The 113057-nt window shown below is 51.3% G+C and overlaps 6 protein-coding genes and 2 long non-coding RNA genes across 16 annotated transcripts; 5 read left to right on the top strand and 3 right to left on the bottom strand.

Annotated features, from left to right (window-relative positions):
• Positions 1-8313: 8313 nt before the first annotated feature.
• On the bottom strand, positions 8314-19391 carry LOC127672922 (uncharacterized). The gene is made up of 3 exons (XR_007975042.1): positions 19239-19391; positions 18662-18739; positions 8314-8571 (listed from the first exon to the last, which is right to left on the bottom strand). It is a non-coding gene; the product is annotated as an uncharacterized LOC127672922 (long non-coding RNA).
• Positions 19392-31197: 11806 nt separating this feature from the next.
• Agfg2 (ArfGAP with FG repeats 2) lies at positions 31198-65887 on the top strand. Of its 3 annotated transcripts, none has more exons than XM_052167555.1 (13): positions 31198-31587; positions 47796-47889; positions 48410-48525; positions 52301-52457; positions 53127-53292; positions 54881-55003; positions 56023-56055; positions 60149-60269; positions 60463-60545; positions 60656-60736; positions 62088-62216; positions 64329-64414; positions 65049-65887. In XM_052167555.1, exons 1-13 carry the CDS (start codon positions 31367-31369, stop codon positions 65100-65102), a joined length of 1464 nt encoding a protein of 487 aa, XP_052023515.1. In that variant the 5' UTR covers positions 31198-31366; the 3' UTR covers positions 65103-65887. The 3 variants fall into 3 exon arrangements, with proteins under 3 accessions (XP_052023515.1, XP_052023516.1, XP_052023517.1); XM_052167557.1 differs by lacking the exon at positions 31198-31587 and adding an exon at positions 44081-44212; XM_052167556.1 differs by lacking the exon at positions 56023-56055 and having other exon boundaries at positions 31201-31587.
• A 4645-nt stretch (positions 65888-70532) lies between these two features.
• On the top strand, positions 70533-73260 carry LOC127672611 (insulin receptor substrate 1-like). Its single transcript, XM_052167864.1, has 2 exons — positions 70533-71707; positions 71861-73260. Exons 1-2 carry the CDS (start codon positions 71278-71280, stop codon positions 72949-72951), a joined length of 1521 nt encoding a protein of 506 aa, XP_052023824.1. The 5' UTR covers positions 70533-71277; the 3' UTR covers positions 72952-73260.
• Positions 73261-73775: 515 nt separating this feature from the next.
• Sap25 (Sin3A associated protein 25) lies at positions 73776-75633 on the bottom strand. 3 transcript variants are annotated; one of them, XM_052167778.1, is made up of 6 exons: positions 75347-75633; positions 75105-75199; positions 74917-75020; positions 74694-74832; positions 74516-74613; positions 73776-74432 (listed from the first exon to the last, which is right to left on the bottom strand). In XM_052167778.1, the coding sequence occupies exons 1-6, from the start codon at positions 75487-75489 to the stop codon at positions 74163-74165; spliced, it is 849 nt and encodes a 282-aa protein (XP_052023738.1). In that variant the 5' UTR covers positions 75490-75633; the 3' UTR covers positions 73776-74162. The 3 variants fall into 3 exon arrangements, with proteins under 3 accessions (XP_052023738.1, XP_052023737.1, XP_052023736.1); XM_052167777.1 differs by having other exon boundaries at positions 73776-74360; positions 74694-75020; XM_052167776.1 differs by having other exon boundaries at positions 74694-75020.
• Positions 75634-75726: 93 nt separating this feature from the next.
• Positions 75727-86983, bottom strand: Lrch4 (leucine rich repeats and calponin homology domain containing 4). 5 transcript variants are annotated; one of them, XM_052167773.1, is made up of 18 exons: positions 86691-86981; positions 82508-82652; positions 82279-82405; positions 81698-81803; positions 79701-79837; positions 79476-79588; positions 79261-79360; positions 78962-79118; positions 78795-78871; positions 78633-78694; positions 78417-78533; positions 78240-78308; positions 78063-78166; positions 77869-77952; positions 77616-77692; positions 77313-77450; positions 77152-77229; positions 75727-76038 (listed from the first exon to the last, which is right to left on the bottom strand). In XM_052167773.1, exons 1-18 carry the CDS (start codon positions 86908-86910, stop codon positions 75934-75936), a joined length of 2016 nt encoding a protein of 671 aa, XP_052023733.1. In that variant the 5' UTR covers positions 86911-86981; the 3' UTR covers positions 75727-75933. The 5 variants fall into 5 exon arrangements, with proteins under 5 accessions (XP_052023733.1, XP_052023735.1, XP_052023734.1 ...); XM_052167775.1 differs by having other exon boundaries at positions 78962-79052; positions 86691-86980; XM_052167774.1 differs by having other exon boundaries at positions 75949-76148; positions 86691-86982.
• A 295-nt stretch (positions 86984-87278) lies between these two features.
• LOC127672976 (uncharacterized) lies at positions 87279-90355 on the top strand. Its single transcript, XR_007975045.1, has 2 exons — positions 87279-87488; positions 89864-90355. It is a non-coding gene; the product is annotated as an uncharacterized LOC127672976 (long non-coding RNA).
• Positions 90356-91061: 706 nt separating this feature from the next.
• Positions 91062-100976, top strand: Fbxo24 (F-box protein 24). The gene is given in 11 exon segments (XM_052168474.1): positions 91062-91088; positions 91091-91228; positions 91506-91601; positions 91691-91874; positions 94177-94415; positions 94765-94999; positions 96487-96645; positions 97149-97270; positions 97476-97607; positions 99716-99886; positions 100517-100976. Coding segments are annotated over 11 exon segments (1866 nt in total). The 3' UTR covers positions 100880-100976.
• A 1248-nt stretch (positions 100977-102224) lies between these two features.
• On the top strand, positions 102225-108253 carry Pcolce (procollagen C-endopeptidase enhancer). Its single transcript, XM_052168606.1, has 9 exons — positions 102225-102427; positions 103165-103273; positions 104461-104719; positions 105541-105665; positions 106055-106191; positions 106484-106764; positions 107574-107651; positions 107748-107918; positions 108041-108253. The coding sequence occupies exons 1-9, from the start codon at positions 102336-102338 to the stop codon at positions 108193-108195; spliced, it is 1407 nt and encodes a 468-aa protein (XP_052024566.1). The 5' UTR covers positions 102225-102335; the 3' UTR covers positions 108196-108253.
• The last annotated feature ends 4804 nt before the right edge of the window (positions 108254-113057 follow it).

Consider the following 113057-nt stretch of genomic DNA (forward strand, 5'->3'; position numbering starts at 1 on the left):
CTCCACCTAGATCTCATTTCCACCAAAGAATACCTTCTTGCCCGGTTTTCCAGCTAATTAATTCATTTGTATATTTGTCAGATTAGATGTAGGCATAGGTTTAAAAGCCAGAGTGTGCCTGAAATCTCGTCAGGGATCAGTTACACCTCTACACACTTCTAACCTGCTTCTCCGAGTCCACTGTTTGCCAAGTCTGCCAGCTGGGTTTTTCTGGCGGGTTCGTCCCGTTTCTAAGTGTATGTGCTTCTTGATATTTCGGTGTTTTAGATATATTCCGAGAGTTTTTAGAAACAGAAAATGGGGGCCATCAAGATGGCTCAGTGGATAGCAGTGCTTGCTGCCAATGCTAACGACCTGAGTTCAGTTCCCAGGATACACACAGAGTTGCTACAAGAGGTAGACTCCCAGACCAGAGGTTGTATTCGACCTCCATACATGCCCATCTCCATTTCTGTCTGTCTTTTCCTCTCTCCACTACCACCCCTCAAAAAAATGTGAAAGAGAAACATAGGATTGAATCTGTACAACCCCCCTCCCCACCCCGCCTGTCCTCACAGTGCATTAGTATTGAAAATTTGGGACCTTGAGCGGCTAATCCTCCTGAGTTCTGGATCTCCAGGCTGCACCACCATGCCGGCAGGAAATTGTTATTATAATTGTTCATGTGTGTGTGTGTTTGTAGACTTCTCTTTCCACCAATATCCATTTCATGATCAACAAGCTAAAAAGCCATGTGTGAATCTGAGGCAGGAGAATTACTACAAGTTCAAGGACAACCTCCAAGAAAACCATCAAAAGAACTGGAAATGTGGTTCAAGTGGTGGAGGGCTTTGTCTAGCATGAGTGAGACCTTGGATTTGATTCCAGCACTCAAGAAGAGACAGAGGCTGACAGTTTTTTGAGTTCGAGGCTAGCCTGGTCTATGTAACTGAATTCTAGGTTAATGAGGGCTACACGGTGAGAGAGATATTTGTTTGTTTGTTTGTTTGGTTGGTTGGTTGGTTTTTGGTTTTTGGTTTTTTGGATTTGGTTTTTTCCAGACAGGGTTTCTCTGTGTAGCCCTTGGCTGTCCTGGAACTCACTCTGTAGACCAGGCTGGCCTCAAACTCAGAAATCTGCCTGCCTCTGCCTCCCAGAGTGCTTGCATTACAGGCATGTGCCACCACCGCCTGTTTGCTTGTTTTTAAGACAGGGTATTTTTGTAGTTCTGGCTGTTCTGGAAGTCACTAGACCAGACTGGCCTCAAATTCAGATATCTGCCTGACTCCTCCTCCTGAGTGCTTGGATTAAAGACGTCCACTACTACCTACCTTGCTGTTTTATTAACCAACAAACAGCAACAAAACCTGAGGAAAGAGTGAGTGTGTGCCTGGGGCAGAAGGATCAGAAGTTCAAGGCAATCTCCAGCTACACAGCAACTGGAAAATTCCAGATCAGTCTGGACTGATCTTATCTCAAAGGAAAAAAATCTTAAAGCTGCAGTTCCAAGAGTTTGCTAATCAAACATGATCAATAATTTTCCCACCCAGAGTGCTCAGTGTCCAAAAGTGACCGTCTTCTAAAAGGTTTTGCATAGCTCAGGCTAGCCTTGAACTCGCCATCTACTCAACAGCCTTGAATTTTTGTTGAAATGCTAGGGGACTACACAGACTTTCTTTCTTTTTTCTTTTTAACTTTTTATTGATTCTTTGTTGAGTTTTCCAGTCCCAGTCATCTCCCTGTCTCCTCATGTTCACCCTTTGACCTCACAACTTCCCCCCAAATAACACACACACAGACACACACACACACACACACACACAGAGAGAGAGAGAGAGAGAGAGAGAGAGAGCATCTCATCACAGAAGCTGTCGTATGTCACAGTGTGTCACACAGTATATCCCTCTGACACAGACTTTCTTAAATTAATATTTTATTTTCTATGTCTGTTTGTCATGTATGTCTGTGTACATGAGTGGACCGAGTGCTTGAGGTGGACAGTTCCCTAGAACTGGAGTTACAAATGATTGTGATCTAGCCTGTGGACCTCCAGAAGAGTAGCCAGTGCTCCCACGCTGAGCCATCTCTCCATTTCATTGGTTGGCCTAGAGCTCGTCTATGTAGATCAGGCTGGCCTGGCAGGCTCCTGTGTGCTGTTGGGGCTAAAACAGGTGCCACCAGATTCCACTCCAAGTCTCCACACAGAAGAGAAAACATGCAATATTTGTCTTCCTTTAATAAATATGTTTAAAATTAACTATTAATGTGGATGTTCATGGTGCGTGCGCGCGCGTGTGTGTGTGTGTGTGTGTGTGTGTGTGTGTGTGTGTGTGTGTGTATGAAGACCATCACCCCTGTGTGGAAGCAGAAGAAAGCTTGGTGGAGTCAGTTTTCTCTACCCTTACGTGAGCTCTGGGAATCAAACACGAGTCACCTGGCTTGAGTCACAAGTACCTTCTTGCCAGACCAGCAGCTGTCTTTTCTAATTAATGTGATATCCGGTTGGTTTCATCTAATTTCTTGTAAATAATATGATTTCATTCTTCTTTATGACTAAGCAATAAGACACTGCTGAACATATGTAAGATTTGTGTGTGTGTGTGTGTGTGTGTGTGTGTGTGTGTATTTTGAGACAGAGTCACTTTATAACACAGGCTGGCCTCAAAGGATTATAGGCATGAGATTTTTATATTATGATGATGATGATGATGACTATGTTTTTATATTACTTACAACTATTCCATGTAAGAGACTATGATTATATTTTTTTCTTTTGGAATTTCTTTTCCAGGACTTGCTTCCCCCCCCCCCCCCGCCCCCACCGCCCCTGTCTATGTGTGTACAATGTTCTTGTGCTTACATATGCATGTTTTCATGAGTATACATCTGTCATCTGTGCATATAACTGTGGAGGTCTCAACCTCAAGGGCACCATATTGGTGGGTTAGAAAGCCGCAGGGATATGTCTGGTTCCAGCTCCCCAGGGATGGAATTACAAGAACCCACTACCAAACCCGCCTTGTTTGTGTGTCTTTTGGTTTTGTTTTCTTTTTGAGACAGGGTTTGTCTGTGTAGATCAGGCTGGCCTTGAACTCACAGAAATCTGTCTGCCTCTGGCTCAGGTGCGCTGTGGTTAAATGTGAGTGCTACCACTAACTGCCCAGCTAAACTCAGGTTTTTTCCATGAGCTCTGGGGATAGAACTCTGGTCCTTATGCTTGCATGACAAACCCTGTCTGTCTGTCTGTCTGTCTGTCTGTCTTCCTTCTTCTCTCTTTGAGATTGGGCTGAAAGGGTCTCATTTTGTATCCTTGGCTGGCCTGGAATTTACTGTGTAGACCAGACTGTCCTTGACCTGGTAGAGACCCACTGGCCTCTGCCTCCTGGGTGCTGAGATTAAAGGCCAGGGCCAGCACAAAAACTTTGTCCACACTTTTCTGACCAAACTATCATCTCAGGCCCCTCCACTTAAAAAAAATCATTTTATATATAGGGCTATTTTGCCTGCATGTATGTATGTGCACCATACATGCCTTGGGACCCGCAGAGGCCACAAGATGGTATCATATCCCCTGGAACTGGAGTTACTGATGATCTAAGCCACCAGGTAGGTGCTGGGAATTGAACATGGGTTCTCTGGAGAAGCAGTCTTTTTTTCTTTCCTTTCCTTTTCTGGAGAGATGGCTTAGTGGTTAAGAGCACATGCCTTTGCAGAGGACCCAGTTTCAAGTTCCAGCACCCACATGGCATCTATAAGTCTACTAGAGGAGGATCTGGCACACTCACATGTACATATTCAGACATGCATACATATACATATGCACATACAGACATACACATACTTACCCACACATGCATAATTAAAAATAAATAATAGCCGGGTGGTGGTGGTGCACGCCTGTAATCCCAGCACTCTGGGAGGCAGAGGCAGGTGGATTTCTGACTTCGAGGCCAGCCTGGTCTACAGAGTGAGCTCCAGGACAGTCAGGGCTACACAGAGAAACCCTGTCTCGAAAAAACCAAATCCAATAAATAAATAAATAAATAATAAAGCTTTACATGTATTACATTTATTTATTTATCTACTTGCATGTTGGGGGCCTTGTGTGTGTCACTGGGCACACGGGTGTCATGGCACGCATGTCTCATGTTTCAAGATGAGTCATTGTTATATGGTTTCATTATGCCCCATTGTGGGGTGTGTGTGCATGTGTGCATTTGTGTGTGTGGCCTCTTCATCCAGAAACATTGGCTATTCCAGGTTGCCTGTCTTCTACAGTTATGTCTCTGATAATTTTCTCACTGTATAGTTTTATCCTAATGAAGGTTTTGTTGTATTTAGTTTTGAAACTGGGTCACATGTAGCTCAGACTTGTCTTGAAATTGCTATATGGTCAGGAATAACCTTTCGTTTCTTATTCTCCTGCCTCCTCCTTCCTAGAACAAGAATTACAGAAGAACATCACTAAGCCTGGTTTGTGCATTGGTGGGGATTGAACCCACAGACTCTTACAGCCTAGACAAGTTCTACCCGCTGAGCATTTCCCTGGAACCCCACTTCCTGTTTTTCTTTACCTTCTTTCTTTTTGATGGTTTTATACAGTCTCGTGTAGTCTAGGCTAGCCCAGAATTCATTATAGAGTCAAGCATGACTTTGAACTCCTTCCCCTTGTTCTCAACTCCTACATTTTTGGGTTACAGGTGTGCAACACAAAGCTTTTCTACTTATTCATTCGTTTATTATTTATTTTTGAGACATTCTCATTTTATAACTGGGGACAATTTGGGGCTCATTATATAGCCGATGTGGTCTCAAACTTGGGTGCTCCTGTGTCTTTCTAGTGAATTAAAACTTAAAAGAAAAATGACACCGGGTGGCGGTGGCACACGCCTGTAATCCCAGCACTTGGGAGGCAGAGGCAGATGGATTTCTGAGTTCGAGGCCAGCCTGGTCTACAGAGTGAGTTCCAGAATAGCCAGGGCTACACAGAGAAACCCTGTCTTGAAAAACCAAATCAAAAAAAAAAAAAACAAAAAACAAAAAAACCCCAAAAAAAACAAAAAAAAAAGAAAGAAAAGAAAGAAAAATGAAAGAAAGAAGGAAAGAAAAGGAAAAAAGAAAAGACAAGTCTCAATACTCCGCCCGCCGTGGCTGTCCTTGAACTCTCTATGTAGCCCAGGGTGGCCTTGAACTCACGGAGATCCCCTTGCCGCTGCCTCATGAGTGCTGGATTTAAAATTGTGCACCACCACGCCCAGCTCTGCTCTACCACGTAAGAGACTGTCTTCTCATCTTTGTTTCCTAGCCCTTGAGCCAGGAAGGGCTCTCACAAAGCCTGCGGCTCAGCTGACTGTCAGACGCCACGGGGAGGCAGCTGCAGGTTCTCTCAGACATTCGCCTGGCTTTTTACATGGATGCTGGAGATGCCGAATCGGTCCAAGCTTGTGCAGCATCCTTACCCTCCGAGCCGTAGCTCGGCCCCTGGACTCTTCCGGGAGAGCCCTTTCTGTCTTCTGGTGCTTCTTTTCCGAAGCTCTTGATTCTGCCTTCAGGGAGCACGAATCTATTCTTATCTAATCCAGCAAGCAACAATATTACTTTTTAAGAGAGTTTCTTCTGGTTTTGCTCCTGCTTCCTCCAAGGTCACAGTTTGTCTTTGTTGTTTTGGTTCTTGTATGATTTTGGGGGAAAAAAAATCATCCAAAAGCTGATTTGACCTTCAGTTCTCTATTTATATATCAATATCCTTGCAGTAGGTACTTCTTCCAGAAAGGACGCCATCAATCATGGATGCAGCGTGGAGGAAGAAGATGTGGGAATCCTGACTCCTAGAATTTAAAGCGAGTGAGGTCAGGGAGAGGACTTCTGAAGGTCACTCACCTTGTTAATCCCCCTTGGCCTTAGCTGCCTTGTGTTCTCTGGACTGGAGCCAGCTTCGTTTAACCTCTCCAGAAGGCCATCCATGACCATTGGAAGGAACTTAATCACCTTGTTTCTCACCTCGTTCTCGGTAGGAGGCTGTTTCTCATACCCTTCCATGTTGACGATGGAACTCATGGCTTTGTGCATGTTAGGCAGGGGCTCCACCACTAAGCCACGCCCTAGCCCCTCCCTGGGGGATTCTAGGCAGGGGCTCTACCACTGAGCCACGCCCCCAGCCCCTCCCTGGGGGATTCTAGGCAGGGGCTCTACCACTGAGCCACGCCCCCAGCCCCTCCCTGGGGGATTCTAGGCAGGGGCTCTACTACTGAGCCACGCCCCCAGCCCCTCCCTGGGGGATTCTAGGCAGGGGCTCTACCACTGAGCCACGCCCCCAACCCCTGCCTGGGGGATTCTAGGCAGGGGCTCTACCACTGAGCCACGCCCCCAGCCCCTCCCTGGGAGATTCTAGGCAGGGGCTCTACCACTGAGCCACACCCCCAGCCCCTCACTCGGAGATTCTAGGCAAGTGTGTTACCAAGGACTTACATTTCCAAACCCCTCACTGGTAGATTCCAGGCTGAGGTTTAAGCACAGAGTCACACCCCCTAGCCCCTTGCTGGTGGGTTCTGTATTGCTATGCTGTACCGCCCCTCCCCCCAAGTCTCCATTTTCTAGACTCTAGAATCCCTCAGTGAGGGGCTCTGCAGGCGTGGGTATGACTAAGCAGAAGATTCATTGCCTAGGCATACAAAAGTCCCTAGCAACACACACACACACACACACACACACTGTACAGAAAGCCTGCCAGATTCTCCAAATTAAGCTAAGTACCTATTCTGTGTGCCTTCAGCGCTGAGTGTACATCCGCTCTCATTGTTTCTGTTATCTTTGCTGCGCTACAAATTACTTTGAAGCTTAGTGCTTTAAAATGACAGCTCTCCTTTACCGGCTCATGGTTCTGTGGGCTGGCAGCGCGGGGCATGATGGGATTGACTTGGCTCAGCTCCACGGCGTCTGGGGCCTCAGATGGAAGTCCTGAGGCGAGAAGGCTGAAGTCACCTGTGAGCTTGACTGGTGTTGGCTGTTCAGCGGTGACTCACTAGCTCACCTGGCAGACAGGTTGGGACTGGATGTTGGCAGCCTGCCTCTCTTCCCCTTGGGTGGTCCTCTCGCCAGGCTGTCTGAAAAGTCCCAATGATGTGGCAGCTGATTTTCCCCAGAATGGCTGATCCAAGAGTGTGGTAGAAGTACCCACCTATCCCCATCCCTGTGTGTGCGTGCGCATGTGTGTGTGTGTGTGTGTGTGTGTACACGCCAAAGTTCAAGTGTGCCATGTGTGTGCAGTGCCCAGGGAGGTCAAGAGAGAGCATCAGATCCCTCAAACTGGAGTCGTGCGGAGCCACCTGGATCCAAACCCAGGTCTTCTGCAAGAGCAGCAAGTGCTCCTAACTACTGCTGAGCCAGCTCTCCAGCCCCGCCCCCATCCTATTTATTTTATTTATATATTCTTCAGTAATTTCAGACATAAAAATGATGTATTTAGACTGTATCTACCCGCCGCTTCCCCCTCCAACTCATTCTGGATCCCTCAGTCTCCTCCAGATCTCATAGCTGCTGCTGCTGAGGCTGCTGCTGCTGCTGCTGACGATGATGATGAAGAAGAAGAATCGCCGAGTTCTCTTAAGGGTAGTGTGAAGTTTACCAGATCTACAGCCACCACAGAGACACACAGAGACAATCGTCTTCACCCGGGTGAGGAGTTATCTAGTTTAGCCTCTGGGCACGTCTATAAGGATTATCTCCATTCAGTTAATTGAGCTAGAAAAGGCCTCCCTTTGTGGGTAGTACCACTCCTTGGGCAGGAATCTTGGACTGTATAAAAAGGTGAAACTGGGGAGTGGTTCTCAACCTTCCTAACGCTGCGATCCTCATTGCTGTGGTGACCCTCCCCCAACCAAAAACTTATTTTGTTGCAACTTCATAACTGTAATTTTGCTAATTTTATGAATAGTAATATAACTACCTAATATGTAGAATATCTCCTATGCGACCCCGAGGACCACTGGCTTAACGGCTAAGATGCTTATTGCCGAGTTGGAAGACCTGTCTTTGATTCCACATGCACGTCTTCAATTCTATCACTTGGGAGGCAGAGATCTCTGTGAGCTGGAGGCCAGCCTGGTCTACAGAGCAAGTCACAGGTCAGCCAGGGCTGCCCAGAGAAACCCTGTCTTGAGAAAAACAAAAATAAGAGACATGGGCTAGAGAGATGGCTCAGCAGTTAAGAGTGCCCACTGCTCTTCTGATGGTTGTTGTAGACCGCCTGCGGCTACATGTGAACTGGGTTGCCTGAAAGAGAATTTTGAGGTTAAGGCGAAAGAGATTTGAGTCAAGGCGGTAATTCCGGTCAAGACTGACTTTAATATTTTTAAGGCATGTTATATAGTCATTGGGGAATCGACCACCCCTCCCAGAAGTCGGTCACATCAAAGGCGGGGCTGTGAATTTTCTTTGGCTCCAGGTCTCAGTGGGTCGCCTGCCTTCAGACTGGCGAGTCTGTGTTGGGAGTCAGGTAAAACCGCCTTGGGGTTAGTCGAGGTGAGGCGCCTTGTTGTTCACAGGAACAAAGGCCAGAGGTAGCCATCAGAAGAGTTGAGAGTTGCCAGCCAGCTTAGTTGTGGGAGAAGAGACAGGTTGTGAGTTCAAATCCCAGTAACCACATGGTGGCTCACAACCATCCATAATGAGATCTGATGCCCTTTTCTGGGGTGTCTGAAGGTAGCCGCAGTGTACTTAAATATAATAAATAAATAAATCCTAAAAAAATAAAATAAAATAAAAGACAGAGTAGACTCCTAAACGTGTCCCCTGACCTTCACCTGCGCACTCTCTACATACAAAGCAAACTAAGTAAAAAGCTGTAATGAAGCAAGTTTTTGTTTGTTTGTTTGTTTTTGTTTTTGTTTTTTGAGACAGGGTTTCTCTGTGTAGCCCTGGCTGTCCTGGAACTCACTCTGTAGACCAGGCTGGCCTCAAACTCAGAAATCCACCTGCCTCTGCCTCCCAGAGTGCTGGGATCACAGGCGTGCGCCACCACCACCACCACCCGGCTGAAGCAATAATTTTTATTGGCGACATTGAGAGGAGCACAGAAATCCTTGCTTCCTTCTTCCTGACTGGGACTGTACTGGGACCGGCTGCTTCAAGCTCCTGCTGCCTTAGCTCCCAATGACAATGGACTGTACCTCAAACTATGAGCCCAGGTTCCCCCTGAGGTGCTTTTATTAGAGTGCCCTATCATAGTGAGAAAAGAAACTGAGAAAAGAAACCGAGACACTCGGCAGGCACGGCAAGAACGAGGGGCTCCTCAGAGCCCAGAACCACTTCCTTTATTACCTAACCTCTGAGCATGCACACTAACCGTCACTGCGATTGCACACTGTTTGTCAGAACTGAATCTCTAATTCTAAGATGAATTTGAGAACTGGTGAATTAAACTCTAGCTTATGGGTTGGGGATATAGCCAGTGGTGTGCCTGCCTTGCATGCAAGAGACTTTGGGTTCCTTTCCTAGCGTCCTATAAACTGGGTGTGGTCGTTTATGCCTATGATCCCAGCACTTGAGGAGGTAGGAGAACCAGGAATTCCAGATTATCCTTGATTATGTAGGAAGTTCTCAAGACCAGCCTGGACTTAATTTAAGCGAGACCCTATCTCAAAAACAAAGCAAAGCAAAGCAAAGCAAAACAAAACAAAACAAAAACCAGAAAAATCCCTGTAGCTTTTGGATGGAGGTATATGGATGCTTTGAGAACACACTGAAGATTACCATGCCATTAGCATGACATCACACTGAGCCGACATACCTCCTTCCTATTTTACTTAAGCCCCCAGAAGGCCATGCTCTGATATCTGGCCCAGTACCCTAAGGAATGCCCAGTAGATTTCTTAGAATTACTTAAATATAAGAACTCGTGCTGGCTCTGGTGCTATTACAGGTGTGTGTGTGTGTGTCTGCAAACACGTGCACACACATTTATGTGTAGATTAGAGGTGATTGCCAGGTATCTTTCAGCTACATTCCACCTTATTTTTATTATTTTGGGTTTTTTCTCTTTGAGATAGGCTTTCACTATATAGCCCTTGCTGACTTGGAACCCACTAGATAGACCAGGCTAGCCTTTACCTCAGAGATCTGCCTGCCTCTGCCTCCTGAGTGCCGAGATTAAAGGCATGTGCCACCACCAGCCCGGCTCTACCTCATTTTGTGAGACAGAGTCCCTCAGTGAACTTGGACCACACCAGTTCAGCTAGGCTAGGAGCCAGCAGACCTCAGATCTGTCTTCACTTCCTCAGTGTCGGCCTTCCAGGCACATATTGCCACGCTAGGCTTTATACATGAATGCTGGGCATCAAACTCAGGTCCACACGCGTGCGTGGCTAGCGCTTTATCGACTGAACCTTCCACTCTGTCCGACACTGTATTTTCCTTGGTTTCTGATGTTGGACTTAAGAGGACTGGATGAAACTTCAGTTTACACATTCTCAAAGTATAATCAGCCCAGCATGGCTGTGGTGGTCAATGTCGATTGCCAACTCTACAGGATTTAGAATCCCCTAGGACATCTGCGTGGGGGGTTCTTGATTAGGATAACAGAGATGGGAAGACTCCCTCCAAAGGAGCGGTGCTATTCCCTAGGCTGGGGTCCTGGGTGGAATAAAAAGGAGAGAGTGAGTTAAGTGCCAACATCCGCTGATCTCTCTGCTTCCTGACTGTGTGACCGGCTGTCTCACGGTCCTGCCGCCCTGATGTATCAAACTGTGAGGCAAACCAAGCCTTTCTTCCTTAAGTTGCTTTTGCCAGGTATTTTCTCAACGTGAAGAGAGATGTAATGAGTACAATGGCTGAATCATGCTTACCATTATAGCAAAGATTGGCAAGATAAAGCCAACCTTTGGAAATTCCCACCTCCAATTTCTCCAGCAACAGCAACAGCTCAGGTACCACCTCCTTTTGATGGGGGTTAGGAACAGTTAGTGTTGGCAGATATTTGGGCCTCGGAGGATACCAGGCATCAATTATGGAATAGATAAATTATATGCTTCCTATATACAGAGAGAGAGTTTAAATATACGTAAATAACAGATTCATGGAAGTGCAAATTCACAGCATTGCAATTGTGGTTTTGTTACTGTTTTTTGTCAACACAACTATCTTTATGGGGATTATAAAAAATCATTTTAATGTTAGAGATCTAGGGACTGGAGAGATGACTCACTGATTAAGAGTACTTACTGCTCTTGCAGAGGACCAGAGTTTGATTTCCAGTACCCATATCAGGTAGCTCACAGCTCGCTGTGATGACAGCTTAAGGGAATCTGATACCCTCTTCTGGTCTCTGACACCCACATGCATGTAAACAAAAGTTAAATGGGGCTGGAGAGATGGCTCAGTAGTTAAGAGGAGTCATTGATCTATTTCTCTATCTCTCTATCTCTCTATGTCTATCTATCTATCTATCTATCTATGTATTTACTTACCTATGTGTATAAGTGTTTTGTCTACATGTGTGTCAGTGGGTGCCTGGTGGCCTTGGGTTCTGGGATTTGAACTCAGGACCTCTGGAAGAGAGATAGAGAGATAGAGAGAGATAGATGATAGATAGATAGATGTAAAACAGACAAAAAGAGATCACCAGTCAGGTGGCTGAGCACTTGAGGAAGTAGAGGCAGAAGGATCTGAAGCTCTGACGTCATCCTTACCTATATATGGAGTTTGAGATAAAACTTGATCTCAAGTAAACAACAGTGAGATAGAGATCTCAGCCTGGCAGTGGTGCTGCACAGCTTTAATCCCAGAACCCAGGAGGCAGAGGCAGGCTGATCTCTGTGAGTTCCAGGCCAGCCTGGTCTACAGAGGGAGTTCCAGGCCAGCCAGGGTTACACAGGGAAACCCTGTCTCGAAAACAGTAACAGCAACAAAAAGATAGGGATCTTTAAATTAGTGCCCCAGATGTACTATTATTATATATACAAAATGTAAATAACGTCTAGACCGTCTACAACTGTGAAAGAGAATAAACTCCCAAGGACTGACACAGAATAATTTCCAAGATAAATTAACAGTTTTTTAAAAAAATGAACCACAAGAGTTGCTGGGCTAAAAGCTGTGCTTTTGCTTATGCTCATTCATGAAAAAACTTAGGACTTATCTTTCCTCAGAGTAAGGAGTAGGAGGTAAAACCTAAGAAAGCAACCATCTGTAAATTGAAATTGGAGTAAGGAGAAAAATCTTCCATAATATAGCCTCAACAATTTTTGGATTTTGAATCATAAATCTATTTTGCTCATGTTTAAAACCCAAAGTAAATTCTTGGTGTTATATATATATATATATATATATATATATATATATATATATATATATATATATCTTACTTTGCAGGCCTGCCTGGAAAGTTAGAGGCTGAAACAAAACACTAAAAATGAAAGATGTGTGGCTCAGTGGTAGAGCCCCTGCCTAGAATCCCCCAGTGAGGGGCTGGGGCGTGGCTCAGTGGTAGAGCCCCTGCCTAGAATCCCCCAGTGAGGGGCTGGGGCGTGGCTCAGTGGTAGAGCCCCTGCCTAGAATCCCCCAGGGAGGGGCTGGGGGCGTGGCTCAGTGGTAGAGCCCCTGCCTAGAATCCCCCAGTGAGGGGCTGGGGCGTGGCTCAGTGGTAGAGCCCCTGCCTAGAATCCCCCAGTGAGGGGCTGGGGCGTGGCTCAGTGGTAGAGCCCCTGCCTAGAATCCCCCAGTGAGGGGCTGGGGCGTGGCTCAGTGGTAGAGCCCCTGCCTAGAATCCCCCAGGGAGGGGCTGGGGGTGTTTCTCCTTAGCAGAAAGCTTCCTTTGCATACACGAGGTCCAGGATTTGATCCACAGTATCACCAATAAAAAAAAAGTAAGTAAATATTTGCTTTTTCAAAAAATTATTTATTTTATGTGCATTAGTGTCTTTTTCTACGTATATTTCTGTTTATTTTGTTTTACCCCATGTGTGCCCGGTATCCGTGGAGGCCAGAAGAAGGTGTTGGATCCTGTTGAACTGGTGTTACACACAACTGTGAGTCACCATTTGGGTGCTAAGAAAGGAACGCTAGTCCTCTGCCAAGAGCAACAAGTATTTTTAACCAATGAGCCAACTTTTTAGTCCCTATTTTTATTGTTTAACAAGTCTTATGCTTTAATACTTTCTATATATTTAGTGTGTCTGTACTGCACCAGTGGAAGCCAACCATGGCACCTACGTGGAGGTCAAAAAACAACTGTGGGAGTCTCTCCTTCCACCACCTTGATCCTAGGACCCAAACTCAGGTCAGCAGGTTGGGTGGCAAACACCCTCGCTGCTGGGCCATCCCCAGGTGTCTGTTGATAGTTTCACATGCATGTGCAATACCTTTGGTCAGTATGTATTTTTGATTCATTCTTCACTGCATTTTGGAAATATTTCAAAGTCACTGGCTCGATCCCTACGGCTCTTCTGCTCTGCCCTCTCGCGCCTGGACCTTGATTCAGGGCTGCCGCTATCCCATCAGTCCCTCATGTGTCCTTGGCATTGCTCAGATGGCCTGAAACACCCTCCAATGCTAACCTGCTTGCTCATGTAGTTTCCTGAAAAGATTTCTTGCCACCAGGGCAGGGCAGGCAGGAGTGTTTGGAGGACAAAGTCCTTGTTGCCGAGTCAAACTACCTGAGTTCAATCCCTACCACCCACATGCTACAAGGAAGAGAAAAAATACTGCGGAGTGTTTTCTGCCTGTGTTATGGTGGCGCACGCCTTTGATCTCAGCACTTGGGAGGCAGAGGCAGGTGGATTTCTGAGTTCAAGGCCAGCCTGGTCTACAAAGTGAGTTCCAGGACAGCCAGGGCTACACAGAGAAACCCTCTCTCGAAAAACAAAACAAAACAAACAAACAAACAAAGACCATCGTCTGGTCTTCCAGAGGTCCTGAGTTCAATTCCCAGCAACCACATGGTGGCTCCCAACCCTCCGTAATGAGATCTGATGCCCTCTTCTGGTGTGTCTGAAGACAGCGACAGTGTATTCACATGCATAAATCTTAATAATAATTTTAGAAGAACCTTGATATAAATCTAGACAGGAAGCTGAAATCAATGGTTTCCCCACAGAACCTAAGCCCTCAGAGAGGGAAGTTAGCATTAATGTGGAATTTTCTCTCAACCAACTAGACTGTCTCTCTTCAACTCCCTTGCCCTCCTGGGACACTGTGCACACACCAACCAGGGTTATCATACTGCCAAGACAGAACCCAATTGTCTCCTTTATCTCTGCAGTCAAACCACATCTGCCAGGACTAGGGACTGGGCTTTACGCTTTAAGAGTTACATGAAGATGGAGGGGTTAGAAACGGGCACTTGATGGAGATCATTTTTTTTAAATACTTATTTATTTATTATATGTAAGTACACAGATCTCTTTATGGATGGTTGTGAGCCACCATGTGGATGCTGGGATTTGAACTCATGACCTTTGGAAGAGCAGTCAGTGCTCTTACCCGCTGAGCCATCTCTCCAGCCCCGATGGAGATCATTTTAACTGTTGTCATGGATGTGAAGGCTTGTGAACATGCTAATGTGCAGCGACAGGGAGCAAAGGAGGATGGGTAATGTCAAAGACCAGTCTCCTGCAGCTACAATGAAAATCACATATGCACATATGCGGGAGGGAAAGAGCTGTGTGGGACAAACTGTGTTCAGTTTCTTAGATGTGTTTGTTGTTGATTAGTTAATGTCATGTAGCTTTAGTAGTCTTGAAATTGTTATGTAATCTCTTTCTTTCCTTCCTTCTTTCTTTCTTCCTTTCTTCTTCTTTTTCTTCATTGTGTGTATGTGGGAGGGTGTGGTTGAGCATGTGTGTATGTGTGTGTGTGTGTGTGTGTCCTGGGAATTGAACCCAGGTTTTTTTGGACAGGCAAGGGCTCTACCACTGAGCCACACTCCCAGCCCTTCATTGGGGAGTTTGCCGGAATAAGTCCTTGGGGAATCTCTTCTCCATGGCCTCTTTCTTCTCCGCTTGCTCTGGGAAACAGGGGCTGGAGAGATTGCTAGCCCAGATGGGGTAAGAGCCCATACTGTTCCGCTACAAGGTAGTTAGTTCAGTTCTCGGCACCTGCATCCTGCAGTCCACAACGGCCAGCAAACTCAACTCCAGGAGACCTGACGCCTGCGTGCGCGTGCACAAAGCTACGCATGCGTGCGCGTGCACAAGGCTACCCACAGAGAGACGTATACATGTCATATTCTTTGAAAATTCTATTTTCATATGTATAGGTGTGTCAGAATGTGAGTGTGTGCATGTGAGGTACGCACAGAGGTGTTGGATCCTCTAGAGCTGGAATTACAGATAGCTGTGAGTCACCATACGTGGGTTCTGGGAACTGAACTCCGGTCCTCTGGAACAGCGTGGGTTTGGGGGATGATGGCCTGCAGTCTGCCCAGAGCTCGGGCTACTGAGGATGTAGGTAGTTGGACTGCGTGCATCCCCACAGAACCGCCAGGCAGGCGCGTGACAGCCTGAGAGGCCGCAGAAGCCCTGCTCCGGGGTGGGAAAGGGCAGTCCTTGAGGTCACTCGGTGGAGCTCGAGGGCGACAGGTTTGCACGCAGGCTTGGACGCTGCTGGATGTCTCAGAAGAGCTGAGAACCGGGTGGGGGCTCCCAGGGGCCCGGATATGGCCCCGGGCCCGGCCGAAGGGAAAAGGGGCAGAGAGAAGGGCTCTAGCTGGTTACCCCGGGATGGGGACGGGAACGAGTATCCTTGGCTTGGTTGGCAGACAGCTTGGGTTGGTGGCGGCCGTGGCTGGGAACGCTGGGAGGCCCTAAGCCAGAGATTAGACAGGAGGCTCTTTAGGAGAAGACCTGCCCCATTGTGGCAGCATGGCGGGTCCGGACGAGAAGAGGCAGTCCATGGTTTTAGCATTTATTGTAGAGAAGTAGAGGCCAGCCATGGGCACGGGGAGAGGGGAGGGGAAGGGGGAGAGAGGGAGAGCAAAGGGGGCAAAAGAGAGAACAAGAGAGTAAGAGAGTAAAAGAGTGAGAAAAGGGGGAGGGGAAAAACAGCCCCTATTATAGTGGGCTGGGCCAACCTGGCTGTTGCCAGGTAACCGTGGGGAGGAGCAAACCTAGCTGTTGCCAGGTGACTATGGGGGTGGAGTCCAGACAGAATACCAGGGGCTTGGGGCGTTGCCCTATATGACTGATGGTCCCAGGATTATGGAGTTGAGGGCCTCACGTCAGAAGCCTAGTGTCTGGGAGCGTGGCCCACGGGGTCTCCGGAGGTTAAGCCTTGCTCAACCAGAACACAGACTGCCTTTCACAGTCCCACAGAACAGCACCCATCTCTCCAGCGCCCATAATATTTTTTTTTTTAAGTGAAAAGCACTCTTAGTCATGTGTTCCAGCTGTTTTGGAGGTTCTGCCAAGAATGTAAGAAAGACTGACACGTACTGAACCCTCTGAAGCCACAAATCGCGATTAATCTTTCCTCTTTTAAGCTGTTCAAACATTTTGTTAGAGCAAAAGAACTAAACAACACAGCACAACCAAGTTGAGAACCACCGTTTAAAATTTAAATATGTGTGTGTGTGTGTGTGTGTGTGTGTGTGCTGCCTGCCTTCCTCTACCCCAAATGCTGGATTAAAGGCGTGCTCCCCTTCCCCTCCATCTTACACTCCTTGTCATTCTTTTAGGTTTTTGCTTTGGGAAATTTATCTTGATTTGCATATGTGATGTGGCGTGTATCTGTGTGTGTGTGTCTGTGTGTGTGTGTCTGTGTGTGTGTGTCTGTGTGTGTGTGTGTCTCTGTGTGTGTGTCTCTCTGTGTGTGTGTGTGTCTGTGTGTGTGTGTCTCTGTGTGTGTCTGTGTGTGTGTGTCTGTGTGTGTGTGTGTGCACACATGTGCACATGCATGTGCTCTTGCTTCCTTGCTTGCTTGCTTGCTTGTCTGTCTGGAAGCCTGAGGTTGGCTTTGGCAGTTTCTGTCCTCTGTCCTCCAGCCTGTTCCGGCTTGCTCTTTGAGACAGGGTCTCAGCAGAGTTCACCCACACAGCCAGCCTAGCTAGCCAGCTTGCCCTGGAGATCCTGTCTCTGCCATCCTAACCCTGCGATTGCTGGCAGCTGCCCCTTCCACCTGGCATTTCCAGCATTTCTGTGGGCTCTGGCTCGCTCCACGGGCAGCAGACCTACACTGACTGAGCCATCTCCCTGACTCTTCGATTTGTGTGTGTGTTTTGTGTGTGTGTATGTGCGTGCGTGCTGTGAGCATGTGAGTTTATGCTCACGCATGTGCACCTGTGTGTGCATGCATTCACATGAGCACATGGAGGCCAAATCTATCTAGGGCCAGTTTGGCAGGCACTTTTCCCACGGAGCCAGTTCTGCAGCTTCCTTATGAGTCTGTTAGAATATCTTTCAAACAGCAGCTAGCACAATGGCTCAGTGGCTAAAAGAGCTTCCTGCCAAATCTGGTGATCTGGGTTTGATTCCTGGAATCCACACGGTAGGAAGAGAGAACTGACTCCTGACAGTTGTCCTCTGAAATGCACTTGTACACAATGGCACATGCATTCACATGCAAACAAACACACACACACACCACACACACAAATAAACATGATAAAAAGTACCTTTTAAACCCAATGGTGGTAGTGCATGCCTTTAATCCCAGCACTCAGGAGGCAGAGGCAGGCAGATTTCTGAGTTCAAGGCCAGCCTGATCTACAGAGTGAGTTCCAGGACATCCAGGGCTACACAGAGAAACCCTGTCTCAAAAAACAAACAAACAAAACAAAACAAACAACAACAACAACAACAAAAAACACCAAACCAACTAAAGAAAAAAGACTGGATTGGACAATCATTTTCAGAGGTGAGTGATTTGCATTAAGGGTGATGTGAGGTGTTGAGCTAGCTCAGTGGGTGCTGTGAGGAGGTGAGCTAGCTCAGTGGGTGCTGTGAGGAGGTGAGCTAGCTCAGTGGGTGAAGGTGCTGTCTGCTAAGCCTGAGCACCTGAGTACAATCACCAGCACCTCCTACAAGGTGCAGGGAGAACACTGACTCATACAAGTTGACCTCTGACCTCCACGCATGTGTCACAGCACTCTTACCCACCCCCATTAATAAAAATACATTGCTTGACAAAATGAACAAATTTGTAGTAAGACTGTAGCTCAGTTGGTAGAGGATTTGACTAACTTGTTTCAGTTCCTGGTACTACACAAGCCAGGCATTGCTGGATGTTTCTAGAACTTTCTATGAAGCCAAGGATGAACGCAGATGCCGATTTCCTTGCTCCAACCTCCTAAGTGCCGGCATATGCTACCTTGCCGCTACACCGGGCTCATAGTTGCTTTGTCTGTGCTAACAAACAGAGTGGACAGTCTTTGTGTCCCCTCAAATACATTCATTGTAAATCAGGACCCTGTCAGTTGTCAAATGCCAGCATTCGTTAAGCTTACAAATTCACAACTCTGTGCTTCAAATGAAAGGGTCTTGGTTATTAAAGACAGAAAATCTGCAGTGCTATCTTGAGGGGCGGGCATACCCTGGTCTGCTGCACTTATGGTTACCAAGCAGGCATGGTGAGCCGCCACCACACAAGTCTCAGCATTTGGACATACCAGGAAAGCGCGGGTAGTGTGCATGCAATATGCAGGCGAGAATAAATGAAATTATGGTAAACGTTTCCAGGGAGGTTTAATGCTCACCCGAGTGTGCGTACACATGTGTGTTTGTCCTTGGAGGCCAGAAGAGGTCATCAGCTCCCTCCCCATCCAACCTGTCACCTGTCAGGAGTTATAGGCAGTTGTCAAGCCCCTGACATAGGTGCTAGGGACTAAACTCAGGTCCAATGAGAAAGAGCAGCAGGTGCTCCTAACCTCTGAGCTATCTTGCCAGCTCCTACTTTTCAACAACAAAAAAGGGGGTGTGTGTGTGTTTACATATGAATGACAATCTCCTGCCTCCCACCTTCTTCGGGACATGACCCCTTCCGCTGATTTTTCTACTCTATAGGCTAAGCTACCTGGCCCATGACCTTCTGGGTATCTTCATGTCTCCAACTTTCATTTCCCCACAGAAGTTCTGGGCCAAGCTTTCTGTGGGTTCTGGGGATTCAAACTCAGGTCCTCCTCATACCAAAGTACCTTACCAGCTGAGACAACTACCAGGGCCCCATGACGCCATTCCAACTCTTTCTTCTCTCTCTCTCTCTCTCTCTCTCTCTCTCTCTCTCTCTCTCTCTCTGCACTCAGTGCTAGTTGATTCTGGTTCTCTGATTCTCACCCTTTGTGGACTCTTTGGCACGATCTTGTGAGTTTCTTTGCCCAGCTGCTGCTGAAGAACTCGATAGCTCCTGGCACCTCTCAGGTAAATAAACATTAAGATTGAAGGACAAAGGAATTAATCCGTCACCGGTGACCTGCTTGCAGCTGCCACTCCCCACCCGCACCCTCTAACAGCACGTTCTTATTTAGGACACAGAAAATTTTAGCGATGGTGCAAGACTAATTTATTACGCTCTTTGTTGGAGGAAAAGGAGGAAGTTACTCAAGCCAGCGACAGGAAGGATGATGGTTAACCCACACCAAATATCTTTAAATTGTTTATTTGTATATTTGTCTGTGTGGTGTGTGTGTGCACACACACACACATGCACGCAAGCACGCAAGCACGCACACACACATCATAACAGTTGTATAGAGGTCAGAGGACAACACGTAGGAGTCAGATCCCTCTGACCACAACTGTGGATCCGGGAGCTAGAACTCGGGTCCTCAATCTTGTTGGCAAGTGCCTTTATTCCTTGGGCAATCTGCAGACTCTTGTATAAAATCACTGATACGACTCTGGGAAAGTATAGAAATGGTGGTTAGACCCAGCAGGAGGAAGGTGCTATGAACAAAACCTACAGAGCCTTCCATGGCTGGGGCTTTGTCGAGAGCAGGTTGATATTCAGCAAGTTGATATACCTTCAGGGTCCATCCTGCTGTGTCACTACAACACTGGAAAGCTCATGCCCATTGGTAAGGGCTGGCTGGGGGTATAGCTCAGGTGCCAGAGTGCTTGATTAGCATGCTCGAAGAAGCCCTGGGCTCCATCACTAATTGGCATGGAGACACAAGTCTGTCATCCCAGCACTGGGAGATAGAGGCAGGAAAGAACTCAATGCCATCTTTCACTACACAGTGAGTTTGAAGCCAGCCTGGTCTATATGAGTCTAACACACTAACACACACACACACACACACACACACACACACACTGGCGATCAGACCTCAACCCTCAGCCTCAGGAAAAATCAAGAACTCAATGCCATCTTCCACTACACAGTGAGTTTGAAGCCAGCCTGGTCTATATGAGTCTAACACACACACAGACACACACACACACACACACACACACACACACTGGCGATCAGACCTCAACCCTCAACCTTAGTAACAACTAAAGACCTATTCCCTACTGGGCAATGGTGACAGAGGCATATAGATCTTTGTGAGTTCAAGGCCACTCTAGTCTACAGAGTGAATTCCAGGACTGCCCAGAGATATACAGAGTAACCTTGTCTTGAAGAGGAAAAAAAAAGAGTTACAGCCAACATAGTGATAGATGATGAATGTGACTTTGTGCTAAAGCGAGAAAGTGTTCACATTAGGATGGTGGCCATGGAGAAGCCAGCTGCTAAATATTTTGAATACCATCCCTAATCAGGGGTCACAGAAAAGCAAGACCTAAGTAAGTGTGATAAAGGGTTTGCAGAAATCGATCTAACACCAAGCCGACGTCTTGGCTTTTGCTTAGTGTATTGGCAGGAATTGTACGCTCAGGCGGACCAGTGTTCCGCTTGATTTGTGCAGCAAAATAACGCTTTAGTTTAAAGAACAAAGGCCTAACTCAAACCAGTGCACTGCATGCAGGTATGAGTTCTCTGACCACACCCGTTCTGGAGTCAGTAGCTCACCCCACCCCAGTGAGAAGGAGACTCGGAGCTTTGGAGGAAGCCTGCTGTAATGTCATTCAGGTCTCCAGAGTATTAGAACCAAGAATTGACAGACTTTCAAAAAGTAGCAGAGCAGCCGGGCATGGTGGGTGATAAATTTAATCCCAGCACTTGGGAGGCAGAGGCAGGCGGATCTCAGTGAGTTCAAGACCAGCCTGTTCTATACATAGTGAGTTCAAGGACACCAGAGCTAAGATAGAAAGACCCTGTCTTAAAACAACCACACAGAAAAGCAGAGAGATGGGGACATGGCTCTGTGGGTAAATCACTTGCCTTGCCAGCCTGAGGGCCTGAGTTCAGTTCCCCAGGATCTACCTCCTGACGGCTGGGATCACGATTGAGCAGCTTGGGCCCATTCGGCTGCCAGAGCCTTAGTGAGGCCTCTCAAGTATCCACAGTTTAGATACTTTCTGCCTCCAGGAATAAATCCCATCTTATTTGGGAAAGAAAAGTGTGTTGTCTATCTGTGGAAGGAGAAAAGAAGAAGGGGAAAGGGAAGGGGAGGAGGGGGAGGATGGGGAGGATGGGGAGGAGGGGAGGAAGGAGGAGGGGGAGGAAGGGGAGGAGGGGGAGGAGGGGGAGGAGGAGAAGATCAACAGTTACAGAGGTGAGAATCCAGGTGTGGAGGTTCACACTTGTGACCATAGCCTCTCCTGAAGTAGAGGCAGGAAGGTCAAGAGTTCAAAGTCATCTTCAGCTACAGGCAAAGTTGGAAAACCAATCCAGACTCTTTCTTTCTCAGAAAAAATAAAAGGAGAAAGAAGAAAGCAGAAGGAAGGGAGAGGAGAGAGAAAGGAAGAGAAGAGGGAAGGAGAGGAAAGTCAAGAGAATTCAAGGCATTGTCTCAAAAAAAAAAAAAAATGGAGCTGCAACGACTCAGCTGCTCAGAGCCTGAAGACCTGAGTGTAGTCCCTGGCGCCCAAGTTGAAATAGAAAAGTTGTCTTCTGACCTACACACATACACACACACACACACACACACACATGAACACTCATGTACAGGCACACACACACAATGCATGAATCCATGCATGCACATGTATGTAATAAGCAATGAACATGAGGTTTTTTTTGTTGTTTTTTTGTTTTGATTTTTTTTTTCCGAGACAGGGTTTCTCTGTATAGCTCCGGCTGTCCTGGAGCTCACTCTGTAGACCAGGCTGGTCCCAAACTCAGAAATCCACCAGCCTCTGCCTTCCAGAGTGCTGGGATTACAGGTGTGCATCACCACTGCCTGGTTTGCGATGAACATTAAAAAATACTTATTTGTTTTTGTGTGCCCAGATGTTTTGCCTGCATGTATCTCTGTGACCCCTGTGTGGACAGGCTGTGTGACCCTGTGTGACCCCTGTGTGGCCGGGGCCAGAGGAGGAGCCAGCATGATAGACAGTTGTGAGTGGTCCTGTGGCTACTGAGACTCAAACCCAGGTCCCCTGGAAGAGCCCTCAATGTTCTTAACTGCTGAGCCATCTCTCCAGCTCCAATAAATAAGAATTTTTAAAATGTGCAGTGCAAATCATATAGACAGCAAACGACTTGCTCTGCTATTTGCTTGTTCATCTGGAGACAGGATCTCATTCGCTGCCACAGCCTGGCCTTGAACTCTCCATCCTCCTGCCTCCACTTCCAAGTCCTCAGCTTGTAGGTCTTTACTATCACACTCGCTTGTGCAGACCAGGCAAGCACTCTATCAGCTGAGCCGCTCTCACATGACTTGTTTTCCAGGCTTATTCACCTGTAACATATAACACGAGTGGTCCCTCGGTCTCTGAAGAGAACTGATCCCAAGCTGAAGTGGTGGCACAGGCCTATGAGCCTAGCACTTAGAAGGCAGAGGCAGGAGGATTGCCAAAAGCTCAAGGCCAGTCTGGTCTCCAGAGGGAATTGCAATCTAGCCAGGGATAAAACGCCAGACGCTGTCTCAAAAACATAGCAAAGGGCACCACCCAGTCAGGAAGCATCAGAGCTCAAGGGTCTCTCATAAACCAGGGAACATTGGCACATGTCCTCCATGCATCCTCCTCTGTGCTGCAGACCATGTCTAGGTCTTATACAAAACCTCATGTGCCTGGGTGGTGGCGCACGCCTTTAATCCTCGGCACTACGGAGGCAGAGGCTGGCAGATTCTGGGTTTGAAGCTAACCTGGTCTACAGAGTTCCAGGACAGCCAGGGATACACAGAGAGACCCTGTCTCAGAAAAGAAAGAAAACAAACAAACAAACAAACAAAAACCCTCATACAATGAAACTTGTGATAAAAGTAATTGTCCTTACACTGTGCAGTTTAGAGGAGGATACCGGGAGTACTGGGAGCTGGAGAATTGACTCAGTAGTTAAGAGCACTCCCTGCTCTTGCAGAGGACCTGAGTCTCGTTCCCAGCACTTACGTCAGGTGGTTCACAACTGCCTCCAACTCCGGCTCCAGGGAATCTGAAGCTGGAGAGTTGGCTTAGGTGTTAATGCTGTTCTTCCAGAGGACATAGTTCAGGTCCCAGCACCCACGACTGTCTATAACTCAGGCTCAATTGATCCAACACTCTCTCTTGGCCTCCATAGGTACCAGGCATACATACAGGTTAAGACATACAGACAAAACACCCATACACATAAAAGCTCTTTAAATTTCCTATTTGGTATATATAGTTCATGTTAGAACTCCTCATACCCTGTTTTGTTTTGTTTTTTAAATCAGCAAATAAAATTAATGGGTTGTTGTTGTTTTTGTTGTTGTTGTTTGGTTGGTTGGTTTTTAAAGAGTGGCGTATCTTTAATCCCAGCATTTGGGAGGCAGAGGCAGGTGAGTCTCTGCATTCTGGCCAGACTAGTTTATATAGAAAGATCTTATCTCTAAAGAAACAGAAAAGAATAAATGTGCTGTCCATGTTCAGTTAGATGCAATTTTCAACCCACTCCTCTTTAACTTAAAAAATTTGAATTTATGTGTATGTGGTGTGTGTGTGTGTGTGTGTGTGATTCACAGGTGTACAGAACTGTTTGTGGTTGACATATATGTATGTGACACTTGCCGCATCCTGTCATCTGCGGACGGACTTTAGGTTGTTTTTATCTTTTGCCTATTGAGAATAGTATTGATATGAGCAATCGCATTCATATATTTATTAGAGTGGCTGTTGTCAGTTCTTCTGGACACAATAGTTAAAGAGAGGAGCGGAGTCCTGTCTAATAATTCTATATCTGAGAATACACAAGGCTCCCTGCTTCTCTAGATCCACAATGACAATTGTTGTCTTCTCCTTTTCTTTCTTTTAGTTTTTTCAAATGGGATTTCCTGTAGCTCAGGCTGGCCTCAAATTCCCTCTGTAGCTGAAGATGACCTTGAACTTCAGATCCTCCTGCCTCTACTTCCTAACTTGATATTACCAGCCAGCACTGCCATACCTAGTCAACACTCCCAGGATATTTTGTTTTGTAGATAGTTTCTATTAGGATTTCATAACATTTTCTTGTGTCTAATGTGTTTTGAATCCTATCTATTCTACTTTTATTTTAGACAATGTTTCATTTGTAGACCTTAGATTTCAGCCGTTCTCCCACCCCACGCCCCCCAACCCCGCTCTTAGACAAGGTCACAGGTATCTTTGAGCATAACTTTGAGCGACTGACCCTCTCACCTCCGCTTCTGGAATGCTGGGATTACCGACATGCACCGCAGCATCTGTTGTACGCGGTGATGAAAATCACCAAGCGACCCTGCGTGCTAGACAAGAACTCAACCGAGTGCCAGCTCCAGCTGTGCGTGGTTCCTCTCAGAGCTTCCTTTTCTGCTTTGTCAGTGGAGGCCGAGTCACCTTTGGTCTGGAGCTGATTTGGCTGTACTCCACACAGCCTGTGTCTGTAGGAGTCTCTGCATTCTGGCTGTTGGGAATCCGAGCTATTCCCAGCCAGGATTTTCCATAGCTCGTTATCTGGACTTCAGTTTCTGTACAACGCACGTGCTGATAAGGACTCTGCTGACCATGGAAGTAAGGGGAGGCCCAGGAGTTACCTACGAATCTGCCTCTCTTCTCTCTTCTTTTCCCTCTCCTCTTCTCTCTTGCTCTCCTCTTTACCCTCTCTCCCCTTCTCTTGTTCTCTTCCTTCCTTCTTTCTTTTTTTTTTTTTAAGATTTATTTATTTGTTATATACAAGTACACTGTAGCTGTCTCCAGACACACCAGAAGAGGGCGTCAGATCTCATTACGGATGGTTGTGAGCCACCATGTGGTTGCTGAGATTTGAACTCAGGACCTCTGGAAGAGCAGACAGTGCTCTTAACCACTGAGCCATCTCTCCAACCCCCTCCATCTTTCTTTCTTCCTTTCTTTCTTCCTTCCTTCCTTCCTTCCTTCCTTCCTTCCTTCCTTCCTTCCTTTCTTTCTTTCTTTCTTTCTTTCTTTCTTTCTTTCTTTCTTTCTTTCTTTCTTTCTTTCTTTCTTCCTTCCTTCCCTTTCTTTCCTCCCTTCCTTCTTTCTTTCCTCTTTCTCCTTCTCTTTTTCCTTCTCACCCCCATCTATCTCTCCCTCCCTTTTCCTTCCTCCCAAGTTTCTGTTTGCTCTTTCTCCTCCTCTCCCTACATTTTGCTCTGTAACCATTGAGTGTCTCAGCCTGTCTTGGGACCCAGGTGGGCCCACAGCCTCTGTGGTTCCTTGAATGTACCGCACATCGGAAACTGTCTACAGGTAGTAAGTTATAACAATGATAAAGTTGATGTCATTCCTCCATCTTTTCTTACGAATCTTGTTTCTAGTTAGGTGTGGTGCTGGTTGAACCATCCAGGAAGCTGAGGCAGAACCAGCCAGAGTTCAAGGCTAGTTAAAGATCCACGGGAAGCTTCAGGCCAGCCTGAGCTATACAGAAAATACCTTGTCTCAAAAATAAACAATCTGGTCTGGGTGTAATGGTGCATGACTTTAAACCCAGCCCTCAGGAAGTGGAGGTAAGCAGATCTCTGTGAGTTCTTGACCAGCCTGGTCTTCATAGCACATTTCTGGACTACATAGGGAGACTCCATCTCAATCAATCAATCAATCAATAAATAAATAAATAAGTTTAAATAATTTAATTATATAAATGGTAGAGTTAATCTGTGTCCAACATGGCTCAAGGGTCTGATCCTTAGTAGGGCATCGACAGAATAGATCAAAGCCAGACACACAGAAGTCTGGGATCAGGCGGTCTGGGATCTCTGCTGGAGAAACTTCAGCTCTGCTGATGGTTAGTGTGTTTACTAGAGAGAGCTGGGGAGGCAGGGTTATTGTGCTCAGATAGGCAAGGAGTAGTGTTTTTGGCCTACAGTTGGGTCAAGGAGGCAGGGTTAGCTGGCCTTAGATGGGACAGTCTCTGGAGGGGAGCGGTCTTCAGGTCATAAACCTCAGTGGGGAGAAGACAATGGTGAACATCTTCTGCACACGCTGTCAACATTCACACTTGGTCCCCCGAGGACGGCTCTGTCATCTGTCTGAGCCTGGGGCTATGGGGTCCTTGCCGTGGACACATAAACAGAACCTGTTTACTCCGGACCTCACTCACCCAAGGCTTCCTCTGCTCCCTAACAGATGACAATTCCCCATAGCTGCATAGATGGGCTGTACCTGCTGTTAACCTTTCACCCTATAGACTGTAGCCCCTTCCAAGATAACATAGAGCTGAGGCAGGAGGATTACATAGAGCTTGAAGTGGAGCTGGGCGGTCGGAGTGGTTGGAATCTTAGTCGAGGAACAAATTACTGTCTCTACTCACTCCTACGAGGGAGCGTCGACAGGCCTGACCTTGCCGAGGTCTCTCTCAGGTAGTGACTGAGATGCAGGCCTGACCTTGCCGAGGGTCTCTCAGGTACTGACTGAGACTCTGGTGGCTACTATGTTCATTGCTGGGACCCCTGATAGGTCCAGCTGGGACTGTGTCTCTAACCACAAACCATGCGTCTGGGTGAATGGAGACATGGACGGGAGAGATAGCTCAGTCAGTAAGACACTTGTACAGCATGGGGACCTAAATTCAATGCCCCCCCCCCAGCCAGGTGTGGTGACACAAGTTTGTAATCCCAGGCCTGCATCACAGAGACAAGGGGATGGATCCCTGGGGCTCGCTGTCAAGTAGCCCAGCTTCTTCAATAATCACTGGGACAGTGAAAGACTCTACCTTAAAAAGCAAGGTGCCTGGCACCTGACGGACAACTCCTGAAGTTGACGTCTATATCCAGGTGAACACACACACACACACACACACACACACACACACAAGAATGCCTGTGCACACACACATACATGCACACAAGCAAAGAAGAAAGACAGTTGGCCAGGCAAGGGCTGCTATCATATTCCCTGTGCACCGGGAGCAGCTGGCCAAATAATGACTATGAAATGGTCCCTGGAAACTGATCTAGTGGTATCCAGGAGACGACACCTGGGAGGCTGGACCCTCTCTTGCTGATGGGAATATGTGATCCAGTGGCTGGCATGAAATGTCACATCTTTCCAGCCAAGACATAAATTGAACAGGTTTGGGAAGCTTTCACCATTACTATTCTGTGTGTGTGTGTGTGTGTGTGTGTGTGTGTGTGTGTGTGTGTGTGTGTGTGTGTGTGTGTAGGATTCAGGGGCCATCCACTGTTTTTTTTTCAAAGTTTTGTTTTGTTTGGATTTTTGGGTTGGTTTTTTGTTGTTGTTGTTGTTTTTTCGAGACAGGGTTTCTCTGTATAGCCCTGGCTGTCCTGAAACTCACTCTGTAGACCAGGCTGGCCTCAAATTCAGAAATCCACCTGCCTCTGCCTCCCAGAGTGCTGAGTGGGATTACAGGCGTGCGCCGCCACCACCACCCGGCTTCAAAATTTTTTAAGATGTGTTTATTTTATTCTATGTGTATGGGTGTTTTGACTGCACATATGTCTGTGTATACCACTTGCATGCCTGGGGCCCTCAGAAAACAGAGGAAGGCTTAAGATCCCCCGAGATAGATGTTTGTAAACCACCACGTGGGTACTGGGGAATCAAACACAGGTCTGCTGCAAGAGCAGCTCGTGCTCTTAACCACTGAGTCAGCTCTTCAGCCCCTTGATTTCTTTTTTATTATTAACCACCTTGGTTTTTAGTTTATCTGCTCTTGGTGGCGGGGGGTGTGGGGAGAGGGGGAGACAGGGTATCTCTACATAGTCCAGGCTGTCCTGGAGCTTGCTGTGTAGACCAGGCCGCCCTGAAACTCACAGAGCTCTACTTGCCTCTGCCTCCCATGTGCCGGGATTAAATGTGTGTGCCACAGTAACATGCTCTTCACTGCCCTGTTTTCTGGGACAAGGTCCCTCATTTGAATCTGAGGTTCCCTGATCAAGCTAGGCAAGCTGGTAAGCCCTAGGGATGCGCCTATCTCCTTTCCCAGAAATGGGATTAGCACGATGTTAACATCGCATGTAGCCTCTTCACTTGGATTCCTTCACATAAAGTTTGGGTCTTCATACTTGCATACTTAACTGCCTGAGCTACCAACTTAGGCTATCACTGTCACTTCCTCCTCCCCCAGTTATTAGTGTGTGTGTGTGTGTGTGTGTGTGTTAGGTGGGGTGCCACATGTGGGCCAGTGTCCTGAAGTCAGAAGTCATTGACCCCTTGGAACTGGAGTAATAATGGTTGTGAGTCACCCAGTGTGGGTACTGGGAACTAAACTCGGGTCCCCTGGAGGAGCAGCAGGTGCCCCTAACTGCTGAGCCACCTCTTCAGCTCCCACTGTGATGCTCTTTGAAAAACATCCACCCCCACGCCCAATCTCTCACGTCCTGTAGACCTAACTTTCCCAAGGGTGACGGGTTCTTCTTACCAGGAAAGGCACCAAGCCCTTCTCACCAGGCCACTAGAGCAATAGCAGAAGAGGGAGTTCCCCCTGGGCTGCCTGTGCTCTGGCTGATTCTGAGGGGGAAATAGGTTTGTCACTCCCTGATATGGCCTGGGTGGAGTAGAGACAGGAGGAGGAAGCACCCTCTGGGTGCTCTTGCAGACCACACCCTGTAGCAAAAACGGGACCGAGAGCTATCACAGTCTAAGGATCATCCCAGTCCCAATTCATTTATTCAGCTGCTATTGGTAGTGGGTGACATTCTAAGAGGGGAAGAAATAACCACTGGCTAAAGAGAAGCGGTGCACAAAATGGACAGCACAGGGAGCTGCTGAATGCTGAATTCTGAAAATGTACAAGAGGGTTTGTTTTGTTTTGCTTTGTTTTGTTTTGTTTTGAGACAGGACTTCACCGTGTAGCCCTCTGGAACTCACTACACAGGCCAGGCTGGCCCAGTACTCACAGGGATCCACCTGCTTGGAATTCAAGGCATGTGCTATCACAGAATGCAGTCGTGTTTTAAATGAACTAAAATGGTTCCCTTGCATGTGTTCGTGGGGACTTGGCATCAGCTCCGCTCAGGGGTGAAGTGCATTTGTGGCTATAACTGGAGACTTGAAATTGAGTTCACGGCCTGCCCTCACATCCTGTATGCTTACGTATATTTTGCCATTCTGGGGATCAAATACTGTTCCCACCTACTGATCCAGCACCCCACTATGTAAGATACCCTCTCATACAGCCTGCTTTAGTGTGTGTGTGTGTGTGTGTGTGTGCTCGCGCATGCGCGCACATGTATTTAGAAACCTGGGGTCAACACTAGATATCATCCTCAAACATTTTAACCCTTATTTCTTCTTCTTCTTCCTCCTCCTCCTCCTCCTCCTCCTCCTTTTCCTCCTCCTCCTCCTCCTCCTCTTCTTCTTCCTTCTCCTTCTTCTTTCTTCTTCTTCTTCTTTTCTTCTTCTTCTTCTTCTTCTTCTTCTTCTTCTTCTTCTTCTTCTTCTTCTTCTTCTTCTTCTTCTTCTTCTTCTTCTTCTCTTCTTCTCCTTCTCCTCCTTCTCCTCCTTTTCCTCCTCCTCTTCCTTCTCCTCCTCTCCTCCTCCTCCTTCTCCTTCTTCTTGAGCAATTCTCACTCAGTGGCCTGGAGCTCAGTAATTTGGCTAGACTGACTGTCCATCAAGCCCCAGGGTATCCTCCTGCCTCTACCTCCCCAGTGCTAGGATTCCAGGTACACACTGGCTTTTCCGTGGGTCCTGGGGACCAAACTCAGTTCCTCAAGTTCGCAAGCACTGCACTGAGAGAGCCATCTCCCAGCCCTGGACACTCTAGTCTTCATGCATATGTAACGATTAAGCAACCTCATCTAGTCCATGGGCTCCCGCATACTAATAACTCGTAAACCTCTCTCTCATCGGCCCACATCCCATTGACGTGTCTGAAGCCAAAGTCCCGACTTACGGTCCTTGATATTCCTAAACCTGCTCATTTTCAGCCTCTCCTTTGTCAGGCAGTGACCGAGGATGACTTCGAACTCCTGGCACTCCTACCTCCACTTCCCAAATGCTGGAATTACTGGCCTGTGCCACCATGCTGAGTTATATGCAGTGCTGGGGGGTGGGGGCGTTGAACCATGAGCTCAGTGCACGCTAGGCACAGTACCCAGCTGAGATACATCCCTGGCCACCGAGCAGAGTTCTTAAAATCAAAAGACTCAGATTCAAATTCTGGCTGAGCTACAAACCAGTTCTGTAATCCACTTCAAAATGCTTTCTTGAATATTTTTTACATAAGTTTATTTGTGTGCTTGTGTGTGTGTGTGTGTTCATGGAAATCAGACGGCAGCTTATACGAGTCGGTTTTCTTAGAGAAGTGGATCTGGGGAACAAGTTGAGGTTGTGCTTCATCCTTTAAGCATTTCTTCGGCATCCGCCCTCAGGTTTTTAACTTGACTCTAAAGTGGGGGCTCCTTCTATGGCTTGGATAAATAAAATATCTTTTTATAAAGCACTCCCCCTTCTTTATCTTTCCCTTTCTCCTCCAGCCCCTCCTAGGGCGATTTCTTTCTGATTTGCTTGTCTCTTGCCTCAGCCTGGAACGAGCCTTTGAAATTTGGCGGGAATTAGTATCAATCCGGAGGCTGAGCACTACGCACGCGCCGAACACCTCCTTTCTCTCGCATGCTAATTTTGCAACCTTCACAACCAATCAGCGTCAGCATAGGAGTCCGTGGCGAGAGGGGGCGGGGACAAGGAGGAGGGCACGCACTGTACTTGCATGGTGGGGGGGTCTTTGTGAACCAATGGAATAGACAGAAGGCCGGGTGGCAGTGGGGCGTGGTTCTGAAGCTCCAGCAACCGGAGGCGGTCCCGAATCGAACCAATTAAAGCAAGGAGGTGGGGGGAGACTAGCCAATCAGCGTGCAGAACAGGACGAGGAAGGGGGCGGCAGAGTCTCTCGCGGTCGTGGTCCGGGCTGCAGAAGCTGGTGTCAGGGTTGCCGGGCGTGCGAAGGCGGCGGAGGCGGGAAAGGCAGCGAGCGGTTAAAGGCGAGCGACCGCTGACTTGCAGAGGAACCTGGAGGAGAGATGGTGATGGCGGCTAAGAAGGGCCCGGGCCCGGGTGGCGGGGTTGGAGGGAGCAAAGCGGAGGCTGAAGCGGCTTCGGAGGTGTGGTGCCGCCGAGTGCGGGAGCTGGGCGGCTGCAGCCAGGCCGGGAACCGCCACTGTTTCGAGTGCGCCCAGCGCGGGGTCACGTACGTGGACATCACCGTGGGCAGCTTCGTCTGCACCACCTGCTCCGGCCTCCTGTGAGTGGATCCGGGGAGGGGAGGGAACTGGGTTCGGTTGGGGTGAGGCGAGTCTGCAGGAGCTCGGGGCGATCCAGGAGGTCAGAGGGGTAGCTCTGGCATCTACGTGGCTGCAGAAGGTCGTCTGCTGCAGAGGTGTGTCGTGGGGGGAAAGGGAAAAAGCGCAGGGGCACGGAAGACGAGACTGGAGTCGCGCTGCGGAGGAAGGGTGGGGGCTGTGGAAGGACACGAGGAGAGGATCGGAGAAACTCCCCGAGGGAGGCGAAGGCGAATTGCAGGTGGGGGAGAGAGAAAGTGTGGAGAATTGAAAGGAACTGGGCTGGGGTGGGGGAGGGACTTAAAGGGCCAGGAATTGACATAGACCTTTAAAGGGAACTTTAGCTGGGGTCGCATTGTATCTCGGAGGGTAGCGTGCTTGCCTAGCACGCTAGGCGCCCTGAGTTTCCATCCACACACTGTATAAAACCCGAGGAGTCGTGGTACACGCCTGTAATCCCAACACTAAGGGGCAGGTGGATCAGGAGTTCAAGGCCAAGCTCTACTACTTGAGACCCTCTCCGCACCACCAGAAGAAGGGGAGCTGAGGGGACCGGGGAGTGGGTGGAGGGAGAAGTGAAAGAAATAGGGAAGTCGAGACAAAAGTGCCCTGTTCTGCCTTGTCGTATGGTGTAGAAGAGGATGGATTGGCCCAGGCTGACAGCCTAGAGTGGCAGGTCTGCAGCCAGGGATCAGGTGCAGATCCTAATCTTTCAGGCTCTGGAATGCTAGCTCGAGGGTAGACGACTTACGAAATGTACTAAGGGCAGAGAGCCAAAGGGTTATCCTAGCGGATAGCTTAACTTTCCCGAAGAGAAGAGGAGCAGAATGGGATATTCTTCTCCTTTCACCGTTGCGTCCTCTGCCCCCGTTACAGTTACATTTGATTTCTTTGTTTTGCACTGTAGGGACATGGCTTGTGGGGATATCAAAGGATAACTTGTAGGAATCAGCAATCTGCTTCCACTACGTGGGCCCTGGGGATCAAACTCAGGTCAGCAGGCATGGTTATAAGCTGTTGCTGAGCCAACTTACCATTCCACTTTTTTTTTATGTCTTGAGACAGGATCTCATACAGCCCAGGCTGACTTTTAATTGACTAATTAAATGTAGCTAGGGCTAGCTTTGGAGCTCAGAATGCTCCCACCTCTACCTCTGTAATGGCTGGGATTAGAAGCATGCTTTGGAGTCATTCCTGAAGTGTCCTGAGTCTTATCTGGCAAACTGTAAATTTGGGAGACAGAGGCTTGGTTGTAAAATCCACAATGCTGCCTTCAGCCTGGACCGTATTTACAGTCCTAGTCACTTTTGAGTAACATCCCAGATTTCTGGTTATCTAGTATGCTCCTTCTCCATAGGAATTATTTAGCTAACATTGGATCTCTGGTCTTCTGATATTTTATTTTATACTCATTTCTAGTATTTTAGTACGCTGCTATCTTATTTTATTTTTTTTTAATAAGGAGAGCTCTCCTGTTCTTATATGCATACCAGTCTGAAAAAAACAAGGAGTATTCTTCTTACGTGACAGATGGGAGATCAAAAGCAGAAAGAGGTTTAGTAATTTACCCAGTGCCATATGGAGGATTCTGTTTCCAGCGTTTGTCATTTAGTATGAGTTATGATGGTAGGGAGACCAGAAATGAAGATCCCGGTGTCCTAGGGGACAGTTTGGAACTACGTCTCTACTACATTGTCACCCTCTTTTAAAAATTTCTATGGTTTTGTTGTTGTTTGAGACAGGGTCTCATGTAGTCCAAGCTAGCCTTGACTATGTAGCCAAGGATAGCTTTAAATGTCAGTTCCTTTTCCTGAGCGCTGGGATTACAGGTGTGCACTGACTGGGTTGTGAGATGCCAGGGTCCAACCGGGGCTTTTAGGGGTGCACTTGGACTGAGCGGTAGCCCCAGCCCTCCCATGGTCTCCCTTCTATATTGTGAGATTGAAAGTGGTTTTGGCCAAAGTTAAAACCACTGTGGCTGGACATGGGCCACCAAGTCCATGATCTCAACCCCAGGGAGACTGAGGCGGGACAGCGGTGAGTTTGAGGCTGGCCTAGATTATTTGGCTAAACCATATACAAACCCACGCACGCACGCACAGAGGACAGTGTGTGAGCTTGAGGGGATGGCTCAATGGATAAAGTGCTTGTTGTGAAAGCGTGAGGACCCAAGTTCAGATTCACAGAAACCAGGTAAAGCGCAGGAGAAACAGGTGGCCTGCTTGTGACCCTGTCACTTGAGAGGCTCTGGCTCAGAAGGGAGACCTTGCCTCCATATATAATAAAGTGGAGGGCAATCAGGGAAGGCACTCAATGCCTGCTGGCCTCTGCATGCACATACACACACACACATGTGACACGTATACACATGGATAACCCATATATTACAGCATATGATAAAAAAAAAAGCAAGCATAAATCTTGAAATGTTATAAAAAGCTAAATCTGTCTTGTTTTTCTGCTACTTGGGTTTGAACTCAGGACCCTGCACATGATGGGAAAGTACTCTACTATTGAGCTACAACCTCCCCCAACCCTCCAGGTCTGGGAAATCAAATTATCACATTTGGACAGAAGTGAAGAGAAGCCTTAGTGATCTCTCAGAGCTAGGTCCTGGGATGGGGGTGGGGACTGTCCGGAAAGCTGTTCCTGTGTTCTAATGCTAGTGGTGATGGAATGAAGATGTCCAACTCAGGGAGGGCTCGGGCTGGAGAGATGGCTCAGCCATTAAAAGTACTTCTTGCTTTTGCTGAAGACCCAGGTTCAGTTCCCAGCACTCACAAGGCAGCTCACAACCATCTGTAACTCCTGTTCAGAGGGAATCAGAGCAGCATCCTCTTTTGGCCTGCAAAACACACGAGGCATGCTTGTGGTGCACAGACATATATGGACGAAACAGTCATACATGTAATCTAAAAACAAGCAAAACAGATCCCAGTGGGTAATAATAAAAACCAACCAAACAGACAAAATGCCACCTTTTTTAAGGTCACTGTCAGCTACTTAGTAACTTTGGGGTCAGCCTGTGATATAAGAGATCTTGCTTTTCAAAGCAGAGATAGGCCGGGCGGTGGTGGCACTCGCCTGTAATCCCAGCACTCTGGTAGGCAGAGGCAGGGGGATTTCTGAGTTCCAGGCCAACCTGGTCTACAGAGTGAGCTCCAGGACAGCCAAGGCTACAGAGAAAGCCTGTCTCAATAAAACCAAATTTTAAAAAACCCAAAAAATAATAAATAAATAAATAAATAAATAAATAAATAAATAAAAACAGAGATAGGGTGAGGGATATGAATTAGTTGGTAAGAGTACCTGTTGACCTGGGTTCAATTCCCACCAGGTAGAAGGGAAGCAGAATCGATTCCCCAAGTCATTCTCGGGCCTCTACGCACAGGCCGCAGCACGGGTGTATACATACAACCAACCAATAAATGTAATTAAAAAAAAAAATTGGTGGGGGGGTCAAGGTCTCACTATACAGCTTGGGCTGTCCTAGAACTGGCCATGTAGACCAGGATGGCCTCAGACTTAGAGATCTGGCTACCTCTGCCTCCCAAATGTTGGAATAGAAGGCGTGCTGCTCTACAATGCTGAGCTTTTAATTTTTGGGGTTTTGATAAGATAAAGCTCTGCATAAGCAGGAAATGCTGACTTTGTTACCACTTTCTAGATTTGGTTTCAAGTATCCCCTGATAACCTTGGTCTTCTATAATGAATATCCCACAACCGGAACAGAAGGGAGGAGAGGACGAGGGATCTAGGCCATATTAAAAACCTGATTTCTTCTGCTAGAGAAGTTATTAACTGCTTCCGCATCAGTGCGCAATTTGTAGAATCTTCGACCTGTCCCTGGAGGTCACTGTCACAGCTGTCGGTCTCATTAATGAAAGCCACACACCTGAGCTGGGGAGATGACCCTCTGGTTAAGGGTGCTTGCTTGATTCCCTGGACCCACGTGGTAGGAGAGACTCCTTCGAGTCCTCTGATCTTCATGGGAGCACTGTGACACATATGTAATGCACATGTACACACACACATGCGCGTGCACACACATGCACACACACATGTGTGCACACACATGTGCACACACATGTGCACACACACACATGTGCACCCACATAAACAAATGACTAGAGGATGACTCGGTATTTGATAGTTTTTGCCCAGAGGACCAGGGTTCAGTTCTCAGCACCTACATTGTAGCTCACAACTACCTGTAACTACAGTTCCAGGAGATCCAATGCCTTCTTCTGGCTTCTGAGGACACCAGGCATACATGTGGTACACATACATATATATTCAAGCAAATAAAAACACATTATATATATTTGGTTTTTCAAGACAGGGTTTCTCTGTGTAGCCCTGGCTGTCCTGGAACTCACTATGTAGACCAGGCTGGCCTCAAACTCAGAAATCCGCCTGCCTCTGCCTCCCAAGTGCTGGGATTAAAGGAATGTGCCACTACTGCCCAGCTCAAAAATATTTTTTTTTTTAAATCTTAAGATAAAATTTATTTTTTAAAATTGTTGACTCCTGTGACTTAGGTAAACACTGGATGGAGATTTTATGGCCTAGTGGAATTGTGGTAGGAGAGACTTGTTCAAGTCCTTCAAAAGACTCCAGGAGGGCTGGCTTTGCTGTGTCTGTAGGTACCTCAGGCTGGATGGCCTGCTGAGAATCGTCTGTTCCCACAGGCTTCAGTAAGAGAACTCACCTCGCAGTGAGATTGCTAGATGGCTCAGTGGGTAAAGGGGCTTGCTGTCAAGGCTGACAACCTGAGTTCAATACCCAGGACCCACTTGGTGGAAAGAAAAAGCTGATTCCAAAAGGTTGTTCTCTGACCCCCATATAGGAGTATGATGACACCCATAACAGAATAATAGATAAATAAACAAACACATAAATGAATGAATGAATAAATGATTAGGTTGGATTTTCCCAAGGTCCGTAAAGTCGATGGCCCACACATTAAGATTTTGTGGTGACGGTTAGGGAGAAACAGTAGTCAGCCAACAGCCTGCATATCTCTTTATTTGGGTCGTTGGAAGATTTCAGCGGAATACCTGAAGCCCCGGCTGCTCCCTTGGGCCGTGGAGATACAGCTCACAAGCTGACCGCAGTGTAGCCTGTCTGTGTATAAGCAGTAGCGTGTCTCCTCAGGCACAGCAGAGCTGGGTGGGTTCTTGCACAGCCGTGTGAGCACGCATGAAGGTGTGATGCAAAGAAAAGACCTGGAGAGACTGCGCAGCTGCTGAACCCACTTGCCTTGTCTTAGTCTGTTTTCTGTTGCTGTGGTAAAACACCATGAGCAAAAGTAACTTGCGGAGGGCAGGGCATATTTGATTTACATGTTCTAATCACAGTCCCTCATGAACGGAAGTCTGGGTGGGAAGTCGAGGCAGAGGCCATGGAGGGGTGCTGCTTACTGGTTTGCTCTCCCTGGGTCTCGCAGCTACCTTCCTGATGCAATCCAGGACCACCTGCCCTGGGATGTACCACCTACGGTGGGCTGGCCCTTCCCTTGTCAATCATTCGTCAAGACCTGCTCCCATAGAGGACCTACAGGCTAGTGTGATGGAGGCAATTCCTCAACTCACATTATCTCTTCCTGGAAGACTCTAGCTATGCCAAGGACACCCACAAAACAGGAGGACATGAGTTCAAATCCCCAGGGTCAATTGGGCGTGGTGGCGCACCGAGGAGGCTGAGGGCAGCTGGATCTCTCTCTGCAAAATTCCAGGCCAGCCTGGTTTACACAGACAGGGAGTACCAGGCTAGGCAGGGCTGGGGGTGGCTCTATGTGTGTCTGTTTCCCCAGTGCTGAGGGGGAGGGGTGGGGGGAGGACAGGAGGATTGCAGGGGGGAGGGGGAGGTGGCCAGCTCCAATGAGAGACCCCATCTCAGGAAGAAGATGGAGACTAACACAGCGGCTCACCCAACGCCCGCCTCTACCTCTGTAAATGCTGTCATGGGTGTGTGTGTCTCTGTGTGTGTGTGTCCACATATACTGCACACAGCACAAATTAAATTTTAAAATGTAGTCTTTGTTAAAATGAAGAGCTTTTTTTTTTTGGTTGCCCTTTTCCCTGGCTGTCCAGGAACTCTTTCTGTAAACGAGGCTGGCCTCGGACTGGCCATGTAGCCAACGGTGGCCTTGAATTTCTAATCCTCCTGCCCCTACCTCTCAGGTGCTGGATTACGGACACACACTACACTGCTGTTTCCAGTTTATGAGGATTGAATTTAAGGTTTCTTGCACACCAGGAGGCAACTCTACCGACTAAGTTACACCCCCAACCCCGAGGAGCAGACTGAAGAGAGCTTTCCAGTCCCACCGTTAGCACCATAGTCTGAGAAAGGAAGCAGCAGGGGACACTTGATCTTAAAGGCCATTTTTCTGTAACTGTTATAAACATGGCTGCCTTTCAGAGAGGAGTTCTGGGGCAGCGGGCACAACTGCCAGGGATCTCAGTTGGCCTGGTTGGCCAATGCAGTGGGAGCGCCTGTTCCAGCGGAAGCCGAATTTCCTGAGGTCTGGGGGGGGGGGGGGAAATCACATTTTATTTATTTATTTTTATACATATTTAGTGTGTGTGTGTGTGTATGTGTGTGTGTTATATGTGTGTGGGTATGTGTGTGTATGTGTGTGTGTTTGTGTGAGTGTGTATATGTATGTATGTGTGTATGTGTGTGTATGTGAGTGTGAGTGTGTTATATATGTGTGGGTATGTGTGTGTATGTGTGTGTTTTATATGTGTGTGAGTGTGTATATGTATGTGAGTATGTGTGTATGTATGTGGGTGTGGGTGTGTGTGAGTGTGTATATGTGAGTGTGTGTGTGTGTATGTGAGTGTGTGTGTATATGTATGTGAGTGTGTGTATGTGGGTGTGTGTGTATGTGAGTGTGAGTGTGGGTATGTATGCGAGTGTGTATATGTGAGTGTGTGTGTGAGTGTGTGTGTGTGAGTGTGTATGTGTGTGAGTGTGTGTGTGAGTATGGGTGTGTATGTGTGTGTGAGTATGGGTGTGTATGTGTGTGTGTGCATATGTGTGTGCATGGGTGTGTGTGCATCACCGTGTGAAGGCCAGAGGACAGCTTGATGAACGGATGGATGTGGTCCCTGAGTTCCTACTTAGTGACAGGTATCTTTCTTTACCCCCTGAGCCATCTCATTGCCCAGAATTCTACATTTCACATTAGCATGCAGGCATCCTAAACCTTCCCCTTCATGTATGTGCTTGTATGTCCTCTCTCTCTCCTCCCCCTCCCTCCCTCTCTCCCTCCCTGTCTCTCTGTCTCCCCTCTTTCTTTTCTTTTTCTTTATTTTCCTTCTCACTCACTGAAGCTGAGTTCAGACACCCCAGAAGAGGGCATCAGATCCCATTACAGATGGTTGTGAAGCCCCCATGTGGTTGCTGGGAATTGAACTCAGGACCTCCAGAAGAGCAGTCAGTGCTCTTAACCAACCGCTGAGCCCTCTCTCCAGCCCCCCTCTTTTCAAGACAGGGTTTTGCTGTGTAGCCCTGGAACTTGCTCTGAAGTCCAGGTTGGCTTCGAACTTACAGAGATCCACCTGCCTCTGCCTCCTGAGTGCTGGGCTTCGTATTTATTGAGGTCTTTTCTCAGCTGTAGCAGTCACCTGACATGCCCGTGTGAGGGCCTGAGATTAGCCACTGGTTCGTGCGTTTCTAAATTTGCATGTGTTTATGTGGGGGCTACCTCAGATGTAGGTGACAAATTTGATCTAGTTTTGATCATTTTGTTTTCCTCGGATACCTAACTTCTTTCTTTCTTTCTTTCTCAGGCAGTATTAGGGATTGAACCCCAAGTCTCATACATATAAGGCAAGCGCTCTGCCAGTGAGCTACAGCCCCAGGCCCCAACACCTAATTTATTTAACCAGGATTGAACCCCAACATACACATATAACCTTTTTATTTATTTATTTATTTATTTTTTATTTTATTTTATTTTATTCATTTTATTTTATTTTATTTTATTTTATTTTATTTTATTCTATTCTATTCTATTTTATTTTATTGGTCTTTTCAAGACAGGGTTTCTCTGTGTAGCCCTGACTGTCCTGGAACTCACTCTGTAGACCAGGCTGGCCTCGGACTCAGAAATCCACCTGCCTCTGCCTCCCAAGTCCTGGGATTACAGGCGTGTGCTACCACTGCCAGGCCACAAATAACTTTTAATGTTTTCTTATTACCTTTACTTACTTATTTGTGTGAGCGCCATGTGTGCAGAGGTCAGAGGTCAGCTTGCAGGAGTTGGATCCGGAGGATCTAGCTCAGGTCGTCAGGCTTGGCAGCACGCACCTTTACCTTCGTCTGCCAAGCCATCTTAGAAGCCCTTGTATTGTTTTTGAGACAGGGTTTTATGTAGTCCAGGCTAGCCTTTCCCACCCTCCCACTCCCACCCCCGCCATATAACCAAGACTGGCCTTTTACCTCACAAATGCTGGGTTTACTGGCCTGGCAATGGTTTCATGTAGCCTAGGCTAGCCTCCACGTCCCTTCATATCAGATGCAATACTTCTAACTCTCCCACAGGATGATATCCCTGGCTTCCGATGCTTAAAGTGAGGTAGAAATTGTTACTACAAAGCCCCTCCCGAGCTGGTATGGTGGCGTGCCCGTGTAAACCAGAGCTCCTGAGGCGTAGGCGGGGAGAGTGGGGGGCTAGAGTTCCAGGGCAGCCTCGGAATATCTGTCTTTTCTTGGTTTGTCTGTGTATTTGTGTGTTTGTGTGTACACACAACCATGTGGGGGCCAAGGGATAACCTGGGGTGTCAGCCGCCACCCACCTTGCTTTTGGGGGACCGGGAACCTACTGATGAAGCTAGCCTGCCTCTTGGGCTTGTAACCACATTCCGCTTTCTTCATGCAGATTCTGGGGTTCGAACTCTGGTCCTTGTGCTTGCTGAGCCCTTTCCCTGACTTCTTAAAAGTCCCTTCTTATTCAGGCTTTCTCAAAAGTGCCTGTGGGACCAACCACTGTGTGCAAAGAGAAATACTGCATTCCTTTTTTTGTCACCAAAGCAGGCCGTGCCTCTGTGCGCTGCGCTGGCCGCGGGTCGCCCCTGATTAATGCTTCAGGTCTCAATGGCGGGCGCCTTTCACTCCCGCCTAGCCTCAGACTTGACTTGGGCGGTTCTCCAGGCAGGCGTGTACAGAGATGTGCACTGGCAGCTCTTCCTTTGAAAGCAGTACACCTCGCCCCGACCCCCCCCCCCCCCGCCCCAGGTGATGCGTGCCTCAGTTTCCCTACCGGACTCACTAGAAGTGGTTCTTGATGAAGCGCCCTCTGTCTGCGGGCGGAAGGAAGGTGTGCCCGGCTGTCGGTCCCCAGCTCAGTACTTTTCCATCTGGGTGAAGTGGAAAGCACACATGCACCTTGCCCTGTTTATCTCCCTTTCTTCCCTCCCCTCCCCCTCGCCTCTCATGGGCACCTTAGCTGGGCAGAGGTAGACGGCGCAATTTCATTTGCTCATTGACTTAGCCTTCCGTGTATGGGCGTGCGTGGGGGCGTGGCCGTGTGCTGCTGTTGTTACTTGGGGATTATCCACCCGGTGGGTGTTTTGTTTTGTTTTGTTTTGAGACACTGTCTCTCTGTGTAGCCCTGGCTGTCCTGGAACTAGCTCCATAGACCAGGCTGGCCTCCAGCTCGAGAGATCCTCCTGCCTCTGCTTCCTGAGCAGTGGGGTTAAAGGGGTGTGCGCCATCATGTGTGGTGGCCTGGCTTTTGCTCTCGACATCAGACTCAGGTCCCTGTGCTTATTTTGCCATCCCCAAAGCCCCCGATTTATTTATTCGTTTTATATTAGAGGTCCATGAACAACTTGAAAAGCCTCTAAGAACCTAATTTTTAAAAAAAAATAGAGAGGAGGAGGCTGGAGAGATGGCTCAATGGTTCAGAGCACTGACTGCTCTTCCAGAGGTCCCAAGTTCAATTCCCAGCAACCACATGGTGGCTCACAACCATCTGTAATGGGATACAATGCTGCCTTCTGGTGTGTCTGAAGACAGCTACAGTGTACTCATATATATAATTTTTTAAATGAAATAAATAAATAAATAAATAAATAAATAAATAAATACGGGATGAAGAAGAAGATGAAAAGAAGCTGGCACGGTGTCATAGGTCTGAAATCCTAACACAGAGACTGGATGACTTACAAATTGAAGGCTAGCCTGGGCTACGTAGAGCTGATCTCAAAAAAAGCAGATGAAAGGCCAGTAAGATGGCTCCTGGGGTCCTACCTGCAAGGCGAGGACCTGAGTTTAATCTCTAGTCTCTCTAAGGAGGAAGGAGACTCCCTAAAGCTGTCCTCTGACCTCCACAAGCACTCTGTGACACACACCACCAGGGACACACAGGTAATAAGGGAGCCTGTGAGGCGGGCCAGTATGCAAAGGTACTTGCTGTCTAATGATTGATTGATTGATTGATTGGTAGATAGATAGATAGATAGATGTAATTTTTTTAAGCAGAACAAAAGAAAAAGAAGGAGCTGGGGATGGTGGCACACCCCTGTGATCCTGGCACTTAGGAGGTGGGAAGAAGAAACAGGTGACAAACAGAACCAGGAGGGGAACTGTGTAAAGGCTTGAGGGTGGCGGGGAGCGGAGCCAGCAGGGCTGTCAGGTGCGTGCCTGCCGGCACTGCACAGTGGGAGTGTTGTTTGTCTTCACAGTTGAGCAAGGAGTGAGGTGGATTGAAGCAGAATTTATGTCAGAGTTTTTGAAAGTAGTGAAATTGACCGTGGAGCAGGGTGACTTGGGGACCTTCCCCCTAGCAGGGACTTCTCCGTACGAGTCAACGAAGTCAGCTCGGTGGCTAGCGGAGCCTGCCCCCGAGCCTGACAACCTGAGCTCAGTTCTCAGGACACTCGGAGGAAAGAGAGAAGTGACTCCTACCTGTTGTCCTCTGACACACCTGGAGGCTGGGGCACACGCTACCTACATGGATGGAAAAGGCTTGTTTGTTTGTTAGAAAAGAGCTAAACGGCTTTGGCTATCCCTTGATCACAAGGAGCAGAGCGGAGCTTCTAGCAGGAGAGAAACCCAAGTCCAGGTTGTATGAAGGCGAGCACACGCGTTCAGAGGAAAGGACTTCCCAAGTTTGAAAGTGGCACCGAGGAGGAGTTAGCTGCTGGGTGGAACTGGTTTTTTTCCACTGTTGACCTGACAGAACCTTCTTATCTCAGCCTCTCAGCGGGTTTGATGCTTCCATGGATAGAGATCTGAGCAAAAATATAGGGCAGCTTGACAGCGGTGAGGCGTGGTAGGGCGGAGATACTCATGTGTTTAATAAAACCAAGGAGGAGGGGAGACGGACAGCAAGGGGCCTGGAAGGCTGGTTGTCTGTACGGGAAAGAAGTTGCCTTTGCAGAGGAGTTTCGGAGTCTTTTGGATGCTATTAGGAGCCTGGTTTTTAAAAGAAAGGAAAAAGAGAGAGAAAGAGAGAGGGAAGGAGGGTGGGCCAGGGATGTAGCTCGGTTGATAGGATGGTTGCTAGCATGCAGGAAGCACAGAGTTGATCATGAGGATCCCATAAATTGGGCATGGCCACCGAGGGTGCACCAGTGCACTCCTAGCATTCGGGAGGTGGAGGCAGAAGAGTCCAGCACCAGCCTCTGCTGTAGAGCAAACTCAAGGTCCAGCCTAGGCTACATGTTTCAGAAAGAAGTAGGAAGGGAGAGGAATGAATGCGGTAATAACACTGGCGGGAAGCTTAGGCCGTAGTCATCCATTTACTCTCGGTCTCTTCCTCCTTGGGATTCAGAGATGCTCAGCGGGTGACAGCTCTGAGTTTGAAACCCCGTCAAAAGCTAGGCACGTACCTGTAACAGTAGCCGTGTGGAAGGTGGAAGCAGGGGGATTGCTGGGATTTGCTGACTGACAGCCTTGCTCCAGGTTCAGCCTTGGGAATAAGGCTGATAGGCCAGAATCTAATGTCTTTCCCCAGCCTCCCCACAGGCTTGTGTGTATGCGCACACCACACACCCATTAATAAACTAATTTAAGTTCTTTTAAAATGATTGCCCTATTCAAGTAAATTTAATCTCTGCGTTTGCCTAGTGTGGGTTCGCCATCACACCAGGGCAGGAACTCCTTCTCATTTGGGGATGTTGTGGGAAAGGACCTGAGTTTTGTTGGGGACACTGGGTGCGAGCCAGAGGGTTGGGTCTGTTTCATTCCAGGCCGGTGAGTCACATCTGGCCTATCACATGACCCTGGAACTCACATGACCCTGGACTGGACCCAACTAAATGCAAAACACCTAGGCCACTCAGCTGCTGTCAGGAGAGGGCTTCTACATCTGTGTTCCTAGCTAGCGGTAGCCTCTGTATGATTCAGAGAGACATCGTCTGACTCATAGGCCCTATAAGTAGGCCCTCTTCCCCGGGGCTGCAGCCTCTTTGTGGGGTGTTCTCCCTGCCCCCCGAGACTGACTGTGGTTATTCATAATCCAGCCCTCAGACATCAAGGTCAGAGCTGTGCTCTCTGTCCTGTACTGCAGAAACACCCTGTTCCCTTCAGATGCATTCAGGCCCCGTGTTTTCCAGTCACTTCCTGACGGTGAGTCTGCTGTCCTCTCTCAGTTGATTCCTGCCTGGGTTTCCCCTCCCTCTCCCTCCCCTCCCTGTCCCCCTCACAAGGAAGCAGCCTCTGTGTTTACAACTGCTAACAGTTCCTGGTTGTCCTTTGCAGGAAATGTCAGTGACCTTCTTATGATAGATTTAGAATCTGTTTTTCTAATGTAAACATAATAAATTTCACTGTTCCCATGACGGGTTCTCTTCCTTCCTTACTGCTAACATCCTGAATCATTCTCTTCAATCCATCAAGTGTCTGACTGGGTGGCATCTATTGCGATGAATACACTTAGATAGGCTTCCTGAGTCCCCACCCTTTGTGTGTGTGTGTGGGTGTGTTTCCATGTGTGTGGCGCGCATGCGCGAGCACCTTCGTGTGCACAGACTTGCGTGGAGACCCGAGGTCAACCTCTAGAGTCATTTCTCAGCTACTGGAGTGGCTGGGATATAGATAGCTCATGTGCTGGAGTGTTCATGTCCAGCACTTGGGAAGTGGAGACAGTGGGGTTGGGAGATCAAGGTCATCCTCAACCACATAGCAAATTCAAGGCCAACCTGGACTATCCATGACCCTGTCTCAAAAATAAGAGAAGGAAGCAGGCTGCCTCAGATTAAAAACCAAACCATTAGTGAGCAAGCGCTCGGAGAGACTCCCTGGGAAACCTGACCCCGGCAGACTTCAGGATAGCTCCTGTTTAAGAGCTACTGTTTGCTACAGCACACACGTTCTGTGTCTGCTTCCCTCTCATCTTTCCTTGGATATCACCCTCTTGGATACTGCTTGCCATTTTATAAGGCCATCTGGAGAGTCCTTACTCAAAAGTCTAGTGGCAGAATGGCTGGGACATGACCTCGTCTGTAGCCTCCTGGGTCCCAGTCTTCGCTAAAATCCCTCAATGAGCAATTTTATCACCCAAGAGCAGCCGTCCTTCCCTGTTCTCTCTGTGGCTTGGCTTCTGCCCTGTCTCCAGCCTCTGCCATCACCTTCGTGTCGTGCATGCTACCTGTGAGTGTGAATATATATATTTCTCACTGAAATCTTTATTATTTTATGTGTATATATACATGCATACATGCATGCCTGTATGTTTGTGTGGATCGTGTGGGAGTAGTGCTATCTGAGACCAGAAGAGGGCATCAGATCCCCTGGAAATGCCAATGGTTGTGAGACACCGTGTAGTTGCTGAGAATCTGACCCAGGTCCCCGGCAAGACCAACCAGTACTCTAAACTGCTGAGCCTTCTCTCCAGCCCCATATTTTCATTCATTTATTTTTTTGAGACAGGGTCTCATCTCCCTGGCTGGCTTTGAACTTGCTATATAGCCAAGGATGGCCTCTTCTACCTCCCAGAACTGATTTTCTACCACCACACCTGGTTTACCCAGGACTTCATATAAACGTCCTACCAACTAAGCTATGGTCCGAGCCCTACTCAGTATTTAGAAACCGAAGAGGCCTGATCATCAGACACTTTCTTGCGTGCGTCTGCGGTCTCTCACTTCCTGGTCTGATTTATTTGTTTTGGCTTGGCTGCTTTTGTTTTAAGATGAGGGCAGTGCTCCAGACCGGAGTACAGTTTAATGTATAAAGTTAGGAAGACTTGGGGGCTGGTGAGATGGTTCAGTGAGCGAAGGCCCTTGCTGCCAAGCCAGTCAATCCCCACGGTGTGAGGAGAAAATGAAACCTGCAGGTTGTCCTCTGAATTCCACACATGCGCTATGGAGTGTGCACACCATGAATAAGTAAATAGATACATTTAACTTCAGAAAGGAAAAGGGGGCTGGAGAGACAGCTCAGCAGTTAAGAGCACTGACTGCCGGGCGGTGGTGGCGCACGCCTGTAATCCCAGCACTTGGGAGGCAGAGGCCAGCAGATTTCTGAGTTCGAGGCCAGCCTGGTCTACAGAGTGAGTTCCAGGACAAGCCAGAGCTACACAGAGAAACCCTGTCTCAAAAAAACAAAACAAAACAAAATGAGGGTTGGAGAGATGGCTCAGAGGTTAAGATCACTGACTGCTCTTGCAAAGGTCCTGAGTTTAAATCCCAGCAACCACATGGTGGCTCACAACCATCCGTAATGAGATCTGACTCCCTCTTCTGGTGTGTCTGAAGATAGCTAGAGTGTGTGTGTGTGTGTGTGTGTGTGTGTATACTATATATACACACATACAGATTTTTTTTTTTTGGGATTTGGTTTTATATAATATAATCCGCCTGCCTCTGCCTCCCAAGTGCTGGGATTACAGGTGTGCGCCACCACCGCCCGGCTAAGCAGTCCCTTTTATAGTAGGCCAGGACTACCTGGCTGTTGCCAGGTAACTGTGGGGGTGGAGTCCAGACAGAATACCACCATTCCTCCCTTTGGTTTTGTTAAAAAAAAGAAAGCCTGGGCGGTGGTGGTGGTGGTGGTGGTGGCACATGCCTTTAATGCTAGCACTTGGGAGGCAGAGGCAGGCGGATTTCTGAGTTTGAGGCCAGCCTGGTCTACAGAGTGAGTTCCAGGACAGCCAGGGCTACAGAAGCCCTGTCTCAAAAAACCAAAAAAAAAAAAAAAAAAAAAAAAGAAGAAGAAGGAGGAGGAGGAGGAGGAGGCGGAGGGAAAAAAAAGAAAAATTAGAGGTGATGGCAAAGCAGGAATAGGATGGATCATCGTGATATCTGGTTGCTTCATGCTGACATTGGGGGCGACGTGTCTCTGGGGAACCTAGAGGGATGGGGATGGGAGATGTTTGTCCAGTCTTAGGAGAGTTAGCTGCTTCCTTGCTGTCCAGGGTCTGTGGAGATCTGAGGATAGGTCAGAACAGATACAGTAGAAGCTGTCTGAGAGGAGATTGGAGCATCTGAAGGTTGCTTCTCTGGATGTCCTGGGTGTAGTTAGGGTCTGGATTTGACAAAATGTTGATACATTATTATAGATAGAAATAAGATTAAGTACATTTGGGAGAAAGAAAATATTTTTCTTAAGGTGTACATTTGAAACCCAGAGGAATCCCACCCTTTGGAACAGGTAGCACGTGGGAACTTTGGGAGATGTCCTTATCTGGATGGAGCCTATTTGGTCCTTCTATTGTGTGGGTCTCAGGCCCGTGGATCATCAAGCTCCTATACCCTCTAAAAAACCATCTTGCTGGTCCTTGGCAGGACTTTCTTGTTGATGGCTTTTTGTTTGTTTTCCAATATTGGGGATTGAACCAAAGGCCTTAGTGTATATACTAAGTCAACCAATTTTTAACTGATAAACTATATTCCTAGCCCATCCCTGGGGGATTCTAGGCAGGGGCTCTACCACTGAGCCACGCCCCCAGCCCCTCATTGGAGGATTCCAGGCAGAGGCTGTACCACTGAGCCACGCCCCCAGCCCCTCATTGGAGGATTCCAGGCAGAGGCTCTACCACTGAGCCACGCCCCCAGCCCCTCATTGGAGGATTCCAGCAGGGGCTGTACCACTGAGCCATGCCCCAGCCCTGGATGGTGTCCTGAGACCATCTTATGTGCTGTTACTTGTCTCCGTCCTCACTCCTGTGCACACGCCTCCCACAGCTCCCTTCTCTATTTCTGCTCTGCAGGAGAGGCCTGAACCCCCCTCATCGAGTCAAGTCCATCTCCATGACAACTTTCACTGAGCCGGAAGTCCTATTCCTCCAATCTCGTGGAAATGAGGTGAGCAGCCCCCAAGGGAGGAGGTGGAGTCTGCGGCTATTAGACCCTGGGTAGCAAAGCTTTGCCTCAAAGTGGTTGGAAAACCCAAAAGTTTGTTTGCATTTCTCTATTTAGTGTGTCTGTGTGTGTGTGTCTATCTATGGTAATGGAGGACATCCTTAATGAGTTGGTTCTCTGCTATTACTATCTGGGTCCTAGGGATCCAGTACAGGCCGTCTGCTTTTTTGCCAGCCCCCAAAGTTTCTTTTGGGATGAATGTTTTTCTTCCATATTTTTAGTATGTGCTGTTGTTTGCCTTTGGTGTACTGTATGTTTACATAAGGCCTGACCTATTCGATTGTAAACTGTGGGGCAGGGATTATGTCTGTTTTGTTGGTGAATGTGGATCCCCCAACACAGACACTGTATCCAAGCTCAGTAGATATTTCATCTTTGAAGATATTGTCCCGATGTCGTTAATCAGAGGTTCACTAACGGTGCCATTTACACGGTGGCCTTTGGGCCGCTTCCGTCCCTTCAGGTCTGCCGGAAGATCTGGCTCGGCCTGTTCGATGCTCGGACATCGCTGATGCCAGATTCCAGGGATCCTCAGAAGGTGAAGGAGTTTCTCCAAGAAAAATATGAGAAAAAAAGATGGTAAGGAGGAAGAAAGAGACATGTCCAAGGCAGTTTGTACGAAAACACCATTTCCAAAATATTATTGGTGTTTTTCTCTGACCAAGTTTGGAGTAGGTCTTTTTCTTGCCCCGACTCCCAAATTCAGTTAGAGCTAAATTCTGATTTCAAAGTAACAAGTTGAAACTGAGAGAGCATATTGCTTCATGCCTGTAATCCCAATATTCTGGGAGACTACAGCAAGAGAACTCGAGGATGGGAGTGGTGCACACCTTTAGTCCCAGCACTCTGTAGACAGAGGCAGGTGAATCTCTGAATTTGAGGCTACCCTGATCTACAAAACTTGTTCCAGGACAGCCAGGGCAACACAGAGAAACCCTGTCTCAAAAAACAAAAACAAAAACAAGAAAAAAAAGAAAAGAAAAAAATTTAAGGTTATCCTTGGCCACTGAGTAAGATTGGGACAAACCTGGGCTACTTGAGATCCTATTCCAAAATAATGAAATAAGAAATTAACATGAAGCCGGGCGGTGGTGGCGCACGCCTCTAATCCCAGCACTCTGGGAGGCAGAGGCAGGCGGATTTCTGAGTTCGAGGCCAGCCTGGTCTACAGAGTGAGTTCCAGGACAGCCAGGACTACACAGAGAAACCCTGTCTCGAAAAAACCAAAAAAAAAAAAAAAAAAAAAAAAAAAAAAAAAAGAAATTAACATGAAACCAGGAGTGGTGGCGCACACCTGTAATTCCAGCACTTGGGAGGCAGAGGCAGAGGCAGGCGGATTTCTGAATTCGAAGCCAGCCTGGTCTACAGAGTGAGTTCCAGGACAGCCAGGGCTACACAGAGAAACCCTGTCTCGAAAAAACAAAAAAAAAACAAAAAACAGAAATTAACATGAGGGGCTGGAGAGATGGCTCAGCAGTGAAGGGCACTGACTGCTCTTCCAAAGGTCCAGAGTTCAAATCCCAGCAACCACATGGTGGCTCACAACCATCTGTAATGGGATCCAATGCCCTCTTCTGTTGTGTCTGAAGACAGCTACAGTATACTCATATACATAAATAAGTAATTAAAAAAAAGAAATTAGCATGAAAGAAGAACTTGTTATGAGTCATTTAACCCTGCAGTTCTGTTTGTTTAAGGCATGTAGCCCAGGTTGACCCTGAACTCTATACATCCAAGGACAGCCTTGAACTTTGGATTCCTCCGATGCTGCCTTCTGAGGGTGGGGGTTACAAGTAGACACCACCCCATGTCACGTATGTGGTGTTGGGAATCAAACCAAGGGCTTCATGTATGTTTGGCCAGTGTTCTACCCACAGAGCCACACCCCCCAGCCCTGACCCTGCGGTCTTGATGTCCTCTCTCTTGGGGAATGATTGGAGCCAGGAGGCAGGTTTCTACAGCTCAGTAGATCTTGTGTGTGTGTGTGTGTGTGTGTGTGTGTGTGTGTTGTGGGTTTCAGGGATCGAATGCAGATCATCAGGCTTGGCAGCAAGCACCCTAACCTACTGAGCCAAATTGCTGGCCCTCCAGTTTTTGAGGTGGAGTCTTTCACCCAACACAGTGCTTTGCCAGTTTAGCTAGATTGGCTGCCTGGTGTGCCCAGAGGCCTACTGTCTCCATTCTGAGAGCTGGAACTATAGACAGATCTTCTTCCCAGCACACCTAACTGTGTATGCGATCTGAACTCGAGGCCCCGTGGTTATTCAACAAGCACCTTACCCACTGAGCCATCTCCGAGACCACCTCGCTGGGGTCTCCTAGCATTAAGATGCTTACAGAATAAAGGCTGTGTGCGTGCCGGGAGTGGGATGGGCGTTTGCTCCAGCAAGAACTGGAGGTCAGGGCAGACTGCGCACCATGCTGGATTAGATACAGAGGCGCTCTCTGTGGGACTGAGGAGAAAGCCGTGGAAGTGCGGTGGTGCAGCCTGGTGACCCAGCTACTGCAGAGACTGAGAGGCGGGGAGGGAGTGTCCGGGGCCTGTTTGGACTGTGGAAAGGAATTCATGGCCAGCCCTGGCAAGTCTGTGAGACCCTGTCCCAGAATAAAAAGTACAGAAAGGGTTTCAGTGTAACCTGTGGAGGCCCTGGGTTCGATTCCTAACACTGAGAGAAAGAGAGATGGGGGGGGGGGAGACCCAGAGAGAAAGGGTCACCTCTACAATGAAGTTGGAAAATAAGATCATTCTTCACCTGTATCCGTATTATCATATCTGTGACTCCTTAAAACTGAGATGCCTTGAGAGGTCCGAAGGAGAGACATCCATTATTTTATACAAATATATATGCTAATTACAAAACTCATTAAAGAATCTGGGTGTGGTGGCACACGCTTTCGACCCCAGCACTTGAGGCAGAGGCGGGCATCTCTGTGAGTTCAAGGCCAGCCTGGTCTACGGACTGAGTTCCAGGACAGTCAAAGCTACACAGAGAAACAACAACAAAAAATCTTGTAAAAAGTAGAAAATAGGGCTGGAGAGATGGCTCAGCCATTGACTGCTCTTCTGGAGGTTCTGAGTTCAAATCCCAGCAACCACATGGTGGCTGACAACCATCTGTAATGAGAGCTGATGCCCTCTGAAGATAGCAACAGTGTACTTACATATAATAAATAAATAAATAAATCTTTAAAAAAAAAAAAAAACTAGAAAATAGCCACAACATGGGGGAAACGGCATTTGTGAACAGAAATTTATCAAAGCTGGGCGTGGTGGTGTACACCTGGAATTGCAGCATTCTGGAAGTGGAGGCAGGAGGATTAGTTCAAGTCCTCTGTGGGTACACAGTGATACCGCGTCTCAAAGGGCCCAAAGCAATGGCGGCAAGATGGCCTAGCAGGTAAAGGCACCTGATACGACCTGAGTTCAGACCTCAGGAGTCACATGGTGGAAGAAGCAAACATACATGCAACATGCAAGTTGTCTTCTGACCTTCAGTGGCACACATGCATGTACATGTAACACATGCAAATAACAACAACAATAATAATAATAGTAACGAAATTTTAATATAAAGCAAGGAAAGACCCATTAAAATACCCAAGGAGTACCGGATGTGGTGGTACACGCCTTTTCAGGTAGATCTCAATGAGTTCAAGAACAGGGATACCCAGAAAAACCCTGTCTCAGAAAAAAGATACCCAAGTGACACCTGTATGTGGCAGCTCATGCCCAAGGGGACTGAGGATATAGCTCAGTGGTAGAGCCCCTACCTAGAATCCCCCAGGGAGGAACTGAAGTGTGGCTCAGTGATAGAGCCCCTGCCTAGAATCCCCCAGGGAGGGGCTGGGGGCTTGGCTCAGTGGTAGAGCCCCTGCCTAGAATCCCCCAGGGAGGGGCTGGGGGCGTGGTTCAGTAGTAGAGCCCCTGCCTAGAATCCCCCAGGGAGGGGCTGGGGCGTGGCTCAGTGGTAGAGCACTTAACTATCATGCACAAAGCCCTGCTCACAGAAGAGAGGGACACATTCAAGAGAACATTGTTAAATCTCTACATTCTTTTTGGGAGATGTTGGAGGATTTGAAACAGGGTTTCTCTGTGTAGCCCTGGCTGTCCTGGAACTCACTCTGTAGACCAGGCTGGCCTAAATCTCGGAGATCCACCTGCCTCTGCCTCCCAGTTGCTGGAATTAAAGGAATGCACCACAAAGTTCTTTTTATTCAGAAACGGGAATTGGTAAAGAAATAATAAAGACTCTGACCCTGTGACTTGTCTTTCCCCAACCACCTCAGCTGAACATGGTCAAGTTTTTTTTTTTTCTCTCTTTCCTTTTAACAGCATAACTGTTCTTTCTCACAGGTACGTCCCCCCAGAGCAAGTCAAGGGACCCTCTTACAGCAAAGGCAGTGTCTCTGCTACCCCTGCCCAGGGCTCTGTCCCAGAAGGAAAACCCTTTCGGACACTCCTGGGAGACCCTGTGCCATCTCTGTCTGATGCTGCTCCTACTTCAAGCCAGGTAACCCTCAGACCTGATCTTCACATTTCCACTGAGATCTGGTTTCGACTCGGTGGGACGGGGGACAGGGTGGGTCGCTCACTTTCCTAAGTCAGATAGTTTGGGTTTAGTGCGTTGTCAGCCCAGGAGCTGAAAGCTAGCTCCCGGCCACGCTGCCGCCTCTACCTTACATCTAGATAACCTGGCACAGAGCAGTGCTTAGGGAGATGAAGATAGTGACCTCAGTCATGACCCTCCCTTCAAAGGATCTAGAACAATGCTTCCTGTATCTGGCAAAGGTTAGGGGTGAGCTGGGCGGTGGTGGCGCTCAGGAGGCAGAGACAGGTGGATCTTTGGGAGTTGGGGGACATCCAGGGCTACACAACCCTGTCTTGGCGGGAAGGACGTGGGGGCGGAAGAATATGTAGAGGTGAGCGTTCCTGAGCACTGTGGGGCACATCGCTATGCAACTCAGCGGGGGGTGGGGAGGGGCTCTGCATGCCCTAAAATACCTGCTTCCTGTGGCAGGGGTGAGGAGCTCAGTAGCTTCTGCATGGGAACCCTCTCATCTGAGGTTACCAACTCACTCTGCCTTCTCTCGGCTTAACTGTTGGGGTCCAGCCTGGGTAGCTCTGGAGGGACCCGGGTCATGTGTGGGATTCTAAGTGTCACACACAATTCTTTCCCAAGTCTGTCAGCCAGTCTCAGGCACGCACAGCACAGGCCAGGAGCTCCCAGCCTCCTTCCCATTCATCCACCAAGAAGGCCAGCACTGACCTGCTGGCCGACATCGGCGGAGACCCCTTTGCTGCTCCTCAGGTGGCGCCAGCCTTTGCCTCTTTCCCAGGTTTTGGAGGTGAGTACGGCCCGTGACAAGGACCTGCCCACGCTATATCTATAACCACAAAGACATCTATCCATTGGGGCCTGACTTTTCTGTATGGCTGGGGCCAAGGAGCAGCATGGGTTATATTGGGTAGTTTAGCCATAAAACATCAGTGGGGGGCTCCCAGGGACTGCTTTAACAGGCAAAGAACTCATTTTATTACTTTGTCTCTGGGAGCCGGGTGTGGCAGTGTGTGCCTGTAATCCTGATACTTGGACGCTGAATAATTTTTGCCACATTTATGTGTGTGCATGTTCATATGTGTGCACTTAGAGGAGAGAGATATGGGCGGGCCTCAGATGGAAGGCCGTGTCATCCCTGGCCAGGGCTCCAGGGTTGGATAAGAAAGCAGGCCGGCTAGTCTGCAGGACTCCGTGTCTGCCTTGTTCCTTGCGTACCAGCCGCCTCTTGTTTCTTTGAACTTTTTTTTTTTAAGATTTATTTACTTTATGTGTATAAATGTTTTGCATGTGATACATGTATGTGCAGGCCGTGCACGCCGTGGCCATGAAGAGGGCTTCCCCTGGGACTGGAGTTATAGATGGCTGTGAGTCCCCATGTGAGTGCTGGCTATCGAACTGTGGCCCAAAAAAGAAAGAAAGAAAGAAAAGAAAAAGCATTCTTAACCACTGATCCATCTCTGTAGCACCCACCATTTCAATGAAAGTAAAACAAACAAAAACCAGTTTTTCGATGGCCTGGAACTTACGGCATATATGGTGCTGGACGACCTGCCTCTGTGTTTCCGGTGCTAAGATTATAAGCTAATGATGTAGATTCTGGGGACTGAGCTGCCTTGCGGGGTTCAGGGGAGGGAGGGAGGAGACTGTCTATTTTGGAAATAGGGCCATAGTACTGTGGAGTTCAGGCTGGTCTCGAACTCATGATATGATCTCAATGCAGCCTCTTGAGTGCTGGGGTCGCAGGAGTGAACCTTGTGTCTCAGGTTTCTGTTGCTGTGATACAAAGACTCGCCAGAACCAGATTGGAGAGGAAAGTGTTAATTTGGCTTCCATGCCTTGGTTTACAGCCCCTTTGAAAGAAGTCATAGTAGGAACTCAAGTCAGGACCTGACGCAGAAACTGTGGAGGATCGATCGATCAATCGATCTATCAATCGTGACTTGCAGGCTTGCTGCTAATGGCTTGTTCAGCCCGTTTCCTTTTCGGTGTCAATCTTCTGAGACAGGATCTTACCATGTAGCTCTGGCTGGCCTGGGACCTGCTCTGTAGACTAGTTAGCCATAGTCAGCCAGCCCGCTTATACAGACCTGGACCCCCTGCCCAGGGATGGCAGGGCCTCCGAGGGTTAGGTCCACCGGTATTAATCAAGAAAGTGCTCCCCCAGACTCACCGACGGTAGGTCAGCCTGATAAAGGCATGTCCTTTTGGGGGGTAGGGGATTCTTTGCAGAGCCTTGGCTGTCCTAGAACTCACTGTATAGAGCAGCCTGGCCTTGAACTCACAGAGATCTGCTGCCTCTATGTCCCTAGGGTTGTTATTAACTCTGGGTGTGTGTAGGTTTCCCTCATGCGACATTTGTGTCCCGTCCTCCTTAGGTCAGACCCCTTCCCACGGAGGCTTTGCCAACTTCGATGCCTTTAGCAGCCCCGGCTCTTCTGCCTTCGGAAGCCTCCCTCCATCGGTCCAAGCCCCGTTCCAGGCCCAGCCGACCCCTGCAGGTAAACCGCCTCACCCATTGCCGGCCTCGTTCAACAGCCTCTTCGTCCACGTCCATACATTACCCTCCCTTCCTTTGCATCTCCATTGACCACATTGACCAGATGACTGTAAAGGAGGCATAGAAACTGCTTTTTCTTAAAGGGTGACAGAGCCTGGGGCTTGCCCCCCGCAGACAGGGACCACTATTTATCACAAAAGGAAAATTGCTACAATATTAGCCAGGATTCTACCCATGACAATATTCTTCCTTGCTTTGTTGTTGTTGTTGTTTTGTTTTGTTTTGAGGGTTTCTCTGTATAGCCCTGGCTGTCCTGGAACTCACTCTGTAGACCAGGCTGGCCTGGAACTCAGAAATCTTCCTGCCTCTGCCTCCCAAGTGCTGGGATTAAAGGCGTGCGCCACCAGCGCCCGCTGTTTCTTGCTTTTAAAATGATTTTATTTTACAGATTTCTGTGCGCACACATGCACACACTTGGCAGGCTCATGTGTGCCTCGCCTTTCACGTAGAGGTCGGATGGCGGCTTCCGAGAGTGGTCTCTTCTTCCACTGTGGGTCCTGGGCATTGAACTTGGGTCTTCAGACTCGCTCCGCCTGCTAACCCATCTCAGGGCTCCTCCGACCCACACAGAAAAATTCCTGACTGGGAATACCGGAGGGCTGAGTCCTGTAAAAATATATGCATCCTGTCCTTATTGTCTGTGACATCCTGCCTCAAAGGGTCAAGTGGCCGGGTCAAGTAAAAGGCAGTCCCCAGGCGTCCACGGCCATCTCGTCCAAGATCCAAGGTCTTTGAAAGGGAGTGTTGTACTGTTAGGGACTGCAGGAGACTCATGAGGTCCCTTTCAACCAACCGTTTAGTTCTTTCCAGAGCCCCGAGATCTCAGTCTCCATAGCCCCACCTCTCTTCTTCTGGCTGTCCTGGACACCAGAAGTTGGCAGCTGAAGGGCTGTAGAGACCAGATGTCTAGGGACAAGCAATGACTCACGCTCTTTTTCCCTTCTCCACCCTCGCTGGCAGCCAATCGGATGCTAACTGGAAGTTACAGCTTTGGTGAGTCCTTCTTCACAGCCCTTGGCCTACCCAAGGTCCTCTGAAGCCTTTAAAATGTAGCTGGGCAGGATGGCACACGCCTTTAATCCTAGTACTTGGGAAGCGAGATGGCCTCAGTGAGTTCGAGGCCAGCCTGATCTACATTGCGAGTACCAGACCCACCAGGGCTACCGAGTGAGACCCTGTCTCAGAAATAAATGAAACGAAATGTTGCCAGGGTGTGGTTCTAGTAGTAAAGTGTGTAATTAGAGAAAGTGAGAGCTGAGTCTGGGCTCCATCACCAGAGTGAAAACATACAGCATTATAAAACAGGTTGTGCAACACAGCATGGCAGAACTGAGGCTTCCTGACTCTTCCCACAGGGTCACACTGTGTCACTAAGAACTGCAGGGCTGCTTTGGTTTGATTGCTAGATTCATTTTGTGGTACTGGGAATTAAGTATCAGCATCAGGCAACCACTCTACCACTGAGCCATGCCCCAGCCCCTCCCTGGGGGATTCTAGGCAGGGGCTCTACCACTGAGTCACACCCCCCAGTCCCTCCCTGGGGGATTCTAGGCAAGTCATTTTATTACTGAGCTATACCCCTCATTACTTTTTAGTTTGGAACAAGATCACACTAAGCAGCCCACACGGGTCTTGAACTCTCTTTTCTCAAGCTGTTACCATTGTATACGGATAACAGTTAAAATCCAGGCTAAGAGGACCTGTTAGTTAAAGGGGCCTGCTGCCAGTCCTGACCATCACAGTCTAATCCCAGAAAGTCACAAGGTGCCAGGAAAGAACCAACAGAGGAAAGCTGTCCTCTGAGCTCTACACGGCACCAGCACCGTGCACTCCTGGTCACTCACTAATCAACACGTAACTGTAAAGAAGACAATTCTGTTAAAACCCATCCAGAAGCGCCCATAATTGTGTAACTTAAAATAACTGGAGGCTCTGACAGAGCACAGAGTACCAGACACAATGAGAAGTTTGTGTTTGGTTTGGTTTTTTGAGACAGGGTTTCTCTGTGTAGCCAGGCTGTCCTAGAACTCGCTCTATAGACCAGGCTGGCCTCGAACTTATATTGATCTACCTGTGTGTGCAGCACAGTGGCTGACCCAATACAGTGAGAAGTTAACAAGCCAGCCGAGTAGGAGCCTGCCCTCTCCCCCCTCACGACATCGAGGGAGCCAGCCAAGGGTGTCCTGAGGAACTGTTTAGCAAGTGTGCTCTAAGATGGAAGAAACAGGACTTTGTGACCAACTGCCGGAGTGCCTACTTCTAGAATACATTTTTTTAAAGGTTTACTCTATTTTTATTCATGTGTATGAGCATTTGGGGCCTGTATATATGAATGTGCCCCAAGTGCAGAGACCAGAAGAGGGCGTTGAAACCTCAGGAACAGGAGTTACAGGTGGGTGGAAGTCACCAAGTAGGTACTAGGAACCGAGCCCTGGTCCTCTGCAATAGCGGCGAGTGCTCTTAACCACTAAGCCATCAGCCCCAGAATATATTTTGTCTAACCTAATCCTTTAACGGTTGGCGATTCACTAAGAAGCAGAATTCCATAAATTCTAACATAGGTTGGGCTGGAGAGGTGGAATCATAGCTAAGAGGACTGGCTGCTCTTCCAGAGGACCCAGGTTCAAGTCCCAGGACCTATATGGTAGCTCACAACGTCTGTAACTCCAGTTCTAGGGGATCTGACGCCGGCTTCTGGCCTGTGTGCACACCAGGCATATACATAGTACACATATGCTCATACAAGTAAAATTGTTTTTTTTTTTAAAAAAGTCTTTGAAAGTTTTAAATTTTTAAACACTTATTCATAGTTCCTTTGGTACAGTGCTTGTCGGGAGTCTCTAGGCTTGGTCCTTATCAGCACGTACATCGGGTGTGGTAGGCTACGCCTGTCATCCCGGATAGTGAAGAAGGAGGGTCAGGAATTTGAGGTCCTCAGCTGGCTACTTAGGGCGTTTGAAGCCAGCCTGGACTACATGAGCCCCTGTCTGAAAAGATACAAGAGAGGGTAAGGGTCAGAGGGATGCCTGTCTGTAGCACAGGAGATTACATTCCAACAGTGCTGGGATCTCTCTGAGAAAAGAGAAGATAGCAAGAAGAAAGACCGGAGGCTCACAGCCTCCCCGGAGCGGAGCATCAGGCCTGGGCGGCTCTAACAGCAGACAGGCCACACCCTAACCCATCCCCTACCACTCTGGGAAGATGCCCACTGTGTGCTTGGAGTTGCTGGTTGGAAGGAGGGTATAGCTCCGGGGCAGAGTACCTGCCTGGCACACACCCAAGGCCCTGGGTTCCATCCCTAGCAACGCAAGGCAGAAAGGCTATAGACTCTAGAGATCTGGAGAGGAGAGCAGCTCTCCTGCTAGGCTGCGTCGTGTATGTCAGGAGTGCGAAGAGGGGAAGTTGCTAAATGTGCAGTTTCTTGGCGCTCAGTGGCTAAAGGCTTTTGCAGCCAAGCCCAGTGACCTGAGGTTGATCCCTAGAACCCACGTGACAGAACAAAGAGCCCCAGATACTACATGTCCTCTGACCTCCACGTGCACCCCTCTAGGCAAAAACAAAAACAAAAAAAAATTAATAAGTATTAAACTGCCTCTTTGAAGCTTTGGAGCTGGTGATGGCTCCGTGGGTGACCTGAGTTGAAGCCCAGCTCTGCCCTCTAGTGTCCGCAGGGAAGCACTTCACAGACTATGACCCAAGCAGCAGCCAGCTAGGGTAGAACGCTCTCTCTCCCTGGGGAAGCAGTGGGAACATGGAGACCCGGGCAGTACCCAGAGTTGACTCATTCCTGGAGGCAGCTGCCTTAGCTCAGGAACCCCGTGTACTCTGAGGCAGGCAAGCACGACCCGGGTCCACCTGCCGTACGTTCTGTGGTTGGGAGCATGGATGGGAGAGGAGGACGCTGTCAAGATGGTTCCGTGGGTAAAGGCACTTGCTGTATACTGTAAGCCTGATGCCTTGAGTTTGATCTCCAGGACCTATGTAAGAAGCACTCAACACTCACACACAAAGAAGTAGGGAATGAAGAAGATAAGTACAGCCTTTAGCATGGAGAAGCACAGGGATTCAGACTACAGGGGTGGGAAAAGAAGCCAGGACTGACCTGGAGTGTATGTGGCTCAGTGACAGGGTTCTTGCCTGGCATGCACAAGGTCCTGGGTTCTGTACCCGGGACCACTGGAGCGGGGAAGGGGCAGATGGGGAGGAAGAGGGGGAGGGGAGGGAGGCTGAGTATGGTGGCCTCCCAATACTGAGCCTGGATTGCTGCGAGGTTGAGGTCTAACGGAGCTACGTAGTGAGACCCTGTGTGAAAAATGAAGGTTTGGGACGTTAGTACCATGGTAGGGTACTTAGCTAACACACACAGGACCCAAGATTTAATTCATCGTACAATTAATAAACTAATTTCCTTTGGTTGATTTGGGGTTTTGGGGGGGGGGGGTTGGTTTTGTTTTTTGAGTCAGGCTTTTCTCTGTGTAGCCCTGGCTATCCTAGAACTCTGTAACCAGGCTAGCTTTGAACTCACAGATCTACCTGTCTCTGCCTCCTGAATGCTGCTGATCTTAAGGGGATGCGCCACCGCTGCCTGCCTGATTTTTAAAGTTAACCAGGAACTCGGAATGTATTTGTAGAGTGTCCGTCTATGCACAAAGCCCTGGGTTTGATCCCAAGCCCCGTACAGTCCAGGCATACTTGTAATCCCAGCATTCGGGAGGCTAAGGCAAGAGGATAAAGGGGAGCTCAGGGCTAGCCTGAGCTACGTATTGAGAACCTGTCTCGCCAAAGGCAGAAAGGAGGAATGCCCCTTTTCCTGAAGAGACAGGCGACAGGCAGCCGTCTCGGGCATACAGACCAAACTGTATGGCATACAAGAAGACAGCCAAGATGAGGCCTCACTGCCTCACCCAGAAGTCTTCGGGGGACGAGCCCTCCTATGCTAGGTCCTCGTGGGAGAGCTGGACGGGCTCAGAGAGTCCAGCAGGCGCCTCACCTGCCATCACTCCGCCCCACCCCACCCCCACCTCCATCTCCTCCTCTGCCCTTTCCCGCGGGTCTCAGCCCGGCCTCCGTGTTCTACCCCATCCAGGGAGCAGCCAGATGTCCGCCTTTGCTGTTGCTCCCCTTGCCGCTGCCAGTCAACCCAACAGCCTTGCGGATGTGGGCGGCCTCCTGGGGCCCAGGATGGCTGCCGGAGGTCTCCCTGGCAGGTGGGTCCAGACACCACGGTGTGACCCTCCTGAAGGTTGGTGGCGTTTTCACAGGCTGATAGTGCCCTGTGACTTCCTTGTCTCCCCTTGGCTTGCTGGGCTAGCCTTGGGTAACACAGCGGGCTTGCCTTCTTGCCCCCTTGCTTGCTCTTCCTGGAAGATGCCCATTCCCACCTCTCTCCCTGCACCACAGTGTTTTTGGGATGCCCAGCCAGGTTCCCACACTGCAGTCGGCTGTGCCCGGTGTTAGCGGCAGTGCAGGGCTCCCTTTTGGAGGTGAGTCCTACCTGTGGAGACCGGGAAGGGGAGGTGGGAAAAGCACCCCAAGACTGAGAGGACTCAAACCATCTTCTTCTCTAACTTCTCTCTCTTTGTGCTGCGGGCAGCCTTCACCAACCCCTTCGCCACCCCTGCCCAGCCCCAGCTGCCTTCTACCAATCCATTCCAACCCAATGGTCTAGCCTCAGGTAAGTTCCCAAAACTGATTTTGAAGTTTTTAGAGTGCTAACTCTCCCAACCCTTTGTCTCTCGCTATCCTAAGAGCAGTCACCATCCCGCTCCTCACCACCACTGTCTGCCAACTAGCCCAGGCTAGTTCCAGCTGCAAATCCATGCTACCTAGTCGACTAAAGATAGAAGCATCTGTGCCATGGCAAACAGAAAAGGTGCCACATGGTGGTGCCCTGTAATACCAGTGCCGCTTAAGAGAGGATTGGACAGGCTGGGGTACACAGTGAGATCCGGGCCAGCCTGGTCTACATAGTGAGACAAAAAAGAGATTTAAAGGAAGGAGAGTCAAGAGAGAAGGGGGAGAGTGGAATAGAGAGAGGGAGGGGGAGGAGAGAGGGAGGAGGGGGAAGAGGGAGGGGGAGGAGGGAGAGGAGAGAGAGTGAGGAGGGAGGGGGAGGAGAGGGAGGAGGAGAAGGGGGAAGAAAGGGAGGAGAGGGAGGGGGAGGAGAGAGAGGGACGAGGGGGAGGAGAGAGAGGGAGGGGGAAGAGAGGGAGAGAGGGAGGGGGAGAAAGGTGTGCCTACCCCCCCAGTCAGTTGTCAAGCGTATCTTCCTGTCAGCTGACAGCACTATGATGCCTCTGCCTCTGCCCCGCACACAGATCCGTCCCTTGGAGCAGCCGGTGCTCCCCCTTCAGTGTCCCAAGCCTAAGCTCGCAGAGAAGCACGGAGTCCCTTACTATTCCCTGTCCTTGTCTGTTAGCAAGGCCTTGCAGTCCCGTGTCCCCGGCCCTCCACAGCCTCTATATTGTCCCTTAAACTCCTCAAATCCTGTTAGCTCGATGGGCTCTCAGCACGGGGGGACAGTAGGCCACCTAGAGCTGAGTCTCACACACACACACATACATGCACACGCACACATACATACACGCACATACATACACGCACACACATACATGCACATGCATACATGCACACACACGCACACACACATGCACATGCACACACACGCACACACACGTACATGCACATGCACACACACACACATGCACACACACGCGCGCGCGCGCGCGCACACACACACACACACACACATGGGGAGAATCAATGAGACCATAGCAAGGGGTCACAATTCACCTTGTCCGTGGGCCGAGTTCTGTGTGGTTCACGAGCACCGCACCCTCCAAGCCAGGAGCCCCGAGTGCAGGGAGACCACAGGCTTGTGGGGAAAAGCTGGATGGCCGTGGGACTTCATTCGCGGTCCTCCCACCGTGGGAAAAGTGACCCCATTTTCCACCTGGGAGGACTGAGGGGGGAAAGGTCAGCTCATCTGCCCGAAGTCCTCCTGAGCCCCTGCCCCCGCTCCGCAGGGCCTGGCTTCGGGATGAGCAGCGTCCGGCCTGGCCTTCTGCAGCCAGTGCCCCCCTCCGGGGCCTTCGCCACGACCTTCCCTGCACCCGTGTTCCCCACACAGGCTGGACTGGCCGAACAGCAGAATGGTAAGAGGACCGCGTGTGATCCGTTCCAGGAACCCCACCCCCAGCCCGCATGCGCACCCGACCCCATAGACACTCATGACGGTCACATACACGGCCCGTGCATGCCAGTGCGCAAGAGCATTAATCCCAGCAATCGAGAGGCTGAGACAAGTGCAAGGCCTGCCGGGAATTCTCACAGTGAAGAGGGCGGGGTGGAGCTCTTTGCCTGGCGCTAAGGGCACTGAGTTCCACTCCCAGCCCAATAAAGAAGGAAGGAACCAATACACACCCCTCTCTCTCCACATGTATATCCTTTATAAAAGAATTTTATTTGGTGTGTGTGGGCATTTTGCCTGCATGGCGTGAACCTTGGTCCTCTAGAAGAGAGGACTGTGTTTGTAACTGTGGAGCCATCTCTCCAGTCTTCGCCTGTTTTGTTGAACATTTCTGTGTGTTTGGGTGAGTGTGTCACAGCACTGCTAGGAAGGTCCAGACAACTTGTGATAAGTCAGGTCTCCCCTTCCACCGTGTGGGTCCTGGGAATCAAACTTAGATCAACAGGCTTGGCGGCAGAAGCCTTTACCACCGACCCACCTCGCCAGCCCTTTTTTTTATCTTATTTTGTTGTTGTTGTTGTTTTAGTTTGTTTTGAGATAGGTTTGCAGTGTGTAGCCCAGGCTAGCCTTAAATTCCTGATCATCCCAGCTTGGCAGGTGCTGGGATTAAATAAATGTGACGCTATGTTTGGCTGTGTATATTCTTTTTTGTTTGTCCAGACAGGGTTTCTCTGTGTGGCCCTGGCTGTCTGGAACTCACTCTGTGAACCTGGTTGGCCTCTAACTCAGAGATCCACCTGTCTCTGCCTCCGAAGTGCTGGGATTCAAGGCATGCGCCACCACCATCTAGCTGGCTGTTTATAATCTAATGCAACAGAAATGTTACATAAATAGCAGTTAAACTATATTAAAGAACTGACAAGAAAGGGCGTCCAGTACATGTTCAATACAGACATGATTTTTTTAAAGCTACATACACACACACACACACACACACAGTTTCTGTCCTCAGACACACCAGAAGAAGGCATCAGATCCCATTACAGATGGTTGTAAGCCACCATGCGATTGCTGGGAATTGAACTCAGGACCTCTGGAAGAGCAGGCAATGCTGTTAACTGCTGAGCCATCTCTCCAGCCCCAGCCATAATATTTAAAATTTAACTTTCTACTTATGTGTACGTGTGTCTCTGTGTGAGTAAGCATAGATATTCATACTCCCGAAGGCCAAAAAAAAAAAAAGGATCAGATGCCGGGGAGCTGGAGCCATGGAGTTCATGAACATTCGGTGTTGCTGCTGGGGACTGAACTCCGGCCCCTGCAAGGGCAATATGTGCTCTTGTTCTAACCATTGCATGCACATGCATAAATACAAATTTAAACACAAAGAAACTCTGTCTCAAAAAACAATAACAAAAGCATACATGTGTGTGTATGTATGTATGTATGTATGTATGTATGTATATGGTTTTGTTTGTTGTTTTTGAGACAGTCTGTCTATATAGCCCTGACTGTATTGGAACTCCTCACTCTGTAGACCAGGCTGGCCTCGAATTCACAGAGATCTGCTTACCTTGGACTTCCAAGTGCTGGGAATAAAGGCGTGTGCCACCGCTACCTGGCCCAATCCCCCCCCCCCCCCCCACACACACACAAACACACATGGTTTCTCTGTGTAGCCCTGGCTGTCCTGGAACTCACTCTGTAGACCAGGCTGGCCTCGAACTCAGAAATCCGCCTGCCTCTGCCTCCCAGATTGCTGGGATTAAAGGAGTGCGCCACCACTGCCCGGCCAAAATATTTTTAAGTTTATATATTTTCAGCCTTTTAGGAAGACAATTGCTAAATTGTGGGCGCTTGTGGCTTGTACAGACGGAGACTTGAGCTATTTCCCTTTCTGACCAGTAGGGTGCAGCAGAGGTGCTGCAGCGCTGCCTCTGTCTCCCGCAGGCTCCACACTTTTCTAAGGAGAATTCTGGAAGGATCCCTCTTGGGTGTTCCCTGGGAATGGAGCGCGAGGCTCCCCTTCAGGAAGGTGAGAGACACAGTCAACCAAATCGTTGTCCTTGCCTCCCAGGTTCTTCCTTTGGCGACTTGGGGCCCTCTAAGCTGGGGCAGAGGCCACTGAGCCAGCCGGCTGGGATCTCTACCAATCCTTTCATGGTAAGCACCGCACCGGGATGTTGGAGCCGCACAGATCTCTGCAGAAGGCAGTAATGTGGAATATAACCAGATCCCTTCCTGGGCCTGGGCATGCATGTGTATCCGTGCACTCACAGAGGCCAGAGGGGATTCCGGTGGCCTTCCCTATCACCCTCGGCCTTCATTTCTTGAGATAGGGCCTCTCACTGAACCTGGAGCTAGTCTGGTGGCTGGGAAGCCCCCAGTGATCCTCCAGTCTCTGTCCCTAGAAACTCCGGGGTTGCGGGTGCATGTGTGACCACCCCGGCTTTTTATATGGGTGCTGAGGATTCGAACTCAGGAGCCCATGCCTTACAGGAGCCAGCACACATACACACACACACCTCCTCCTCCCTTTTTTTGAGACTAAGTCACACTGTGTATCCCAGTAGACGGCAGCCTGGAATTCGTGATCCTCCTGCCTCAGACGCCTGAGTGCTAAGTTTTCAGGCATGTACCCCCACAATACCTCACAATACCTCAGCCCCCTCAATACCTCACTCCCTCCAGTGTCTCCTCGTCTCCCTTGCTGTCTGTCCCTCAAGCAGTCGAGTTTGGAGGTCCCCAGCAGTTTCCCTCCCTGCTAATCTATTAACCTTCTGCTATCTCTTTGCAGACCGGATCCTCAGCATTTGCCTCCAAACCGCCAACCACGAACCCGTTCTTGTAGCACTGTGTCACTGGGGGAAGAAGAGGCTCTCCCCTACTTGGGGCATGGGGGACAGCTCCTACTTCTGCTGCCCCCCTCCCCGCCCCCAGAGCTCTGGTGACCCTTTGCCTGTGGGGCATTTCTGTGGGTCTGAGGCTGGGATTGGGCCTGGTTGGCGGGGACTTCTGGATCTAGGGACAGGGGAGGTTCAGAAGCACAGCTTGAGGCTTGGGGATGAGTCAGGCTCTAGCCTCCTGGTCGGCCGCCCAGGGGTTTCCTCTTCCTCGCTGGACACCTACTCAGAAAGAAGCCCAGAAGGAGCAAAAGACCCTCCCAGGAGGCCCCATCATGCTGTGTTTCTGTCAGATTATTAAGTATGAAGACAGCCCTCGATCCTGTCCTGTGGAGAGAGAAGTTAGGCAGGGCCCCAGCAGCAGACTCCCCCCCTCCCCGAGGGAACAGCTCCTCCACACCCAACCTTCCAAAGCTGCCGCCGTCCTCCCAGATAGAAGCAGAGCCCAAATGTAGGGTAAAGATGAGGCCTGGTGTTGAAAGCCACCGGACAGCCCTGGGTCAGTGGTGCATCTGGTGTTTGCCAGACTCAGCCACGCCCACTGTGCTCCACCTCAGTTCTTCCTAGCTGTCCCCTCATCCTGGCCCGCAGGGTCTGGGAGTGTGACCTGCAGAGGATGCGTGCCCACCTCCTGTCAAGCACTTTAGTTAGCCCTGTCATGTTTGGATACCAGTGTTTTATATTTATAAATAGAGAATTTTCTAATATAGCCTATTAAATACATAAATATGTATATGCATACACATATGTAAACAGATAAACACCGCCGGCCATTCCTTTTCTCCCAGACAACCCTCTAACTTGGGGGATGGAGCTGGGCTTGGCGCAGACCTGGCGTCCCAGAACTTGGGGGGGACTTGGGTAAGGAGGATCACAAGTTCAAGACTAGCCCGGACAATTTTGAGACCCTGTCTCAAAATGATAAAAAGCAAAAAAAAAAAAAAAAGAGAGAGAGAGAGAGAGCGCAGGATGTAGTTCAGTGGTAGAGCACCTGTCTAGACTGCTCCTGGGAACTTGAGGAACAGGGTAACACCTGCCCGTGCCTGGATAATCAAACCTGGAGCCCCAGGGCTCAGGGGAGGGCACAATACAGGCGACAGACCGGGTATGGGTGCGCCAGACTTTTCCAACGAAAAGTCTGATTGGCCAGGGAATTTGGGTTTTTTTGGTTTTTTTTTTTTCTTCTTTTCCACATTCCTCCCTCTGCTCCCAAATATCTGCACCAAAGCTTGTTTGGAGGCAATGTTGGAAAAGATTGCGTTTTGAAAGGATTAAAAAAAAAAAAAAAAAAAAAAAAAGCTCCGAGCGCCTTGTTTCGTGCCAGCTGGAGTAGACACAGTCAACACGACTGAGCCTTGACTTGGGTCTTCGATCTTCGCTGCCTGGGCTGATAAACACGTGACCTGCGGCACCCTCTGTTAAAGAAGCCGGGGACCGCTGCCTCCCGATCTGGGACTGGAAGGTAGTGATCTCACGGGGGCTCGCCCGGCAGGTGCCACGGGGCTGGTGGGGTGTGGCTTGGATAAGTACCCAGACCCCCTCAGTGTCCTCAGCCCCTCCTGCCGTTCACTACCAGAGGCTGTTGTGTCAGGAGCCAGGTGTTTGGCCTGCCTGTGCAGGGGATGAATTTTCCCCTCCAGCAGAGAGACCCAGGCCTTGGCCTTGCTGTTTACCCCGGGAGGCCCGGGGAGGCCCCGCCCTTCAGACCTCCGCCAAGAGTTCCTGGCCCTTTTAAACCAGTCATTCTTAGGATTTCTCTGGGACCAGCAAAGGGATGTGGGAATTAAGTTATCGGTTCCATTGCTTCGTAGATGTTTCTGGAAAGATCTCTAGCACTTGCTAAGCCAGGCTTGGTCTTCCCTCTGCAGTAAGAGTCAGTCTCTGCTGCTCCCCCCCCCCCCAGCCTAGCCTCTCCCCTCCTTCCCTCTCCTGGGAGGAGGTGGGGGGAGGGAGGTCACCCAGCTGGCCCCTAGCCTTTGTACTAGATTTTTCCATATTCTCTGTTTCTTTTCTCATCTTTATAATGTCAGCCTGTTCCCCACCACCACCACCAATTCTCCGTATGTAGCTTGGGCTATCCCCAGATGTTAATCCTGCTGCCTCAGTCTCCTAAAGGCTTAAGATTCCAGGTATGTCCGCCCCACCACCACCACCACCCCCACGCCAGGCTGCCCCTCCCGTTTCTTTCTGCTCCTGCTGCTTTTGAGACATCATCACAAAGGCTGTGTAGCTCTGGCTTGCCTGGAATTCACTGCGTAGCCCAGGCTGGCCTCAGATGCACTGTGTAACCAAGCGTGACTGAATGTCTGACATGCCACTACACACACAGTCAGTCTCACAAGGAGTCAAGCATTTTACCAGAGGAGCCACGTCTCTGGCCCTTCCCTTTCCCCCCATTTTGCTTGAAGCCAGGAGTAAGGCAAGCGAGGGTTTACGCAGCTTCCCTGGAACACGCTGGCTCCAGATAACTTTAGATTTAAAGGGCCCTTAAAAAAAAAAATCAGGCGCTGTGGCCCAGGGCCTCTCCCGTTGCCCGCCTGCTGCCTGTGCCCAGGGCCTTCTCCCCATGCTCCTGTCCCGCTGTCTGGCGTGGACCCTGGACAATCTTCTGGCCAGGGTTGGATGACTAGACTTGAGAATCTGCCTGCCCAGGGTTAGCCTCAAACATTCCCTGGGCTGAGGCTGTCCCTGGCGGGGAGGGGCTCAGCAAACCGCCTCTGTCTAAGCTCTCCAGACCCGTGGCAAAAACAATGGAAACATCCCTCGTCTGTAGACAAAAATGAAATGAGTGGGCTTGTCTTTCCTCTTTGCACAGCCTCACCTGGCAGCTGTAAATCTGCACAGATGTGCATACCTACACATGTGCACTGCGGGGTGGGGGGAGGGGCTGCAACAACACACTTAGCTCATACATGTCTGGCCAGGTCCTTCTGTCCGCACAGTCCCTGGCCCATGCTCCAGCTATGCCATGCAGGTGACAGCCACTCTGGCTCGGGTCTGTCTGTCAGCCAGTCACCCATGGGTAGTTCGTTCCTGTGGGTACTGTGGGTACTAACCCTCATATAGCTTAGTTGCCCTCCCGCCCCACCCCCACACTCCCAGACAAGATTCCAAAGGCTCTCTCTCCTCTGGATTCCTACCCCTGCTAACAAGATTCTCCCAGAGAGATGCGGTGTGCCCCCCACCTAGTAGAGCCCCAAATACGCTACTTCCTGAGTTGCTGGGGTTTCAGAAGACTATAAAATATGTACTTAGGTCGAGCTCAGAGCAGAGTTGTTGCTATGGCAACCGAGGTAAGCCAGGCTCCTGGTACCCAGCAGATCACATCGCCTGACACTGCTTGCCTCTCTGTACACTACGGCTCACCTCTCTACATCCAGGTCCTTGGGTGGCTGCGCTTCCTGCTTTATCTTTTACCCAGCACCCCAGGGCTGAGTGACACAGAGCGTTTGGAGCTGTCTCTGGGACAGCAGATGTGATTTCACAAGGACAGATGTTTGCAAGATAACCAGGGTCAGGGAGGCAGGAAGAGGATAGGAAGAGACCCTTCCTGGATAGCTTCGACTCAGGCCTGAGGGAATGAAGCTCAGTCAGTTCCCTTTGAGATGGAGTCTTGTTTGCCACTGCATACGCCAGGCTAACGGACTAGAGAGCATCTGGAAACCATCCTGTCTCCACTGCCCTTCTCCCTCTGGGGCCCTGCACTACCATGTCCCGCTCTCCGTGTATCCTGAGTACCCAGCTCAAGTCTCAAACTTGCATGAGTACATTAGCCACGGGGCCATCTTCCAGGGCTTACCAACTGACTGAACACTCAGCATTTCTTCCAGCTCCGGGTTGGGAGGCACCTGGGGCAGGCCTCAGGCACGAGAGGCCCATACCCTTGAGGCCTGTTGGTACTGGGTGTCTGCTCTCCGTGCAGCGCTTGAAAAGGTGATCAAAGATATACAGACTAAAGCCAGACAGGCAATGGTGGTGCAAGCCTTCAAGACCAGCACTTGGGAGGCAGGGGGAGGCAGATCTCTGAGTGCTGAGACCAGCCCGGTCTACAAAGGGAGTTCCAGGACAACCAGGACTTCACAGAGAAACCCTGATGAGAGAGAGAGAGAGAGAGCGCTTCACCACTGCAGTGATTTTTCTCTAGGATTCAAGATCACAAATGGGCCACAGGCCTCTGCTGCCTGGGTTGCCCTTGAACTATCCTGAGAAAAAGTCCCAGGTTGTCTTGGTTCTGTTTACCTGTCAGACAGGGGTCCCTTACCTAAGGGTGCCCCTCCCCCAAATACCCTACCAGGGTCCCACAGCTTGGCCTCTTCTTCTCCATACAGTCATCTGTCATCTTTCCCCACATGGATTTTGCTGGCCACGGCATTAAGGAATTGCCAGGTGTGTTAAGGCACCAGGACTTGTCAACTAAGCTTTGTCTGACAGAATTTGTCATGCTATTCCCCATCCCCCTTGTGACCTTAATATGGAGAAACAAAATATCCAAGGGTCTGGGGACATAGTTCAGTTGGAAAAGTGCTTGCTATGCAGACCGGACGGCCCAACTTTGATCACGAGAATCCACAGAAAAAGTAGAATTCATGGCATGCATCAGAATCCCAGTACTCCTAGAGCACGATCAGAGACTACCAGCAGGGCACGTGCTTTTTATCCCAACACTTGGAAGGCAGAGGAGGGCAGACCTCTGAGTTCCAGGTTAGCCAGGACCACAGAGAAACCCTGCCTCAAAAAAGAAAAAAAAAAAAAACCAAACAAACAAAAAATGACCACTACTGTCCACTATTATCTTTGAAGCTCTCAGGATAGCATGCCTGGGGTACACAGTGAGGCAGCAGAGAGTCCCCTGCCTCAAAAAGGTAGACGGTAAGAACCCACTTTCAAAAGTTGTCCTCTGACCACACATAGGAAACAACCTGAAAAACACACATAATATTTTCAAAGCTGGGTGTGGTAGCGCGCAGCACAGTAACCCCAGGCAGGGGAAGTGGAGTCAGTCATATAAAGGCCTGCGGCCTTCCAGGCCTGCTAACTAACCTACTAGACAAGTCCCGAGCCAGCGAGGCTGTCTCAAAAACAAGAGGGCTCGCTCTTGAATGAGACCAGAGGATGTCTTCCAGCCTCCGCAAGCCTGTGCATTCATGGTATGTGATCTCCAACCCCACCCAAACCTCTCAGGTAGCAAGGGATCCCAGCTTCTGGGACCACAGCCGCCATCTGGTTTGAGTTGGCGTTTTTTGGCTTGATGGTGGTGGAGGGCCACTTTTAGAAAGGTGTTCCCAAGAGACTAACTCCTCTTTTGTGTGTCTGTCAGTGGACATTTGCATGCTTGGGAATCTGGTGGGTGGGTGGGTGGGTACGGTTGGTAACCAGAGACCAATCTAGTTTGGTTTCCCTCTCCTGGGGTATCCATCACCCCAAACTCGTTGAACAGCAGGTGGCAGTTTGGCACACTGCTTGGCAGCCATGTTCCCCGAATAACTCAGAAGAAGCAAAGGCACAAACATCTCTGGGTGGGAAGGGAAAGAACACTGAGGGCCCACGGCTAGAGACTCGGTGAGGTGGCTCCTTCCTAGAGAAAGAACTCCTGCTATCAGGATGGCCCGCTAGGCCAGGCCACTCTTGTAATCGCTAGTGCCATCACTGCTAACCACAGCTGCCTCTGCACCCTGGCTCTCTGGCTTTCGAGATTGCCCCAGGCTGCCCCTGGCGGTACTCCTCCACCCCCATAGCCAGTCAGCTGATTGGTAGAGATTGCCCCCCCCCACTCACTCCCCGCCCCTGTGAAAGTTTGGTCCCAGCGGTGCCGGACTCCTACTCTAGCCTATGAATCCTAAACTCAAATTCCTGCGCTCGGGTGTGGGAGGGTTAAGTTGAAGGGGGTGGAGATTCCAGCTGGGTCAGCCTCCCTTAGACCTAGGAGTCCTGGTGTCACTGGCCACTGGGACACACACACCCCTGTGTATAGGCTGATGGCTCAGGAGAGGGCGTGGAGAGATGCGGGGCAGCTAGGCCAGCTGCAATCTCCCAGGTCTACTTGTCCCAAGCGAGTGGTTGCTCAGGGGCTCAGACCCATTCTACTCAGTCCTTCTGAGGACAGTTTACTGCCTTTGGCTGGAGATGAACCCTGCAGGTACGGGGCCCACAGTCTCCCCCGGGGTCCAGCCCACCGACGTGTCCCTCGGCTCGCCGTTTCCTTGGCCCTGCCCCCCCGACGTGCGGCTCTGTGGCCATCTGAGGAAGCAGAAGTCCCAGCGCCGCCGCTTTTTCGTGCTGCGCGTGGACCCGCCACGCCTGGAGTGCTACGAGAGCGAGAAGAAGTTCTTGGCCAGCGGCTGCCGCCCACCTCGACCCCGGCGGACCGTTAGCCTGGAGGGTGCCTGCACGATTAGCAAGCGCGCAGATGCCCGGCAGCGCCACCTGATCGTCATTTATACCAGCGACAGCAGCCTGGGCGTGGCGGCGGCCAGCGAAGCCGAGCAGCAAGCCTGGTACAGCGCCCTGCTCGAGGTGCGCGCCACCGCCGCTGCAGCCGCTGCGACCGCTATGGGTGAGCCCCGGGTGGGTGAGCGCCGGGGAGGTCAGGGGGTTGCCGGCTTAGTTTATCTTGAACCCGTTTCCCTCTGATCAACACAAGTTCAAATCTTAAGTTTTTACACGTCTTGGTCACCCTGCCTCCCAGTGACTTGCCCGTTCTCTCCAGGTTTCAGTCCCCAAGAGGCCCCTGAGTCTTGGATCTTCGCCCCATTCCAGGACGTCTGGCCTGTGACACTGCGGTCCAAGGGGCTGGGGAGAGCACGAGGTCTGAACAGCGGCAGCTATCGCCTGTGCCTGGGTTCTGGGGCCCTGAGCCTCCTGCGAAAGCCGGGAAGCAAAGTCTCCAGAGACAGCCGCGCAACGCCACCACCAGCTCTGCGTTTGTCCTTGCTCAGTGTGCGCCGCTGTGGCCACGCAGATTCTTTTTTCTTCCTGGAACTCGGGCGCTCGGCGCCTATGGGACCTGGCGAGCTGTGGCTGCAGGCCCCTGATGCAGTGGTGGCCCAAAGCATTCATGAGACAGTCCTGGCTGCCATGAGGCGGCTGGGGAGTGATGCAGCTGGTGGCAACGCTGAGCCACCGCAGAGAGACCCTCCCAACAGTGTCCCTGCTGCGGCTCCTATCCAGGCGGCACCGTATGAAACTCCCGCTTCTTCGGCCGCACAAGCAAGAAGCCCTGGGGAGCGAGGCAGGCAGGATTGCTTCAAGCCCCTGCAAAGGATGGAGTCTACACGCTCCTCCAGGGGGGCAGATCTGGGCGGGGACTACATCACCATGGGAGTAAGGAGTGACTACGTGCACATGGCCGGGGCAGAGGCAGGTGACTATATGTGGATGGCACCCCCAGGTCTTCCTCCCACCCCACCCCCAGGCCTTCCTTCCACCCGTGCCAGGACAGGTCCCAGTAAGCAGCTCGAGGATTCCGAGAGCACAGAGTATGTGCCCATGAACAGATTTTTCCCCGGGTCTCTTTACTGCGAGCTCAAAGCCCCGGAGTCTGAACTCGGGCATCCGGGTGCCCACTGTAGCATTGGGGGCACATGGAGACCCCCAGTGGCTCAGCCCCGCTCTTCCCAAGGGTCAGAGCTCTCTGGGGACTACATGTACATCCCTGACTGTGTAGGAACGGACGGCGCTAGGCTGGGGTCTCTGGACAGCTGCCTCAACTACGTGGACCTGGACCTCGTGCCTCCCCTGGAGGTCCCTGGAGCAGCCCCAGGGAACAGTCCACATAGCTATGCCAGCATCAAGTTCTAGAACTTTCGAGAGATGGGCAGGTGGGGAGACGCGGTCATTGGTCGGAGAAGAGAGGAAAAGAAGAGGAAACCTTAGCACCGCTCAGCTCGACTCCTGCACACAGGAGGCAGGAACCCTGAGGCCACCATGAACTGTTGCGCTGCCTGCCCCCTGGCCTGCTCTGTCCCCTCAGCTGGACCACCTGAGAAACCCGCAGGAAGAAGTGGTCCAGAGAAATTAGTCTCTTTGAAGAGAACGTACTAGAACGTCTCTGCCTTCCCCCGCGACCCCAATCCAAAAATCAAACAAATAAAACCCTTCTCAGCTGAACGCCTGCAGAATCGGTCCCGGGCTAGCTGTGGCCTCAGCGCGGCTGGAGACTCTCACCCGGGTTTGGGACAGCTGTCACATGTTGGCAGCTAGATGTCATTGTGTCTCCTCAGCCAAAACATTATCCTAACCCAGTTTTTTCAAGCCAGAGCGGTAGTTCTTAGGCTCAGAAAGGATGGGTGGAGCCTCAGGGAGCACGTTGGTCCCCAAGGCTCCCCAAGCAGCCTGTCCTCCCGAGTCCTCCTGCTTGGGTCCTAGTCAGCCTCGCCCTTCTCTGGGCCCAGCAGACCTGATCCATGTCCTTTCTTCCCAGAGTACTGCCCAGTCCCAACTGCAGACCAACCCACCCGTTAAAGGTGCCCCGCTCCCTGAGTGTCGTGACTCGGTGGATTTCCCCACCCCATGTAGTGGGTGACCACTGAGGGAGGAGGCCTGCAGGGAGAGCGAGTGAGTGCAGTGGAGTAATGGGTCCCAGCCAGGTTCCCACAGCCCATGCCCCACTGCAGAGAGCCTGGTTTGCAAAGTCTGATTTATTGTCACCAAAACAGCTTGGGGAGACAGCAGCTGTGGAGGGAGGGACGGGGTGTGGTATGGTCGGGTGTGGTATGGACGGGGTGCGGTATGGACGGGGTGTGGTATGGATGGGGTGCAGTATGGATGGGTGTGGTATGGACGGGTGCGGTATGGATGGGTGTGGTATGGACGGGGTGTGGTATGGATGGGGTGCAGTATGGATGGGTGTGGTATGGACGGGTGCGGTATGGATGGGTGTGGTATGGACGGGGTGCGGTATGGATGGGTGTGGTATGGACGGGTGTGGTATGGACGGGTGTGGTATGGACGGGGTGCAGTATGGATGGGTGCGGTATGGACAGTGGTCCTGCACCCGGGTTCTACGTGGGTCATGGGTCAGCGCTTCCGGAGCAGCTCTGGCCTCCACTGGGGCCGGGGTCTTCGGAGACGGCGGCGACAGGGTCTGCGCAGCCGGTGGCGGGCAGAGCGCCTGCCCGGGAGCTGGGTGTCGGCTCGCCCTGGCTCATCTGCAGCAGCCCAGCCAGGGCGATCATCTCCGCCTCGCTGAGCCAGGTGGAGGGGCAGGCCTGGGATGAGGAGGGGTGCACAGAGGGGGACATGATAGCAGCGGGGAGCAGCAGCTTCCTGGAGCCCATGGCCTGAGAAGACAGGAAGGGCAGCGCGTGGTGTCCTCCCAGCTCCGCGTGGGGAGGAGGGCGGAGGGCGGGAGGGCGGCGCTTACCTGCTGAGGCGGCTTGGGCAGGCAGACGGGGACACGCTGCCCACGCGGCAGCAGAGGGTCCAAGAGAAAGACGTCTTCATAGTTTGTCACCGGCAGCCCTGAGGAGGACAGAGCGGGCTGGCTTGGCGGGCTTGGCCCTCCATCGCAGCCCGCGACGCCCCCCGTGGGGCAGGAGTACCTGCGTCGCGCGTCCCCGCCTGCTCTCCCGCGGGCTGTCCTGAGGGCGCGGGGACCCGGCCCCAGTCGTCGTACAGAGGCCAGGAAGGATGGCACAGCGTCCTGCCAGACAGCGTCACCCCCGGGCCCCGGCCGGCGCCCTGTGGGGAACCGGAAGTCACCGCGCTCCATCTCTCGTGGCACCGCTGCGACCTGGGGCCCGAGCCGCAGAGCCCCCCACTCACCAGCAGCTGAGGGCCCGCCTTGGCCTGGTGGCCGGGGTCCTGGAGTGGCCGCGGAGCCATCCTGGAGGCGGTGACCTGGGAGGTCACCTGAGGAGGACGAGCCACTGTGAATGGAAGGGACGGACGGGATTAGAACCGGCGCCGGCCCTGCGGCCCCGTGGGTGGAGAGCGCGGGAGCGGGCGCCTACCTGGGGCCTCTGCGGCCGGCGCGGCAGCCGGGCGCCTGGAAGGCGGCGGCGGCTTCCTTCCGGGCTCGGGTGGGCTGAGGGCCGGGCGCGGTGCGCTGTGTGAAGGCAAGCACGGGCTCCCCGCTCACTCCGCTTCCCGGTCCGGCCTGAGCCACTCCAGGGCCAACCCCGTCCCCGGTCCCAGTCCCGACCTCCTCGGCGGCGGCGCCCACGACGCCTCCTGGCGGCCCCACCGGCCTCACCTGTCCTGCACAGGCGGGTCCTGCCTCTCCATGGTGTCCTCGCCAGGGCGCCAGGCCTCCCCGTGGGCACCGCCCGTGGAGAGGCCCGGCCCCTCTGCGGCCTCCGCCTGGCCTGTGCCCCATGGCCCAAGCCAAGGCAGCATCCTGCGTGTGGTGAAGCGGCGGGCGCTACCCAGCGCGTGCCTGCGAGCCGCCCAGGCTACATGAGCGCCCAGGTCGGAGCCCACCTCAAGTGTCGCATGACGCCTGCGCCAGCGCCTCCGGCCACGTGGCGCGCTCCCTCCCGCCAGGTTGTCAAGGGCTCCCCCTGGCGGCAGAGGCACGGGGCACCTCTGGCCGGCGGGGACCAGCGCGCATTCACGGACAGGCAGACACACAGCTGAGGGCCAACCAAAGGCCTTGGGCGTCTCTTTATTGTGTCTGACACAACACTCTTCACCCGCATGGGGGCTGCACCCGAAGCAGCCGAGGGCGGGGGCTACACAAGACCGCGGTCACCAAGTCCTTGTTAACTGGCAGGGCTCAGGTGTCATCTGCTCCCAGGGCAGGTCCGGTGGTACTCGGGGCCCAGCGCCCCAACCTCTCCCCTAAGGCTGTTCCAGAAGTGCGTGAAGGACAGCAGCGATGTGAGGGAGGCCCCTTCCGGGGGCCCCCTCCTCTTCCAGAATGTGGTGGGGCTGGCACAGGGACTCCTGGGGGGAGGGGCCCACGTTAAGTTCCCCCTCGAACTCCGGCAGTGAGGTTAAGAGGGTGGGGCTCCTGGTAGACACTGCCCCATGCCTGGGACGACGACACATGGAAGCTGCCAGCGAGAACACAGGTTAACACAGGGCTCGGGCAGGAGAGGCTGTCATCTCCAGAGGGAAATGCTTGTGCAGGCAGGGCAGGGCCTGGCTGCCGGGGCTCAGCAAGCACACACAGAGGTGACAGTCTAGACAGTCTAGACAGAGCCAGGGCCATCCTGGGCTCACATCCCCTACTAATAAGAGTTCTCTCTACAAAACAGAGATAACTTAGCTCCCCCAGGGCAGCCAGTAGGGAGGGAGGACAGGAGGGAAGAGCCAAGGTCCTGTCGTCCATCCCTCTGGGGGACAGAAGGCTGGCGGGGAGGGCACAGAGGTCCCACCAGCACTAACCTAACGGTAAGGGCTCTCGTGGGCACTATAGAGTGGGGCTTCTGAGGTCAGCGACTGTGAGGGTAACTAGTGTCTTTGGTAGGGCTGAAGGCACCACCGGTAGGACAGGAGGTCTTATAAATAGAAGGCGGGGAGGGAAGGGCGGGCGGGCGGCGTGGGTCCTAGGAGCCCAGGAGCCGAGCGTAGACGACATAGAGCAGCAGCATGGAGACCACGTAGAAGAGGAGGAAGCCACCCAGACCAGAGGGGGGCTGCCCTGCGACAGGGGCCTTGTCCCCAACCAGGGCCACAGCCTCCAGTACGGTCTGCAGCCCCTGGGCGGTGCCCTGGAGGAGATCCGAGGGCGAGCACAGGTGAGCCTGGGGGGACAGGGCAGGTGGACAAGGACAAATAACACGAGTTAGCGACATCAAGCCACAGGCCTTCCCACCCTGCCCGCACACGCCAGGACCACAGCCAGCGCCATACCGACATGCAGACATGCAGGCATGCAGACATGCAGGCCAGGGAGACGGGAGGGAGAACAGGGCAGATGTGAGGGGTGGGACCGGGACACATGCTTCCTGGAGGAGCGAACACCCTGTGGATAGAACCCCGCCCCTCCCTCTGCACAGTATTCAGCTGAGCCCTAGACACCAACATCCTCCGAGTGACGTGCAGCCCCCATACCTCAGGCACACCCATTTTTCGACAGGCTTCTAGGAAACTCTCTACATTCTTCCGAGACTTGAGGGCACTGAGCTTTGGCTGAAGACAGGAGAAAGGAAAGGACTTTGGAAAGGCCAGGCCACGGTCCCGTCCCTCCCCTCCTCCTTTTGGGCTCCACTGACCACAGCAGGCGAGGGCACATGGATGAAGGGCACAGAGCGGGGCCGCAGCTGGTTCGCCAGCTGGCAGAGGATCACCCCATTGGCCAGAGCCTCTGCCAGGTCCTCAGGCAGGGGTCGCTGCAGCCGTGACTCTAGGACCTGGAAACAGAGCCGGGAGGAGCAGGTGGGGTCAGCAGGGTCAAGGCATCCCTTCCCCTGCTCCATGACAGTTAGGAGTTGCTGCGGGCTGTGTGGGTCCTAAGGAATGGGGAAAGGGGCGCTGTGCCAGGCCGGGCCTCCATCACAGAATATCGCTTTGCTCACCTGGCGAAGTTGGGATATTAGCTCCTTCTCCTGAGGAAACGGCCGAGGTCTCACAACAGACTCCGGAGAGGAAGGGCCTAGGAGGGAAAGAAGGATGGGGATAGCTCTGCACCGTGGGTAAACTCTGGAGCCTGCTCCAGCAGTCGGGTTCCAGCCTATGGGATTGCCCACGAACGGGGACAACACCCTAAGAGACACGCCCCAAGACACGGGAGTCCTGAGGTTAGGTAGGGCCAGGAAGATGAAGACTTACTAGAGCCACTCTGAGAAGAGGACCGGAAGAGGAAGCTGTTTGGTCTCTGAATGGAGCCCAGTGGCCTGGGAACAGGAGCTGTCGCTGGGGGAAAGCCAGGGGTGGCAGAGAAACACCCCCTCAGTAGCCCACTCTTCCTTCAGGCCTCTATGTCCCAACCACCTCCAAGCCATCACCTAAAGATGATGTCCTACCTGGTCCAGATACAGGAAGGGGGTCCTGGGAGGTGGGGGGCGATGTGGGAGCTCCCTGCCCCCCTGAACCTGCCAGTTGGGTAGCACTGGACTTTGGTGGGCCACTGAGGAGAAAAGAAGGGACTCAGAGAAGGCCACGAGGAAGGCCCAGGGAGGTGGATCTCGGAGGACACCTACTTGCAGGCGGCCTGTGTGGATGGGGCCGAAGCCCCTGGCCCGGCAGCCCTGATCCCCCGCTTCAGGACGCTGGAAGAAGCAGAAGAGACAAAGGCTGGGCAGTCAGGCCTCACATTCAGAGGACAGAGGTCTGAGAGGCACCTGCATCTGCCCCATCGGGCCCGAGCCCTTCCTTACCCGTCCTTCCTGGGGGACCCCCACCCCCCACTCTGTTGTTGTTGCTTCCGCTCCCGCTCCTGCCACAACTGCAAAGTGTCTGGGCGCCGCCTCTCCTCCCCTGCAGGCTCCTCCCGCCTGGCAGAAGACAGGACAAGAGAGACCTTTGTCAGGTGAACGGGAGGCACCCAGGGCTGCTGAGGAGGAGGCAGAAGAGTGGGCTTGGGGCTGGAATACCTGCTGCTCGATGGCCTCTCCACATCCCCTGCTACAAGGCTTAATTCAGAAGGCAGCTGCTCCTGAGGGGAACAGCAGAGGCTGGAGAAAGGCCTGGCCCCATTCACCCCGACTCCCCATTCAGCGCCTCTCCGCCTGCCAAGGACAGCCCTGGCCCCTAACCTCAGCCGCACTTCGCTCTTCGTCTTCCCCAGGCACGTGGCTGTCGATAAAGTCAATCTGCTCCAGGTCTCCATCGCCTGCAAGCCCAGGGCACGCCAGTGAGCGAGCAGGAGCGGGCTTCCAGGCCCACACTCACCATCACCTCCTGCGCAAACCCCCTTGCTCACCAGAGCCATCTTCCCTGGGTTGCCTAGGCCCCCGGGGCTCCCGAGCCAGCTCCGAGATTCGGAAAGACAGTTCGGAAAAATCATCTGTGGACTTTAAGGCAGAGAGGCAGAGGTGGGACATGGGCTCCCTGCAGGGCTGGGACCATGTGGGTTCAGGCTGCACAGGAGAGACTGGTGTCAGGTGAGGAGCCCCAGCCATGACCTCTTACTGAGACCCCAGCATATTAAGTATAGGGTCCCCAGTACCAAGTTTCCCTCCCGATGACATCCCCAAATGCCCTTACAAAGGAGGTCCTTACCTCATTCCCTGACCACCTCTTGCTGCCACTGTCAACGCTATGGAAGCCAGAGTCCAGGCCACCATCATAACGACGTCCCGGAAATAAATCTTCGGCAGGGCTGGAGCAGCCAGGAAGACCCGATCAGCCCCAGGCTGGCGGCACCCCTACCCTCCCACTGGAATCCAGGGGAGTTCTTTGGTCCCAAGAAGGGGATTCCTTCCCCTGGGCCTTACCAGGGACTAAAACTCGGGGGTCGGGAAGGGACCAGGTCCCCGAGGGCGGCTCCACTCCGGCCAGCCTCCATTGTTAAGTACTTGAAGATATGAAGTTTCCCCTTCAGGCATATCTGTGTGAGAGGCACATGCACGAGAAGAGGTGGCTCCCAGAGCCCTGCTGCCCCCCCCCCCCGCACCCCTCCTGCACCACTGTCCTCAAGGTCCACGCAGGCTGCACCTTACCTGGGCAGGTGGACTCTGGAGGGGGTTGCTATCCAGCAGAATGACCTGCAGGTGCCTGAGGCGGCAGAAGGAGACGGGGATTCTGGAGACACGGTTACAGGAGAAATCCAGGCGGACCAGAGGAAGGTCTCCCAGCTCTAGGGTCAGAGCAGAGGGAGACTTAGGAGATGCCCAGGCCAAGGCCTTGAATTCCTTCTCTCCCTTTAACTTGGCTCTGAGCAGTCAGTCACCCCTGGCTGGTTCAGCTCACCTCCTGGAAACAAAAGGCTGCTCCTCTCCTCCCTCTCCCTCCAGAGCTGCTCAGCCCTCTGCACCTCCTCTCCTGCCTCCCCCACCCTGAGATCCATCCTACGTTCTCCAGTGAGCAGCACAAGACAAACCAACTGATGCTACCACTCAAAAGCCTCCCACTCCACAGGGCCAGGACTGCTAAAGTGGCACACGCCTGTATGCCCAACACTCAGAGGAGAGGGCGGGAGGAGTGGGGCTCAAGGCCATTCTTGCCTACACACTGGAGGGCAGCCTGAACTACAAGACACTACCTCTCAAAAAAACAAAACAAAAAAGGCAAAATTCCAGCCAGGTAGGGTGGTGCATGCCTTTAATCCCAGCACTTGGGAGGCTGGCAGGTCTCGATGGGCTCCAGGACAGTCTGGCCTGCACAGTGAGACCCTGTCTCAACTAAACAAAACAAGACAAGACAAAATTCCTCGGCTTCATGGATTTTGTAAAAGTAATGAAGACACTTAACAGACTGGGAGGGCAGAGGCAGAGACAGACGGGTGGAAGGAGGCAGGGAAAATGATGGCCGTTACTCTTGGTCTTCAACATTAAGTCTGCACCCTTCCTGCCTGCCTCTAGCTTATCTAACTGTCCAAGATAGATCAGGCTCTCCCTGCCTCCGTGCTCCATACATGGTGCTCCTCCACCCGGATGAAGGACGGCGCATTCTCTAATGTCAGCTGGGCCTGAGCTTCTGGGAGCTGCCATCTCCCAGACTCCCCGGAACCCTGCTCCCCTCCTGGGTTCCCGAGCCCCCTGCCGTAGCAGTTCCCTATGAATGGCTGTCTCCCCCCCATTAAGTCACTAAACCCTTGAGGGTTGGTCTCAGATCTCAGTCACATCTATGGGGCCCCCCACCGGAAACAGAGGGAGCACACACCAGAACCATGCTGGGTGAACACGAAAGGTGCACTGCTTCCAAGCAGCGACGACCAAATGTTGGCATGTCGTAATTACCCCATTAAGCAGGGCTGCCTGAGCTCTCTGTCAGGGACCCTCCCAGGTCAGAGTCCTCGAGAGGAGCGTAAGAGCATCACCTGACCAGTGCTGTTGCAAGGGCTCCTGCTGGGCTGAGCTGGGTGTGGGGGCCCTCTGCTCCCTTCCAACCTTAGGGTTCTACAGTTCCGATTCCCTCCTACCCTTCTTCTTCCCTACCCTTCCCACACTTGTAAAAGCAGAACTAGGAGTCCGTGCCTTCCCAGCCTCGGAGGGTTGTCACGATCGGAAGCAAATACAACTGTTTACTGTTTGCTTTAAATACTGAAAAATCCCCGAGCAACTAAGGCAAGACTATTGTTAAACGCTTTCTTGCCTGCGACTTCTCAGGGTAGAAGCATTATTTCAAGTTAAACGTTTGTGTCCCCCTCCCACTTTGTATATTGAAACCATAACTGTTAAAGTGATTGGCACTAAGATGTGGGGCCTCAGGGCGATAATTCAGGTCCCAAGGGCAGCATCCAGAGAATTAGCATCCTTATAAGATAGAGCGCAGAGGTAGGTCCTGGAGCTCTCTCTGCTCTGCTGAGGAGGGGCTGCTGTTCTGTTCTCCCTGGAGCAAGAGCCCTAACCACCTGGCCATACAGCACCTGGTCTGACTGTGGGAAATGCCTGTGCTGCTTAGAAGCCACCTAGCGTATGGCACGTGTTCCTGCAGCCGAGCTGATGCAGACAGACACAAGCGGACACCGCGGCGCCCTCTGGCTCCCTCTCCTCACCGTCAGGCAGGGTGCTGAGCTGGTTCCTTCGGACATTGAGATCGCGCAGGGACCGGAGGCCACAGAGCTCCGCCGGGAGGGACCGCAGCTCATTGCTGCTCACGTCCTAGGTCAGAGAAGGGGTGCTTTAAGCCGGCGAGCAGCAGAATCGCTCTGCCAGTTCTCTCTAGAGACTTGCCTCTTTCTTTCTTTCTTTCTTTCTTTCTTTCTTTCTTTCTTTCTTCCTTCCTTCCTTCCTTCCTTCCTTCCTTCCTTCCTTCCTTCCTTTCTTAATTTTTTTAAAGATTTATTTATTATTATATACAGTACACTGTAGCTGTCTTCAGACACCCCAGAAGAGGGCGTCAGAGCTCATTATGGATGGTTGGGAGCCCCCATGTGGTTGCTGGGATTTGAACTCAGGACCGTCAGAAGAGCAGTCAGTGCTCTTAACCACTGAGCCACCTCACCAGTCCCTGCTACTTGCCTCGCATGCAAGCCTTTCCCGAGGGTGCTTCCTACCTTTCTCTAGCCACCCTCCCCCAAAGTCCCCAGGCCCTGGCTCAACAGGCCGTCTTCTGGCCCTTGCCCCTTATTCTCACAAGCTGCCGCAGGCTTCCTAAGGTGCTGATGTCTGGAGGCAGGGCTCCTAACTTGTTGTTGCTGATGATAAGTACTCGAAGGGGCAGCTGGCAGATGTAGGGTGGCAATGATGACAGCTGGTTCCGGCTGTGGAAGGGAGAAAGGCAGCAGGCTCACTCCCCAGGCGAGGCATCCAGCCCGCAGGCCTCCAGAGGGGACTGGGGGGGACCCCAGAATAAGCCCCACTACCTGAGGTTGAGGTAGGTGAGGGCTGTGAGATTCCCCAAGGCTGGGTTCAGGCATCTCAGGCAATTGTGGTAGAGGCTCAGGCCTTCCAGGGACACCAGCTGGCAAGCTGCCTCAGGCACCTCGGGAAACCGGTTCCGAGACAAGTCTAAGGAAAGCAAGGGTCTACAATGAGCTGAGAAAAGGCTCGGCCACACACAATGGCAGCCTCACACCTGAAGCAGCTGCCCAGCTCCAGATCCCCCACTGACCTCGAGAATCAAGTCCGCAGGGTTAAGGCGAGACCTAAGTGGATAAAGGCCTGCCACACATGAATGTCGACCTGAGCTCATGTATAAAAGGCCAGGTATGGCAGTGTGGGCTTGCAATCCCATCCCCGGAGAGGCGGGGAGAAGTGGATCCTTGGTGCTCATTGGCCAGCTCACCAGTCAGCCTAGCCGATTCAGTGACCAGTTGACTGTCTCAAACGAGCAAAGTGGACGGACCCCCTCGCTTCCACAGGGGTGTGCACATATGCAACACATGAACACAACTAAGTTCATAAACTGGCCTCCCTGGGGAGACAATAAGTCTACAAAGCAAATCACATGATAAGCATGACCAGAAAGGCAGAGAGAAGGCCAGAAGGGCCCAGGCTTGGGAGGGTAATAACAGACCATAAACATAATCTTTAAATTCACACAGGAAACTCCATGTGGTGGCTCACGCCTGTAATTGCAGCAATCAGAATGCTGAGAGAGAAGAAACCAGGCCTCTCCAGGGGTGGGACTGCAAGCCGGCACGGCCATACCTGGCTTTGTATTCAGTTCAGGACTAGATTCTGTCCCACCCAGCAAAAACCAGGGCAAAGGAAGACTTCTCCTGGCAGCTCTTTAACACTGTGGTCATGTGTACTGAGCTGTCAGGAGAGCTGAAAGGCAGGGGATCACACAGGGGCCCTGCTTGTGAGGAGAGCCAGAGGGATAAAAGGAGGGCTCAGTGAATAGCACACCAACTCCACAGGTGCGCATGAGGATCTCAGTTAGATCCCAGCACTCATATAAAACTCGGGGCCTGGGCATCGTGACCTCAGTGCTGTGGGGAGGGTGGGAGAGGGGCCCGCAGACATTAACGGGGCTTGGGGGCTGCCAGGAGAGTGGTGGGACAGCACCCCACCATGCCCTCTGGCGTCCGTATGTGAGCATGCACTCTCTCTCCCCAGATCCCCCATACACCAGGGCCTGGCTGGGGCTGGATGGGACTCAATGGGTCTAGCACGCAGCAGGCTCTGGATGTGATCCCAGCACAGGAAAGAGAAGTAGAAAACAACAGTAAGGTGATAGGCAGGAAAGGTCAGGAGGGGAATGCAAAGCCTCTGGGGACCACAGAGAGAGCGCCCTTCCTCCTAGCGTCAACCTGTCTGTCCTGAACGAGAGATAGCCTGGCTTTTGAGATCAAGTGGGGCCCTAACACTTGGCCAGTTTTTCAAGAGCCTCCAGGACCAAGAGATGAGGAACACCTAGTTCCAGGAAGTCAGGGAGGGAAAGGCAGGAGGCTAAGCTGGAGCCGGGAGCCAAGGTCTTAGAGGCCTTAAGGTGGTTTCGTGGCTGGCTGCCCTGGGCCTCAGGTCCAGAGTCTTTACACTTACCACGAGCAGAGCAAGGAGCAGAGGTGAGAGGCTGACACCCTCTTATCTCAAAGACTGGCTCACTATGGCAGAGGCAAGGCCGCGGTTCCCTCCACTGTGGAGACAGACCACAGGCCCCTAGAACCTGCATTTCGGTTTGTTCTGTTCGGCCTGCCCTAGGAGGTGTCTGGGTATTTTAGGGGAAATCCCAGGTCAGAGTGGATGTGAGCTTCTCTAAGGGCTCCTTCAGTAAAGGGCAAAAGAAAAGCTAAGAGGAAGAGAAGCTGGGGAGCATTCCCCCAAGGAAATGTGTCCTGTGACAGGAAATGGAGTAGAAACAATCCATTCGGCTGCGGCCTGTACATGTTTCCCAGGGGACAGTAGCCTGCCCCCTACGAGTGGCTCACTCTCCTTTGCTCCTGCCCCAGTGAACACAGACAGAGCTGGCAGGGGAAGGACAGTTCCGGAGAGGGTGGGAGGCCTACATCTGGTCCTCCACCCATGCCCAACACCTGCCTCTTGCCTTTGTGCTCACAGATGCATAAGCGTTATGCATGCATGCATGGGAGTGGAGACCAAACTGGGATTGGGTGAAGGGTAGAGGGGCGGAAGGAGCCTAGGCTGGAGGAGGCAGGGCTCAGGGGCACAGGATGTGGTCTGTGGGAGAATGATCGACACTTCTCCTTTGCTACAACTTGCCCTGCCCCAGCCCAGGTCTCTAGTAGTAGGCCAAGGGAACACAGCCCTTGGTTGTCAGGGGATTCCACTGAGGGACCGTCCAGGGACGACAGCAAGCAGGAGAGGGTTCCAGCAGCACTGCTGAAGCACTTAGTCTGGATGGAGGGAAAGGGCATGCAGAGGGCAGGGTACCAGGTAACTCTGGACTTCTGTCACACACACACCCTCCCAGGCTAGGGGCTCCCAGCTTGAAGAGAGAAGACAGAGGAGGGCACTGGCCGTAATGGAACCCACCTGCCTAGAACCCGGGCTCCAGCAAGATTGAAGAAGACAGAGAGGGACTTTCAGGAGGCTGGGAATTTCCCACTCCAACACATAAGTGGACCTGCACCCGGGGGAAGCCCTAGCTGCACCCTGAGTCGGAATGTTGAAGGAGGAGACTGGGTTGGGGCAGGAGCTGGGAGGGGCTGGGAGGGCTGGGTCGTTTTCCCAAGAGTCCACTCACTGAGACAGAGCCCTGAGGAAGTAAAGAAAAACATTTGGTCTTGGTCAAGAAACAAGCAAAGGGGGGAGGGGAAAGGGAACAGACGGCCAGTGTCACACAGCTGCTGAGGTCAATCTGGAGCTTGGGGGTTGGGGGACCCGGGAGGGGTAAGGATGGCTCCTGGGGCTCACCCATTCCCAGGACTCGTTCAACTATGTAGGGAAAAGGAATGGAAAAACAGAGAGATTTAAACGTTTTCTCTCCAGAGCAGTAAGGGGAGACCGTGGCCCAGCCAGCCCGGTGTGATTGCAGGTGGGCAGGCACCTGCTGGAGCAGTGTTTTCTTTGATCCAGCTCTAGACAGCCCTGGATGAGGAGATGAGAGGAGCAGGAGAAGGGGCCCTCACACTCCAGCCCAGCCTGGGGTGGGGCTCCCGGAATGCAGCCCTCTGGTGTGATTCCCTACCCTCAGCTGCCGGCCCAAGTTCATAGGCCGCCTCCTAAGCAGCTGAAGCCTGACTCACCTGTCATAGTACAGTCCCCAGTGCCTGGCCATAACAAACCCAAGGGTGAAGTGTCCATCCATGATTAGTGGGATCCCAATCTCACACACTCACACTCACACAGGGCGGAGGGGACAGGATTAGAGGGAGTCTGAGAACAGGGACTGGAAGAATTTCCAGGTCAGCACCCCTAGCTAAGAGATACAATATCCTTCCTTTTCAGCAATCAGCTTCAAGTTCCTCCCCTAAGGGAAAAGCATAATTGTAGGGCTTCTATGAGGTCACAAACTCCACAGTGACCTCACAGAGCCAGGAAGAAGAGAAAGGGGACAGGGATAATGGATGGAAAGTTAAGGGCGGAAGATTGACTTCTTTCACATAGGCAGGCTGGGGTGGCCGACAAGAGGGGCTGGGACTTGCAGAGACTGCGGAGAAGCAAGCAGAAACGTCGGGTTGTTAGGGGCAACCCTTAGGAAAAGGGATAACAGAGGCTTGTTGGGATCTAGGTGGACGGGTGAGGAAGACGTTGGAAACGACTAAAAGGGTGAAAAATGCGGCGACTGATGAAAGATTAGACATGGAGGCTTGCTTTAAGGGCTGATCATCCGATCTGGGGTTGAAGAAGCCAGCCAGGTGAGGGGCGGGACCATGCTACAGGTGCGCAATATGCAAATAAAGGGGAGAGTCTGCCAGAGCTCGGCCAAAAGTGTTCTGTGCACCCTTGAAGCGAACTCATTGTCCAGTGGTTCTTACAGAGGGGAGGGGAGGCCGCCGGCTCAATGCCAATCCCAAGGGGCGAGCATTCAAGACCGCCAGGTGAAGGGGTGGGCCCGATTCGAACGCGAGGCGGGGCTATGCAAATGAGGGTCGCGGTCCAGTATGGGTCCCCTGCTCTCCGGGCACCGGCGCAACTCACCAGCCTGGGTGATGTCTGATAAGTCGTAACTGCGGGCCGCGCCCCGGGGGAAGTGCTTCAAACGCCGGTTGGACAAGTTCAGGGTCCCGGTGGCCACTGCCTCCTCTAGGGCTCGTTCTGCGCTACGGCTCCCGGGTAGACCAGGAGACCCTGGCACGGAGACTGAAGCTGCAGCTTCCTCACCCCCGGCGGCGAGTGGGCCCGCTACCGCTGCCGCCATCCGCTCCCGGCGGCTCCCCCTGCCTGACTGACGGCACCGGCCGGCCCTCCTCGCCCTTCCCCCTCCTCGGAGCCGCCGTAGTCGCCACTGAAGGGAGGAAGCGAGGGTCAGGAACTCCGCGGACCAATCATGAGCCAGAGACGCGTTAAAAGTGTCCAATCAGAAAACGGCAAGGGGGTGGAGCCTCTCAATTCCAGTTTACACTGAGGGAAGGGAGGGGGTAAGAACGGAGCACCCCGCCAACGGCCGCGGTTCCTGGTCGGCCCGCCCCGCGCAGCGACATCCAATCACAACTCTTGAGGCTGGAGATGGATCCAATGAGACCCGCCCAGGAGGCGGGGACTTCAGCTCTCAACTTTAGGGGATTAGAGACCCAGACCGCAAACCTTGCTCTTTCAACCAAGACCAATTGCAATTTAGATACAGGCGAATGACTGTGAAGAAGACCAATTAGAACCTTCAAAGGGAACGTGTCCGGCCTCTTCTCTGAGGGACGGTTCTGCCTACCAATAACATGGGCTAGGAGATGCTCCATTCGCTAGACAGAAGGCGGGTGAGCTAGAATTTTTGAGACCCAGGTAAAGACTGTAAACGCGGCGCGCTGGGCGGGCTGACAGTGCAGGGTTAGAGCGGGGTGCTACTTGGACATGTTGGGGAGCAAGCCAGCGCCCGGGAAGTGAGAAAGCGCGAGGGATGCCCCAGTCTGCACTCAGACTGTTGTCTCAACAAAAGGGACCATTTCCGCCTGCGCAGTCTCGAGTCCCTAATGGGAACGCGGGGTTTCCAGCTCGGAGAGGGAAAGTCGCCAGACCTGCCGCCTGCACCAAAGGCCCCCTGGAGAAGACTTGTGATGGACAGACCAAACATGAGAGACTACGAAGGATCTCATGACCTCTAGAACAAAATCTTCGGGGTTTTTGGTTTGTTGGTTGGTTTTCCGAGACAGGATGAAGGATGATTTCTTTTTCTGCGTAGCCCTGGCTGTCCTGGAACTTGCTCTGTAGACCAGGCTGGCCTCGACCTCAGAGCTCCGCCTGCCTCTGCCTCCCCGAATGCTGGGACTAAAGGTGTGTGCATCATCATCACCCAGCTAAGACCTTCGTTTTTTTATCAGTGAGGAAAGGGAGGCTGGACAAATCTCAGGCCTCCACGTAGAACTTCCCCCCACACATACACTTTCATAACAGACTTTGTCTATTGGAAACCTCTTATTTGCAGCTGGGTGTGGTGGCTTGAGGCTGTCGTGACAGTTCTTAAAAAGAGGAGGCAGAAGGAGCAGGACTTCGAGGTCAATTCCAGGCAAACCTGGACTACATAACTCAAAAGTAACCTTTTTGGTTTAAAAAAAAAATCTTGACATACAGAAAGACTCCCAGATGTGAGAGATAGTAGTAAAATACTTTTTTTTCTTTTTTGAGATTTATTTACCTGTAGAAGAACGTTAGCATTTAATGAACCTCCCTGTGTGACTTCTAGTCATTAGGAAACAGGCACCCCAAAACCCTTAATCGCCTCCGCTCTTCCAAGGTTAATCCTGTGGTGAGGCCTGCCACCAAGCAGTCCCCCTTTCCCTGTTGGGCGCCTCCACTGCTTACCAATGTGGCTGTAGCTGTGGCTAACAGGGCCCCGTAATTTCAGTCTTTTTTTTTTTCCTCAATGTGGGTGGCACGGTGACCTAAAGGAAAGAGGGAGACTGGCTTTCTGAGACAAGATCTCCTGGAGTCCTAGCTGGCCTCTAGCTGGTGATGTCGCTAGGAGTGACCATGAACAACTCCTGACTGTCACCACCTCTCAAGTGCTGGGCTTACAGGTGTGCACCCTCATGCAGGGCTTGCTTAGAGAGCTTAAAATCTTTTGTAGTGACAGAAGACCATGTCTGCTTCCCGTGTTACTTGACCACCAGTAACAAGTTGCTCTCTTTTTTTTTTGGATTTGGTTTTTTCGAGACAGGGTTTCTCTGTGTAGCCCTGGCTGTCCTGGAACTCACTCTGTAGACCAGGCTGGCCTCGAACTCAGAAATCTGCCTGCCTCTGCCTCCCATGTGCTGGGATTACTGGCGTGCGCCACCACTGCCCAGCTAACAAGTTGCTCTTTTGACTCAAGTCATACCTGCTATACAGATAAGTCTAAACACTTCCTAAATTATTAAAGGTTGGTGCTGGAGAGAGAGTTTATTGATCAACTTCTGTTGGAAGCGCCCACAGACTGGCTCACAGCAGCCTGGATCTCCTGCTCCAGGCCAGCCATTGCTCCCTTCTGGCCGCCACAGGCATTGGCCTCACAGGTGTTCCTACACACACACACACACACACACACACATACAAACACACACACACACAGGCATACACAATTAAAAAGTTAAAGCTTAGGTGGCTGGGGAGAGAGATCTGAAGCTCTGAGCTCTTGCAGAGGACGCAGAGGACCCAGTGTTATTTGCAGCAGCCACACGACAGCTCACAGCCTCTGAAACTCCCAATTCCATGGCATCCAGGCATTTATCTGGTACTCATACATGGATGCAACACGCGTGGGCACATACACACGCATTGCTTTACAAAGTAAATCTTTTTAAAAATTGGATGTAGTAGGGCACTCCTTTAGTCCCAATAATCAGGAGGCAGAGGCTGGTGGATCTGTGAGTTCAAGGACAGCCTGGTCTATACACGGAGTTCTAGGATAGCCAGAGCTACATAGACTCTGTCTCAAAAAGTAGACAATGGAACACTTAAAATTTGGACTGGATAAATGGCTTAGAGGGTAAAGGAATGTTCAATTCCTGGGACCCACTGGTTAGGAAGAGAGAAAGTACTCTCAAGCTGACCTCTACCTGTGTGCTACAGAGCTTGCACATGCATGTGCAAGAAGACGCATACACGCGTGTGCGCGCACACACACACACACACACACTGTGGATGTAACAGAATTCTTTCTCATCATTGAAATTCCTTCGTAGGTTCCCCAAGTGGCCGTTGGCTAGTTACCGTCAGAAATCAGGAATTGGAATCCAGGACCATGCACATGTTAAGCACAAGCCCTGCACACAAGCTGCAGCTCCTGGTTAACACAGATACTGGAGTTGGTGTGGGTGATTCGCAGCTGGCCAGAGCAGTCAACGGATGGATCTGCTGGGCTCTTAGGCCCGGGTTGTCTAACAGGACTAAATCCGGAGTTCCTGGGAAAGCCACATTCCCCATATTTATTGGTGTAGACCTTCCCCTACCTATCAGATGCAACCTCATCTGCTGTGTCTCCTGGACAATGTGCCACTCCGCAAGAATTGCCAAGTGCCTGGACTCCGGGGGATGCCCCAGACTCCAGAGCTCATTCACCCTTTCCCCACCTCAACAGCTTGTCCTCTGCCCGTGCAACCAGGCCGCTGACCATCAAGAAAGCAGTGCAGGAGCTTGGGCTTGTTCTCAGTAAAACTGTGAAGTATTTATACTCACTTGCTCTCACTTGCATCTTGCTTTTATGAGCAGGAAATTAGATGAGGGTCCACTTTTCTCCATTGTCTTTGTCGGTCAAAGTTTTACTTCATTTTTAATTTACTTTTATTTTATTGAGAGAATATCTCATGTAATGCAGAGTGGCCTCAAATGCATTATGTAGCCAACAATGACCTTGGACTCCTTTCCTGCTTCTCCTGCTTCCACTGCCCGAGTGCTGGGATTGCAAGTGCGCACCGCCATGTTGGACTTTATCTGGTGCTGAGGAATCCAACCCAGGGCCTCATGCATGACAGGAAGGGCTCTACCCACTGAGCTTACCCCCGGCCCTACGCTGTTTTTGGCTTTGTACTCTGGAGATGCAAATCCCTGGAAATCTGGGGCTACTTAGGAGTCCCCAGTTTTCCTCTTCAGAGTTCAATTGAAAACTGGGAAAGTCTACTACTACTTCCTAGAAGAGCTAGGACTTACCATCTATCAATAGTTCACTCTATACCTCCAATGACCCATGTATCCCATGTGGCCCTCAGGCAGCCATATCTGAGCTAGAACCCAGATGCTACCCCTGGGGTCGGACTAAGGAGAATAGGTCACAGTTGCTGGACAGTGAGGTCACAAAAAGGTTTATGTGCCCCAGACTCCATTGGGGTGGAGCCTAGATGATTGCGGGGCCCTAAAGGGCCCCCCCAAGCCTAGACTTGGGACATGGTGTGGGAAAGGCAGCGGGGACGGGGACCTGGGGCCTGGGCAGCCAAGGGGCCTGGAGAGATGAGGGCAGGAGCAGGGAGGGGCCAGTCAGGATGGTGAGGAGAAGCCGGAGGCAGAAGCTGAAAACATTGACCAGGCTGTGCAGACAGGAGGAGGGGCTCAGGGTGAGGGGGTGGCAAGGGAGGGGCAGGGAGTTGACTAGCAGCCAGAGATCTAGGGACAGGCCCAGGAACAAGACAGGCAAGGGAGGGGTAAAGGCCCAAGGTCCTGGAGAGAGATGGGAGGACTGGATTTGCTAGCATAGACTTGAAATTGGATGAACCCCAAGGCAGGAGGTTTTGTTTTGTTTTTTTTCTTTTTTAAAAAATAGTTTGAACAGCAGAGAAAAAAAATTAGGCATGACCCCCCACAGAACCCCTTTGTCTCCTTCTCCTCTGGCAGGTGAAACGCAGCTGTCCTTCTTGTGGCCTGGAGGCTGGGGGCGAAAAGAAGGAAAGAGGGAACCCGATTTCTGTTCAGTTGTTCCCCCCAGAGCTGGTGAGCCTTTAGGGTTTGGGGAGGACGGTGACTGCAGGGCCAAGGGGGCCCCCTCGTGACTCCCCCTCCTCCCTCCTGCTCCTCCGCAGGTAGAGCACATTGTCTCCTTCCTCCCAGTCAAAGACGTGGTCGCCCTAGGCCAGACCTGCCACTACTTCCACGAAGTGTGCGACGCGGAGGGCGTGTGGAGGCGCATCTGTCGGAGGCTCAGCCCACGGATCCGTGACCAGGGTGCCGGTGCCCGGCCCTGGAAGAGAGCTGCAATTCTTAACTGTACACTTCCTCAGTAACTTCTTCCTCTGCCCTTGCCTCAGCCCTTCCGTATTCTAGGGACTTCCTTCTCCATCAAGTTGTCTGAGGATCTTTGCACCCCCCTGGCAACCTTTTGTCTGAAAGAAACTTGTTAGTCTCAAGCATGCCCTATGGGGGTACTTCCTCCAAGGCTCTCAGCCCCCCTCCAACAGACAGCCCGTTCAAGCTTTGATTACCATTTTAGCCTTGTCTCCAGGTCTAACCCCAGAGACATCCCTATTTCCCAGATGTGGACTTTCTTCTTTTAAATCAGAGGTGTGTGTGTCTGTGTGTGTGTGTGTGTGTGTGTGTGTGTGTGTGTGTATACACTGCTACATCAGCTAGTGTCTGGAGGCCAGAGGTTGACACTGGCTGTCTTCCCCTCTCTGCCCCTCTCTTACCTTATGTATTTTCAAACATTTACCTTTATTTTATATGTATGGGTGTTAGGCCCACATATATGTCCGGGCACCACATGTACCCAGTGCCGAGTGGGCCAGAAGAGGGCATTGAATCGTTTGACCTGAAGTTACAGTTCTGAACTGCCACCAAGGAGCTGGGAACCAAACCAGGCCCCCCAGCAGGGCAATGGTGGTGCACGCCTTTAATTGCAGCGCTTGGGAGGCAGAGGCAGATGGATTTCTGAGTTTGAGGCCAGCCTGGTCTACAGAGTGAGTTCCAGGACAGCCAGGACCCAAAGAACAGGTCCCCTGGAAGAGTGACCAGTGCTCCTAACCACTGTGTCGTCTCTACAGCCCTACTTTCTGTTTTGAAACAGACTCTTCTGCTAAACCAGGAGCTCGCCGTTTTGGCTAGACAGAATGGCCCAGGGAGCCTTCTGTCTCTGCTTTCCTCTCCCTCCCCGCCCCCAGCCAGTGGGGTTAAAAAGGTTCCATCCACGCTTCCCCACGGGTGCTGGGGCTCTGGGCACAGGTCCCCATGCTTCCACAGCACATAGCTTTACATACTAAGCCCTCGCCCCAACTCTGGTCACTATGACATTTGAAATGAAGTAATAACTTTTTTCTGTGTGTCTGTGTGTGTGTGTGTCTGTGTGTGTGTGTGTGTGTGTGTGTGTGTGTGTGTGGTGTATTCATGCTTGCGTGTGTTCAGACCCGTGAGCACTGGGATGTGTGTGTGTAGATAGCAAGGTTGATATCAGGAGGCATCTTCACCAGCCTTCCACACTCTGTGGAGTGAAGCAGAGTCTCCCAGTCAAACCCAAAACTAGGCTCACCCACCAGCTTGCTCTGAAGATCCCCTTTCTCCCACTTCCAAGGCCAAAACTGCAGACAGGGCAAGAAACCCATCCAGGCTTTTCTTATCTCCCTCAACTCTGGTCCTCATCCTTGCAAGGCAAGAACCTAACCACCAAGCCATTTCCCCAGCCAGAGACGAAATACTTTGTGGTGGTGGTGGTTGTCCTATTCAACTCTCAGTGTCTCTGAGGGAAAAAATCACCCCAGCTTAGAACAATGACCCAAATACTCCACTTCAGATAGGCCCTACCTGCTGGGCAGTGGTGGCACACGCCTGTAATCCCAGCACTCTGGGAGGCAGAGGCAGGTGGATTTCTGAGTTCGAGGCCAGCCTGGTCTACAGAGTGAGTTCCAGGACAGCCAGGGCTATGCAGAGAAACCTTGTCTCGAAAAAACCAAATCCAAAAATCCAGATAGGCCCTACCTAATTGCTTCTTCCCCTTCCAACCCCCCTCCTCCAACAAGAGTTTAGAGAAAGCTGACGGGAAAGCCAGACTTGAGAGAGGATGGCTAGATTGTCTGGGCTTTCCCTATCTTTCTTTTTTCGCCTTTTCTTTTTTTGCTTTTTTTTTTTTTTTTTTTGGTTTTTTTGGTTGTTGTTTTTTGGGACAGGGTTTCTCTGTGTAGCCCTGGCTGTCCTGGAACCTCACTCTGTAGACCAGGCTGGCCTCGAACTCAGAAACCCACCTGCCTCTGCCTCCCAAGTGCTGGGATTAAAGGCATGCGCCACCACCGCCCGGCTTTTCTGATGATTCTTATGCTTTCTCGATGTCTCTCTATTACAAGGTTGGACTAAAGAGACACTTACTAGGAAGCACAGATGTGACCCTGGGATGAAATGGGGGCAGTGTAGGGTATAAACCCAAGTTTCTGTGTCACCCCAGGAAGGAATCTGGTCCCTAAGTCTAGGGATGGAAAACTCAAATCTCAATACCAGGGTGTCTGGGAAACAAAATCCCACCTCAGCCAATCTTTTACTCCACCGATCCTCACCTCACCCTGAAACCGTCCCTCCTGTTCTTCAGATACAAAGGGCCTGTATTTCCAGGCATTTGGAGGACGCCGCCGATGTCTCAGCAAGAGTGTGGCCCCTATGCTAGCCCATGGCTACCGCCGCTTCTTACCCACGAAGGACCATGTGTTCATTCTTGACTATGTGGGGACCCTCTTCTTCCTCAAAAACGCTCTGGTCTCCTCCACGCTTGGCCAGATCCAGTGGAAGCGGGCCTGTCGCTACGTGGTATTGTGTCGAGGCGCCAAGGATGTGAGTAGAAGAAATCTGGCCTCAGAGAACTCACCTCTTCCAAGGGAACTCACCAGTCCTGAGTCTCTCCTTAAGGAGACATCTGCCCTCTCTGAACCTGCAAGGAATCCATTTATCTATCATTGTCTTGTTTGTTTGTTTGTTTGTTTGTTTGTTTGTTTCTGCTGGGAATTGAACCCAGGATGTCACACGTGCTAGGCAAGGATTCCACCACTGATCAGATCCCGACTCTTAAGCTTTCTTAACCTTGGGACCCAAGCATTTCATTTTCCCATCCCATGATCCACTTGCTCTAGCCTCTTCCAACCCAGAGCCTTACATCCCCAGACAGCATCATCTCATTCCACAGTTTGCGTCCGACCCGAGATGTGACACGGTTTACCGGAAGTACCTCTATGTTTTGGCTACCCGGGAACAGCCGGCCGTGGTGGGCGCCACCGGTAGCCGGGCCTGCGACTGTGTGGAGGTTTATCTGCAGTCCAGCGGGCAGCGAGTCTTCAAGATGACCTTCCACCACTCCATGAGCTTCAAGCAGATCGTGCTGGTTGGCCAGGAGACCCAGCGGGCCCTACTGCTCCTCACAGGTGTGACACCATGGTTTGCAGACGCCTAGCAAATTCTTCAGGACCACTCAGGAGGGGAGAGAAAGAAAGCTCTCTGGTCTGCCAGAGAGCCTTCTACCTGCTGCCTGCTCACTCTCTCAGCTCCAAAAGTTCTAGAATTCGCATAGAATTTCAGATAAATTCTCAGGCTGGGAATGTAGATGAATCTACGTGAAACACCATATAAGTGGATGTGGCGATCCAAGCCTGTACTCCCAGCCCTGGGAGGTGGAGGCGGGGAGTCCTGAGCTCACGGCCATCCTTAAGCTAGAGTTGGAGGGCGGTCTACATAAGACCTTGTTTCAGAACTAGAACAGGAGTGTAGAGTAGATGCTCCATTGGGTAAAAGACTCCGGGGTAATGAGCGTGAGATGAGGGTGGATTCCAAGAACCAACGCAAAGGCCAACGGAAAGGCCAGGGCTGGTAGTGCGAGTCTGTAATCTTCTTATGGTGAGAGTCCAGATGAAGACAGGAGAGTCCCCAAGTCCTCAGGTTAGCTAGTCTACATCTATAGTGGTAGGGATGGGACTGTGACACAGGGTAAAAGGCACGAGGCAACAGCAGAGGCTGTCCCCTAACCTTGGGCATGTGCGCCCACAGTATTACAATGTTTTGTTAAGTAGTTTGGAAAGCACTGTTCTAATGACTGATATTAAAAATCCAATCTCCTCCTAACCTCCATATGACGAACTTCACTTTCGACCCCAAATTGCCCACTTTCCCGGGGTCCTCAGTCCTAGAGACTGAGAGCCTGGAGACTTCCTAATGCCGGGTGGGAACCTAAATAGCCAGGCTTCCTTCTTCCCAACACTCAAATTAAAAGTCTGCCCCAGCTAATCACTGGGTCTGCTCTCCATTCGTCTCAGGCTGACATACCTTCCGTTTTGTTTTCAGGACTGAAGTCTGGGGGCTGAACGCTATTCTGTCTCTTTTTTTCCCTTCCGTTTTTTTTTTTTTTTTATCATTCATTCTTTCTCTTTATTTTATTTCTGTTGTTGAGACAGAGTCTCACCAAGCAGTTCAGTCCTGGCTGGCCTAGAACTTCCTATGTAGATCACATTGTCCTTGGGCTCCCAGAGGTCTGCCTGTCTCTGCCTCCCAAGTGCTGAAATTAAAAGCATGTGTCACCATACTTGATTCTCCCCCAGTGTGTGTGTGTGTGTGTGTGTGTGTGTGTGTGAGCATGCATGCATGTGTGTGCGTTGTATTATGCAGGCATGCATACGTCATGCACATGCGGAGGTCAGAGGACAACTCTCAGGACCCATGTTCTGTTCCCACCATGGGTCTCGGCAGTTGAACTCATTTGTCATGAGTGCTTTTCCCCATGTGGCCTTCTCACTGGCCCTCCACCCTTTCCCTTTTTCTTAGAGCAGGCAGTGTCTCTGTCGAGTGTCCCATGGGATGCTAATCTGACTACTGATGCTCCCTTCCTCCACGTAATGGTATGCCTCCCTTCTCCCTCCAGAGGAAGGTAAGATCTACTCCTTGGTGGTGAATGAGACCCAACTGGACCAGCCACGCTCCTATACCGTGCAGCTGGCCCTCCGGAAGGTGTCTCGATGCCTGCCTCACCTGCGGGTGACCTGCATGGCTTCCAACCAGAGCAGCACCCTCTACATCACGGGTGAGAAGCCCCCCAGTACATACACAGAGCAGGACCCAAAGGCAAGGGGGCGGGGGCGGACCCTGTGAACTTGTAGGCCAGCCAGTCTGGGGTTAAACAGCAAGCAGCCCTACCTCAAACAAGGCAGAAGGCACAGACAACCTGAGGTTGTCCTTTGATTTTGATACGAATGCTGTGGCACATACATGCTATACGTATATACACATACATCACATAACACACACACACACACACACACACACACACACACACTGAAAATTTAAAAACAACTGTATCGCTCCTAAGATTCCAGTCTCAGGCAGATTGCTCCGTACAGTACACTCAAACTCCTTAAGGTATCCTAGTGACCACGGCTGGGCTCCCAGGTATCAGAGCTGAGGTGTTGATTGTAAGAGACTTCCTGCAATCTTTCAGCTTTTACCATCACAGGTGGGGCTTTATCCCTAGGACACAGGTGCCTAAAGCTGCCGAGCTGAGGGCTCCTGACCCTCCTGACCCCCCAGACCAGGGGGGAGTGTATTTTGAGGTGCATACCCCAGGGGTGTATCGTGATCTCTTTGGGACCCTTCAAGCCTTTGACCCTCTGGACCACCAGATGCCACTGGCTCTCTCCCTGCCTGCCAAGGTAGGATGCTGGTGTGGAGGATGGTGGGCGGGGCAGTTTAGGCTGGTGCAGAGCAGAGGTTGGGCCCTAGGGGTTGAAGACTAGATGTGGGTGGGACGGGAATTCAGGGAGAGGAGGCTGGAAGGGATTGGTTAGAGGGCAGTTCTGGAGCTGAGCTTCCCGGGAAGGAAGTGACTCCTTGCTCTTGCTGTCCTCGCCTCCCTAGGTCCTCTTCTGTGCTCTCGGCTACAATCATCTTGGCCTGGTAGATGAATTTGGCCGGATCTTTATGCAGGGAAATAACAGATACGGGCAGCTGGGAACTGGAGACAAAATGGACCGAGGGGAACCCACACAGGTGAGACTGTTTCCTGGTGACTCTCATCCAGTCTCCTAACCTCGCCCAGCGCCCAGTGACTTTGCCATATCTCCTAGAAACCACTTTCTCCTCCCCTAGGCAACGCTAAGCCCAGCACTTCTAACACCTGTGCTGCTGCAGGTCTTACCCCAGAAGAGGGCATCGGATCCCATTACACATGGTTGTGAGCCACCATGTGGTTGCTGGGAATTGAACTCAGGACCTCTGGAAGAGCAGTCAGTGCTCTTACCCGTTGAGCCATCCATCTCTCCAGCCCCCAAGGCAACTCTTATGAAAGAAAGCTTATATACAGTTTTGGAGGGTTAGTCCAGGATCTTCATGGTGGCGCTGGAGGGCACACCTTTTAATCCTTTAATTGTCTTCAGTGTCACTTCCTGGTGCCTAAGCACTCAAATATATGAGCTTATGGGGCAGGTCTCACTCAAGTCACCACAGGACCCCATCCCAAAATAAAGTGCTATGGAGATGGTTACCAGGCAACAGTACTTGCTACCAAGCCTGATGCTCTAAGTTCAATCCCTGGGAGCCCTCATGGTGGAGGGATAGAACTGATATTCAGAAGTTGTCCCATGGGTGCGGTAGCCGTCCAGCGGCCATGGACAAAACTGGGTTTACCTGAAAGGGAGGCTGGAAATGAAAAACATGGTGGGGGGGGGGCCCACAAAAAGAATGAAGCCAAGACAAGGTTCTGACCAAGGCTCCAAGTTTAATAGCGCTGCGTTTATATAGGGAGAGCCCACAGACCCATCCTTTGTTACAGCTGGATTATGTTGCAAAGTAAGCCCCCCCCCAGCAGTCTATTTTTCTAAGTTTCTGTAGGAAGTTGCACGTACAGCCATGACAGATGATTCCACCAAGGTCCTTAAGGTCCTATAGCCACGCTCAAGATCGATTCAGCCTGCTCAAAGCTGGACAAAACCTGCTCGAGTCTGGGAAGGGCATGGGGTGCTGTGACACACACTCGCATCACACAAAACCAAGAAAACGAAAAACTAAGCAAACAAAAACTATGAAATAATACTACACACTAGAATCACATTGCTTATTAAAAACACGTAAATGTTTAGTCAGGCCTGAGGGGAGGGGGAAAAGACCTGTTCAAAGCCAGCCTGCACTACACTGAGCTTAAAACCAGTCTGCCTATTATATCAAGTCTGCGTCTCAAAATAAAAAGTAAAAAAAAATAAAGAAAGAAAGAAAATGAGTTGAGAACAAACTTCGGTAATAGACTGCTTGTCTAGCACGCACAAGGCAAGATTCAATCCCAGTATTGTTTACAAAACTGTAAGTGCTTATTTAGGGAAGCAGTAAAGGCAGTCTAATATAGTACTTGCTTTGCTAGTAAGGGGATCTGAATTCAATTCCCAGAAATCATGTTGTTGTTGTTTTATCAAGCTAGGCACAGTAGTGCGTCCTTATAGTCCCAGCCACGGGAGACAGAGGAGTCTCCAGGCTGTCTCAGTCCAGGTAGACCGTGTCTCCAGCATAACAGCTAAAGTTGCCCCCTTGAACACCACACACATGTTCACCCGTGTCCGTACCATAGAACAGCAGTCACTGAGAAGTTAGAAGTTAGTAGTGGGATTTCCAGTTTGATTTTTGAGACAAACTCTCACTGTGTAGCCTGGTTTGGACTGGACTCACTTTAATCCCTGTGTTCCCCCACGCCTGGCCGACCTTTTAATTGTTACTTGCTGGTATTTTGTAGTTAAGGATTTCTTTTTACAGTGTGTGTGTGTGTGTGTGTGTGCATATGTGTGCAAGCAAGTGTGCAGGTCCCCCGGGGAGGCCAGAAGAGGGCAGCTGGTCTTGTCCTTAAGGCAGAGCATATTTCCTGGGGAGCCAAGTGCCCTGAAGTCAGGCTTTGGAAGGCTTCGTGTGCCTAGGAATGGCAGACAGCTGCCAACGTGCAGGGCAGGGCGGATTTTTTGGGACAGGACCTGCTTTTCCTCCAACTCCCAAGTCTACCATCTGCCCCAAGCCTTCCATTCAGCCTTTCTCCAGCCTGGGGTCCCCACCCCCATCCCCCTTCAGGCCTCTAGTATTCCCACCTTAAAGCCCCTGGCCGCGTTGTCTGTCTGTCTCAGGTTCATTATCTGCAGCGCCCCATCGCCCTGTGGTGTGGCCTCAACCATTCCTTGGTGCTGAGTCAGACCTCGGATTTCAACAAGGAGCTGCTGGGGTGCGGATGCGGGGCCGGAGGCCGTCTTCCGGGCTGGCCCAAGGGCAGTGCCTCCTTTGTCAAGCTGCACATCAAGGTCAGAGCAGGGTCAGGCAAGCGGGCACTCAGGGAGGGAGAGCACAAGCGGGCACTCAGGGAGGGAGAGCACAAGCGGGCACTCAGGGAGGGAGAGCACGAGCGGGACCAGGTGGCCCACGGGACTTAACCACCCTTCTCTCCAAAGTCTTTAAACTTTATTGGTGGGGGGTGGGGGGAGGGATTAGTTCTTTTATCGCTTTAGTGGGGGTGGGGGCGGAGGGTTGTAGGGCACCAAGCGTGGCAGCAGGCTGTGCCGTCTTACTGGCTCCTTTTGAAAGTAGATTCTCCCTGTGGCGCCCAGGCTGGTCTTAACCTCTAGCTTTTCCTGGCTCTCCTGTGTCAATGCCCAGCTCATAGCTGCGACCCCTGTAAGGGGGCCTGCTGGTTCCATTTCCCCTGTACTGTGAAGTCTCCCTTCCTTGTCCCACACTGCTGCCCGCCCTCTCCTTAGCTGACCCCGATGTCTCTCTGCAAGTTCACATGGGCCCGGGAACATAGCAAGCTGGAACTCACTTGCTGGTTCAGGGCCTGTCTGAGAGGGATCAACATAGCATGGGGTTTAGCCGGCTTCCAGGAAGCCCCTGGCCGAGCTAAGCCTCCCTCAGCCCCACCCCTTCTCTCCTCTAAGGTCCCCTTGTGTGCCTGCTCCCTCTGCTCCACCAGAGAGTGTCTCTATATGCTGTCCAGCCACGACATCGAACAGTGCCCTGCCTATCGAGACCTGCCCGCCAGCAGGGTGGGGGGAAGCCCTGAACCCAGCCAGGGGGCTGGAGCCCCCCAAGACCCCGGGGGAACAGCGCAGGCCTGTGAGGAGTATCTCAGCCAGATCCACAGTTGCCCCACGTTACAGGACCGAATGGAGAAGATGAAGGAGATTGTGGGCTGGATGCCCTTGATGGCCGCCCAGAAAGATTTCTTCTGGGAAGCACTGGACATGCTGCAGAGGGCTGCTGCCGGGGGTGTCCCAGGCACCTCCACCCCTGAGAGCTGAGCCTCTCTTCCTAGCCTTTCCTCCTGAAGGAAGTGGGGCCCTGAGCTAGAGCTGAGAGGAGACCGAGTGTCAAAGAACACTGTGTGTACACGGGGTGGGGGGCGGAGGGGTGGAGGGAGTAGTGCTGCGGATTCGAGGGGAGGGGAGGGACCTCTTTTATAAATGTGCAGGGGGCTGCCCTGGAGGGAGCCCCCGACCTGACTGACTATCATGAGTGAGAAATTTGATGAACAATAGAATAAAAGGCTAAAGCAAAGCCTGTTCTGAAACCCTGGGGCCCCGTGGGGGGGGGGGTAGATGGTGGGAAGGTCTGGCTGGTGGGGGGGGGAGACAGAGCCCAAGCAGAGAAAGTGCCTGCACCCCCAGTTCACCTTTCGCCTTCTCACATCAGAAGCCCCACTGTGTGGTTTGGAGGTCGGTCGGGCCTGGACTTGGAGAATAACTCCGACAACAAACATCTTACTTCCCCACTCTGGAGCCTCAATTGGGTCTGGACCCCTTAACCCGAGTCTGCTCGTTTTGTTTGGGACAGAGCCTCACTGTGTGGCCCAGGCTGACCTCTTTAATCATGCTGCCTCCATCTCCAAAGAGTTAGGATTACACGTGCCTCCGCCATACCTGCATCAGACCGGTGGTCTGACCGGCACTTCTGGGGTACCGCGGCCCTCGCCCTTGCCCTCAGTCCTGTCGAATCCGCATCCTGCTCCTGTCTGTCTCCCCAGCCTAGGCTCTTCCACCCTTTCTTTCCCTTCCTTCCAGGACCACCCCAGGACCCCCTTAACCCTTCTGTACCTTAAAATAATTGGAGGAGAAAATAAGGGGTCAGGACTCTCCTTGCTTAGCCTGATCTGGTCCCGTGTTAAAGGGGAAGTAATGTCCTAAGTATGTCCTAAGTAAGTCCTTAGCTCCCGGGAAGGGGTTCAGGCTCGCAATCCCAGCCCATGGGACACTGAGGCAGGAAGACTAAGCTCTGGTAGCCAGTGTGTCGTGGCAAGACTGTCTTAAGCAACAAGGACCATCCGGAAATGTGCGGCGGGACAGTGGATAGATAGCCAAGAGACGGGAAGGACATCCTCTCTGGATGCCGAGAAAGCAACAGGTGAAGAGGGGTCCAGTCCCCACATGAAAGTCTACAGCAAAGGTCCCCAGCAAAGGACAGGGCCCAGCGGCACAGGACTACATGTCTAGATGATGTCCTCTCCCCCTTGTTGTTCCCAGCATCTTTTAGTCAATTAATATATGTCCAAGACCTAGAGAGGCCCCTGTAGGGACTCAACCACTGTCCCAGCTGTCTCCCTGTCCCGCCTCCCCTGCTACCCGCCCAGTTGGCCAGTCCCCACGCCCACACACCCGGGGCTGCTTCATCTGGTACTGATTATCCTGCTGCTGCTGCTGTTGCTGCTGCTGTTGCTGCTGCTGCTGCTGCTGCTGCTGCTTCCAGCACTTTCCCCACACAATGCTGCCTGCTGCCCTAACCTCCCTCCTGGGGCCATTCCTTCTGGCCTGGGTACTGCCTCTGGCCCGAGGCCAGACCCCCAACTACACGAGGTAGGTCTCCTGACTTTCAGATGGCTTCCAGAGGGAGCTCCAGAATGCTTGGGAGTCCCGGGAGGGCCTTGCCTGCCTGTGGGGGTCTTGCAAGCTCTCCTGCTAGCAAATCCCTTGTCTGCTTCTTCAGATTCCTATCTTCCCTGCCTGCTGCAAGGCCACATGGTCTGTCAGTTCCACTGTTCCTACCTCACTACCGTTCTTCTGCCCTACACCCCTTCATGAAAGCTTGAACCCAGAGAGCCAAGACCTTGAATGCATCTGTTAGCTTACATTTAGGAACTGAGACTGGGGGAAGGGCAGCAGGCAGAAAGTCAGGTTCTTACTCGGAACTCAGGGCGAAGGTGGGAGCCCCTAGCCAGCCGTGTGGCCACTGTTGCTCTCCTCAGCTCTCTCGCCCCCTCCCCCTCGAGGCCTCGTGGCTTGTCACATCTGGAAGTAGTTAGGCGGCTCCTGTCCGTGACTGCCAGGCAGGACAAGGGGGGGGGGTAGAGGAGGTTAGGGGGGGAACTGAGAAGGATTCCCGGAATTCCTGCAGGCGTGGGGGTGGAGCCTCCAGGGGGATGGAGAGATGGCCCGGTTGCCTAGCCCCACTTCCCCTGGTCCTTGGACCTGAGTCTCTGCCCCACAGGCTGGGGCTTCACCACCACCACCTTCCCTCAGGGCCTGGGCTTCCCATTCTCTTGTGCCATCTCAGAACCGCAGAGGTTCTGCCTGACACCTCCTCTGTCCTCCAGACCCGTGTTCCTGTGTGGAGGGGACGTGACCGGGGAGTCAGGTTACGTGGCAAGTGAGGGTTTCCCCAACCTCTACCCCCCCAACAAGAAGTGCATCTGGACGATCACGGTGAGACCCTGGCCTCTCTGGTCCCTACTGCTCTTCACCCAAACCCTGACAGCTAGGGGATGCCGCCCCCACCACCAGCATCACCTCTGCGGAACCCTTGTTTTCTCTTTGGTCACAAGGGCCTCAGGCCCCACAGTAACATGTTCTGAAGCACCCCAACCTTCCTCCTCTTGGTCCAGTCCTACTATTGGAAATTGAACCCTGGGACTCTAGCACACTAGGCCAGAACTCTACCACCGAGGTACACCTCGGCCTTGTATTCATTTAGGTTTGTTTTTGTGGTTGGTTGGTTGGTTGGTTGGTTGGTTGTTGTGTGTGAGCCTGCATACCCATGCAGGCAGATATGCAGAGGTCAGAGCAGATGCTGGGTGTTCCAGAGTTGTACTGTTCTCCACCCCATTTTCTTGAGACAAAGCCTCTCACTAAATCTAGAGCTAGTCCAAAAGCCAGCAAGACCACTTGCCTGCCCCCCAATGGCGCTAGGGTTAAAGGCATATGTGTGGAGACTTCAATGCAGCCTTTTATGTGGGTTCTGGGAGATTTGATCTCGAGGAGGCACTCACACCCACCGAGCCATCTCTCCAGATCACTTCTTTTATTTTTGAAGCATGGTCTCTATAAATTACGGGTCCTTTTACGTTTATGATCCTCCTGCCTCTGTTTCCCAAATAGCTGGAATCCCAGGCACATAACCACCACGTCTGGTGCTGAGCCTTAAGTTTTTGTTTTTTTTCTTCTTTTGGTTTTTTGGAGACAGGGTTTCTCTGTACAGCCCTGGCTATCCTGGAGCTCACTCTGTAGACCAGGCTGGCCTCGAACTCAGAAATCCGCCTGCCTCTACCTCCCAAAGTTATGGGATTACAGGTGTGCGCCACCACCGCCCTGTGAGCCTTAAGTTTTTGGAGACAGGGGCTCACTGCGGAGCTTAGGCTGTCCCTAGTTTAAGCCTTAGCTTTTTGTGGGAAAAAAAAATGCTGAGACTCTACGCCTGATTCGCTGCTGTTGTCTCCCTCCAGAGACCACAAGGTGGGAGGGAGCAGAGCCCAGGTCCTCCGTGTTGCATGGGCCAGGGGCCTTTCCAGTTAAGGCTATTTGTCTGGCTAGGAAGTACTTGGGGGAGGGGGAACACCCACCGTCAGGGTTGTTTGGGGCCTGATTTTGAGGGACCCCCATTCCCCTTTCGTCAGGTGCCTGAGGGCCAGACTGTGTCTCTGTCCTTCCGAGTCTTCGACCTGGAACTTGACCCTTCTTGCCGCTACGACGCTCTGGAGGTCTTTGCTGGATCTGGGACCTCAGGCCAGCGACTTGGCCGCTTCTGTGGCACCTTCAGGCCTGCACCTGTAGTCGCCCCTGGCAACCAAGTGACTTTAAGGATGACAACGGATGAGGGCACTGGGGGACGAGGCTTCCTGCTCTGGTACAGCGGCCGGGCCACCTCAGGCACTGGTGAGTATCCTCACCTCCTCTTTCCCCTCTCCTGACCCCACCCCGTTCAAGTCCCCACCCCTGCCGTAACTGGTCCTCCCCAGATTACTGCCAAGAGTTAGGGCCACCACTGCTCCCTTTCTTCTCACTAACCGCCCCTTCAGTCCCTCCTCCCGGTCTTCTCTCCCCTCCCGCTCCCACCTACCCCTCTTCCAGGGCCTCCCCCAGGTGCGAGGCGGAAATGGGTCATGGACCCGCGGGTGGAATGGGCGGCCTGGGGTTACTGGGACGGTGAGTAATGCCCGCCCCCCTCCGCAATCGGGCTCCTCTGACAGGAGTAAGGGGGGCACCCTGAAGCTGGGGGACAAGGATCCCCTCACCCGGAGCCCCCCTATACCCAGCTCTGGGATCCCGATTGCGGTCCCATCACCCCCTCCCGGCAGCACAAGTCTCCCTGGAAATGTTTCAGGCTGAGACCTCAACAGAGGGGAGGGCACCCTCACAACCGTGAGCGCTCTCTAGCCTGCCTAAGAGGATTCTTCTGCTAGGCCGGGATGGAGAGATGGGATCTCCTAGGGGAAGAGGCGTGGTGTGGCGGTGGGTCGGGGAGGGGCCAGAAGGGATCCAGTCGATCTTCTCCTCTTTGGTTGGGCGTCCCAGTCCCTTCCTTATTCCCAGGCGTTTTGGTAACCAGCTCTTTCTGCTGTCTCCCGTTGATTGTGTCCCCTCATCTTGAGACCCAGAGTTCCTAGCTGCCTGCCAGAGCTCCCAGCCTAGAGCTCTCCCCTAGCTGACCGAGGGTCTCCACCGCCCCCCACCCCGTCCCTCTCTCCCCTTCTCAGAGCACCAGTTTTGCGGGGGGCGGATGGAGAAGGCGCAGGGAACCCTGACCACGCCCAACTGGCCTGAGTCGGATTACCCCCCAGGCATCAGCTGTTCCTGGCACATCATTGCACCCTCAAACCAGGTACCAACCTCCTTGCCGAGGCTGCCCACCAGGTGCCCAGGCAGCATCCTTAAAGGCACACAGCCAGCAAAATCTTACTGAACATCCGGGTCCTGATCCATGAGCTTGCCCTGTAGAGACCAAAACCGGACCCATCTTACATGCAAGCAAAAATGACAGAAGTGTGTGGTGCTACTGGGGTGGAGTTCTCCAAAGGATGCTCCCTGTAGAATATAGGGCGTGTGTGTGTGTGTGTGTGTGTGTGTGTGTGTGTGTGTGTAAACATTGGAGGGAACAAGGGGACTCACTATTGGTGCTATTTCCAAGTATTCCTAATGTGGAAAAGGCGCAGGGCACACCATTTGGTCCTCCTTGGCCTGTCCTGCTACGCAGCCTAATGCCTCTCCCAGGTGATCATGCTAACCTTTGGGAAGTTTGATGTGGAACCTGACACGTACTGCCGATATGACTCCGTCAGTGTGTTCAACGGAGCTGTGAGTGACGACTCAAAGAGGCTGGGGAAATTTTGTGGAGACAAGGCCCCAAGGTGAGTGGTCCTCGTGATGGGCAGTGCTGGGCTAACTCTGCACCCCTATGTGACGGACTGGGGGGAGGCTCAGCTAACCGGGCAAGATCTGAGCTCTAGGATTCCAAACGACTGGTCAGAACAAGTATAGGAGGTGGCAAAGGTTTAGTCTATCTTCTAGAGTCTGCAGAGCTTGTGGGGGAAGGGGAGATTCTGATGTCAGAGGTCTGGTTTATTAAGTTTAGCCAGTGGGGACAGAACAGAGTGCTGAGTCTCCCTGACACCTCAGCAAATGCTCCTCTGCCCACTGCAGCCCCATCTCTTCCGAAGGGAATGAGCTCCTGGTCCAGTTCGTATCGGATCTGAGTGTCACCGCAGATGGCTTCTCAGCCTCCTACAGGACCCTGCCACGGGATGCCATAGAAAAGGAGTCAGCCCCAAGTCCAGGGGAGGACGTACAGCGTGGTCCCCAGTCCCGCTCTGACCCCAAGGCAGGAACTGGGCCCAAAGTCAAACCACCCACTAAACCTAAGTCCCAACCTGCAGAGAAACCAGAGGCCTACCCTGCTACCCAGGCAACTCCAGTGGCCCCAGGTAAATGTGAGAAGGTGGAAGAGGTACTGAAGAGATGGTGGTTAAGAGCACTGCTTAGTCTTCCAGAGGAACCAGGTTTGATTCGAGGACTCACATGACAGCTCAAAACCATCTGTGACTCCAGACATGCAAAACACCATATACACAAAAGAAAAAAATGTAGAAGGGGGATTGGCCAAAGGAAGCACTATTCATCCATCCATCCATCCATCCATCCTCCATCCATCCATCTACCCATCCATCCATCTACCCATCCATCCATCTATCCATCCATCCATCTTATCCACCCACCCATCATTCATTCATCCATCTAACTATCCATCCATCCATCCGTCTATCTATATATCCATCCATCCAGCACTCATTGCCTCCTGTCAATGTCTGGGACTGGTGTTGGGAAGCATCACTGGGTAGAACTCTGGGTTTACATCCATATGGCTGTGGTTCAGCTGTGACCAGCGAGGGCAGGGTTTGCCTAGAGTCTGCCAGTGAGGGCGGAGGGCATATGCTCAGATGTAGAGCATTTCTAAAATTCTCCCAATAAGGGGTTGGCAGCTCAGCTAACTGTAGCGTACCTGTCCCAGAATTCTCTAGTGAGGACCCGGGGTGTGAATCAGTGGCTTAGGTGCTTGCTTGCCTAGAATCCCCCAGGGAGGGCCAAAGGGTGTGGCTCAGCTGGAGAGCGCCTGGCCAGCATGCACCAGACCATTTCTAGCATTGCAAATAAAGGAATATATAGGCTGACATGAGGAGAATGGACCTGCCTGCCAGGCAGGCCACCCTCCACATACAGCATTGTCTCTTCCTAGACACCCCTAGCATCCCCTGCCCAAAGCAGTACAAGCGGTCAGGCACCTTGCAGAGCAACTTTTGTTCCAGTAGCCTAGGTAAGACTCCATCCTGCCCTTCTGACTTCCTGCACTCTCACCGGCGCCCAGTCCGAGCCACCTGACCCTTCATCTCTTACCGATATCTTGCCACAGTGGTTACAGGAACAGTGAAGACCATGGTCCGGGGCCCAGGGGAAGGCCTTACTGTCACCGTCAGTCTCCTTGGTGTCTACAAAACCGGAGGGCTGGACCTGCCCTCTCCGCCCAGCGGCACCTCTCTGAAGTTCTATATGCCCTGCAGGCAGATGCCCCCCATGAAGAAAGGTAAGGCGCATGGGAAATGGGCGTGGGTACCAAGCACCCTGAAGGTATGGAGCTGACCCAGAAGATGCTTGGACACGGTCTTAATAACTTGAGCTCTCGATCCGGCCCCTCCTCCCTTCCAGGAGCCAGTTATTTGCTGATGGGTCAGGTGGAAGAACCCAGAGGCCCCATCCTTCCGCCAGAGAGCTTCGTGGTTCCCTACAGGCCCAACCAGGACCAGATCCTCAATAACCTAAGCAAGAGGAAGTGTCCCTCCCAACCTAGGACAGCTGCCTGATGTCCTAGCCAGATATGGCCTCGGAGCATATCCAATTAAACGTTTCTTGACTCAGGAAGGGGTCGTATTTGAGGTTCTGTTTGGTGTGGGTGGGAGAGAGGCACATCTTGGATTTCAGAATACTTTTTCCTTTGGGTGGTACTAAAGACTGACTGAACTCAGGAGTTTACACATACTAGGCAACTGCTTTATCACTCAGCAACATTTTTTTTTTAAAGATTTGTTTATTTTATTTATGAGTACAAGGTAGCTGTCAGACACACCAGAAGAGAGCATCAGATCCCATTACAGATGATTGTGAGCCATCATGTGGGTGCTGGGAATTGAACTCAGGACCTCTGGAAGAGCAGTCAGTGCTCTTAACCATCTCTCCAGCCCCACTGAGAAACATCTTTTTTTGGATTTTTTTTTTCTGAGACAGGGTTTCTCTGTATAGCCCTGGCTGTCCTGGAGCTCACTCTGTAGACCAGGCTGGCCTCAAACTCAGGAATCCGCTTGCCTCTGCCTCCCAGAGTGCTGGGATTATAGGCGTGCGCCACCACCGCCCTGCTTCCACTGAGCAACATCTTAAGCATTCAGAATACTCTTAAGGATATATGAGAGGGCCCAGATGGTGGTTGTGGCACACACCGTTAATCCCAACACTCAGGAGGTAGAGGCAGGTGAATCACTGTGTGTTCGAGGCCAACCTGGTCTACAGAGGGTGTTCCAGGGCAGCCTGGGCTACACAGAAACCAACCCTGTCTGAGAAAACAAAGAAACAAGCAAGAACATACAGTAGGGGTATGCAAGATGGCTCAGCAGGGAAAGGGGCCTGCCGTCATGCCTGTCAACCTCGATTCACATGTAAAAGGAGAGAACTGGCGCCTGTAACAGGTCCTCTCACCTCAACACGTGCATTGTGGTATACGCGCAAATACAAAACATTAATAAAACAAAAGGAAAGAAGTTAGGGGGCTGGAGAAACGGCTTAGCCACGTGCTCACCACGATGGCGTGAGACCTGAGCTCGAGTCAGCACCCACATATGTAACCAGGCACGATGGTATGTACCCGTGATGCCAGCACTGGGCAGGCCGACGTAAGGGGATCCCTGAGACTGGTTGGCCAGCTAGTGTAGCCCAGCGAGCTTCAGCATGTGGAAACTGAGGACACCTTGCAGAAGTGGGTTCTCTCCGTCCACTATGTTAGTCCTGACCACAGAACTCAGGTCATCAGGCTTGGCAGCGAGACCCTGTGTCCAAACAAGGCTGACTGATGAGAGGTCTGGAGGGCTAAAGGCGCTTGCCTCTAAGCGGGAGGATCTGAGATCAGTCTCTAGGACCCGCATGGAGGAAAGAGAGAACAGACTCTGACGAGTTGTCCTCTGACTTCCACACATGCATCATGCAGTGCGTGCCATAGCCTGTGTGTCCCCACACACATACAGATGTGCACCAGAAATAAAAAAATATAAGTTTCATGCCAGGTGGTGGTGGCGCATGCTTATAATCCCAGTGCTTGGGAGGCAGAGACAGGTGGGTCTCTGTGAGTTTGAAGCCAGTACGGTTGACAGAATGAGTTCCGGTACAGCCGGAGAAACCCATTTGAAAAAACCTAAATAATAAAATATGTTCTAAAAATAAGTAATAAGGTGGAGAGCAATTGAAGAATATGCCCACTGTTGACTTCTGGACACCATATTTACCTACATGTAAATATGTATGTAAAGTCTTAAAATCTTAGCCCCCCCACTTCCCAAAACCAATCCCAACTAGAAGCTGAGTGTGTGCTACCTGCAGTCACAATACTTGGGGAGTGCAGACAAGATGGTCAGGGGTTCAAGTCTTCAGGACTCACATGGTGGGAGGAGAGAACCAACCTGCACATGAGTGGAGCTGTGTGCATACATGCACATGCACATATGTGTAAGTGTGCACATGTGTACACCCCAATGGAGAAATGTAAAGCTGGGTGTGGTGGTGCATGCTTTCAATCCCAGCACTGGGGAGGCAGAGGCAGGTGCGGACGCCTACAAAGAGTTCCAGGACAGCCAGTGCTACACAGAGAAACCCTGTTTTGGAAAACCAAAAATAATAAGTAAATAATAAATGTAAAAAAAAATTTGAGTTGTTTTTATGGGAAAGACTTCCCTGACAACTGATTTATCATGCTTTTGTTTGCATATTTTGTTTATTTTTCAAGTCTGCTGCTGGCTGTAGACCAAGCTGGCCTGAATCTCAGAGATCCACCAGCCTCTGCCTGGAGTACTGAGATTAAAGGAATGCACCACCACTGTCTGTCTGTCTGTCTCTGTCTCTCTCTCTCTTTTTTTTGTTTTTTTGGATTTGGTTTTTCTGAGACAGGGTTTCTCTGTGTAGCCGTGGCTGTCCTGGAATTCCCTCTGTAGACCAGGCTGGCCTCAAACTAAAAAATCCGCCTGCCCCTGCCTCCCAGAGTGCTGGGATTACAGGCGTGCGCCGCCACCACCACCACCACCTGGCTTCTCTGTCTCTTATATCTCTATCTCTTTAGGTTATTTATATGTATATGAGTGCTCTATCTGCATGTACACCTGTTTGCCAGAAGAGGGCATCAGATCCCAGTATAGACGATTGTGAAAACCGAATTTAGAACCTCTGGAAGAGCAGATAGTGCTCTTAACCACTGAACCATCTCTCCAGCCCATGAGCCATCAGCCCCTGCCTTAATTTCTTTATTGCACATTTCTTTTTATTTTTTTAAAGATTTATTTACTGCTTATTATATGTAAATACACTCTAGCTGTCTTCAGACACACCAGCAGAGGGCATCCGATCACATTAGGGATGGTTGTGAGCCACCACGTGGCTGCTGGGATTTGAACTCAGGACCTCCAGAAGAGCATCCTGTGCTCTTTCACACACACACACACACACATATGCATACACAACTTTTAAAAATTACAATATTAAAAGAAACAAGAGGTGAATGGCAGTTTTGAGGCTGACACCCAAGGGTGGCTCTAAACACATATGTGTGCACATATATACACAGAAGAGAGAACGGGAGAAGAATGCACAAGGAGAACTGGTGTTGTGGCACTCACCTGCCATCCAAGTACTAAGGACTGCAAATTCAAGGCCTGCCTGGGCTGCAGAGTAAGCTGGACGCCATGCTGGGCAAGATAGTGAGACCCTGTTTAACAGGAGAAGAAAGAGGAGGAGGAGGAGACAATGCTAAGGGCTAAGAAGAAGGAGAAAGAGTAATGACTGGGGACCAATGAGGCAGGCAGGGGGCAGAGTCCTGAGAGCAAAGGCCCACAGGGAACCTGGATTGCATTTTGAGAACCATCCTCAGAATTTTTAACGTTACATCTATTTGTTCATTAATAATTTTATGTGCGTTGGTCTTTCGCCTGCATGTCTGTCTGTATGAGGGTGCTGGATTCCTGGGAACTGGTATTACAGAAGGTTGTGAACCACCATGTAAGTGCTGGGAATTGAACCCTGATCCTCTGGAAGAGCAGCCGACAGTCTTAACCGCTGAGCCATCTCTTGAGCCCTAATTATGTGTGTGTGTGTACAGTGCATTTGTGGAAACTGAGGACACCTTGCAGGAGTGGGTTCTCTCCGTCCACTGTGTTAGTCCTGACGACAGAACTCAGGTCTTCAGGCTTGGCGGTGGGCCATCTCGGGGGCCCATTCTCAGAGCCATGGGGCGGCCATACCTACCTTACACTTCTCTTACTTCTTAAAGTGGAAGACTCAGTCTTATACCTCAAGTTTGGCCTCCAACTACTAGGTAGCCTCAACTCAAGTCTTCAGGGTCCACACAAACTCCTTTACCAGGTGAGCCATCTTGCTGCTTCAATGTTGTTGGTTTTGATTTTATTTTGTTATGAGATAGGGTCTCACTATGTAGCCCTTGGCTGGCCTCAAACTCACAGAGATCCACCAGCCTCTGTCCCCAGAGTGCTTGGACTTTAGGTGTGAGCCATCATATCTGTCCCCACCCCCAATGTTTGTGGTTTTTGAGACAAGACTTCACTATGTAGCCTTGGCTGGCCTAGAACTCCCTATGTGTAACAGACCAGGTGGGTTTCAAACTTGTGGCAATCCACCTGCACCCGCCTTTAGTATTGGAACTACAGGACTGTGCCTGGCTACTTTTGGTTGTTTTCTTTTTCTCTTTATTGTTTCTTTCTTGATTTTTTTTCTAATCATCATGTTAATTACTGATAATTATGAGTTTTATAGAAATAAAATGATCTAGCCCGGTGTGGTGGCGCACGCCTGTAATCCCAGAACTTGGGAGGCAGAGGCAGGTGGATTTATGAGTTCGAGGCTAGCCTGGTCTACAGAGCGAGTTTCAGGACAGCCAGGGCTACACAGAGAAACCCTATCTCAAAAAACAAAACAAAACAAAACAAAAAGAAATAAAATGATCTAATACAATTTGTATATAAAACGTTGTATAAATGTATTTTAATCCCATTTACTGACACTATATCTCTTGTCCCCTATTCCCTTCCCCTTCCCGCTGGTTCTCCTGCTTTCTTGGTGGTTCTTGTTTCGGTTTTGGCTCAACCAGTAAGTTTTACGGAGGTTGCTTCCGGCATAGGCAATTTAATAATGGTTATCCCAACGAAGAAAATGTCTCTCCCTTCCCAGCAACTGTTAAGTACCTATAGGGGCAGAGCCTTGTAAGCAGTTTTAGTATCGAGTGTTTTCTCTACATGTATATGACCCACGTACTGGCAGAGGTCAATTGGGGCGTTCGATTCCCCGAAACTGGAGTTACAGATGGTTATGAGCCACTATGTCAATGCCGGAAGCGAACCTGGGTCCTTTCAACCGCTAAGCTAACCCTTCAGTACCTCCCCTCTTTAAAAAAATGTGTAAT

This window comes from Apodemus sylvaticus, chromosome 22 (assembly GCF_947179515.1).
Source record: "Apodemus sylvaticus chromosome 22, mApoSyl1.1, whole genome shotgun sequence".
In the NCBI taxonomy this organism is placed as follows: Eukaryota; Metazoa; Chordata; class Mammalia; order Rodentia; family Muridae; genus Apodemus; species Apodemus sylvaticus.

Coding starts and splice junctions, on each gene's coding strand:
- Agfg2 (XM_052167555.1), top strand. CDS start 31,367: ATGGTGATGGCGGCTAAGAAGGGCCCGGGCCCGGGTGGCGGGGTTGGA. Junction 60,737..62,087: donor ACCCAATGGTCTAGCCTCAG/GTAAGTTCCCAA, acceptor CCCGCTCCGCAG/GGCCTGGCTTCGGGATGAGC. Junction 62,217..64,328: donor ACTGGCCGAACAGCAGAATG/GTAAGAGGACCG, acceptor CTTGCCTCCCAG/GTTCTTCCTTTGGCGACTTG.
- LOC127672611 (XM_052167864.1), top strand. CDS start 71,278: ATGAACCCTGCAGGTACGGGGCCCACAGTCTCCCCCGGGGTCCAGCCC. Junction 71,708..71,860: donor AGCCGCTGCGACCGCTATGG/GTGAGCCCCGGG, acceptor CGTTCTCTCCAG/GTTTCAGTCCCCAAGAGGCC.
- Sap25 (XM_052167776.1), bottom strand. CDS start 75,489: ATGCTGCCTTGGCTTGGGCCATGGGGCACAGGCCAGGCGGAGGCCGCA. Junction 75,021..75,104: donor GCCGGCCGCAGAGGCCCCAG/GTAGGCGCCCGC, acceptor TTCCATTCACAG/TGGCTCGTCCTCCTCAGGTG. Junction 74,614..74,693: donor GGCGGGGACGCGCGACGCAG/GTACTCCTGCCC, acceptor TGTCCTCCTCAG/GGCTGCCGGTGACAAACTAT.
- Lrch4 (XM_052167770.1), bottom strand. CDS start 86,910: ATGGCGGCAGCGGTAGCGGGCCCACTCGCCGCCGGGGGTGAGGAAGCT. Junction 81,804..82,278: donor TAGGAAGCCTGCGGCAGCTT/GTGAGAATAAGG, acceptor TCTCTGACCTAG/GACGTGAGCAGCAATGAGCT. Junction 77,693..77,868: donor CTCTTCTCAGAGTGGCTCTA/GTAAGTCTTCAT, acceptor TTTCCCTCCTAG/GCCCTTCCTCTCCGGAGTCT.
- Pcolce (XM_052168606.1), top strand. CDS start 102,336: ATGCTGCCTGCTGCCCTAACCTCCCTCCTGGGGCCATTCCTTCTGGCC. Junction 104,720..105,540: donor CCGGGCCACCTCAGGCACTG/GTGAGTATCCTC, acceptor TCCCCTTCTCAG/AGCACCAGTTTTGCGGGGGG. Junction 107,919..108,040: donor GATGCCCCCCATGAAGAAAG/GTAAGGCGCATG, acceptor CCTCCCTTCCAG/GAGCCAGTTATTTGCTGATG.